The 120,529-nt window shown below is 40.6% G+C and overlaps 3 protein-coding genes across 6 annotated transcripts; 2 read left to right on the top strand and 1 right to left on the bottom strand.

The window, feature by feature from the left end:
- Positions 1 to 14,297: 14,297 nt before the first annotated feature.
- CD37 (CD37 molecule) lies at positions 14,298 to 48,064 on the top strand. The gene is made up of 9 exons (XM_070728793.1): positions 14,298 to 14,480; positions 20,098 to 20,173; positions 21,061 to 21,133; positions 23,485 to 23,609; positions 26,211 to 26,285; positions 29,494 to 29,598; positions 32,214 to 32,399; positions 35,838 to 35,921; positions 46,536 to 48,064. Exons 2-9 carry the CDS (start codon positions 20,108 to 20,110, stop codon positions 46,611 to 46,613), a joined length of 792 nt encoding a protein of 263 aa, XP_070584894.1. The 5' UTR covers positions 14,298 to 14,480; positions 20,098 to 20,107; the 3' UTR covers positions 46,614 to 48,064.
- A 4,800-nt stretch (positions 48,065 to 52,864) lies between these two features.
- Positions 52,865 to 86,647, bottom strand: TEAD2 (TEA domain transcription factor 2). Of its 4 annotated transcripts, none has more exons than XM_070729480.1 (12): positions 86,331 to 86,647; positions 79,378 to 79,579; positions 74,425 to 74,489; positions 73,936 to 73,998; positions 69,901 to 70,029; positions 68,421 to 68,482; positions 68,247 to 68,311; positions 66,958 to 67,094; positions 65,707 to 65,877; positions 59,156 to 59,218; positions 55,201 to 55,356; positions 52,865 to 53,090 (listed from the first exon to the last, which is right to left on the bottom strand). In XM_070729480.1, the coding sequence occupies exons 2-12, from the start codon at positions 79,523 to 79,525 to the stop codon at positions 52,977 to 52,979; spliced, it is 1,173 nt and encodes a 390-aa protein (XP_070585581.1). In that variant the 5' UTR covers positions 79,526 to 79,579; positions 86,331 to 86,647; the 3' UTR covers positions 52,865 to 52,976. The 4 variants fall into 4 exon arrangements, with proteins under 4 accessions (XP_070585581.1, XP_070585580.1, XP_070585582.1 ...); XM_070729479.1 differs by having other exon boundaries at positions 59,063 to 59,218; XM_070729481.1 differs by lacking the exon at positions 69,901 to 70,029 and having other exon boundaries at positions 59,063 to 59,218.
- A 5,719-nt stretch (positions 86,648 to 92,366) lies between these two features.
- Positions 92,367 to 97,425, top strand: DKKL1 (dickkopf like acrosomal protein 1). The gene is made up of 4 exons (XM_070728182.1): positions 92,367 to 92,501; positions 92,882 to 93,013; positions 95,216 to 95,302; positions 97,056 to 97,425. Exons 1-4 carry the CDS (start codon positions 92,367 to 92,369, stop codon positions 97,386 to 97,388), a joined length of 687 nt encoding a protein of 228 aa, XP_070584283.1. The 3' UTR covers positions 97,389 to 97,425.
- The last annotated feature ends 23,104 nt before the right edge of the window (positions 97,426 to 120,529 follow it).

Here is a 120,529-nt window from a genome sequence, read left to right on the forward strand (position 1 = left end):
AGGAGTGAAGGGCTCTTCTGGTGAAGTATCTTTAGACATTTTCAAGGGTGTTGATGTCTGAGATGTGATATGGTTTCCAAACGGATGAGCTGTATTCGAGGATGGGTCTGGCAAAAGTTTTGTAAGCTCTGGTAAGTAGTGTGAGATTGCCAGAGCAGAAGCTACGTAGGATTAGGTTTACAACTCTTGAAGCCTTCTTGGCTATGTTGTTGCAGTGGGCTTTGGCACTTAAATCTTTTGTTGTTAGTATACCGAGGTCTTTAACCGAGTGGGGATTATCTGTGATAATTTGATTCTTCAGTTTGTATTTGGAGTTCAGATTCTTTTTCCCAATGTGTAGGACAGAGCATTTGCTAGTTGAGATTTGGAGTTTTACTTTGCTTTCTCTCCTTGATTAGTTTCCTTCCATTGCTTCGTGTCCTGCCCTCAGATTGCTTTGGACAATAGCTTGACTTCTTTGTGGCAACCTTTGAGACATTGGAACATTAGAATAGAATAGAATAGAATAGAATAGAATAGAATAGAATTCTTTATTGGCCAAGTGTGATTGGACATACAGTAAAAGGAATTTGTCATTGGTGCATATGCTCCCAATGTACATAAAAGAAAAGATACATTTGTCAAGAATCATGAATCACTTAATAATTGTCATAACTTAATGATTGTCAAAAGTGTTCAGAAGAACATTATTATCATGTCACCCCTGGTCCTTCTTTTCGTTAAACTAGACATATCCAATTCCAGCAATTGTTCTTTATGTTTTAGCCTCCAACACCCTAATCATCTTTGTTGCTCTTCTCTATACTCTTTCTAGTCTTAACATCTTTTTTACATCCCGGCGACCAAAACTGGATGCAGCATTTCAAGTGTGGTCTTACCAAGGCACTAGCGGGTTGCACCCGGTATGGCTGGGATTGGGGTTCTGGTATCGGAAACTGAAATGTGCATATCTATGCTCCCAATGTGCATGCGTGCACATGATTTAGCTTCTGTGCATGCACAGCAAGTGAAATTTCATGTGAGGACACTTGTGTGTGAGATTTTGCCAATTTTCGGTAATTTTTTGCTTCTGTGCACGCACAGAAATCAGTGAAATCTCACATGTGAGAGCATCTTCGCGTGAAATTTCGCTTGCTGCGCATGTGCAGATGCCAAATTTTGCGCCAATGAGCACACGTGTGCGCTCCCACGATGGTCCCAGAGAGCGTACAAGTAGTGGCCTTTACGTGCAACCCCTGCTTATACCAAGGTGTTATAAAGTGGCAATGTTGCTTGCTCGCTTACTATTAGTTTAGGGCAGTGATAGCAAACCTTTTGTCCCTCGGGTGCCAAAAGAGGGTGGGTTAACGCTATCACGCATGCACAATTGCTCAGGCGCATAATTCAATGACTAGGGAGGGCAAAAACAGCTTCCCCCACCCTCCAGAGGCCCTCTGGAGGCTGGAAACGGCCCCTTTCCCAACTTTTGGCGGACCTAGTAGGCTCGTGTTTCACCTTCCCCAGGCTCCAAAGGCTTCCCTGGAGCCAGAGGAAGGTAAAAACGCCCTCCCCTATCCCCCCGGAGGCTCTCTGGAAGCCAAAAACGCCCTCCCAGAGCTTTTGTGCAAGCCAAAAGTCAGCTGGCCGCACACACATCCTCATTGGAGTTGAGTTAAAGCAACGGCTCGGGTGCCAACAGATATGGCTCCATGTGCCACTTGTGGCACCCATGCCATAGGTTTGCCATCACTGGTTTAGGGTTTACAGGTGGTTCTCCATCTCCATTTATGACCAAAATTGCGCCCAACATTTCTTTTGGTAAGTGAGACAGTTGAGTTTTTATGACTTTTCTCGCCATACTTGTTATTACCATACCACAGTTTTTCAGGTAATAACACAGTTAAGAGAATCTCGCTTGCCTATTGACTTTGCTGGTCAGAAGGTCACAAAAGGTGATCAGATGACCCCTTGACATTTGAACTGTCATAAATATGATTCAGTTGTCAAGCATCTGAATTTTCATCATAGGGCCACAGGGATGCTGCGACCATTGAAAAGGTCAAAAGTCATTTTCTTCATGCCATTGTAACTCTGAGCAGTCACTAAGTGAATTGTGGTAAGTTGAGGACTACCTGTACCCGGTTCACTAGCCATGGCTTAGCATGACATGCGATTCAGATAAAAAGCATTCTTTATTCGTGTCTCCTTATATTGCTGTTGCTGCCCCAATTTTATGGAATCAACTCCCCCCAACTCCCCCATAGCAGGTATGGTCCCCACCCTGCTAGCTTTTCATAAGAAATGGATATGCCGGCAGGCCTGGGGGCCCTAATTCAACCACATGTGTCTGAATTGGTATGAATGACTAGTACGTATGCTGTTGAATTGTCTTTAGTTTTAATTATAGAATAAATAAATTTAATTATAAATAAATAAATAAATAAATAAATAAATAAATAAGTCAGTCAGTCAGTCAGTCAGTCAGTAAATAAAAAAATAAACAATAAAATAAAAATAAATAAATTAAAATTAAAATTAAAATTAAAATTAAAATTAAAATTAAAATTAAAATTAAAATTAAAATTAAAATTAAAATTAAAATTAAAATTAAAATTAAAATTAAAATTAAAATTAAAATTAAAATTAAAATTAAAATTAAAATTAAAATTAAAATTAAAATTAAAATTAAAATTAAAATTAAAATTAAAATTAAAATTAAAATTAAAATTAAAATTAAAATTAAAATTAAAATTAAAATTAAAATTAAAATTAAAATTAAAATTAAAATTAAAATAATTAAAATAATAAAAAAATAAAAATAATAAAAATAATAAAAATAATAAAAATAATAAATAAAAATAAAAATAAAAAAAAATAAAAATAAATAAAAATAAAAATAAAAATAAAAATAAAAATAAAAATAAAAATAAAAATAAAAATAAAAATAAAAATAAAAATAAAAATAAAAATAAAAATAAAAATAAAAATAAAAATAAAAATAAAAATAAAAATAAAAATAAAAATAAAAATAAAAATAAAAATAAAAATAAAAATAAAAATAAAAATAAAAATAAAAATAAAAAGAGAGAGGGGATGGGACAAGGCAATGACCAGATTTTTAGCGCATCCAAAGACCTTCCTTAAGCGAGCAGCTGTCTGCCCTTTGTGTGTGACTTTGCTGTGCTCTGGCACTCACTTGAGGATAGTATTCCCCCGCGTACCACCGCCAACTTGGGAATTGCAAGTGGGGGAGGATGGTCACCCAAAGAGAAGCCCTCGCTGGGGGTGGCGATTGTTCCTCAGCACACAGAGAGAGAAGGAGAAAGAAAGATGGGAGAAAAAGAGAGATAAGGGAGGGAGAGAGAAATGTGTGGTGGAAGAAGGGGGGGAGAGAGAGATGGGGAAAGGGAAAGAGAGAAAGAAAGATGAGAGTGAGGGAGAGAGAGATACCTGCTTCTCATAGGAAAGAAAACATAGAGCCACAAAACCTGGGTAGCCATAGCTGGGGGAGTGTCATGTGATTTAATGGGAGTGACATCGAGTTGGCCATGCTCACTCAGGTTTTATGGCTCCAGGTGATTTGTTTTCTCTGGGAAACGGGTCCAAATGGTTCTTTGACCTTTTTTTTTTGCCAACCCTTGGATCGGGGATATGAAAGACTACTGGAACTGGGCTGCATACAACTCAACAAACTCTAGAGGGTGGCAGTGAGATAAATATAACGTTTTACTACCATCTAGTGGCAGTATGTATTATTGCAGCCTAAGTCAGCTCAGTTTCAATATCAGCTACCATATAAATAGTGTGAAATTCTGTACATATTTGATTGGTTTCAGTAGGTAAAGTCTCAATATTTTTTCAGGGTTATACAGTGATGCTAGTCATCATTAATTGGTTCCAGGAGGCAAGATGAGTACCAAAAATGGTGCGTAAAAAACAAAATTTTCCCATAAAGAATAATGTTGTGAGTCACAAGGTAGACAATGCCAAGAAGTTCTAACTGCTGCATTGAGTACTAAGTATGAGAACCAGGACAGAATTTTCACATCAAAATGTGTTGACTACCAAATTTGATGCGTTTCAGAGCAGTTGAGTACTAAGGTACTATTGTAATTAATGACCTCTGAAAAATCAGATACTTCATTCAACTACAGGCATCTGTTTTCTTGGAGCTTTTTTAAAAAACATAGATTAAAAAGAGAAAGGGGAAACAAAGGGAAAAAGAGGAAAAGAAATATGTATTTTGAAAATAGTGAAGTGAAAAATCAGCCCTTCCTGGTATGAAACTCTATCAATGGATTTACAACTGTCATTGTATGTATCGTGGTACTGTATTAAGGAAAATTATTTTATTTATATACTTTGTTAGTTTAATTTTAGGAAGCCTAAAAGAAAATATTTTTCTCCCAAATTTCTTCATAAAGAAAATTAAGTTTACAAGGCATTAACTAAGTTAGCTAGGTAGGCACAACCCAGCTGAGCCATAATTAACTATTTATAGGAAGTGACCAGGTTAATCCAGAGGAAGGGGTCAAATGCATCATTAGTTTGAAGATCCTCCAATCCCACAAGATATTTATGTCCAGCCTTCCTTGATTCCATTGACTCTTATCTACTGGCAATTTGTTTTGACAGTTAGTAGCTCAGATTAAACTGATATTCATTTGAACAAACCTGGTTCCTGATTTCTTGAACCTGACATATTAATTAGTTGATTTGTTGTAAAAACCTGATGATTAAAAATTATATAAACCATGTAGAATGTCATAACAAAATATTAAATATAGCCATGATTAAAAAGTAGGTGGCCCTGTTCCTGAGCTGTTGCACATAAGAATCAAAGATTAAAAAATATTTTTTTCTAATTTGTAAGATACTGACGTTAACATCCATTTTCCACTAATAAATCAAATTTTTAAAAAAACATTAAACTTGTATGCCATCTGATTCTTAACAATTCTGGGAAACTCACAACATTCAAACAAAAAAACCCCCAATAAAATCACTGATGATATACTGATTATATTACCTAGTCTGGCGATGAAACATCTGCAACAAACCCACCAAGTGCAGAGTGCATCAATAAATACAATAAAACCTATTAAACATGTTATGTTTGGGTTGTAAATGTTACGGTGCTTTGTAAACCAAACAAATCCCCTATGATTCAGGATTAAGCAACCTTTTGCCGAGGTGGGGAGCTATACTTCCTCTTCCTGTCTTGCTTAAAGGCCAGATGAGGCATGAATTTGTGACCCTGGGATGTTGAAATGTGGAAAACCGCAGTTTTTAAAATCCCTTTTTAGCATGGGGGACAATTTAAGGGGACCATATGCACAACATATGGTCCTATTCTGTACCCAGCCCTGTGAGTACACCACGTTGAGTCCAAAATCACCCCAATGATTGAGGTTGGACTGAAAACATAGGCCTGAATTCTGAATCCCGTGACTACAGCTTACTCATTTTGCCTGTTACTTTATTCTGTGTGCAGCAAATTATGCTTCTGTCAGTCAAGAGAGAAGCATTCAAACATGGTATAGGTAGTCCTCAAGTTACAACAATTCGTTTAATGGCCATTCTACATTATAATGGCATTGAAAAAAGTGACGTATGACTGTTTTTCACACTTGCTGTATTCCAATGGCCGTTACTTGCAGGATTGCCTTCTGCCATATGAGTGACTGGTTAGGTCCCACAGTGTCGGCCTTCTCCAGGTCCCGTCAACCAAACAATGTTGCTTGGTGGGGCCAAGGGGAAGAGCCTTCTTTGTGGGGGGCCCAGCCCTCTGGAATCAGCTCCCCCCAGAGATTCACACTGCCCCCACCCACTCCTTGCCTTTCACAAGAATCTATGCCGCCAGGCTTGGGGCAGTTAGATCTTGGCCCCCTGGCCAATAAATGTTATGTATAGTTGAGGTCTGAACGAGGTCTGAAGGACTACGATTGATTTTAATATACAGTGGTACCTCTACTTAAGAACTTAATTCGTTCTGTGACCAGGTTCTTAAGTAGAAACGTTCTTAACTAGAAGCAATTTTTCCCATAGGAATCAATGTACAAGCAAATAATGCGTGCAAACCCATTAGGAAAGAAATAAAAGCTCAGAATTTGGGTGGGAGGAGGAGGAGGAAGAAGAGGAGGAGGATAGTCGTTGCCAAAGGAAGAAGGTGAGGTGAGCGACCCTTTTGCCTTTCCGCGCCCAGACGCTATGGGAGGCAGCACAAGGGAGTCACCACAGTGCAGTGGTCTATTCTCTCTCCAAGCGCCCAGAGAAAAGAAAACGATCCGTTCTCTCTGGGCTGCCAAAGCCTCCTTAAGCGCCAGCAGCCCAGAAAAGCCAGAGATGGCCGGGATTAAAGGGGGAATGGCAGGAAACTGGCCGGGCCTTCGTGCCGCTCTCAAATTTCCTGGGAAATTTTACGGGCTCGGGTTCTTAAGTAGAAAATGGTTCTTAAGTAGAGGCAAAAAAATCTTGAGCACCCAATTCTTATCTAGAAAAGTTCTTAAGTAGAGGCGTTCTTAAGTAGAGGTACCACTGTATTGGAGATTTTAGGTTACTTAGCTAGTTTTAATTAATTGGATTTAGCCATTTTATTTTATTATTCTTATTATATGCTGTAAGCCGCCCCAAAATCCTTTGAGAGGGGCAGCATATAAATCGAATGAATGAATGAGATTAAACCGGCATGATGATTATTGTGGTGTCTCAGAATCCCTTTGGTGACTTTCTGACAAGCAAAATCAATGGAGAAGCCAGATTCACTTAACAACCATATTACTAACCTAACCATTACGGTGATTCACTTAACTTAATTTACTTAAGATCATAAAATGGGGCACAACTCATTTAATAACTGTCCTGCCTAGCAACAGAAATTTTGGGCTCAATTGTAGCCTTGAATCAAGGATTACCTATAATTACAATTAGACATTTTGTTCTATTCAGTTCAGTGTCTGTGCTCTTAAAAACCTATGCTTTGTTTCATTTCCATTTTTAATCACCCTGCCCTTAGCTCCAAATTAGATGAAAAACAGAACAAGTTCTAGTTTTCATACTCTGCTCTAGTTTCTCTGAGGGTATAATGTTATACTATAAATTATTATATATTGTTATACTATATATTGTAATCTATATCACCATATTTTAATCTATATTACCATATACAGTATTGTAATCTATATGACCATATTTTTCGGAGTATAAGACGCACTGGAGTATAAAATACACCTTAATTTGGGGGAAGCAAAACAAGAAAAAAAACCCCAATTCTGCCTCTGCCTACCAGCATCAGGTTCAGTGGTGCCACCACTTCCACTCGGATTTTGATAAAGAACAGCACAGGTCTTTTTATCTGTTTAAAACAAACCCTATCACCCGATGGGCATTTGACTGGAATGGGTGAAGTGGGGGATGATTTCATGGGGGAAGAAGAGAGTCCTTGACACTGAAGGCTCGACTCCCGAAACGCCCCTATATTCCTACCTATAGCCATAGACGTTAAAAGCCTCGCTTCCTTGCAGCAAGGTCCAATGGAGACGCAGCATTCTGTGAAGCCCGGCAATGTGTTTATGAGATGGCAGCGTCCAGGAGGACCGCCTTCTGCCGCATGAATCCCAGCGACCGGTTCGGTCCCACAGAGTTGTCGTCCGGCGGGACCCAGGGGAAGAGCCTTCTCTGTGGCGGCTCCGACCCTCTGGAACCAGCTCCCCCCTGAGATTAGGATTGCCCCCACCCTCCTTGCCTTTCGCAAACTCCTTAAAACCCACCTCTGTCTTCAGGCATGGGGGAACTGAAACATCTCCCCCTTGCCCATGTTGTTTTGGTGTTAGATTGATTGTCTGCTTGTTTTTTTAATATTCTGGGGTTGTTTTTTTATGAATTTTTTAGCTTAACATTCTAATTGGATTGGTGGGTATTGGATTTGTTATTATGTATTGTTTTTACCTTGTGAGCCGCCCCGAGTTTGTGGAGAGGGGCGGCATATAAATCCAATAAATCCAATCTAATCTAATCTGAAGGCAGTGAAGGGCTACCAAATTTTTTACTACCACACTGTCTGCGTGGCTTATGCAGGACGCCTTGCATTTTCTTTCAACATCTCTTTGTGCAAATTGGGTACTCTGCGGTGGAGCTCCATTTTTGCTACCCCACTGCATTCCGCCCCATCCGGGCAGCAGCCCACCCCTGTCTGAAGGACTGCATCTCTATTGGACTTTGCTGCGAGAAAGCCAGGCTTTCAATGCCTACGGCTATAGGTAGGAAGACGGGGGTATCTTGGAGGCCTTCGGTGCGGAGTTCCTCTTCTGACCCCATGAAAATAATCCTCCACTCCACCCCGCCCATTCCAGTTAAATGCCCATAGGGTGATAGGGTTTGTTTTAAATAGATAAAAAGATCTATGCCATTTGTTATCAAAATCTGAGTGGAAGTGGGGGCGCCACTGATCCTGATGCTAACAAGCAGAGACAGAATTATTATTATTATTTATTATTATTTATTAGATTTGTATGCTGCCCCTCTCCGTAGACTAGAATTGGTTTTTTTCTTGTTTTGCTTCCCGAAATTAATGTGCATTTTATACTCCAGTGCATATTATATTCTGAAAAATATGGAAAAATATAATAAAATATATAAGAGAGAAAATATAATAAATTCCGTGCATGCCCATCATTATTATCATCATCATCATCATCATCATCATCATCATCATCATCATTATCATCATCACCTTTATTTGTAACACACAAAACACAAACAACAAAGCACAAAAAACATTAAAATAAGAGTTGGACAATTTGTGACATGCCTGTAATGCTATTCTAACAGTGCTTATTTTCTATTACATGGATTATATTTACACAATATACATCAAATCTTAGCAATGATCTTATTCAGATATAACTTTTTCTTTTTTCCTTTTATGACCGATCCTCTGACATTTACTCTCCAAATTTTCTAACATTTATTAACTCTCTGTTTTTGCTTTTTTCCATCCAATCATAGGACCTATCTCAACAATTGGTATATTCTCGCTCATCTATATTTTTTATTTCTTTGGTTAGACTATCAATTTTTGCGCACATTGTTATTTTTTTGATTATATCTTCCTCAATAGGCATAGTTTCGCTTTTCCAATATTTTCCAATGTTGTGCAAACACCGGGAACACACTGATAGCGCCCGGGATGGGGAGTCCTTCACTGACTCAATTGGATCATTGCTTGCTTCGTAGAGCCATAAACTACTGACTGTCTTCACAATATGAATTTGCCATAGTTTTCTTCTACAAAATAAAATATGATTTAACTATAGTTGTCAGCCCAGTACTTAAATTATCTTTGATTATCCTAATGCTACTCAAGATCAGATGGAGAATTGTTCTTGCATGTAAAACCAGAAGAAAAAAAAATGATTGTTGTTGTGTAGAAATAGAATGAAAGTGTGTTAGGTATGTTTGCCCGTTTGAGTTACAATGGTATCTCTAATTAAGAACTTAATTCGTTCCGTGACCAGGTTCTTAAGTAGAAAAGTTTGTAAGAAGATGTAATTTTCCCCATAGGAATCAATGTAAAAACAAATAATGCGTGTGATTGGGGAAACCACAGGGAGGGTGGAGGCCCTGTTTCCTCCCTGGAGATTCCTAGAGAGGCCCCATGGAGGCTTCTCCCCACCTTTTCCGGTCCTGTTTCCTCCCAGGAGATTCCTAGAGAGGCCCCACAGAGGCTTCTCCCTGCCTTTTCCGATTACAGTTTCAGAGATTCGAGTTTGTAAGTGGAAAATGGTTCTTGAGAAGAGGCAAAAAAAAAATCTTGAACACCCAGTTCTTATCTAGAAAAGTTTGTAAGCAGAGGCATTCTTAGGTAGAGGTACCACCGTATTTGTAAAAAAAAAAAGTAGTGAGATACAAATAAATAAATAAAACCTGTTTCGGATTAAACAAACTTTAACACATGTCTATCATCTGACAAAAATTAAAAAATAAACACCCGCAAAAATAATTAAATAAAAATAATAAACCAATCAATAAAACAAATGCAAATTTAATCATTAAAAATAAATACATTAAAAAGAAAACAAAACTTAAAGGGTAGTCTCGATGGATTACTGGGTCTTTTCCAGCCTTCAGCTTGCTGTTTTTAAATAAATAAATTAAATTTAATCCCAGGGTTGTAGGCTTGGCTGAAAAGTCATAAAATCAACTTGAAAAGAAGATGGCAAATGACCTTTGGCTTGGCCAACAGAACTACCTACCACTAAACTAGCCAGGAATTGAACATGAAAGAGACTGCACATATTTGCCAATTAATTCAGTTTCTTGGGTTTCTACAGCACAGAACCTTAATTATATCATGGTTGCACAGCACATATATGTAAAATCAACTGTCACAAAACCCCCATCCCAAGAGAACATTGCAGAAACCCAGAGATTAATCATTCTTGCCTCTCTATGTCTTACAGACCATTTCCTTCACACGTGATACGTGGTTTTACTGTTTTCAGAACATCATCCTTCCTGCCTGATGAACTTTTATGATTTGAGATTTGTCCCAGGGAGGTAGAAAAATGGCTGCATTCAGGCAACATAGGGTTTTATTTCACTGGAATTTAATGCCTTGGGGAATTCCATAAGCAAGGAGAAACAAGATTGAAGAAAGTGAATCCTATATAGATTGTCGTGTTTCCTGCCAATACATTAGTTATGCTTCCATGTAAGACGTTACAGGGAGAAGTAAATATGAAAGAAGCAAGTAAGTTTGAAGCGATCTGCAATGAGGGATTGTAGTTTAGAGAAAACAGGCAGCGCTAGATAATATACAGGTAGTCCAAAATTTCTGTTGCTAAACAAGACACTCGTTAATTTTGCCCTATTTTACCACCTTATTGCCGAGGTGGTGCAGTGGGTAGAGTGCTGTACTGGAGGCCACTAAAGCTGACTGCAGGTCAGCGGTTCAAATCTCATCATCAGCTCAAGGTTGACTCAGCCTTCCATCCTTCCGAGGGGGGTAAAATGAGGACCTGGATTGTGGGGGCAATAGCCTAGCTCTGTTAAAAAGTACTATTGCTAACATGTTGTAAGCCGCCCTGAGTCTAAGGAGAAAGGCGGCATAAAAAAATCAAGCAAGCAAGCAAACAAACAAACAAACAAACAAACACTTGCCCAGTTGTTAAGTGAATCATACGGTTGTTAAGTGAACCTGGCTTTCTCATTGACTTTGCCGATCAAAAGGGGATCACATGATTGTGGGTCACTGCTACCATCATATATGAGTCAGTTACTAAGCATCCACATTTTGATTGTGTGACCAATTGTGAGGATGCTGCAACGATCGTAAGTGTGAAAATCTTTTTTCCTTTTTTCCTTCAGTGCCATTATAATTTTGAATGGTCACTAAATGAATTTGTAAGTAATTTGTTGTTTCTCATTTTAAATATAAATTTTAAATCTGTGGACATAATTCCCAGTATTCCCTAGCCAGCATGAGAAACTATGCAATGAACCCCAAGTTATTGTTATACCTAAAGCCCAAACAACCACCACCTCCAACAACTACAACCCCAGGCCTCACATTCTGAAAATAAGAACAGGGAGTCCTCGACTTACGACAGTTCAGTTAGTAACCATTCAAAGTTATGTGAGTAAAAAAAGTGACTTTTGATCATTTTTAACATATATGACCACTATAGGCTCCCCATGGTCATATGATCAAATCACAGTTGAAAACTGATTCATATTTATGACTGTTGCAGACAGTGCCATGTGAGTCCCTTTTGCAACCTTCTGAGAAGCAAAGTCATTGTGGAAACCAGATTCAATTAAGAGCCGTGTTACTCACCTAACAATTACAGGGATTCACTTAACAACTCTGGTAAGAAAGGCCATACAATGGGGCAAGTTCATTTAACAATTGTCTTGGTTTTGCAACATAAATTTGGGGATCAGATGTGATTGTAACTCGAGGGCTACCTGTGGATAGAACCTAGAAATCTGAAGGTTTCTACTGTTGGTACCATGTTGTCTAGTATTGTAAGAGATGGAGGTATGGGCAGGTTGTCCTAAAGTCTACCACTATTTCTATGGTTTTGAGTGTGTTCAGTTCCAAATTATTTGGGTCGCACCACGAGGCTAGCTTTCAAATGAATGAATGAATGAATGAATAAATAAATTTCTGATTCCTGCTAAAACAAAACTTCAGTACAAGTTACAGAGGCAATGCGATAGTTGGCAGTTCTTTTGGATGGCTTTATTTGTGTACAAGTTAGAAACATAGAAGATTGATGGCAGAAAAAGACCTCATGGCCCATCTAGTCTGCCCTTATACTATTTCCTGTATTTTATCTTAGGATGGATATATGTTTATCCTAGGCATGTTTAAATTCAGTTACTGTGGATTTACCAACCACGTCTGCTGGAAGTTTGTTCCAAGCATCTACTACTCTTTCAGTAAAATCATATTTTCTCACGTGGCTTCTGATCTTTTCCCCAACTAACCTCAGATTGTGCCCCCTTGTTCTTGCGTTCACTTTCCTATTAAAAACACTTCCCCCCTGAACCTTATTTAATCCTTTAACATATTTAAATGTTTCAATCATATCCCCCCCTTTCCCTTCTGTCCTCCAGACTATACAGATTGAGTTCATTCAGTCTTTCCTGATAAGTTTTATGCTTAAGACCTTCCACCATTTTTGTAGCCCGTCTTTGGACCCGTTCAATTTTATCAATATCTCTTAGTAGGTGAGGTCTCCAAGCTATATTACAAGTTATAATATAGATTACACTACACCTGACCTGGTCATCTAATCAAATTACTGTGGAAAGCACAAAAGTTTGCAGTGATTTAACCAACATGTTGACAAAACCAGCAGTTTCCATGAGACACTGGCAGAAGAAATATAGTCAAGATTATATTGTTATATTGTTTTTATATTCTGGATTCCGGAAGAATTTAATTAACTAAATAGGTAGGGAATGTTTGCCTATTTACCGATGACTCTAAAGTGTGCAATAGGGTTGATATTCCTGGACGGGTCTGTAATATGGTAAATGATTTAGCTTTACTAGATAAATGGTCAAAGCAATGGAAACTGCAATTTAATGTTTCCAAATGTAAAATAATGCACTTGTGGAAAAGGAATCCTCAATCTGAGTATTGTATTGGCAGTTCTGTGTTAGCAAAAACTTCAGAAGAGAAGGATTTAGGGGTAGTGATTTCTGACAGTCTCAAAATGGGTGAGCAGTGTGGTTGGGCAGTAGGAAAAGCAAGTAGGATGCTTGGCTGCATAGCTAGAGGTATAACAAGCAGGAAGAGGGAGATTGTGACCCCCTTATATAGTGCGCTGGTGAGACCACATTTGGAATACTGTGTTCAGTTCTGGAGACCTCACCTACAAAAAGATATTGACAAAATTGAACGGGTCCAAAGACGGGCTACAAGAATGGTGGAAGGTCTTAAGCATAAAACGTATCAGGAAAGACTTAATGAACTCAATCTGTATAGTCTGGAGGACAGAAGGAAAAGGGGGGACACGATCAAAACATTTAAATATGTTAAAGGGTTAAATAAGGTCCAGGAGGGAAGTGTTTTTAATAGGAAAGTGAACACAAGAACAAGGGGACACAATCTGAAGTTAGTTGGGGGAAAGATCAAAAGCAACGTGAGAAAATGTTATTTTACTGAAAGAGTAGTAGATCCTTGGAACAAACTTCCAGCAGATGTGGTTGGTAAATCCACAGTAACTGAATTTAAACATGCCTGGGATAAACATATATCCATTGTAAGATAAAATACAGGAAATAGTATAAGGGCAGACTAGATGGACCATGAGGTCTTTTTCTGCCGTCAGTCTTCTATGTTTCTATGTTTCTAAATAAAATAAAATAATAAATTTAGTTAAATTAAATTAAGATTAATGTTCTCAATGAGGCACATATTTACATCAGTTTCATTCAGAGAGGAAATTCTACGTAATTATTTGGTATTCCCCATCGAGTGTCTTATTTCTATTGCTTTACAATTACAATTCATTAGCAGCCGGGCCAGGGCGTGTGCAGTATTATATTCTTTTGGAGTTTTTTAAACACAGGTGTGGAAGGCGCAGGATCAACGTCACGAAACCATCCCAGGCCACTGCCTCCCCCCCGTACCCCCGCCCCCCCATTCAACAACTGTTTCCGTAATGAATAGTATTTTTTTTTAACCCTGAAAAAAAAAAAATCCGAGGGCGGAGAAAGCTGTCTGGAAACTACAAAGCTACGAACGGAACTTTGGAGTCTATTAATTATTCATGTTTGAGCCACGCCTACCTGCTTTGACTCTCAGCCAATGAAAAACGAGAGAAGCTAATGAAGGAGGGGGCGCCCTGGGGGGAGGGAGGCAGGGATGGATGAAGTTTGGAACTAGCTCATCAGAAGACAGAAAGGGGGAATAAAAGACGATTTGTATTGTGATAGCAGTGCAAGTAGTAGCAGAAGCGAAAGGAGAAGCCTGTTTGCTTGATAAGGTAAGTTCAAATGAGCGAGAGGGTTGTAGGGAAGGAGAAAGCTGTTACGATCTAGAGAGGCAAGAGGGGAGGATTATTGGAGATCTGGTATAGCAAATGCTGATCTCTCTCTCCCCCCCCCCCCAATATGTTTCTATTGATTACAAAGGAGTGAATCACCTTGTGAGGAATGCATATTCACAGCCTGAGTATGCAATTATATATGTGTGTGTGTATGAATAGTTTAGTAGGCCAGGGCTGAAAGAGGGGCCTTGGGGTGTTGAGATCTTTGAGACCAGGATATAGATTCAAGGTGGTTTAATGCCAGCTAAATAAAATAAACTCCGGTCTCCCCAGCTTGATATCTTTCAGTTGTTTGGCTGTAGTCTATTATGTTTGGAGGAGTTGCTGATGAATGCCGTGCTGAGTGGTTTAAAGGTGGTTGTATGAATTGTTTTTAGAAGGAGTAAGTTGGCCAATAAAGAATTCTAGTCTATTCTAAATAAACTAAACCTGACTTCCCCACCCCCACCCCCCAGACCTTTCAGTTGGTTCGACTATAGTCTATTATGTTTGGGCATCATGGAGGGGAAGTTTTTGTGGAGGATTACCTGACGCTGGAGTTGAGTGGTGAGCAAATGAATGCCCTTGTTGAGTGGTTTAAAGGTGGTTGTGTAAATTGTTTTTAGAGGGAGTAAGATGGGAACAGGAAAGAAAACGCACCACTGGTTGAGAATATGAGATCACACAAAATTGGGAAAACGCATCTCAGCTTATTTTAGTATACTTGTGCGAAAACTAGTGTGTGAAAGTCCAAATGCTGCATGTAGGACAGCAAGATTGCACACACCATCTCTGGCGCTACTTCATGTAATTATGTGGAGTTATGTAAGGCAGTGTTTCCCAACCTTGGCAACTTGAAGATATTTGGACTTCAACTCCCAGAATTCCCCAGCCAGCATTCGCTGGCTGGGGAATTCTGGGAGTTGAAGTCCAGATATCTTCAAGTTGCCAAGGTTGGGAAACACTGATGTAAGGGACTTCAACTGCAGAGACACCACGTGCATAAGGAATGGCATCGTTTGAAATCATTTATGTGAATTAGGTTGTGAACGAGTGGGGCAAAAGACACCTCCAGTCTTCAAAGAGAGACGTTAATGAATCTAAGCATAGGCTGTCTTCAATTTTACATTAGAAAATGAAGGGTTTAAGTACTGTTCAGAAATAATTGTGGTGAGCACATGGGAAGAAATAAGCAGGGATTTGCAACAGAACCGAATACTACTATATATCTATCTATTCCATAACTTTTGGGAGAAAAAGGGAAAATAACAATTTAATAGTGTAATCGGATATCATAAAATGGGGATAGCTTGTGAAATGAGCAACTTGCATGAGAATAAATGTATGAAGTCTCTTCCTTAGCTCATCCGACAGATGTGTATCAGTAAGGCAGCTAAAATGGCACCTCATCAGTTTGTGTGAAGGAGGGGGGGTAGAATCACTTACATCAGTACCCCAGGAAGTGAGTCTTATCTTTCAGAGAATCTGTGACACACTAACTCTGAAACATAGAGCTTCCTCTTCTGCTTCGTTCTGAAATGTCTTATGAAACTTTTTCAGTAGTAGGAAAATATAATCTATGAGGAAATTACGACGAAAGTTCCCTTGGTTTTCTGAAGTACCATATCTTGCCTACATGTGGTTTTTATCTATCTGTTTTGTAAAGTTTAAATTCTGGGCATGAGAGTAATAGCATTCTCCCAATTTTACTGTCATCCAGTTTTTCCTACCTCCCTATCTCTCCCGTGTTATGGACTCTTAATTTATTTATTTATTTATTATTTAGATTTGTATGCCGCCCCTCTCCGCATTGTCATTGGTTTGGTTATTGGTTATTTTTTCCAATTTTTTGAAAAAACTAATTACACTTAGTTTCTTTTTTGGTTTGGTATTTGAATAGATCGTAGAGTTCTGCAAGCTTTTGATATTTTTCCCTCCTTATGCTTATGCACTACGGAGAGGGGCGACATACAAATCTAATAAATGAATGAATGAATGAATGAATGAATGAATGAATGAATGAATGAATGTGCAAACATATTAAGAGTTTGATTTTGTTATTATTGTATGGAGAATCCTGTTGATGAACACGGGAAGATCTGTACTGTATAGTTACGAGGACATTTCTAGGCTAACTTTCATCGTTTGGATACCATACTAATATGTCAGAAGGGAAAAAGTAGAGAAAAAAGTAAAATCTTCAATCTTGGAGGGAAAAAAATGGGTTAAATTTTATTAATAAATTAATACAGGCAGTCCTCGACTTACAACAGTTCCTTTAGAGACCATTGAAAGTTACGACGGCACTGAAAAATGTGACATGAACATTTTTCACACTTATGACTGTTGTAGCATCCCCATGGTCACGTGATCAAAATTCAAATGCTTGGCAGTTGATTCATATTTATGATGGTTGCAGAATTCCAAGGTCCCATTACCCCTTTTTGCAAACCTTTTGACATGCAAAATCAATGGGGAAGCCAGATTCACTCAACAACAACTGCAGTTAACAACTGTGACAAGAAATGTCATAATATGGGGCACTTAAAGTCACTTAACAGATTTCTCACTTAGCGACGTAAAGTTTGGTCTCAATTGTGGTCATAAGTTGAGGGCTCCCTGTAAAATGGAAAATTGTCAGAGTTGAAATTCAACAAGCCTGGTTGAGGAATGCTGTGACGTGCCTCTAAATATAATTTAATAACTGTGAAATTATTTTATTCAGACGTTGAGCAATGCCTCATCTTTCAGTTCGGATGAAATTTCAGGGGCCCCTCAGGATGTGTATGTTTTTGTGTCAAAAAGTAATAGCCTTTCCTCTTTTTTATATTTTATCACGTGCACGATATATATATAATGAAGAGGTGGGTTTTGATAAGTTGCTATTACCCTCTTGACTGGTATTGACAAACTCTGTAGATGCTCCTGACCATCTAGCACTCCTCCTACACCAGTGATGGCAACCCTTTTTTCCCTCAGTGCTGAAAGCGTGTGCGCGCACACTATCGCGCCTGCGCAAGTGCCTACACCCATAATTCAGTGCTTTGTGAGGGCGAAAATTGCTCCCCCCGTCCCACAGAGGCCCTCTGGAGTCCAGAAACAGGTGAAAATGCCCTCCCAGAGCCTCTGTGTGAGCCTAAAATCAGCTGGCCAATGCGCGCATGCATGCTGGAACTGAGCTAGGGTAACGGCTCGCGTGCCGGCAAATATGGCTCTGTGTAGCACCTGTGGCACCAGTGCCAAAGGTTCGTCATCACTGTCCTATACTGAGGTGATCGGAAGAAGGAAAAACAACATATGCTCTTCAATAGCAACTTAATATACGTCTTTTTTTTTTAAAAAAAATAATTTTTATTAAAAAAAATTATTTTTATTAAAAAAAATTATTTTTATTAAAAAAAATTATTTTTATTAAAAAATTATTTTTATTAAAAAAATTATTTTTATTAAAAAAAATTATTTTTATAAAAAAAATTATTTTTATTAAAAAAAATTATTTTTATAAAAAAAATTATTTTTATTAAAAAATTATTTTTATTAAAAAAATTATTTTTATTTAAAAAAATTATTTTTATTAAAAAATATATTTTTATTTAAAAATTTTTTTTTATTAATTTTAACAAGTTTAATATACACACAACATAAAACAGTGCATTGTGAAATGTGCCCACCACCCCGACACACACACATACCCCACCACCAATTGGGGGTGTTTCTTATATAATCCACTTTGACCCAAGAGCAATATATCTATTTACATATTATAGAGTGTTTCCAATTTATTTCTTATAGCTTGGTCTCGGATTCTACTCATCATATATCGTCTTACCTTGTCCCACCGTCCCATCAGTTGTCTCAATTCAGTTTCATTATCCAAATTTATCCTTTTATCCATCATTTCAAATTGAATATGGTCCATCATGTACCTATACCAATTTTGCATTGTCCATTTTGTCGCATCCTTCCAACCCAAAACTATTACCGCCTGAGCGCTTTCTATTGCTGCTTGTTTTATTTCAACTTAATATACGTCAGTATTTCTTAAATCTGGCAATTTTAAGATGTCGCCTGGTTGGGGAATTTTGGGAGTTAAGAGCTTAGTTGCCAAATTTGAAAAAAAGCATTCATGTACAGCCATGTTCTGTCATTGCTGCACCTTAAGCTGTATTCAGAGATATAGCTTAAAAAAACTTCAAAATTTAACTTAAGGGTGTGGCCTGCTAATCGTTTGGAAACAGCTGGCAGCTGGCATTGTTATCGTCAACAAACTCTATCTTCCTTGTCAGTGAATAATGTTTTCATACCTTTTTCAAAAAGTTTCTGGAATCTTGGCACCAAATAATTTCCCGGAATCAAAATGGCCATTGCTGTGACTTGTGTCACCCTGCAAATTTTGACGTAACAATACAGATAGTCCTCTACTTACAACCGTTCAAGGTTACTATGTCACTGAAAAAAGTGACTAATGAATTTGCAGGGTGTGGTCACAGCAATGGCCGATTGTTTCCAGAAAACTAGAAATTATTCAAAGATTCCAGAAAATGATTTGAAAAAGCTAAGAAAACATTGTTCACTGATAAGGAAGACAGATTTGTTGACAGTTTTTCACACTTACGACACTTGCAGCATCCTCAGGGTCACATGGTCACCAATTCAGCTGTTTGGGAACTGACTTCTATTTATGATCATTGCAGTGTCCTGAGGTTATCTGATCACCTTTTGCGACCTACTGACAAGCAAAAACAATGAGAAAGCCAGATTCTCTCAACAAATTGCAGTGATTCACTTAACTCTGACAAGAAAGATTGCAAAATAGAGCAACATTCATTTAACAGTTGTTTCACCTAGCAACATGAGTCCCAGCAACCGTTTAGGTCCCACAGAGTCGGCCTTCTATAGATCCCGTCAACTAGACTAGTGTTTCCCAACCTTGGCAAATGCTGGCTGGGGAATTCTGGGAGTTGAAGTCCAAATATCTTCAAGTTGCCAAGGTTGGGAAACACTGAACTAGACAATGTTGCTTGGCGGGGCCTAGGGGAAGAGCCTTCTCTGTGGGGGCCCATCCCTCTGGAATCAGCTCCCCTTGGAGATTCGCACTGCCCCTACCCTCCTCGTCTTTCGCAAGAATCTTAAGACTCACCTATGCTGCCAGGCTTGGGGCGATTAGATCTCAGCCCCCTGGCTGACGAATATTTGTATTGTTGTTTGAATGGGTATGGCTGATTTTTAACACAGCTGGGTTGTTTGTTTAATTTTAATTTAATTGGATTTAGCTATTGTAATTGTTGTTTTTATATGATGTAAGTCGCCCCGAGTCCTCAGAGAGGGGTGTCATATAAATCCAGTGAAACTAAAACTAAACTAAACTTAGCATAAGTTTTGGGCTCAATTGTGGTCATAAGTCAAGGACTATCTGTTAAGGATAAGGCTCCCATTTTTAGAATCTTTCCTTTTTTAAAAATATAGTCCCTCATGAGATGAGCTGGAATTCACTTATATTGATGTAGATGGGGCCTGGAAGGGGAATGGCAGAATTATAATGAAAAACAATGGTTTTTTTCCCCCTTTCCAACAGGAAGAAGATAATGTCTCACAAAGGATGTCTCAGTGTTACAAAATACTTCCTCTTTCTCTTCAACCTTTTATTTTTTGTGAGTACATGGCTGAGGGCCAGTTGGATGGACAGCTGGAGAGCTGTTATTTGCAGCTAGTTTATTTATTTATTTATTCTTTGTCCAATATACAATACATATGAAGGAGAATAGACATTAAGTAATATATATAATGATAGAAAGTAAGAAAGAAGAGAGGTTGGAGGAAAGGAGAGAAAATGTATGATATATGAGATAAGAAAAGAAGATTGGACAGGGGACGATAGGCACATCAGTGCACTTATGTACGCCCCTTACTGGCCTCTTAGGAACTTGGAGAGGTCAATCGTGGAGAGTCTTAGGGAGAAATGTTTGGGGCTGGGGGCTGACACCACTGAGTCTGGCAATGAGTTCCACGCTTCGACAACTCGATTGTTAAAGTCATATTTTTTACAGTCAAGTTTGGAGCGGTTGATGTTAAGTTTGAATCTGTTGCGTGCTCTTGTGTTGTTGCTGTTGAAGCTGAAGTAGTTCAGAAAAGCTGAGTTTATGCAGGGTGGGAAAAGAAGAAAGGTGGCTACTGTTGATAGGTAAAGATTCCCCTCCCACATGCATAAATAGTCATTCCCGACTCTAGGGGGCGATGCTCATCTCTGTTTCAAAGCTGAAGAGCCATCGCTGTCCCAAATATCTCCGTGGTCAAAGGTGGTCCCTATTTTTCTACTTGCATTTTTAACGTGTTTTCAAACTGCTAGGTTGGCAGAAGCTGGGACAAGTAATAGGGGCTCATCCCATTACGCGGCACTAGAGATTCTTCCCGCTAAACTGCCGATCGTTTGATCAACAAGTTCAGTGTCTTAGCCAATGATCCATTGTGTCCCGGTACATAGATGTACAGTATACTTAAAAAAAAATCAAATCAAAAATCTCTTTTCCCTTTTTTTCAGATTCTTGGAAGTCTGGTTTTCAGCTTTGGCTTATGGATACTTTTTGATCAAAATAATTTTGCTTCTACACTTGGTAAGTTGTAGAGGCTCATTCTGACTTTAATTGAATTTGAACCTTGTGCTAAACCAGTGTTTCTAAACATGTTTTGCTCTTAGAACATCTTTCTATTTTTTTTAAAAAAAGTATACAAACCACAACAGCCTAGTTTTCACATAATGGAAGCTATGTAAGCATGATTTACAAACTAATAGTGGCTACATTCATGCATAAACCAATGTTAAACAAAATAAAACATGGTTTTGCATATTATATCACCCAGCATATTTGTTCTCCTACTCCTATCTATTTGTTCTTCTACTTAGTACCATATTTGTTCTACTTAGTCCACCCGAAGATGAGGAAATTGACAATGTTATTTGAGAAACAAAGGGTGTGACATTTATGGGGGGTATAAATTTTTTATTGTTTTTCACACCTTGCAGAGATTCCAATTTACATACCTCAAATTAAAATATAATACAATACAATATCAAATGCCAATTTCTTAGTCAAATTAATCAATTTTTTCAAATTATTCATCCAATTATTTTCTGGTACGTATCATGCATCCTGTGCTACCTCCTTTCCAAATGCTATCATCCGGATTTTAGATAATGTTCTTCGCTTTCATTTATATTTAAAGTGCTATAGCTATCTAAATTTCTCTTGGCTATTTGCTGTTTTTCTTAACTATGCCATCATGTTTCAGTCCCTTCTTAGAAAACACATTCCTACTTTCATATTTAAAAAACCCCCCAAAACCTCATTTTATCATAACTGCCCTTAACAATAGAAAATATCCAAATTTACGACTCTTTAAAAGGGAATTCTGGGAGTTGAAGTCCAAATATCTTCAAGTTGCCAAGGCTGGGAAACACTGCTCTAGAGGACAAAAAAACAGCACAACAGGTAAACCAAAAGTCCATTTTCCAAACTTCTGATTTTGCCTGTTGGGCAGTTTTTGCACTCTGGGGCTTTAGGAAGCTTCCCTGAAGCCTCCAGAGGATGAAATGGCCTTCACGAAACCTGAAAATCAGCTGGCTAGCGCACACATGTGGGCTGGAGCTGATATAGGGCAACGTCTCGTGTGCCCTCTATTATGGCTCCGTGTGCCATGGGTTTGCCATCATGGATCTAATTGGTAAAACCCAAAATCAAATTTTCATTTTTTCCCCCACCTCAAGCACAAAATCCAGAAGTGGTTTCCAACTAGAAACAAAAGTAATTATGCTTCTTTTTATTTAATGAAAGCCGTCAATTTAGCCATCTGTTAAAATCCCACTGAGTTTTGCAGCCATTCATCCATGGTAGGCATCAAAGTGCCCTTCCATTTCTGTGCCTAAAGCAATCTTGCTGCCGTCAACATATAGAACATTGAAGTTTCAACAGATTTTTCCAAGTCTTTTTTCATTAACTCTCTTGTTCGTTCAGTGAGATGTGTGATGTCCATTTCTGACTGTCCCTGCCAGCTTCCCCATTGAGTTTGCTTGTCATAAGTGGCTGGATGGTGCAACAGTTGTAAATACATGCCGGTTGCCCAGCTCCTGAATTACAATCACATGACTGTGACGACACTGCAGCACTTGTAAGTGCAAGGATCAGTTGTATATCTGTATTTTCAATGCCATTTTCACATTGAACGGTTACTAAATGGATGGTTGTAAGCAGTAACGGGCTGCAGCCAGTACGACTGGGATCAGGGTTCCGGTGGCGCAGGCATCTCCGTGCCCCGATGTGTGCATGTGCGAGATTCGACCTGTGCAAGCGCAGCATGCGAAATCTCACACGGGGATGCTCGGACGTGTGAGATGTCACCCATATTTGGCATTTTTTTGCTTCTGCGTGTGCACAGAAGCAAAGAAGTCACCGAAAATCGGCAAAATCTCGCGCGCGAGAGCATCCCCATGTGAGATTTTGCTTGCGTATGCACAGAAGCCAAATCTTGTGCCGACGGGCACGCATGTGCCTGTCGGAAGCGCACCCGTCCCTGATGATCCCTGGGGGTGTAACAGTAGCGGCCAGTAAATAGAACCTCCGCATGGTTATAAGTCACCTGTAGCACTCTTTCAAAAGACATATACTTCTTTGAATATAGGCCAGTGATTCTTTCAAACATTTCTATCAGTTGAAGAATAAGAAAAGAATAGAGTCGTCGTCTTCTTCTTCTCCTCCTCCTTCTTCTTCTCCTTCTTCTTCCTCTTCTTCTTCTTCTACACCTTCTTCTTCTCCTCCTCCTTCTCCGCCTCCTCCTCCTTCCTCTTCCACTTCTACTTCTTCATCATCATCATCATTGTTATTATTATTATTAATTATTATTATGGCTTTCTTTTCTGTCATTTGTACCTTTTCAGTTCTTGATTGTTCTGATCCTCCTTCCTTCACAGGGTCCTCATATTATGCTCTGAAGATATGGTGCTATATTTTCTCTGGCGTAGGCATCCTAACAATGTTTTTGGGATTTCTTGGATGCCTGGGCTCTCTGAAGGAAGTCAAGTGTATGCTAGGACTTGTAAGTAGCCACATGGAAACAGTGGGCCTTGATTCTGCTACTCTCTGAGAAAGAGAAATAACGTTTATTGGGTTGAATCGGGTGGAAGCATCATGTTGCTCCTGCATCCCAAATGATGCACCCCTTAAATTGAAAGGTTTTTTTTTAAAGCATTTATAAACACTCCACCAAATGGAACAGGTTTTGATTTTGGTGATCTTTTCAGGAAGACACAAACCTTTGTTTTGGGATGAATCACTTAAGTTCTGAGAAGAGTATTTTAACCATGTGATGCAGACCTGTGGGACACAATTTAGGATGGGGAAAGGTTGCCAATTCCTGGGTTAAAGTGCAATTCTGGAAACTCGGATTTCTCTGGAAACGGGATCTACAGGCTAAAACAGTGTAGCAACATGAGAGTGAAGAACTCCATGCAATTGAAAGATTGCGAAGAATCATTACTCTGGAGTCACTGGTGCCCTCTGAGCATGGTTGTCTTCTTACAAACATTTCATTGCCAAACTACCATACTTTTTGAACTATAAGACGCATCAAGATTTGAAAGAGGTAAGTAAGAAAAAAAAGGTTTTGTCCTGCCCGCCCCCAGGACCATTCCTCAAGTCTCCCAAACCCTCTGCACACTATGTTTTTTTGCAAAAATGGGCCCGCTTTTCACCTATTTGGGGGAAAAACAAGGTGCATAGAGGTTTTGGGAGGCATGCAGAGTGTTCCTATGGGCTGGAAGAAGGAAACACACACACACACCACATTTTTGGAAAAAAATGCCAAATTTTTTTTGCAAAAATATGGGTGTTTTTGCCTCCCCACCCCCCACCCCAGCACTCTATAGGCCTCCCAAACCCTCAGGCAAATTTTGACTTCAGGAAATTCAGGAAAATGGGATGCGAGGGCAGGGCTTTGGGAGGCCAAAAATGGTAAATAACTCCATCAATGACTAATACTGATGATGTTAACTACTTTGGTAATGAAAGGTCTGCAGGAAAACCACCAAGGTCAGAGAGCAACAAGGATCCTACGTCCAATCCCAAGCTACAAAAATCCTATTCTGTTGGAATCATCATTGTGTAAAACAACTAAAAAGGCCGATAGACTTTATTTGGAGGATAGGTATAATTGTGATGACATTTATATATGCCATTCAATTACAGGGAGAATTCATGAATACTATATGTGGATTTTTCATCTTTAATATAACACTGATATATTATACTGATAAAATGATGGCACAGCGTTCTAGTTAATTAAAAGGCTCAGGTGATCCCTGAAGACACAGTTAGGAATCCGGTTGTGTACTTTTTAATAACACAACAGAAAAAGAAAGGAGAACCTGTATAGTGGTAATTTCCCAAGAGGCTTTTGTAGTGGGAAATGCAGAAATATAATTATGCTCTGTCCTATTTTCCCTTTCTAGTTATATATTTAGTATTGTGTAATTTAGCTGCAGGTGTTTTTGCAATGTTTATGGCAGTGGTTCCCAGTTTTTAATGATGACCGGTAGATTTTTTTAAAAAAATATTGATTACTTGGATGTCTGGTATAGCATGTGTGTGTATTTTAATAATATTTATCAAGTACAGTGGTACCTCTGCTTAAGAACCTAATTTGTTCCGTGACCAGATTCTTAAGTAGAAGCAATTTTTCCCATAGGAATCAATGTAAAAGCAAATAATGTGTGCAAACCCATTAGGAAAGAAATAAAAGCTCGGAATTTGAGTGGGGGGAGAAGGAGGGAGAAGAGGAGGAGGACAGTCACTGACCAAGGAAGAAGGTGAGTGAGGGGAATCAAAAGTCCAAAACTTTAAGGCTTAAAAAAAGAAGAGGGACTCTGAGGCGGTGAGGAGGAGCACACGCCTCCCATACACCCGGCGCGAGGCTGCCTCCCATACACGGCACCAGAGAGAGAAACTCAGGGGGAATAGCAGGAAACTGGCCAGGCCTCAAATTTCCTGGGAAATTTTTTTGGGGCTTGGGTTCTTAAGTAGAGCAAAAAAATCTTGAACACCCAGTTCTTATCTAGAAAATAATAATAATAATAATAATAATAATAATAATAATAATAATAATAATAATTTATTAGATTTGTATGCCGCCCCTCTCCAAAGACTCGGGGCGGCTCACAACAATAATAAAAACAATGTTACAGTGGAACAAATCTAATATTAAAAGGGAAAAAAACATATAAAACCCCATCATTTAAAACCAAACAACACATACATACCAAACATAAAATATAAAAGCCTGGGGGAGGTGCCCCAGTTCCCCCATGCCTGGCAATACAGCTGGGTCTTGAGTAATTTACGAAAGACGAGGGTGGGGCAGTTCTAATTTCCGGGGGAAGTTGATTCCAGAGGGCCGGGGCCGCCACAGAGAAGGCAGAAAAGTTTTTAAGTAGAGGTACCATTGTACAGGCAAGAATGCAGATTAAAAATAAATTTAGCATTCTCGTCTTTAAGAATCTTGTAGAAACGTTATTGTGAAATGAATGGCAATGAATGGATGGATGGATGGATGGATGGATGGATGGATGAATAGATGAATGAATGAATGAATGATGCTCTAATGTTCACTGATTTTGCTGGCCTTTTCTCTCTCCATCCATAGTACTTCGCCTTCCTACTGCTCCTGTTTCTTGGTCAAATCACCATTGCCATCTTGATACAAACACATAGCAACAAGGTAAGCAGTGTAATGAACCAGTAGATTTCTCTTAAGGTGATCACCGTAATCCTGTTTCAACTATGCCTCTTTCTACCCGGAGAACTCCCTCCCACTTTTCATTCTTTTTTTATTTTATTGCTAGTCTTTGATTTGGTTTACATACTCGGTAACAGCCTTCCCCAAGATCATGCCTCTAGATTTCTGAATGGTTCCTGGCATAAATAATGGTCCACATAGGCAAGGGAATCTAATGTCCTCTAGATCATTGTTTCCCAACCTTGGCAACTTGAAGATATCTGGACTTCAACTCCCAGAATTCCCCAGCCAGCATTCACTGGCTGGGGGATTCTGGTAGTTGAAGTCCAGATATCTTCAAGTTACCAAGGTTGGGAAACACTGCTCTAGATCAATGATTTTCAACCTTTTTTGAGCTGCGGCATATTTTTTGCATTTACATTTACCAACTCCTGCCGGTGCTGGTCTCTCTGCCGCTTTCCGAGGATGAGAGGGGGGATGGTCAGCTTCATTTCCGCCGATGGAACTGCGTTCCACCCCGTCCTGCCTGCTGCCCACCCTTGAGTGCAATAATAATAAAACATATTGCCCAGGTAGACCTTGTCCAGGAGTAAGTATAATATTTGTAAATTATGAATACTTTTTTTTTTTTGGCCACAAATTACAAAATGTTCTGCCACCGTTTTTTCTTCCAGCTTATGCTGTAGTCTAGCCAAAGTTAGCAGTATCCCTCTCCCGTTCTTTGTGCAGGCTTTGGGGTTCTTTAAACCCCTTTCGCAAGCATGCATGCTGCAACGTTGATGCCTTTAATAATGGGTTTGGTGCCCTAACGAGTAATTAAGGTATTGGGGTTAACATTTTGCATGACGCAATGAGTAAGGGAACTAGCTCAATTTCTGGAAGATCCAGGAGATCAGCAACTGTGTACAACCTGTTGAGAAGATGGAAAAGATTTGGCTTTGCAGTCGATGTCATCAGTCTTTCTCACTGCTGGATTCTCTGGGAAAATAAAATAAACATTTATTTGTTTTGTTTTATTTTATTTATTTCTTTGACTTCTATGCTGCCCGATCCCAAAAGACTCAGGGCGGCTTACAATAATAATATAAATACAAATAAATGCAGAACAATAAGAATATAATATCTAAAACTATAAAAACCTGAAATAAAAAAGAGTCCATTAATTATAAAACAGCCATAATCCCATGCATACATTCCATTCATACAGTTTGGCCATGCAGGTAAAGCGAGGTCTTCATGGCCTTACGGAAGGCCAGTAGGGTGAGAACAGCATGGACATCGTGGGGGAGTTGGTTCCATAGAGCCGGGGCAGCCACAGAGAAGGCTCTCCCCCAAGGTCCCACCAACCTGCATTGCTTACTTGATGGGACCTGGAGGAGGCCACCTCTGTGTGCTCTTATTGGTCTCTGGGAGATAATATTGCATCCTGTTCGGTTTATACTTTTGTCCACTGAGAATAGAGTTTGGGTAGAACCTCCCATTCTACTCCAAATACAGGTAATACTCGGGTTACTGCAGTTCATTTAGTGACTGTTCAAAGTTACAATAAGGCAGTGAACAAAGTGACTTATGACTGTTTTTCAGTATTGCAGTATCCCCATGATTATATGATCAAAATTCTTGGCAATTGACTCATAATTCTGACGCTTAAAGGGTCTCAGGGTCCTATGATCCCCTTTTGCCACTTTCTAACAAGCAAAGTCAATGGCGAAACTACACTTACTTAACTAAAGCTTAATATCTGTAGCAATTCACTTAATTGCTGTGGCAAGAAAAGTCATAAAATGGAACAAAACCCATTTAACAAATGTCTCACTTAGCCACAGAAATTTTGGGCTCCGTTGTGATAGTAAATCGAGAGCCACTTGTAAATATAATCCATTTTTTATTCCCAGTTGGGTTTTTCAAAGAAAAGGGACCTTCATTTTTGGTTTATAAAACGCCCCTTAATTTTTGGGGAGGAAAATAAGAAAAAAAAATCTGCCTACCACCAGCATCCATCTGGCTAGCGTCCTTAGCTTGGAACAGGTACAGTAATACCTCATGATACGAACTTAATTGGTGCAAGGAGGAGGTTCGTAAGACGAAAGGTTCGTAAGACGAAACATTGTTTCCCATAGGAAACAATGTAAAGTCAATTAATCCGTGCAACCAAAAAACCCCCCGCAAAAAAACGGCTTTCGGCGACTGCTGGGAAGCCGCGCGGCTGTTTTAAAAGGTGGCCTGGGGGGCTTCCCAGCACCCCCCCGAACCCGGGTTCGGGGGGGTGCTGGCAAGCCCCCCAGGCCGGCTGCGACCTTTTAAAACAGCCGCCCCGCTTCCCAGCTGTCTCCTGAAGCCGAACGCGGAAGTTTGGCTTTGGCGTTCGGCTTCAGGAGACAGCTGGGAAGCGGCGCGGCTGTTTTAAAAGGTCGCAGCCGGCCTGGGGGGCTTCCCAGCAACCTCCCGAACCGAACCCGGGGTTCAGCAAAATTTTGCCTCTTCTTACGAACTTTGTTCGAGTTACGAACCGGCGTTCGGGAGGCTTCTGGGAAGCCCCACTGCCCGGCTGTCACCTTTTACAACAGCCGCGCGGCTTCCCAGCAGTCTCCGAACGCCGGTTCGTAACTCGAAAAAAGTTCGTAAGAAGAGGCAAAATTTTTCTGAACCCAGGGTTCGTATCACGAGTTGTTCGTAAGACGAGGGGTTCGTATCTTGAGGTGCCACTGTATATTAGCCTCGCAAAGTTTTGTTTGAAAGACTGTTTTTTCAACCTGGCAAAGCTCCATTTCAAAAGCTGCTTTTTCAGCTTTGCAAAGCTCCTTTTGAGTGGTTGTTTCAGCCTTGAGAGCCTTGAGCCTTGAGAGGCTGGCCAGGCTGCATTCGGTGTATAAGACGCACTCAGATTTTCATCTTCTTTTAGGAAAGAAAAAGTTGCGTCTCATGGTACCAAGGTTGCTGTATTTGAACCAAGACCTGTCTGTGAATGAAGGCTTGGTCTCCTCTTCTGCACTCTGGGAGGACTCCAGGAAAATCAGGGTGCAGCAGATCTGTCACTGATAGACACATCTTTGTTTTTTTTATATATGCTATAAAGCATTCGCTGGCTGGGGGATTCTGGGAGTTGAAGTCCAAATATCTCCAATTTGCCAAGCTTGGGAAACACTGCTATAAAGAGCCTTCCTAAGATTTCTATTCCTCCCATATGCAGATCAGTTCAACAGTGGCTGGCCACGTAAAAACCATCATTGCAAGCTATGGAACAAACACAACTCTTTCAGATCATGGTGACAGCTGGGATTTCGTGCAGGAGCAGGTAAGCTATCCTCCTGTTAGGACACTCTAGCAGTAATGTTAGTTTTACACCCTTTAGCTCTGTTGATATGATTCTTTGGGGACATATTTGGCCATTCACAGAGAGGCTCATAATGTGCTAAGCTTTAATATGGGTTTGTTGAGATATGGCCTAGTGTATTGGGTTGGGCCCCGTCCTGTGTCTTGAAAGTCATGATATATGAATTCTAAAAATTCTGGTTGATTGAAAATGATTAAAGCCGTGTTGGATGAATACAGTCATATAGTCAACCCAATACTTATGAGGTTGGTAAAATGAGAACCCAGATTGTGGGGGCAATATACTGATTCTGTAAACTGCTCAGAGAGGGCTATCCAGTGGTACCTCTACCTACAAATGCCTCTACTTACATACTTTTCTAGATAAGAACCAGGTGTTCAAGATTTTTTTGCTTCTTCTCAAGAACCATTTTCCACTTACAAACCTGAATCTCCGAAACAGTAACCGGAAAAGGCAGGGAGAAGCCTCCATGGGGCTTCTCTAAGAATCTCCTGGGAGGAAACGGCCAGAAAAGGCAGGGAGAAGCCTCCATGGGGCCTCTCTAAGAATCTCCTGGGAGGAAACGGCCAGAAAAGGCAGGGAGAAGCCTCTGTGGGGCCTCTCTAGGAATCTCCTGGGAGGAAACGGCCAGAAAAGGCAGGGAGAAGCCTCTGTGGGGCCTCTCTAGGAATCTCCTGGGAGAAACAGGGCTGGAAAACGCGGGGAGAAGCCTCCCTGAGGCCTCTCTATGAATCTCCTGGAAGGAAACAGGCCCTCCATCCTCCCTGTGGTTTCCCCAATCGCACACATTATTTGTTTTTACATTGATTCCTATGAGAAAAATTGCTTCTTCTTACAAACTTCTCTACTTAAGAACCTGGTCACGTAACGAATTAAGTTCGTAAGTAGAGGTACCACTGTAAGTGGTAGATAAGTCTAAGTGCTATTGCTAAACAGCCTGCTTTTCCTCTGTATTGGAGCTCAAGTTGGCATAGATAAGAATAGTTGTTCTCAGCCTTAGCAACTTGGAGATTTATGGACTTCAACTCCCAGAATGCCCCAGTGAGCAACTAACCATTTAAGTGTTCTGGGAGTTGAACTCCGCACATCTTCAATTTGTTAAGGTCTCCCATTTAGGCATGGGCCATGTTCGTATCTGCTTAGCTTTGCAAAGTTCTGCCAACCTTGTGCTGGCTCTTGTCCTCTAGTACAGTGTTTTTCAACCAGTGTGCCGTGGCACACTAGTGTGCCGCGAGACATGGTCAGGTGTGCCGCAAAAAGGAAGCTCAGGTTCCAGCAACACGTCTATGTTTCTATGTTTCTATATTGCTGGACGCGATACATGCTGGTGCTGCAGGGCTGGCACCAGCATGTACGGCATCCAGCAGCACGTCCGGCCACCACCGTTGGTGCTTCCGCCCTGGAGCTCCTGCTCGCAGCCGACTGCCCTGCCGCCTCCCCTTGGCTACTGCCTGATGCCGCTGTTGCCAGTGTGGTGTTCAAGAGGGAAAGAGAGATAGCAAGAGAGAGAGAGAGAGAAAGAGAGAGAGAGAGTAAGCAAGAGAGAGAGAGAAAGAGAGAGAGAAAGAGAGAGAAAGAAAGCAAGAGAGAGAGAAAGCAAGAGTGAGAGAGATAGAAAGCAAGAGAGAGAGAGAGAAAGAGAGAGAAAGAAAACAAGAGAGAGAAAAAAGCAAGAGAGAGAGAAAAAAAGCAAGAGAGAAAGAGAAAAGGAGAGGAAGGGAGAGAGAGAGAAAAATGAGAAAAAAGGGGAGAAAAAAGAAATGAGAAAATGATGGAGGCAGAGAATGAGAGGAAAGAGAGAGAAACAAAAGAGAGAGAGACGTGACTCTTGATTTAAAGCATATGATAAAAAGCATCCAAGGAATAAGAGAGAAAACCCTCCCAGCCCTCACCTGTTTTTGGAAATGGTTCAAGAGTGTGTACACACACACACACACACACACACACACACACACACAAGGGGGGGAGGAGACAGGGATGGGAAAAGAGAGGAGAATGTCTTAGAGTGTCATTTTGGTTGGTGGTGTGCCCCAGGATTTTGTAAATGTAAAAAATGTGCCACGGCTCAAAAAAGGTTGAAAATCACTGCTCTAGTACCCTGTTTCCCCCAAAATAAGTCACCCCCCCTGAAAGTAAGACATAGGAGAGGTTTCATAGAATTGCCTAATATAAGGCATCCCCCGAAAGTAAGACGTAGGAGACGTTTCGTTTTGCAGCATTCCCGAACATATCCTATTCCCTCTAATATCCCGTTCCAAATAACCATAGGCAACACCTATGCGGCCGCGCACCCAACAGTTCATTTTTTTTTGTTCAGCAATAAATGGGAATTCTTCTTCATTGAAAAAAAATAAGACATCCCCTGAAAATAAGACATAGCACATCTTTGAGAGCAAAAATTAATATAAGACGCTGTCTTATTTTTGGGGAAACGGTAGTTTTTTTCTATTGTACGATAAAAAGTAATGACTTTTTTTTAAAAAAAATGGACGATTCCAATGCTCAGACAGGAAAGTTTTGTGTCTCCAACCAACTTCTCTTTCTCCCTGTCTTCAATCCCCCTCCTTTATTCTTAGTTCAAATGCTGTGGCTGGGCAGGCTGGGGAGACTGGATGGAAAACAGCAGAGTCAGAAATTCCTCAAAGAAAGAGTACCCCTGCTCCTGTCGTAACACCTCTGCTCTGCACTCAGCCAGCAACAGAACAGCTACCAAGCCGGCCCTCTTTTGCGAAGCAGAGGTACAATTGTCAATCAACAATAAAGTGAGTAGCCCTCATGTTAGTCTTGACTTGGGGTGTGTGTGTGAACAGTGCATTCCAGCTCCTTTGGGTATGCATTATTTATTGAATATTGAATAGTTTTTTTTTATTGTCCTTCCTTCTCTAATACCTTAGTATGATTCTTAATTACTTTTTAAATAGGAAATAATTAAATAGTATGTTTTTACCCATAAACCGCCTTGAGTGTGCTCTGAGTCCGCTTTGGCATATAAATACAATAAATAAAACAAATGCTTTAATTGTTTTAATCATTTCCTAGAACTGAACTTTTATAGCAGTTAAAGAAAATTGAGCTACTTGCCTAGTCTGTTATCATACTGAACCTGGTGGGATCAGTACAAAACCTTAAAATTTTACTGTGCTCCTCAACAAATAATGCTGTCTATCATTTGTCCTTTTTGCAGACCTCAACTAAAAAAACGGGGTTGCATATTGATTGGTGGATTCCAATTTTGAGATTGCTGAACTCCTTGTCAACTGATTTGTTTACAAATAAACATAGAAAACATGACAAGTGAGAAGAATAAAACTAAGCTAAATTAAAAGATGCTTCCAACCATCCTCTCCTAAAGTTCTGGTGAACATCCAAGTTTTTAGTAATTTCTGAAACATCATAACATCTTTCCACCAATTTAGCACTTTCTAGGCAGGTGATTGATTTTGATTGCAGCAGAAAATGGTAATGTTCAGAAAGGGACAAAAAGACAGAAACACACACCGGTCCTATCCACTTTTTTCATGCATTAATTTCCATATCAGAGACAGTACTTTTGAGCTTTGTCTTATTTTTTCCAACCATTAACCTATTTGCAAAAAGCAGTTGTACAGAAGAGGATTACATACTATTTTGGGGGGAGGCACAATTGTTGTGTCCTTTTGATGGAAGTATTTATTTCTGAGTAGCATGCGTTTCTGTTCACAAAACTGGTGTAATAAAATGAAAGGCTGTTGCACCTGGTCATAATATCGTTTTTTGAAAAGAAACAAAAGACTTGAGAAAAAAGCATTTAGACACAGCCCAGAATTGGGGGTTCTATCTTATAATGAAAGCCAAGTCTTTTTTTTAATAATAAATTTTTATTATAACACAAGGATTAAAAAGAGCAGGCATATAGTGTTGTACATATTGTATCATTTCACAGTATAATTATTATTTGTGTAGTTGTACTTAAATTCTAAAATACCTTATACAGAGCTGCCCCTAATTCCCCCTCTCTCACCGTTGAACTGTTAGCCTCACAGTTCTTTTTTTCTTTTGATATCAATATACAGCTTATGGCATCAGCGGTTGTCAAACATTTGTTCTATCATACAATTAATCTAAAGTCAGATTGATTTGATCTTAATTTTGTGTCTCGGATTGATTTTAAAAATGTCTAGTTTATTTACTACCATTTTTTTTTCTTGTCTCGACCCAGTCATAATTTTTTTTCCAAATTTCATAATATTTTGATTCTTCTTTATTTTTAAGTTTTTGGGTTAATCTGTCCATTTCTGCACAGTCGTGTTTTTTTTTTTATCATTTCTCTTTCTGATGGTGCTTCTTCTTTTTCCCAATTTTGTGCTATTGTAATTCTAATTGCAGTAATCATGTGTTGTATTAAATAATAATAGTCTTTTTAAAGTTTTTGATTTATTATGCCTAGAAGAAAGGTCTCTGGATTTAATATCAGTTTAATTGTGGTAATTTCGAAGATCCATCTTTGGAGTTTTTTCCATGTCTTTTTTATTTGGGGACATGTCCACCATAAATGAAAGAAGGTCCCATTTTTATTTTTACAAGTCTTACACCTACCCTAACCCATAACAAGGTAGGACTAATCAGATCTTGGGGTAAGGTTATTTTCAAGGAATAGTTGCAAGAGAGGGCACTCTGCCTCTTGGGCTTTGTAAACAACCTCCTTAAGAGAAAGGGCAATCTCAATCTGCTTGGATGGACACAAGCTACGGGGCAAGTTGGTTTTGTAAATATGTAGGCCCTTAGCCATAGCGGTATTGATTTCAGCCTCTTTCTGCTGAGTCCTTAAAATGAACCGCCAGTTAGTTTGGGATGATGAAAGGAAGTAGGTATTCATACATTGCAAAAGTAATTTGTGGGACTCAACACTTCCTGATATGGAGAAGGATGGTGGCATGGGTGTTTCTGAACCCACATTCGAAAAGGAAAGGACTGGAAAAGGCAAGGTTAGGACCAGAGTGCAGAAAACAACGATGGAGTCTTCTTTTCTGATTTTTTGGGGGTGGGTTTTTTTGGCTGTATCTGATGGGCTGCAAAGTGGGGGCGAGTGAGATGTGCCGAATAGAATAGAAGAGAAGAGCTGTTGCACTTACCTGAACGGTCTTCTCAATGTGCTGCATGGAGAGTCCAAATCCACCCGGCCTGTTGGCTCAGGGTCGCAGTTTTTATTGTGTTTTATGTCAATAAAGTTTTATATATATATATTACACCTGTCTACGCCTTCGTTTAAAAACTGAACCCTCCGGGACAGTTAGAGGGTGTAACCAATTCAAATATTTAAATTTTAAACTCAGTCCCTACCAATAAGACTAGAGTATAACCCATGTTGGACTCTCCTAAGCAGCGCATTGGAGAATAGAACCTAAGAGAACAGAACAGAACATAATTCTTTATTGGTCAAGTGTGATTGGACACACAAGGAATTTGTCTTGGTGCACATGCTCTCAGTGTACATAAAAGAAAAGATAAGTTCATCAAGAATAATAAGATACAACACTTAATGGTAGTCCAGGTACATATAAACAATCCCTTCATTTTAGGAACCAGTCAATATAAATTATAAGGATACAAGCCACAAAGTTACAGTCTCACAGTCATTTGAGGGAGGAGATGGGTGATAGGAATGATGAGAAGATTAATAGTAGTGCAGACTTAGTAAACAGTGTTGAGAGAATAATTTGTTTAGCAGAGTTATGGCGTTTGGGGAAAAACATTCTTGTGTCTAGTTGTCTTGGTGTGCAGTGCTCCATAGTCTCGTTTTGAGGGTAGGAGTTGAAACAATTTATGTCCAGGATGGGAGGGATCAGTAAATATTTTCACCACCCTCTTTTTGACTTGTGCAGTATACAGGTCCTCAATGGAAGGCAGATTGGCAGCAATTGTTTTTTCTGCAGTTCTGATTATCCACTGAAGTCTGTGTCGGTCTTGTTGAGTTGCAGCACCAAACCAGACAGTTATAGAGGTGCAGATGACAGACTCAATGATTCCTCTGTAGAACTGGATCAGCAGCTCCTTGGGCAGTTTGTGCTTCCTGAACTGGCGCAGAAAGAACGTTCTTTGCTGTGCTTTTTTGATGATGTTTGTGAGGTTAAGTGTCCATTTTAGATATGGTAAAAATTATAAGGGTTGTCCTTAAAATTCCATTTCATGCTCCTTTTTAATCTACTTTTGTCCATTTTCAGGGCTGCAGGGAGAGTGTCCAAACCTGGCTGAACAACAACCTCATCAGCATTGTAGGGATCTGCCTTGGGATTGCTCTCCTAGAGGTAAGCGCTCCTGAATGACAGCTGGATACAGCTACATTTCTACCAATGGTGCTGAAATAATGCAGGGAGGGGAAAATATTGATAGGTTTGGAGACATCCCCAAATCATTCAGTTTATACCCCCTTGCATGGTGTTTATTTTCAGGACTCTCCAAAGACATTTTGAAATAATCACAATCGTTTTTCCCATCGACCTCAATTATATCTGGGCCTGTAGCACTGAAATACAATTGGGTCTTCTAGGCAGAAACAATCCCATACAGCCACTTCATCCTCTGGAATATTAAGCTAAATATTCGATGCTATTTGATGGCATTCAGCTTTGACCATTTGAGGCCTTTTTTAAATTTTTTAATTTTTTTTATTGAATTTTCAAAAGGACAAACAAGGACATACAACACTAAACATTTAAGGAGCTACCATTGCTCCTCTTGTCGTAGAAGTCTAACTAATACAAAAATGTAAAAAATCCTATCTATGATCAGATCAAAGCAGAAATGTCATACATGTAAGTTGGAATATTAAGCTAAATATTCAATGCTATTTCATGGCATTCAGCTTTGACCATTTGAGGCCTTTTTTTAAAAGTGTCCAATAGTTGTAGCTCCTTGGATAATTTGCTGTTTGTTTATTTATTTATTCATTCGATTTTTATGCCGCCTTTATCCTTAGACTCAGGGTGGCTTACAACATGTTAGCAATAGCACTTTTTAACAGAGCCATCATATTGCCCCCACAATTTTAACAGAGCCAGGGTGGCGCAGCAGGTCGAGTGCTGTACTGCAGGCCACTGAAGCTGACTGTAGATCTGTAGGTCAGCGGTTCAAATCTCATCACCAGCTCAAGGTTGACTCAGCCTTCCATCCTTCCGAGGTGGGTAAAATGAGGACCCGGATTGTGGGGGCAATATGCCGGCTCTGTTAAAAAGTGCTGTTGCTAACAAGTTGTAAGCCGCCCTGAGTCTAAGGAGAAGGGTGGCATAAAAATTGAATGAATGAATGAATGAATGAATGAATGAATGAATGAATGAATGAATGAACGAACAATCTGGGTCCTCATTTTACCCACCTCGGAAGGATGGAAGGCTGAGTCAACCTTGAGCCGGTGATGAGATTTGAACCGCTGACCTACAGATCTACAGTCAGTTGAGTGGCCTGCAGTACAGCACTCTACCTGCTGTGCCACCCGGCTCTCTATTTTTTTTTTTCTGCAGGGAACAACAAAAGCAGAAGGAATGATTATGTAATGATCCAAACCTGTTTTTCTTCTACCCGGCTAAAATGCCATTATATTTTTGCCGTCAGTGCTATTATTCAAATCCTATATTTTGCCCAGCGTTGTCCCTACCAGTCTCCTCATTTGCAGCAGCAGGCATTGCTGGTAGACGCTAGAAATGTTTATACGTGCTTGATTGTGAGTGATAAAGAACTGAGGTCTTTATTTCTCCATCCTGGATCTTTCTTGTAGTTACTGCAGCTGCTGTGCATGTTGCTGGTCACTGCATTAGAACACAAGGACCTGCATAGTGGTGGCTCCCAGGAGATCCCTAACAGGTGGCTAAAGGGAGTGCATAGATGTTTCCAGCTTTCTGCCGTGCCTTGTTATTTGTTTCTTCTTATTTTGGGGAAGGAAGTGTTATTTCTTCTCTGTGCATGTCCTGTGACCTGTGTGACTCAACGAGTGCGGTGCAAGGGCCACTGGTTTTTCTTCGGTGGTGGAAGCATTTGGCCAGGAAAGCTGCTTTCATCCCCAAATGTCATGGTGCCGTGCTTGTGCATTCGCAAGGAAGATGCTCAGCAAGACCTGGGCTACTGAGAAATCCCATATAAATCCTTGTGGTCTGCAGTTCCAGCCTGGGAATAGCAAAGGACAGGCTCACAGTGCCTCTGGTAGCCAAAATAGGACACTGGGGGGTGGGGGATTTTGCAGGGCCCTACAAGTGCCCTGTTTTGGCTGAGAGATGCTGCAGGAGATGTCGGTCCCGTCTCCCTCATCCCCAGCCGACCTGAGGAGGAGAAACACAATGCTGATCCGACTCTCAAAGAAATCCAGTTTGAATTAGGCAGTTCCTTCCACCATTTCGTTCTTCACATTTTCTCTATTATTCAAAGAGAATGAACCAATTTTAGGACTCGTTGATTCAGTTCTCAACCATTCGTCATGTAATGAGTCCGTGACCATTTGAAAGAGGGGTGTCAATCCAGCGTTGGTGATAAATTTAGCGGCTTGCCACTCTTATCTGTAGAAGGCCTGATGTTTATGGAAACTTGGGAGGGGGGTGATTTCAGATGCAGCCAAAAAGCATTCTTTCGAGAAGTTCAAGGCCATCATATCTCCACCACCTGGGCGGAAGCGGAAGGAGGAGTTGCCACACTGGCACAACCTAAGTGGGAAATGTGGCAAATTTGTGGGTGGTGGGCAAGGCATGTGAACTTTCAACTGTGTGAGAAGCTCATATTCGTGTCCCCCAGCATAGATGCTAGGATGGCTCTGGAAAATAAATTGGAACTTTGAGGAATGCCTTGACTTGGGCTCTGATTTAAATTTGGATGTTACCTGGAACTTTGACAATCTAAGTTGCCTAAGGCCACATTGAGCACTTGTACGACAGGAAGTAAAAGCTGATTGTGAGTAGAATGCTTGTGACTTGGCTGGAGTTTTGTATCACTTTTCCTTAATAAATATATTGTGTTATGAAATCTGTTCATTCTTTTTAAATAACTCTGTAATGTAGAATAGCGTGGTAATTTTAGAAGAATGATTTAGGCCAGAAGGAAGCCCAGGTGGCACAGTGGTTAGAATGTAGTATTGCAGGCTAATTCTGCTAACTGCCAGTCAGCAAAGCAGTGGAAGTGATGTGCCGGTGCCTGGAGGCTGTTGGGGACTGGATGGGTGTCAACAAACTCAACAAACTCAAACTCAATCCAGACAAGACGGAGTGGCTGTGGGTGTTGCCTCCCAAGGACAATTCCATCTGTCCATCCATTACCTTGGGGGGGGGAACTACTGACCCCCTCAGAGAGGGTGCGCAACTTGGGCGTCCTCCTCGACCCACAGCTGACATTGGAACATCATCTTTCAGCTGTGGCGAGGAGGGCGTTTGCCCAGGTTCGCCTGGTGCACCAGTTGCGGCCCTATTTGGACAGGGAGTCATTACTCACAGTCACTCATGCCCTTATCACCTCGAGATTTGATTACTGCAACACTCTCTACCTGGGGCTACCTTTGAAAAGTGTTCGGAAACTTCAGATCGTGCAGAACGCAGCCGCGAGAGCCATCGTGGGGCTTCCCAGATTCGCCCACGTTTCTACAACACTCCGTGGCCTGCATTGGCTGCCGATCAGTTTCCGGTCACAATTCAAAGTGTTGGTCATGACCTTTAAAGCCCTACATGGCATTGGACCAGAATACCTCCAGAACTGCCTACTACCGCACGAATCCCAGCGGCCAATAAGGTCCCACAGAGTCGGCCTTCTCCGGGTCCCGTCGACTAAACAATGTCGTCTGGCGGGCCCCAGGGGAAGAGCCTTCTCTGTGGCGGCCCCGGCCCTCTGGAATCAACTCCCCCCGGAGATTAGAACTGCTCCCACCCTCCTTGTCTTCCGTAAACTACTTAAGACCCATCTATACCGCCAGGCATGGGGGATTTGAGACACCTTTCCCCCAGGCTTATTATAATTTATGTTTGGTATGTATGTGTTGTTTGGTTTTTTAAATTGATAGGGTTTTTAGTTTTTTCTTAATATTAGATTTGTGCCTGTACAATATTGTTTTATCGCTTGTTGTGAGCCGCCCCGAGTCTTCGGAGAGGGGCGGCATACAAATCTAATAAATTATTATTATTATTATTATTATTATTATTATTATTTAATCCTCCCCAGTTCAAGGTTGACTCAGCCTTCTATCCTTCTGAGGTGGGTAAAACGAGGACCTAGATTGTTGGGGGCGATATGCTGACTTTGTAAACCGCTTAGAGATGTCTGTAAAGCACCATGAAGCAGTATATAAGTCTTAAGTGCTATTGCTATTAAGTTTATTCCAATTGGGTAGTTTATTGGACAATGTTGGGCCATTCACTCTTTCAGCCCAGACTTAGAGAATGGTTATTTGTTAACATAAAAGGAGACCAGGTTTGCCCAGGTTCGCCTGGTGCATCGGTTGCGACCCTATTTGGACCGGGAGTCACTGCTCACAATCATTCATGCCCTCATCACCTCGAGGCTTGACTACTGTAACGCTCTCTACATGGGGTTACCTTTGAAAAGTGTTCGGAAACTTCAGATCGTGCAGAATGCAGCTGCGAGAGCAATCATGGGCTTCCCTAAATATGCCCATGTTACACCGACACTCCGCAGTTTGCATTGGTTGCTGATCAGTTTCCGGTCACAATTCAAAGTGTTGGTTATGACCTATAAAGCCCTTCATGGCACCGGACCAGATTACCTCAGGGACCGCCTTCTGCCGCATGAATCCCAGCGACCAGTTAGGTCCCACAGAGTGGGTCTTCTCCGGGTCCCGTCAACTAAACAATGTCGCTTGGCGGGACCCAGGGGAAGAGCCTTCTCTGTGGCGGCCCCGGCCCTCTGGAACCAACTCCCCCCAGAGATTACAATTGCCCCCACCCTCCTTGCCTTTCGTAAACTACTTAAAACCCACCTCTGCTGCCAGGCATGGGGGAATTAAGATTTCTTCTCCCCCTAGGCCATTACAATGGTATGCATGGTATGTTTGTATGTGTGTTTGGCTTTCTATATTAAGGGGTTTTAATTTGCTTTTAATATTGGATTATTATTGTATATTGTCTATGATTGCTCTTAGCCGCCCCGAGTTTTCGGAGAGGGGTGGCATATAAATCCAATAAAACTTGAAACTAAACTTGACCCTTTGTAGAGCTGCCTTGAACTCTCGCACAAGCAATGCAAGAGATAACAATTCCCATCATCCCAAACCAGCACAGCCAATGGTTGCTGAAGTTGATAGCCAATGTAGTCCAACACAACTAGAGTAGTCAACAAATAGCTTTCTCTATGAGCATGTGTGGGAGTAACCTTTCTGGGAATCTGTTGTTCTCCTTGCTAACTTTCTGAATTGGCTGGAAGACAATAGATTATGTGTCTGTGGGTTGAGAGTAGTTTGCTTTTGAAGATTACAAATGATTGTGTTACTCCCTTTTTTAAAAAAAGAAAAACAAACACAGCTGTTTGTGCTGTTCCGTGAAGGTTTTAACAAATTGGCATATATCCTAAGGGCCTGGATTTTAAAGGAAGAGGAACAAAATGTTTTTTCTGGCATTCCCCAATGGGAATCGCATAGATTTGGAAAACCCATGAAATTAATCTAACTTTATGAGGCAGGTCTAAATTTAGAAATCAGAGATTCTTATTAGCTCTTTTTCAAAGTTCCCGTGATGAATTCTGCCTCTTTCGTTATTCCTTCTTTCTGCACATTGAGTGCCATTCAAGAAGAGCTTTTAACCTTTGGGCCTTTTGGGGATAAGCCCTGCCTGTGGCTGCAGCTCAAAACCCTAGCTGTTCCAGTGTGCTTTTGATAGGCTGACTGCTGGGTATAGGCACATAGTGACTGCTACGTTTCTGTGTTTCTCAACACCTACACACCCTATTCTTGGCATAAGTCTGGGCATGTCTGCAAAGGGTGAAGTGTTGGTTTGCTTCCCAAAGTGATGCATGAGCCCCTGAGTTATGTTTGTGCTATTCCTTAATTCTCCCTCATTCCTGAAACCTCTTTCAATTTAGGGTGAAGGCTCGTTCCCTAAGCTCGTGGGTTGGTTTCTGATCATTTCGTTTCCAGATCAGGATAACATCTTCTGCAGAGTTTAGGACAGTGATGGCAAACCTATGGCACACGAAGCCATAACTGCTGACACATGAACTGTTGCACTAACTCAGCTCCAATGTGCATGTATGTGCTGGCTAGCTGATTTTTGGCTCCCACAGAGGCTCTGGGAGGGCATTTTTGGCTTCCAGAGAGCCTCCAGGGGGATGGGGGAGGGTGGTTTTATCCTCCCCTGACTCCAGGGAAGCCTTTGGAGCCTGGGGAGGGTGAAACACGACCCTACTGGGCCCACCAGAAGTTGGGAAACAGGCCATTTCTAGCATCCAAAGGGCCTCTGGGGGGAGGCGGAAGCTGTTTTCGCCCTCCCCAGGCATTGAATTATGGATGTGGGCACTCACACATGAAGGATAGCATGCGCACATGCTCTTTCGGCACCCGAGGGAAAAAAGATTCCCATCACTGGTTTGGAGATGTCATTGTCAGTGTTTTCCTGCTTATAAGGACTTTCTGTGGTCCGTAAGTCTTGTAATGGATCAGGTTTGGGTGTGTTGAGGATCTTGTGTGGGTCCGTTTTGAATCATCAATGAGAGACTTCTGACAGATCTTGTGATGGGGAGGTTACATCAGGCCAGGGTCATTGGGAGGTGAACTGGTGGTTGGGAGGGGGGGCTTGTATGTATTGGTTGAGGATCAGTGCTGTCTCTGGTTGGCTGTATGGTTGATTTGGATCCTGAAGGGTTCATAGGCTGGTTGTAGGTCTATATGTCTTTTGACTGTAGCAGTTGGTAGCATGGAGAGGGGCAGCATATAAATCTAATAAATAATAATAATAATAATAATAATAATAATAATAATAATAATAATAGCCAATTTTTGTGTTGCTCCAATTGAACTGGTTCTGTTTGGTGTTGGTGTGGGTAAACATGATGAATGTGTTCTCCCACAAGCTGGGAGAACGAACCTTCACCCTCGTCCTACCCCTGAACTACAGATATTCACCACGGTTTGCAAACTTCTTTCCATTTTTATAATCCCTTCCATTATTTCACACACCTGCTGCACAGGGACATCTACCTGGAGTTTTGGCAAGGTAATTCATTCCAGGGCATCGTCAGCCTGAATGTTCCTTTATGACAAATGTGTCACAGGTCCACAATGTTTTGTTTTTCCTTACCTTATTCCTCCTTTGAGGTTAATGTCTTGCTTGCATCTTGTGCTGTTGCAAAAAGACTTTTGCTGGTTCCCCCAGGGCCAAAATGAACCATATCATGCCAGGCCCCCCCAAGAACTGCAGGGGCTACATGAGCACCAATAAGGAGACTTGGAGAGAGGGCAAATATAGCAGAGAACAAAAATCTCCAACCATGTAAAATGCTATAGGTCCGTGATGGCGAACCTATGGCACGGGTGCCAGAGGTGGCACGCAGAGCTATATGTGCTGGCAAACAATCCATTTCCCTAGCTCAAATCCAACATGCATGTGTGTGTGGGCCATCTGATTTTTGGCTCGCACAGAGGCTCCGGGAGGGCATTTTTTGGCTTCCAGAGAGCCTCCGTGAGGATGGGGAGGGAATTTTCACCAAAAGTTGGCCCAGTAGGCTCATGTTTCACCCTCCCCAGGATCCAAAGAATTCCCTGGAGCTGGGGGAAGGTAAAAATGCCCTCCCCCATCCCCTGGGAGGCTCTCTGGAAGTTGGGAAACAGGCCATTTCTGTCCTCCAGAGGGCCTCAGGAGGCAGGAGAAGCTGTTTTCACCCTCCCCTGTCATTGAATTATACATGTGGGCATTCATGCATGCACAAAAGTGCTCACATGCGCTATTTCGGCACCTGGAAAAAAAAGGTTCGCCATCACTGCTGTGGGGCAAAGACTTACCCCTTTTTAAGCATTGAAAGTTATCTCCAGGTGCGGGTTCCACTTACCAGCGGCTACTGGTATGCCCTCCGGGATCATCGTGGGTGGGTGCGCCTCTGGTGGGTGCATGAATCCCCATTGGTGCAAGATTGGGCTTCTGCACATGCGTATCAAGCGAAATCTTGTGTGAGGACAATCTCGTGCACCGGTTTCTTTGCTTCCGCGCATTTGCAGAAGCAACAATCGTCAAAATCTCATGCGCGAGAGCGTCCTCACACGGGATTTTGCTTGGTGCCCATGCGCAGAAGCCAAATCTCATGCATGCACGCATCGGAAGCGCGGAGGTGCATATGCAAGTAAGGGCGTGCATAAGCGCATTAGTGTGCCTTCCGTCCCCTGCCCTATTGTCTCTCCTATATCTCCTATATTTTCTCTTCTATCCCTATATCTTTTCTTCTATTCTCTCATTGATATATTTTATTCCTATATTTTCTCTTCTCTTCTTTCTTTGATATATTTTACTTCGAGTGTATCCTCTATAACCTTCATTGTGTATTATTGTGTATTGGACTGACTAACTAACTAACTAACTAACTAACTAACTAACTAACTAACTAACTACATATATACATACATACATACATACATACATACATACATACATACATACATAAATACATACATAAATACATACATAAATACATAAATAAATACATACATACCGGTACATACATACATATATACATACATACATACATACATACATACATACATACATACATACATACATACTGTTCTGTCTGGGTGCCCCCAGACTTCAACACCAACTGGAAAAAGCAGCCAGACACGCTGGTAAAAGCAAAATCACTTTATAGTTTGAAAAATAAACACAGAGAAAAACCTGTTCTTCCCAACAGGCAGGCTATGAGACTTCACAGCAGAGTCCTGACGGCCAGACAATACAGCAGACTTCTTGCTGGCACACCCACCACTGTAGAGAATAAGACCCCATGCCTTTCCCCCCCAAGGTTTCAGTATTCAAAGTCACAAACCAGAATTCCAAGACGCCAAAGATCACAGCCAGGTCCCAGGACTCCCAAAGATAATACTCCACAAGCCAGGAAGGGTGGGTCTGCCTTCCAGAGAGCACCACACCCAAACCCAGCTGTTGCCTCTTTAGTGCTGAAAGTACCTGGCTAATTGTCCCCTTCATTGTGTTGCTCTTCTCTGCCGGAGATCGATGATTGCTTGTGCATTTTCATCTAAGGAATCCAGGCTGCTTGCTGGGGAGAGCTCCCCCTCGGGGGACTCTGGCTGTCCTCCCTCTCCCTCAGCCTGAGATTCCTCCTCCCCGTCTGCCTGAACCTCCTGTTCCTCATCCTCCCCCTCTGAGCAGGAAGCCGGCAGAGGATCAGCCGTTCCCTGAGGGGCCTCAGACGGAATCACAACACATACATACATACATGCTTACATACATACATACGTACAGTCTCCAGAAAGGGGCGGCATACACGTCTAATAAATTATTATTATTATTATATATACATACATACATAAATTTCCACCACCAGGACCCCGATCCCAGCTGTACCAGCTGCAATCCATTACTGGTCATCTCCTTCCTTCCAGGAAGATGTATTCTATGAGCCATTCTGACCTCCATAGATTCTTTCCCTCTTGTGTATTTAATTTTTCCTATGGACGGTGATTATATTTCAAGAATTCCACGGTCAGCCTGACCATTGCTGATCCATGTGTCTGGAGAGCACCTAGATAAGGGAAAGGGCTTCAAGGATGATGGTGATTGTAGTTCAGCGCGCGCACACACAAGACACCTGTTTGGGCTCGACAAGGATTCAGAGATAGCTTCTGTACTCATGAGTTGTAATTTCAGGGCTTAGGTCCAGACGTGGGGTGGGCAACTGTGGCTTCTTTACAACTTGTGGGCTTCAGCTTCTGGCTGGCTGAAGAATTCTGGGAATTGAAGACCACACGTTGTGAAGGAGCCATCCCAGGATTCAACCTTTCCAGTGCCTTGGATCTCCAATGGCCAGAAATCTCGAGCAGAAATACTGGAAGTTGAAGTCCAACACATTTGAAGACAACAGAATCATATTACATTGCCCCCACCCTCCTTGCCTTTTGTAAACTTCTTAAAACCCACCTCTGCCGTCAGGCATGGGGGAACTGAGACATCTTCCCCAGGCCTGTATAGAAACATAGAAACATAGAAGACTGACGGCAGAAAAAGACCTCATGGTCCATCTAGTCTGCCCTTATACTATTTCCTGTATTTTATCTTACAATGGATCTATGTTTATCCCAGGCATGTTTAAATTCAGTTACTGTGGATTTACCAACCATGTCTGCTGGAAGTTTGTTCCAAGGATCTACTACTCTTTCAGTCAAATAATATTTTCTCATGTTGCTTTTGATCTTTCCCCCAACTAACTTCAGATTGTGTCCCCTTGTTCTTGTGTTCACTTTCCTATTAAAAACACTTCCCTCCTGAACCTTATTTAACCCTTTAACATATTTAAATGGTTCGATCATGTCCCCCCTTTTCCTTCTGTCCTCCAGACTATACAGATTGAGTTCATTAAGTCTTTCCTGATACCCATGTATGTTATGTTGTGTGTATGTCTTTTTAAATTATGGGTTTTTAGATTTTTAAATATTAGATTTGTATTGCACATTGTTTTTTTACTATTGCTGTGAGCAGCCCCGAGTCTACGAAGAGGGGCAACATACAAATTTAATAAATAATAATAATAATAATAATAATAATAATAATAATAATGATAATAATGATAATAATGATAATAATGATAATAATGATGATGATGATCTTATTTAATCTTATTTTTAAGCTGCTTTACAAACTATCCCACACGTGGAGTTTAGCTTTTCTTATGACAGATGTGTGATTGCTGTTTCTTTTACTAAAATATTTCTTTTCCCCCCACAGCTCTTCCTCATGATGGTTTCGATGTTTCTGTGTAGAACCATTGGCCCCAACTATGACAAGCTGTCTCGTTATTCTTAGGCAAATAAACTTTTGGGGGGAAACGGCATTGAAAAACTTGTGTCTTATTCTGACACTCAACCAGGGTTTTAAAACAATATATTTTAGGGCTCCAGTTGTGTTCAACAAGTTTACTATCTAACTTGAACTATCCTAATTGATCCAGTCTTGGAAACTGAGATGAAACTTTCAAGAATCAGAGCAATCAATAAGAAAACAGTACCATGAAACAGGTTTTATCTTCACTTAGCTCTTAAATGTCCTCCAAAAATTATAGCCGCATCGGCTTTTCCCTTTACAGTGAATCCCTACATTAAGATAGAGTTCTATGTTTTTATATTGCATTGTCCTGGAATGGACAGATTTTAGTGGCCAAGCCCTGATCTACCTTTGCATGAGAAGAACTATTTTACCATAAATCACTTATTGCTAGGATCCATCAAATACAATCTGGGAAAAATAATTTGTTAAAAGCGTATACTTTTTACCTAAAGCTAAAAAATGTACTTTTTTTTTTTAAAAAAAGTGAAATTCTCGGCATTTGGTCAACGGTCCAGATTGTGAATTAACAGTGGTGTTGAGCCACTTGATTGGACCATGAATTTTTTGTATCATTCCTGCTACCACTGAGGTATGATCTATTCAGCCAGACTTCAAACATTCTCAGCTATATGTAGGATATAAGCAAACCTCAACGTTGTATGTTCTATGCTACTCTTGACATGTACTTTAGTTATTTAGCCTTTTATACCACAATCTTGTCTTGATTTTGGTTGAATTAACCTATGTTGAAAACAGCTCAGTTAAGAAAGCTGTGCTTCTCCCTTACGTTTGGACTAAACTGTTCCATCACCAGCCTTTTCCCCCTTGTTGCATAAAAGGCATAAGGAACCTGAGATCCATCTGATATTGTTCACCAATGGCTCCTAATTGTCCCAGCCTTCATAGACAGTAGTAAGGAATGCTGAATGACAAGTTCCACAGCACTGAATTTGTAAACTTTTTGGAGCTCATGACTCACTAGCTAGTTTAGAGGAAGGATGTGCCTGGTTTGGAATGAAGCAATGGGTCTGTTGGCACCGGGGATGCATTGGCATAGCCATTAAGACTTCTATGGATTTTTGGATATCACCTCTTTACTGTCCCAGCAGGTGTAAATGAAGAGGACACCTTATCTTTGAACCCCAACAATTGGACATGGTTTTTGGGTTGCGCCTTGCACACTTACAACTCTTTTGCAGGGCAGATGAGAAAACTCTCTTCTTTTGCTCTTTGTTCTGTGGTATATTTATATATTCAGCTTGGATGTTTAAAACAGAAGTATAAAGGGGGAAATACTTTGAGGAAGAGGACGCAGGTGGAGTGAGGCACATATATAATTTCACCTCCTTTCTCACAGCTTACTGTGGTTTGTTCTTGGCAGAATTACTTTTTTAAAAATTTATGTTTTGTAAATAAAAATTATCCATAAACGGTTGTGTTTGATTATTTGAACGTGGATGTAAAATAGCTTTTAGCTACAGGTAGCCCTCGACTTCTTACAAAGGTTCATTTAGTGACTGTTCAAAGTTACAACGGCACTGAAAAAAGTGAAGTATGATCTTTTTTCACACTTAACTGTTGCGTTGATCACATGATTTACATTTGGATGCTTGACAAATTCATGATGGTTGTAGGTCATGGCATCGGGCGAGAATATCTCCGGGACCGCCTTCTGCCGCACGAATCCCAGCGACCGGTTAGGTCCCATAAAGTTGGCCTTCTCTGGGTCCCGTCAACTAAACAATGTCGTCTGGCGGGACCCAGGGGAAGAGCCTTCCCTATGGTGGCCCCGACCCTCTGGAACCAGCTCCCCCTGGAGATTAGAATTGCCCTCACCCTCCTTGTCTTTCATAAACTCCTTAAAACCCACCTCTGTCGTCAGGCATGGGGGGACTGAGACATCTCCCCCAGGCCTATACAGTTTATGCATGGTATGTTTGTGTGTATGTTTTCTTTTTTAATAAGAGGTTTTTAGTGACTTTTAATTATTGGATTTGTTATAGATTGTTTTATTGTTGTTGTGAGCCGCCCCGAGTCTACGGAGAGGGGCGGCATACAAATCTAATAAATAATAATAATGTGATTCACGTTACTAATTTAACAATGCACTTAACAAGTGTGGGGAGAAAAGTCATAAACTGGGGCAAAACTCAATAAATCTTTCCCTTAGCAGCATGGATGTTGGGGTCAATAGTGGTCGTAAGTTGAGGACTACCTGTGTTTTCAATAGTGACAAATATCTATAGCAAGATATACACATCTGACATTATCAAAGTTGATCTAGACTCACAACACCAAGGATGGAAGGCGAAGGTGGAAGTTTGTCCTCTGAGCTTTTGGGGTTGGTTTTCATTGCCAGGCTAGGTAACACTTTCAGTGGAATTAAGGGAAGTTATTTAGCTATTTCTCAAAAATAATAGATGTACTATTTATTAATGTATGAGCAGAGTAATCCTTGTTTACCAAGGTTGTGCACACACAGAAACGTTTAGATTAGTTGTGAGTAACTACTTGGCTACACACACATATTCTAACTTGAGTTAAAGTTTACTTGGAGAAATAATGTATTCAGATAAACAGTCTAAAGCAGTGGTTCCCAACCTTTTTTTTGGCCATGCCCCACCTAAGCATCTCTAAGATCCTGATGCCCCCCACCCCACTGTGACATATAATTCTTACTATTCAAAAAGTGAACTCCTACTCACATGGAGGAAGCCTAAAATGCCATTAATTTGGGTTTAAACAAGGTTCCAACTTCCCACTTGAAAAATCAAATTACCCCCCTGTGGGGCGTGCGCCTCAGTTGGGAACCAGGAGTCTAAAGTCTACGGAGAGGGACATAATAATAATAATAATAATAATAATAATAATAATAATAATAATAATAATAATAATGAAAGAAAGTATGGATCATCGACATCGCAATCCCAGGAGACAGAATTGAAAAGCAGCTAGAGAAATTAGTGAAATACGAAGATCTAAAAATCGAGCTGCAACGACTCTGGCATAAGCCAGTGAAAGTGGTCCCAGTGGTACTTGGCACGCTGGGCGCAGTACCAAGGGATCTCAGCGGACATTTGAAAACCATTGGAATTGACAAAATCTCCATCTGTCAATTGCAAAAGGCCGCTTTACTGGGATCGGCAAACATAATTCACCGCTACATCACACAGTCTTAGGTGCTTGGGAAGCGCCCGACTGGTGATGAAATACGAAATCCAGCATAGTGATCTCGTTTGCTGTGTTGTACTGACATAATAATAATAATAATAATAATAATAATAATAATAATAAAGTCATATACATAATAAGTCCAAATATTGCCAAATACATAGTCTTTCTTAGCAGTTGACTTTGTCTTAATCAGCAAACAAAGATATCAAGCACACGTTTAAGCTATAATATGTAACTACAACACAGAGAGATTGCTTAGCAAACCTAACAGTGAGTAGTCATTAACAGTGAGTAATCAGACAAAGAGGTTGACTCAGAGAAATAAGCTATAAATTCTAGTTCCCCCTTGTGGCAGTCTGTAATATCTGCAGCCAATATAATGCCAACCCAGCAGTTATGGACAGAGTCCTAACACTACTGATAGGATCCCTTGTATAATAGCCAAGAATGAGCAAGCAGAATAAAAGGCATGTCTCCTAGTCAACTCTAAGCCACATCCTTTATTCCAGTTGATTAATCAATGTCAACTGGCTGGTTTTGAATCATAAAGGAGCCTCCTGAGATACAACAGACCTATGTTAAATGAATTGTAAGTTGACATCTACCTGTCTATTGTCCCCCTTTCCTACCAAAGAGGAAGAGATGGAAGCACCTATACCAAAGATGATAATCATGAACATACAGTGGTACCTCTACTTAAGAACGCCTCTACTTAAGAACTTTTCTAGATAAGAACCGGGTGTTCAAGACTTTTTTGCCTCTTCTAAAAAACCATTTTTTACTTAAGAACCCAAGCCTGGAAAAATTTCTCAGGAAATTTGAGACCGGTACGAAAGCCCGGCCAGTTTCCTGCCATTCCCCCTTTAATCCTGGTTATCTCGGACTTTTCTGGACTGCCAAAGAAGCCTTTCGGTGGTGCTTAAGGAGGCTTTGGCAGTCCAGAGCGAATAAAGCATTTTGTTGCCTCCTGGAGTGTCTGGACACGGAAAGGCAAAAGGGGGCGCTTCGCCCCTGCCGAATCAACTCAGCTTCAGCCAAACCAAGCAATCACCACAGTGAAGGAAAGGTGCCGGCTACAAAGCGGGCGAGCAAGGGAAGAGGAAGCAGGTAGCAGCAGCAGCTGCCTTTTGGTCAAAGGAGTGGGAGGTTCCCCCCTCTTGCCCACCTGGGCTTCTCTCTCTGGCGCAGTGTATGAGAGGCAGCCTCACACTGGGTGTATTGGAGGCACATGCTCCTCCTTGCCACCTCAGAATCCCTCTTTTTTTTTAAAGCCTTAAAGTTTTAGATTTTTCTTGATTCCCCTCACCTCACCTTCCTTCAGCAGCGACTGTCCTCCTCCTCTTCTCCCTCCTCCTCCTCCCACCCAAATTCCAAGCTTTTATTTCTTTCCTAATGGTTTTGCACGCATTATTTGCTTTTACATTGATTCCTATGGGAAAAGTTGCTTCTACTTACAAACTTTTCTATTTAGGAACCTGGTCACGGAACGAATTAAGTTCTTAAGTAGAGGTACCACTGTACATTTAGCCAGATAAGGCTTATTCAGATCGAACATATAATGAAGCTCAATTTACTTTTATATTTTTCTTTCATTTAAGAGTGGGGTTATGTGTGGTCATTCTGATTCCAGAGCTAAAAACATAATTTCATTCATTCTCCAAACTTTGGACAGCTATTTTTAAAAAGAAATGCTTCCTTAGATATAAAACTAAGGCAGCCGAAGGCAAGAGAAACAGGGCTTAGAAGACCACCTTTTTTTGTTTCCAATTGTTAATGCTCCTCCTGATCTTTAATTACTCATATGGGTAATATTAAAATATTTCAAAGATACATAGCGGACTATGTGATCTCATGCTCACTGTGTTTTTTGAGTTTTGTAAGATAATACATTCGTACAGTTTGAATTGTTGTCTACTTTTGAAATGGTACCAACGTGAGCCTAGCCAGCAAAGAAGAAATTAGACAACTGAGTCAAGAATTTTGCTAAGCAAAATGGTTAAGTGAATCACGTCCAATTTTACAATATTTTTTTGTGCTGTGGATGTTAAGTGAACCGTTGTAAAGCAAATCTGTCTTTTCTCATTGATTTGCCTGTTGGATACCAGCTGGGCAATCACATGATTCCCAAATGCTAAAACCTTTATAAATATATGCTGGTTGCCAAGCACCCAAATTTTGATCACACGGCCATGTGTGTGCTATGATATTGTAAGTACAAGGAATTGTTATAAGTCACTTTTTAGTGCTATTGTTAACTTCAAAAGGTCACTAAATGAATAATATTAAGTAGTGGACTGTACTCCACAAAGGAGATTAATTCAATACAGGACGAGAATTCAAATTTTATTTAAAACTTTTATTAAACAATATTACAGCCAAGTCTTCAACTTGAGTCACATTAAACCCTATTGTTTGTGATGGACTCTTAAAAAGGATGTTGGGGGGGGACGGACATGAATTTGCGGCATCAGGATATGCATTCCTGATATAAATCTTTCCCTAGAGGAATCTGACATGATAGTATAGGAATGGGTTCACTCTTCAGCAGTTTGCAAGAATTAAGTTATAATATACATCAAAACCTGACTGTCGTACAAAACAGAAGTGCTAAGAAATGCGTTTTCTTCTTACAATGGAGTGTTAAATCCCAAGAAGCAATGACATGGGACAATATTCTCCCAGGAGATTTAGAAGGATACGCATGGAGTTGAGTCCTCAACATGCCTGAGATGATTTGACCAAAAAAAGAGGATTATTCCAGAAGTACACTTGTTCAAAGGACCGTCCCACCTGTAAGATGGCCCACTGAACAGTGGATTCAAGCTTTTTAAACGTTTAGGTCTAAAGCTTGGTTTTGTGGTCATCAAAAAAGAGAAAAGTATCTGTTAGTAAACTTAAAGATTGACATGAATGGGATCGGCGGTTTTTCAGCCATCGGTTCAGCCATCTAGAACAGTGTTTCCCAACCTTGACCACTTGAAGATATTTGGACTTCAACTCCCAGAATTCCCCAGCCAGCATTCGCTGGCGGGGGAATTCTGGCAGTTGAAGTCCAAATATCTTCAAGTGGCCAAGGTTGGGAAACACTGATCTAGAATGATGGGATGAGATAAGAGGAAGGTGGCCTGCCTGCCTGGGGTTGATTTGCTGAGCCTGGGGAACTATTTCTCAATCCTGGCCCAGCCGATAGATGTGATGCTGTGCTCCCCGTTCACTTGCAGACACCTCAAACACAAAGGCCACACACAGCAGCAATTCCTGAGTTTCTTGATCCCGCAAAACCTGTTTGGAAACGAGAACAACAGTTTTTAATGGCAGCCTTGGCTCATGAAACCAACCAACCCATAACACAGAGCAGATGCGTGTAACCTCCTAAACCCCCTTTCCAGGGAAATTTATTATTTATTTATTTATTTATTTATTTATTGGACTTGTATGCCGCCCCTCTCTGTGGACTCGGGGCGGCTCACAACACATCAATAAAAAACAATATATAATAAACACATTTAAATCCAATTAAAATAAATAACTAATTTAAAGCCATTCTAAAAAGGCTAAAACATTAAAAATCATTCTTTCAAGTTCAAACCACAAACATACCGCACACTCCTCGGCCAGAAGTTAGGGTCTAGTGACCCCAGACCTGGTGACATAAATAAGTTTTCAGATTCTTGCAGAAGGCAAGGAGGGTGGGGGCAGTGTGAATCTCCAGGAGGAGCTGATTCCAGAGGGCTGGGCCCCCCACAGAGAAGGCTCTTCCCCTAGGCCCCGCCAGATGATGTTGTCTAGTTGACGGGACCTGGAGAAGGCTGATTCTATGGGACATAAGCGGTCGCTGGGATTCATGCAGCAGGTGGCGATCCCGTAAATAATCTGCTGCGATGCTAAGTAGGGCTTTATAGGTCATAACCAACACTTTGAATTACATCCAGAAACCAATTGGCAGCCAATGCAGTCCACAAATTAACACAATATTAAAAGTACAAGTAGTCCTTGATTTACAACCATTTGTTTAGTGACTGTTTGAAGTTACAATGGCACACTTAAGACCATTTTAGCTATCTGCATGGTCAGCTGATAAAAATTTGGGTGCTTTTCAACTGTCACGTTTATAAAATAATTATTATTAATAAAAATTAGTAATTCTCCACACGACACTGGGAGCACCATGTTGCTGAATCTTGGCTTATGTGACAGTTGTCTCAGAAACACTTTCAATGAGGATGGAGAAAGTCATATAAAAAAGGCTGGATATTTTCAATGATGCATGTGTGAATCACAACAGGAAGCACAACCTTTAAAAAGGCACACTACTTTCTTAACCCAGGATGCCTCTCTGTCAATAAATGGAATTGATAATTAGCGGTTGTTATGTAAGTATATAAAATATCTTTTTGTCTGCTCAATTAAGTTGAGGACATATTTAAAACAACAAAACATTTAATGACTATTTTCACTATTTAATTGATTAAATGTTCCAGACATAGCTTTAATTGCACATTACTCATTTTGGGATGCTGAGAAACAAGAGATCAGATCATCTCCATAAAGACTAACAAGAGAAGAGTTTCTGGAACAGGTTTAACTTGACTGGCATTCTCAGAGAAGCGACTAACATAACTAACTTTTGTTTTATGAAAAATAAAATCTATCTAGCTTAAATATGCTCTCAAAAAGGCCACAGCAATTTTGTTTTTAAAAGAAATTACACTAAGTTGGTGTTTGTCAACCCTGGCAACTTTTAAGATACTTGGATTTCAACTCCCAGAATTCTCCAGCCGTCATATGCTACCTAGGGAATTGTGCGAATCGAAGTCCAAATATCATAAACTTACCAAGTTTGAGAAATACAGTGTTCCCTCAATTTTGGCGGGTTCGAACTTCGCGAAAAGTCTATACCACGGATTTTCAAAAATATTAATTAAAAAATACTTCACGGGTTTTTTCCCTATACATACCACAGTTTTTCCCACCCGATGACATCATATGTCATCGCCAAACTTTCGTCTGCCTTTAATAAATATTTTTTTAATAAACTTTAATAAATAAACATGGTGAGTAATAATCTGAATGGTTGCTAAGGGAATAGAAAATTGCAATTTAGGAGTTTAAAGTGTTAAGGGAAGGCTTGTGATACTGTTCATAGCCAAAAATAGTGTATTTACTTCCGCATCTCTACTTCGCGGAAATTTGACTTTCGCAGGCGGTCTCGGAACGCATCCCCCGCGAAAAGCGAGGGAACACTGTATTGAACTAAGCTCACTGAGAACTAGAAATTAAAGTAAAACTGAGGTTTGGTCAAAATTTTCTGCTTCCTGATTGCTTTTCTGTGGAAGCATAGTTTTGACTTTAAATTCTTTCTCACCCTCCCCATAATTCCTTTTCCGAATACCTGCAGGATGGTGAAATTTTCAAGCACGCTGTCCATCATTAGTTTTTCTGGTAGTGTTTGGAGTTTGCGAATAAAATTAATGAGGTACTCGCAAAGTGGTGAACGTTTCATACGGAAAACAAAGCGGTCATTTTCCCAGTGAGGCGGCTCGGCTGTCTGGGGAAGCAAGAGGATGAAGTGGGACAGATAAAATAGAAAATGAAATAGATCATAGAGAAGCCCCAAACCTACAACTATACATGCCTACTTTCAGCAATCAATTTTTAAAAGGTTTTTTTTAAATTCCACCATTATTACTTGAATTACTTATAAAAGTAATTCAAGCCAGCGGATATCTATAATACTTTTTCACCCTCCTATTTTCTCCACAACAACAACCCTGTGAAGCAGGTTGGGCTGAGAAAGAGTGACTGGTGCAAAGTCACCTAGCTGGTTTTTATGCCTAAAGCGGGACTAGAACTTACAATCTCCTGCCGATCGGTCCAAAATTATCTAGATGGCTTTTATGCCTAATGCCAGACTAGAACACAAAAATCTCCTGGTTTCTAGGTGAATATCTTAACTACTACTTCCAAAACGGGGATACCTTACAAAAGTAACGTGAGATTCATTATTCTAAATGAAAAACAAATAAAGGCAAATTTCATTGACAAAAGAGACACCTTAAAAAAAGTTCAATTCCTCCCCACCTCAATTCTTTTGTCTGTCTCCTTTCAGGTCTTGCTAGCATCCATCACTGTCTTAAATCACTGCAGCTTTATTTCCCCAAGTCTAATTTTTTGAATCCCAAACCTTTCGCTTCTGTAGACAAAACAAAACTAAACATCCGATTTCCTGTTATGGGGCAACTACCAGATGTGTGGATTTCAACTCCCGGATTTCCACAGCCAGCAAGACTAACAACTAGAGCAGGGGTCTCCAACCGTGGCAGCTTTAAGACTTGTGGACTTCAACTCCCAGAATTCCTTCAACTTCCTCTGGACTTATTGAAGTCCACAAGTTTTAAAAGTTGCCAAGGTTGGAGAACCTTGGACTAGAACAGGGTTAGGCCAAGTTGGCTCTTCTACGACATGTGGACGTCAACTTCCAGAATTCCTGATCCAATCATGCTAGCTCAGGAATTATGGGAGTTGAAGTCCACACGTCATAGAAGAGCCAACTTTGCCTACCCCAGGACTAGAGCAATCCACAAATTGAAACCCAACCATCAGAAAGTTATATTTGAGAAACACTGTAGATAAAATAGTACGTCAAAGGGAGAGATTGTAGCCCAGTTCTTGCTATGGTGGTTTTCTGCCAAAAATAAAAAAATCTGTACCATAAGGCCAATCCCAACCTTTTCTGCATTATACCCCTGGAGTTCAATATACAGTGATACCTCGTCTTACGAACTTAATTGGTTCCAGGACGAGGTTTGTAAGGTGAAAAGTTTGTGAGATGAAACAATGTTTCCCATAGGAATCAATTGAAAAGCGATTAATGCGTGCAAGCCCAAAACTCACCCCTTTTGCCAGCCGAAGCACCCATTTTTGTGTGGCTGGGATTTCCCTGCTGGGATTCCCCTGCAGCATCGCAAAAACACGGAAGTCCGGAGGTGGTGTTTCCCATGGAAGGGAGCCTCAGGGGAATCCCAGCAGCGCAAAAATGGGCACTTCACTGGCAACAGAAGTCCAGAGGTGGGGCAGCCCAGTGGCGGCGGCTTGGGTTTGTAAGGTGAAAGTAGTTTGGAAGAAGAGGCAAAAAAATCTTAAACCCCGGGTTTGTATCTTGATAAGTTTGTATGACGAGGGGTTTGGAAGACGAGGTATCACTGTATCTATAAAAATATATGGTCGAAAACTCTTAATGCCCTGTTTCCCCCAACATAAGACATCCCCTGATAATAAGCCCAATTGGGCTTTTGAGTGCATGTCAATACGGCCAAGCGCTTTGTTTCAGGGTTCAAAAAAATATGATGGTCTTATTTTCGGGGAAACATGGTAATTAATGGTTTTTGAGTTCAGGTTTTTGTTTTAAAAAACCCCGAATGCAGTGCAGAGGGGTCGTGTGCGCATGTGCAGGGGACGGGGGCATGCGTCGGAAGTGCAGAGGGGTTGTGTGTGCATCCCCCATAAGTTAGGGGGAGCATGGAGTGTGGAGGAGATCACACTTGCATTTGGGGGGGAGCATGGGAGCGGCAAAAAGATTAGGCATCACTGCACTATAACATTTCAGACAAATGGTTGTCCAATCTGTTCCTAAAAACTTCCAGTGTTGGAGGATTCACAACTTCTGGAGGCAAGCTGTTCCACCGGTTAATTGTTCTGTCAGGAATTTTCTCACTAGTTCTAAGTTGCTTCTCTCCTTGATTCATTTCCATCCATTGTTTCTTTTCCTATCCTCAGGTGGTCTGGGGAATAGTTTGACTCCCTTTTGTTTGTATTATTATTATTATTATTATTATTATTATTATTATTATTATTATTATTATTATTATTATGTCAATACAACTCAGAAAACGAGATCACTATGTTGGATTTCGTATTTCATCACCAGTCGGGCACTTCCCAAGCACCTAGGACTGCGTGATGTAGCGGCGAATTATGTTTGCTGATCCCAATAAAGCGGCCTTTTGCAATTGACAGATGGAGATTTTGTCAATTCCGATGGCTTTCAAATGCCCACTGAGATCCTTTGACACTGCGCCCAGCGTGCCAAGTACCACTGGGACCACTTTCACTGGCTTATGCCAGAGTCGTTGCAGCTCGATTTTTAGATCTTCGTATTTCACTAATTTCTCTAGCTGCTTCTCCTCAACTCTGCTGTCCCCTGGGATTGCGATGTCGATGATCCATACTTTCTTTTTCTCCACAATCAGGATGTCTGGTGTGTTATGCTTCAGAATTCGGTCAGTCTGAAGTCGGAAGTCCCACCGTAGTTTTGCTTGCTCATTTTCGACCCCTTATTTGGGCTTATGATCCCACCAGTTCTTTGCCACTGGTAAATGGTAGTTCCGGCACAAGTTCCAGTGGATCATCTGTGCCACAGCATCGTGTCTATGCTTGTAGTCACTCTGTGCGATCTTTTTGCAGCAGCTGAGTATGTGATCGATTGTTTCATCTGTTTCTTTACAGAGTTATTATTATTATTATGATTACCATTATTATTATTGTTATTATTACTACTACTACTAATATTACTATTATTACTATTACTATTATTTATTAGATTTGCATGCCACCCCTCTCCAAAGACTCGGGGCGGCTCACAACAACATAAACAGTGTACAAATCCAATTATTAAAAAATACAGTTGAAAAACCTTATAATAAAATAATCACACTGAGCAACCCCTGGGAGATTGGGACACTGCTGTCATGTCTCCCCTGATCCTTCTTTTCATTAAACTTGACATACCCAGTTCCTGCAACCGTTCTTCCTATGTTTTAGCCTCCAGTCCCTTAATCATCTTTGTTGCTCTTCTCTGCATTCTTTCTCGAGTCCCAACATCCTTTTTTACAATGACCTCCCCAGAAGTGGATTATAATTAAAATAGTGAAAGTTCATAGCTGGGACAACTTAATCAGATAAAACCTTCCAGGCTTTGATCCCACTGCCTGCCTCCTTCACTCTTCCTGCTGGAGAATGTCATGCTGTCCCAGCAAGCCAAGGCTAAATAATGCTGTGCATAGGCCAAATACAGTAAAAAAAGACTTGGAACGAGGCAGCTTTTTAGCATAGTTGCATGCAACGACCTTGGCATTCTTTGGCTGGGCTTCTCAGCTATAAATTTAAACGCTCCCCCCATCCCACCCTGGCTGGACCCAGCCTGGCCACCCTCATCTCTACCCTCCGTCTCAGAGCTCCACCCTCACCTCACCCACCTCCAGTTTTTCCACCACCTGTTTGCCAAACGAGCAGACTTTGGAGGTGCAACTGAGTGTCAGGGCCCGTGAGCCCTCGTATCGACTGCTCACCCCATAGAAGGCCCCTCCTCTGCCTCCAGATACTTCTCCAAGGAGGGAAAAGCTTAGGTCAGCCTAGAGCAAGAGATGGGAAAAGAGAATCAGAACTGTTTTTAACAAGGGTGGGATCAAAGATTATTCAGCGTTCATCTCTAAAGCAGAGGTCCCCAACCTTTGCAGCTCAACTGGGGGAAGGAGAAAGGAACTTACGTATTTATTTATTTTATTAATTACCATATTTTTCAGAGTATAAGATGCACCTTTTTCCTCCCTAAGAGAGTGAAAATTCAGGTGTGTCTTATACTCTAAATACAGCTTTTTTTGAAGCTCCCCCCCCCAGCCCTAACTGGGTGCTAACGATCTTCCCATCTGTTACCTTGCAAGCTCTTTCATTGTTTTTCTCTGCAAAAAATGTATTTCAAGCTCTAAGTCTTTGCAGGGTTTTTTTCATTACTCTAACTTGTTCCAAGTAAGTTACTTTCCAGCCCTAACCAGGTGCTAATGATGTTCCCAGCTCTTATCGCTTGCAAACTCTTTCATTGTTACTGTCTGCGAATAATGTTTTCCAAGCCTTAAGTCTTTGCAGGTTTTTTTTCATTACTCTAACTTGCTCCAAGTAAGTTGCTTTCCAGCCCTAACCAGGTGCTAAACATGTTCCCAGCTCTTATCACTTGCAAGCTCTTTCATTGTTACTCTCTGCTAAGAATGTTTTCCAAATCCTGTCTTTGCAGGGGGTTTTTCATTGCTTACTTGCTCACAATTTTTCTTTCCAGCCCTAATCAGGTTCTAACAATGTTCCCAGCTCTTACTAGCTTGCAAACACTTTCATTGTTACTCTCTCCAAATAAGGTATTTTTTAAGTCCTAACCAGGGAATAAAATAATGTGCTGAAACTGACCAGACTAAGGATCTGGTAAGCAGATTCTTTTCCTTATTTTCCTCCTCAAAAACTATATACTATATACATTTTATATAGTAACTATATACTACAGTGGTCCCTCGATCATCGCGAGGGTTCCGTTCCAGGACCCCAAGCGATGATCAATTTTTCGCGAAGTAGCGGTGCGGAAGTAAAAACACCATCTGCGCGTGCGCAGATGGTGTTTTTACTTCCACTGCTGCCCGCCCTTCGCCCGCCCACCCCGTTGCTCGCGCCTGGGGTGCGCGCGCGCTTGGGGACACCCTAGCTCCGCTTCCCAGCTGGGAAGCGGAGTTGGGGTGTCCCCAAGCTCGCGCGCGCCGCCCGCCCGCCCACGCTGTTGCCGGCTCCGCTTCCCAGCTGGGAAGCAGAGGTAGGGTGTCCCCAAGCGCGCGCGCTTTCCCCAGCAACGCGCGCGCGTGGGGACACAGTTGGGGTGTCCCCAAGCTCGCGCGCGCCGCCCGCCCGCCCACGCTGTTGCCGGCTCCGCTTCCCAGCTGGGAAGCAGAGGTAGGGTGTCCCCAAGCGCGCGCGCTTTCCCCAGCAACGCGCGCGCGTGGGGAAACCCTAGCTCCGCTTCCCAGCTGGGAAGCGGAGTTGGGGTGTCCCCAAGCTCGCGCCCGCCGCCCACGCTGTTGCCGGCTCCGCTTCCCAGCTGGGAAGCGGAGCTGGGGTTTCCAGGCGTGTGCCGCCCGCCAGCCCACGCCGTTGCTCGCGCCGCCGCTGGTGTCTTACCGGGGCAAGAGGGGGAAGACCCAGGGAAGCCTCTGCCCGGCGGGGAAACTCCACCATCTACGCATGCGTGGAAGGGCACGCATGCGCAGATGGTGGAGTTTACTTCCGGGTTGAAAACTAGCGATATAGCCCCTTCGCGATGCTCGAGGACGCGAAACTCGAGGGTTCACTGTATATACATTTTATACTCTGAAAAATATGGTAGATTTCTATGCCACTCTTCTCCTTAGATTCAGGGCGGCTCACAACAAAGATTAATACAAAGCAAGTGAGGAATCTAAATTAAAATACACTCTTAAAAACCCCAATACCTAAAATTAATCAATCACATTGATCCCATCATGCACCATACATTCAGTAATTGCTAGGGCTAGCCCCAAGCCTGTCAGGAGAGATGATTTTTTAAGACCTTGTGGAAGGCGGAGAGAGTAGGGGCAGTGCGAATCTCTGGAGGGAGTTCATTCCAAAGAGCCGGGGCCGCTACAGAGAAGGCTCTTCCCCTAGGCCCCGCCAGACGGCATTGTCTGGCTGATGGGACCTGAAGAAGGCCGACTCTGTGGGATTTGGTCCAGTGCGCCGGTACAGAGAGGGGCGGCATACAAATCCAATAAATAAATAAATAAATAAACAAACAAACAAACAAACAAACAAACAAACATCAGGGAAAAAGACATTGCTCATCATAACGGCCCTGCTTTTCATTTTTTAAAGAAAATACAGGTAGTCCTCAACTTATAACCACAACAGGGGCCAGAATTTCTACCATTAAGAAAAGAGATTGTTCGGTGAAACGTGCCCAAATTTGCAATCGTTTTATATATATATATATATATATATATTATATATTTATATTTTATTAGATTTGTATGCTGCCACTCTCTGAAGACTTGGGGTGGCTCACAACAACAATAATAACAGTATTACAATATAACAAATCTAATATTTAAAAAGCATCTAAAATACCCATCATTTAAAAACCATACAACACAAGCATACCATACATAAAACTAGATAAGCCTGGGGGAGATGTCTCAATTCCCCCATGCCTGGCGATACAGGTGGGTCTTAAGCAATTTACGTAAGGCAAGGAGGGTGGGGGCGGTTCTGATCTCTTGGGGGAGTTGATTCCAGAGGGCCGGGGCCGCCACAGAGAAGGCTCTTCTCCTGGGGCCTGCCAGATGACATTATTTAGTCGAGAAGGCCAACTCTGTGGGACCTTATCAGTCGCTGGGGTTTGTGCGGCAGAAGATGGTTCCGGAGGTATTCTGGTCCGATGCCATGTAGGGCTTTATAGGTTATTACCAACACTTTGAATTGCAACCGGAAACTGATCGGCAGCCAATGCAAGCCATTTTTGTGAAGTGAATCACTGCAATTAAGTGACTCAAAGGGTAGTTAACCAAATCCAGCTTCCTCCATTGATTCGCTTAGGATCCCAGAACACTGGTGGACGTCACAAACGCCAGCTGCCAAAGTGACTCATTTTTTGAGATCACATGACCACAGGACGCTGCAACTGTTGTAAGGGTGGAAACAGGTCATGAATAACTTTTTAGAGTGCTGTTGTAACTATAAACAGCCACTACACACATTGTGAAAGGCTGCCTATATAGAATTCTGATTTAGCCTGGAGTCCAAGAAAAGTATAAATAAAAGCAGGAGCAAAAATTAATCTCTGATTTGTACTTCGCACAAGTGATAAATATCTTATATTACATCCACCTGTTGTTGATTTTAAAAATAATGATGTTATTTGAACACGAAGATGTGACTTGGAGCACTGTGTAGTGGAAAAGGGAATGTGTGGCTGGGCAAACAATATAAAGTTTATTGCATCCAACAGTTCTAACATTGGTTCTTGACATAAAACTGTCTAAGGTGACTTTTAATTATACCCAGGGTCAGAATCCAAATATCTCAGCAACAGTGTTTATTGACAAAGTCTCCGTGTTTCTAATTTACTAGCTGTGAGGAAGTAAAACTTGAAGATTGCCACTCTTCGTAATTGAAAATGGATTTGTACTGAGGTCAAACACTAACCAACAAGATGTTGTTTAATTCATTAGCTTAGTTTTAAAATCAGTCTTGAGAATGACATGATTGCTGCTGTTAACCAACAAGCACATGTATGTTGCAACAAGCCATTTTGAGAGGTTCGGGGTGTGTTTTCAGATATAGGCAGTCCTTGACTTACAACAGTTCATTTAGCCACCATCAAAACTTAAAAGGGCACTGAAAAAAAAGGATTTAGGACTGTTTTTCACACTTACAAACATCCCCATCCTCATGTGATCACAATTCAGACACTTGGCATTTGATTCATATTTATGGGACCAACTTCTGCTTTATGTATCCCAGCGATCGGTTAGGTCCCACAGGGTCAGACTTCTCCAGGTCCCGTTAGCCAGGCAATGTCGTCTGGCGGGGCCTAGAGGAAGAGCCTTCTCTGTGGTAGCTCCGGCCCTTTGGAACCAACTCCCTCTGGAGATTCGTACAACCCCTGCCTTTCACAAGGCCCAGAATGGATGAACGTAGATGACTGTGTTTTTTAGGAAAAATGGGGTTTCAGAATTTTTTAGGTTTTTAATATTACATTTCTTCATGTTTTGTATTTGTATTTTTTCTGTTGTTGGTAGAGAAGGGTGGCATAGAAATCTAAACAAACAAACAAACAAACCATTTTATGACAATTGCAGGGCCATCTTTTGTGACCTTCTACTAAACAGTCAATGAGGAAGCCAGATTCGTTACTAACTTAGCTACTGCACGGATTCACTTAACAACAATTGCGGCAAGAAAGATGTTAAAACAGGGCAACATCCACTTAACAGTGGTCATGCTTAGCAACAGGAAATTTGGGGCCAAATGTGGTCATAAGTCAAAGTCTCCATGAATAACCTAACTACCAGCTCAGAACATCCATAAAACATGGATAAGCAACTTACAAATGTTTGAACTACATCTCCTGAAAGTCTTTGCCACTTGGCATTACTAATCATAGAAGATTGACAGCAGAAAAAGACCTCATGGTCCATCTAGTCTGCCCTTATACTATTTCCTGTATTTTATCTAGGATGGATCTATGTTTATCCCAGGCATGTTTAAATTCAGTTACTGTGGATTTATCTACCACGTCTGCTGGAAGTTTGTTCCAAGCATCTCCTGCTCTTTCGGTAAAGTAATATATTTCTTACGTTGCTTCTGATCTTTCCTCCAACTAGCCTTAGATTGTGCCCCTTTGTTATTGTGTTCACTTTCCTATTAAAAACACTTACCCTCCCGAACCTTATTTAAGCCTTTAACATATTTAAATGTTTCCCTTTAACATATTTAAATTAGAGCAGATAGAGTTCAAAACAGTGGTGGGATTCAATTTTTTAAACTATCGGTTCTGTGGGTGTAGCCTCTTGGGCATGGTGTGGCTTGGGAGGCGTGGCCGGAGAAGGTTACTGCAAAATCCCCATTTCCGACCAATCAGCTGGGACTCAGGAGGCAGAGAATAGATGGGGGTGAGACCAGCTCCGAACTACTCAAAATTTCCACTACCGGTTCCCCAGAAATGGTCAGAATGTGCTGAATCCCACCTGTGGTTCAAAATCCCAAGCAATTGGAATACATCAGATTGGTTGCCAGCCTCTGCTCCAAATATATGCACTTATCCCTGAAATCGGGATATTGATACCAACAAGACACTCTGTTTCATGGGAGCACTGATCATAAGTCCCATGGCAGTGAAAGGCTCCCCGTCACTGGCGCTCCCAGTGCGCTCCCGGTGACCGGTGCGGGCGTGCATGTGTCTACTATGCGGGCATGTGCATGGCCACATGAGATTCGGCTTCTGCGCATGCCTAGGAAGCAAAATCTCACATGAGGATGTTCACGCATGTGAGATTTTGCTGATTTTTGGTGATATCTTTGCCCGGCAAAATCTCGTACACATAAGCATCCTCGCATGAGATTTCACTTTCTGCGCATGTGCAGAAGCCAAATCTCGCATGGATGTGCACATGCGCATGGAGATGTGTGCACATCAGGCGGTAGGGAAAGCAAGTAGGATGCTTGGCTGCATAGCTAGAGGTGTAACAAGCAGGAAGAGGGAGATTGTGATCCCACATTTGGAGTACTGGTGAGACCACATTTGGAGTACTGTGTTCAGTTCTGGAGACCTCACCTACAAAAAGATATTGACAAAATTGAACGGGTCCAAAGACGGGCTACAAGAATGGTGGAAGGTCTTAAGCATAAAACGTATCAGGAAAGACTTAATGAACTCAATCTGTATAGTCTGGAGGACAGAAGGAAAAGGGGGGACATGATCGAAACATTTAAATATATTAAAGGGTTAAATAAAGTCCAGGAGGGAAGTGTTTTTAATAGGAAAGTGAACACAAGAACAAGGGGACACAATCTGAAGTTAGTTGGGGGAAAGATCAAAAGCAACGTGAGAAAATATTATTTTACTGAAAGAGTAGTAGATCCTTGGAACAAACTTCCAGCAGACGTGGTTGGTAAATCCACAGTAACTGGATTTAAACATGCCTGGGATAAACATATATCCATTGTAAGATAAAATACAGAAAATAGTATAAGGGTAGACTAGATGGACCATGAGGTCTTTTTCTGCCGTCAGTCTTCTATGTTTCTATGTCCATTTTTCCTACGAGGACGGCGTTCCAGACCATCCATACAGCAGCCCATTATTGTCCCACGGCACGGGAAGGCAAAGTTGGCTCTTCTATGACTTGTGGACTTCAACTCCCAGAATTCCTGAGCCTATCATGCTAGCTCTGGAATTCTGGGAGTTGAAGTCCATGTGTCATAGAAGAGCCAACTTTGCCTACGCCTGTCCCGGGGGAACCTTTCCGTATTCCTGATGATTTGGGATTTCAATGAGCAAAAGAGTTCTTACCCAGAATTTGACCAAGAAGAAAGCCTGAGGAGGGCCTTGATCATACAGCTCTCGCAGTCCACCTCCTTCCTCCGGAAATTTGTCATAGATTTGGCGTATGTCCACCATCTCCAGGGATGGCTCACATGTGGGTGTCGGGTCGATGTGAACAAAACGATGCTGCCTCTTAAACTACGTAAACGGAGAAAAGGACGTTCAGAGCTGTCAGATGAATACAGCCTGCCTTTCATCTTCATCTCATCTGATGAAATACATAAATACTAATGTTTAGCAAGATAAATTCATTGATGAAAGTAACTAACCAAGCTTGAAATTGTTGCATATTGATTCAGAAATGGGTTATGATCTGTATGTGTATATGTTTTTTCTTTTTATTGTATTGGAAAATCTAAATATTTTTTTTTAAAAAAAAAGAATACATAGAAACATAGAAGTCTGACGGCAGAAAAAGACCTCATGGTCCATCTAGTCTACCCTTATACTATTTCCTGTGTTTTATCTTAGGATGGATTTATGTTTATCCCAGGCATGTTTAAATTCAGTTACTGTGGATTTACCAATCACGTCTGCTGAAGTTTGTTCCAAGGATCTACTACTCTTTCAGTAAAATAATATTTTCTCATGTTGCTTTTGATCTTTCCCCCAACTAACTTCAGATTGTGTCCCCTTGTTCTTGTGTTCACTTTCCAATTAAAAACACTTCCCTCCTGGACCTTATTTAACCCTTTAACATAGTTAAATGTTTCGATCATGTCCCCCCTTTTCCTTCTGTCCTCCAGACTATACAGATTGAGTTCATTAAGTCTTTCCTGATACGTTTTATGCTTAAGACCTTCCACTATTCTTGTAGCCCGTCTTTGGACCCGTTCAATTTTGTCAATATCTTTTTGTAGGTGAGGTCTCCAGAACTGAACACAGAATTCCAAATGTGGTCTCACCAGCGATCTATGTAAGGGGATCACAATCTCCCTCTTCCTGCACTTATCCCTGAAATCTGGATATTGATACCAACAAGACACCCTGTTTCATGGGAACTTTTTTTTTCTTATTACTCTCTTAATAACTCTGGAGCATTAAGTAGAAAGAACATTACTATCCCAAATAGCTTACTGAGTTTCACATACCAAACAAGACTAAGCATCATTTCTCTAGCTTTAATCTTATAGTCAGTTTTACCATTCCTCAAACTTTTCAAGACAAGTTTATCCTAGCAGATGGGAACAGCCAGGGAGCAAGGGGCACATATTTTACCATATGTTGATCGTTCTGCCACTCCATAAAAGCAGTAAACTCCACCAGTCGAAGTGTTTCTGTACCAATGTGGCTCCTTGGGCAAGAGGTAGTTAAGCTGGGGAGACACAAGCTCATCCCTGGGCTGATGGGATTACCTGACAAGTCAAGAGAAAAAGAGCTCTGGAACACATCCCCTTGTTTGGTTGTATAGGCAGTCCTCACTTAATGATAATAATAATAATAATAATAATAATAATAATAATAATAATAATAATAATAAAAAATTAGATTTGTATGCTGCCCCACTCTGCAGACTCGGGGCGGCTCACAACAATAATAAACAGTATACAATAAACAAATCTAATATTTAAAAGAAGAAGAAATATCTAAAAGCCCATTATATAAAACCATACAACACAAGCATACCATACATAAAACTATATAAGCCTGGGGGCAATGTCTCAATTCCCCCATGCCTGGCAGTATAGGTGGGTCTTAAGCAATTTACAAAAGATAAGGAGGGTGGGGGCAGTTCTGATCTCTGGGGGGAGTTGATTCCAGAGGGTCGGGGTCGCCACAGAGAAGGCTCTTCCCCTGGGGCCCGCCAGATGCATTGTTTAGTTGACGGGACATGGAGAAGGCCAACTCTGTGGGACCTAATCGGCCTCTGGGATTCGTGCGGCAGAAGACGGTCTCGGAGGTATTCTGGTCCGATACCATGTAGGGCTTTATAGGTCATTACCAACACTTTGAATTGTGACCGGAAACTGATCAGCAGCCAATGCAAGCCACGGAGTGTTGGAGAAACGTGGGCGAACCTAGGTAAGCCCAAAATAGCTCTCGCGGCCGCATTCTGCACGATCTGAAGTTTAATGGTCATTAATGATGGTAACTGAGACCAGCAACTCTATTGCCAAACAATAACAGTTATAAACAGTGACATTGTATGACCACGTTGACTTATGATGGCAGTTGTGGCGGTCCCAGTGGCTATTGTTAGGCCAACCCTGCATGTGTTTACAAGACTGCCATTTGCAATCTCCTGCTGGCTTCCTCATTGACTTTGCTTATTGGAAGCCAGCAGAGACGGTCACACGACCACAGGAAGCTGCAGCATCATAACTGCGAGTTGGTTGCCAGGCATCTGAATTATAATCATGTGTCTATGATCACAACGATGAGGACCTGTTGTGAATCCCACTTGTTCAGTGCCATTGTCCCTTGGAACAGTCACTGAACGGAGAGTTCTTCTATGGGGACTCCCTGTAAGGTAACAAATGGATGATGGAAATAGGAGTAACGCTTACCTGGGGCAGCAGGTGTTGCTGCATTTGGTGTGATGAAATATGGGGCCTGGAGGATGGGCTTGATACTGAAGAAAGGGAGGACACGTAAAAGTAGCAATTCAGCAGAAAATGCTCCAGAGATAGACTTAAACATGCTGGTTGCAAAAAAAAAAAAAAAAAAAATCCAAAACTTACTCTGGAATAATTTGGTCTTGGTTTACATTCCCAGCCCATAATTGGAAAAAGTCTGCGGGTCGCTGAAACCAGAAAGAACATTTAAAATATTCCTATGGTACCACTTCTGTGTTATATAATATAATCCAAGCATCTTTTGCAAATATGGAAATGTTCTTTAATTGACCCAAATAGTACCCACGATTAAATGTAATGACAATTTGATTTTAAAGGCGTGTACATTTTATAGATTGCAAACACCCAAGTTAGAAAAAGCATTCTCTTACATTAATAAAACTCAACAACTGCTATGATAGATGCATAAATCACCACAAAGGATGTGCTACATTCTGATAAATTGATGCCAATTTATCAATTACGGGTAGTCCTCAATTTACGACTATAATTGAGTCTGGAATTACGGTGATAACTCATGCCAGTCATTAAATAGTCATCATGCGACTAACCCAATTTAACAGGGTTTTTTTTGTGGCGATCATTAAGCAAGTAGCCATGATTGTTAAGCAAACCCATTGTTTTCGCTGGGCATTTTGTGCTGGAAACAAGAAGCAAATGCCAAATTCTGACCAAAATCATGGTGATGTGACCAGCTGCAAACAGCTGCAAATATGGGCTCCCCAAAATACAATCACATAACTGCAGTGGGAGACTCGGCCTCGGAACTTTGACTCTAGGTCATAAATATCTATTTTGGACTCTGTTGTAAGTTGAGGGCTACATGCAGAGGCAAATAACTAAACTCAAGGACTAGCTATAGAGCAGGGGTCTCCAACCACGGCAACTGGCTGAGGAATTCTGGAAGTTGAAGTCCACAAGTCTTAAAGTTGCCAAGGTTGGAGACCCCTGCTATAGGCAGTCATATAACTAATCAACAGAGAATTATTTCACCAGACAAATGTGTTACTTAAGCAGGTCACTTATTATTTATTATTTATTTATTATTTGAATGTATAGGCCGTCCTTCTGCAATGGACTCAGGGTGGCCTACAAAAATAAATAAATAAATAAAACAAGAATGCAATATAAAACCCCAAAATATTAAAAGGCATTCATCCATCACTCATCCATTCCACTAACATAATATTGGTTGGAGCAGGGTATTATCACTCAACTGCCCCGGGCCTGCTGACAAAGCTGCGTTTTTAAAGTCTTTCAAAAAGCCAGGAGGGTGAGAGTAGTTAGAATCTCCAGGGGGAGTTGATTTCAGAGGGCCGGGGCTGCCACAGAGAAGGCCCTTCCCCATGGCCACGTCAACCAGCCCTGCTGACAGGACCCGGAAAAGGCCAACCCTGTGGGATCTGACCAGACGCTGGGGCACATGAAGTAGAAGATGGTCTTTCTTTATAGGCAATAATCAATACTTAAAATTGTGTTCGGAGACCAATCGGAAGCCAGTGCAGCTCCCAGAATGAGAGTTCCCCCCAAAAGAGCTCCAGAGAAATCCCAGCTCACAGCCGTTCCTCCCACAAAAAATGCTTACAGTGATGGTGCTGGATATATATTGGGGTTCCAACAGGGCTAGTTTCTCCTGGAAGACAGTGGTTGAAATAAGCTGAGCAGAAGACATGACTGCCATACTCTGCAGTGCTTTGTCCTTTGCCACTTGATCCTGGGAGGCAGAGTGAGGCAGGAAAAAGAGACACAATCTGTGTTTTAGGAGATCATTTCTCTTGTTTTATCAACTCATGTTGTCTTTTCCACAGAGGTTACTCTACCAAGGAAATCTTGCATGCATTGAAATTGCAGTGGGCTTCCTATGAGGAGAGTCATTCTTGGATAGCTATAACCTTTCCTTCCTTCCTTCCTTCCTTCCTTCCTTCCTTCCTTCCTTCCTTCCTTCCTTCCTTCCTTCCCTTCCCCTCCCTTCCCCTTCCTTCCTTCCTTCCCTTTCCTTCCTTCCCTTTCCTTCCTTCCCTCCCTTCCCTTCCCTCCCTTCCCTTCCCTTCCCCTTCCTTCCCTTTCTTCCCTCCCTCCCTTCCCTTTCCTTCCTTCCTTCCTTTTCTTTCCTTCCTTCCCTTCCTCTCTCCGTGTTCCTAGCATTCCTCTATTTATCACCAGCACCTCTACCTGTCAATTTGCCACTCGTATGGCCCAGTTCCCCCCTCTCCCCACCAGCCGGACCACCAAGCAGCCAGGGTTGAAGACCATTGGTATTGGGTTTCTTGCCTGAGCAGAGGGTTGGACTAGAAGACTTCCAAGGTCCCTTCCAACACTGTTATAAAATATGTCTCCACTCAGCTTTCTGCAGTCGACAGAAGTACGGTTAGCCACTGGACACAGAGGGTGAGGCCATTATAACAAGGAGTGGTGCCAACAGGGCATACATACCCTGTGTCTCATTGGGGGAAGGCCAAAAACAGGACGGAGATTGTGCGGCCTTCTGCCGCACGAATCCCAGCAACCGGTTAGGTCCCACAGAGTTGGCCTTCTCCGGGTCCCGTTGACTAAAGAATGTCGTCTGGCGGGACCCAGGGGAAGAGCCTTTTCTGTGGTGGCCCCGACCTTCTGGAACCAGCTCCCCCCGGAGATTAGAACTGCCCCCACCCTCCTTGTCTTTCGCAAACTCCTTAAAACCTACCTCTGCCGTCAGGCATGGGGGAATAGAGACATTTCCCCCAGGCCTATATAGTTTTATGCATGGTATGCTTGTGTTGTATGTTCTTTTAAATAATGGGTGTTTAGATTTTTAAATATTAGATTTGTTTGCTGTATATTGTTTTATTATTGTTGTGAGCCGCCCCGAGTCTGCGGGGAGGGGCGGCATACAAATCTAATAAATAATAAAATAATAACAACAACAACAACAACAACAATAATAATAATAATAATAATAATAATAATAATAATAATAATAATGTGGAAAAATAGGGAGTGTAGAAGAAACAGCATTCTTTCCTGTCTGTGAGTTTCATTGTGTCCAATAAATAATCATTGAAGAAAAAAACGTGGTGCATTACTTTCTGGGCGACCCTCATATGTCCTGACCAGGCAGGGGTTGCTGCTCCCACCGCTACTGGTGCGCTGCATGTTCAGCTCTGTGTCTCCAGTGTGCGCGCATGCATCCAAGCAAGATTTTGTTTCTGGGCATGCGCAGGAAGCAAAATCTCGCGAGGGGACCTGCACATGTACAAGATTTTGGCAATTGTTTTTGCATGCACAGAAGCAAAAAGTCACCAAAATCTCTCTCGCGTCCCATCATGAGATTTTGCTGCCTGCGCATGCGCAGAAGCAAAATCTCACTTGTGTGTGTGTGCACGCATGCGGGAGCCGCAGAGCTGTGCGCACAGCTCAGTTTTCGCTACTGTTATGATGGCGTCAACTGTACCGGTAGGAACCAGCCACTGGTCCTGACCAAACTGAGACCCACTTAGCTTCAGGTATTCTCAGATCATGCCATGTTGGGAAGGTTTAAGATCACTAGCCTCAACCCCCTTTATTGAAGCAAACAGTCAAGAACTGTATCTACTCGTAGCATCTCTCTAGTGCTAGCGAACCCTTTTTTCCTCGGGTGCTGAAAAAAGCGTGGGTGTGTGCTATAGCACATGAGCGACTGCCCACACCCCTAATTCAATTCCATGAGAAGTTGGGAAACAGGCCATTTCCAGCCTCTGGGGGGTGAAAACAGCTTTCCCCACCCCTCGGAGGCCCTCTGGAGTCCGGAAACGGCCTGTTTCCCAACTTCTGGTGGGCCCAGTAGGCTCATGTTTTGCCCTCCTCTGGCTCCAAAGGCTTTTCTGGAGCCGGGGGAGGGTAAAAATGCCCTCCCCCACCCCCCTGGAGGATCTCTGGAAGCCAAAAGCATCCTCCCAGAGCCTCTGTACGAGTCAAAAATCAGCTGATCGGCAGCACACACTTCCACGTTGGAGCTGAACTAGGGCAATGGCTCGCGTGGCAGCAGATATGGCTCTGTGTGCCACCTCTGGCACCTGTGCCATAGGTTCGCCATCACTGGTCTAGATATTTTTAAAAAACAAAACACCAAAGTCTACAACAGAAAAATTTAAACAAAGTTAAAAGATCCCATCATCTCAAGATATCAAGGATTTCAGATTTGCAATAATTTTTTTCTTCCAATTATTATTATTATTAGATTTGCTACACCTATTCTGGAACCCGCACTGCACATCGGACATTAATACAATTGAACTAGTCAAGAGATGTATCTCACAAAAGGAGTCCTCCACTCCTCTACTCGAAACAGAATATTTTATGCCACCAGACTTGAAAGTTTGAGCTTAGACAATTTAGAACAACAGCACCTTTGATCTGACCTAAGTGTAGTACATAAAATTATCTGCTACAATGTCCTACCTTTCAATGAATACTTCAGCTTTAACCTCAACAATACACGAGCATACAATAGATATAAACATAATGTAAACTGCTCAGAATTTGATTACAGAAAATATGACTTCAGCAACAGAGTGATCAATGCCTGGAATGCACCACCTAACTCTGGGGTTTCATCCCCAAACTCCCATATTATTATTATTTATTTATTAGACTTGTATGCCACCTCTCTCCGAAGACTCAGAGCGGCTTTAACCTTGGACTGTTGACCTCACCCCATTCCTAAGAGGTCTGTAAAGGGTGTGCATAAGCACACCAATGTGCCTACTGTCCCTTCCTACTGCCCCCCATTTATTCGTATATATATATATATATATATTATGAGTTTGACTGTAGTATTCAGGTATATGAGTTTGACTGCATTCCAATAATATATATATATATTATATTATATATATAAAGCTGAAGGGATTGGATACTGTAGCCTAGAGGTTAATTCTCTGCCTTACAAGGCAAAGATTACAGGTTCAAGTCCCAGTGAGGGTATGGCTAGCTGATGAGGCCAAAATAAGGCCGAAATAGATCTATCCTAGTCTCTCTTAATTTTCAAATTCAGCAAAAAAACAAACAAAACAATACATATAGATAGAATTGTCGGCTATCAATAAAATTAACTGCCGTGGAAATGGCCCTGGGTTGGGCCAAGAGGCAAAAAAGGAGCTGTGATGTTCCTTCAATACACCAGGGTGATTCGACACAAAAATATGTAACCCTTCCCTGGTGCAGAGCTGAAGGGATTGGATACTGTAGCCTAGAAGTTAATTCTCTGCCTTACAAGGCAAAGGTTGCAGGTTCAAGTCCCAGTGAGGGTATGGCTAGCTGATGAGGCCAAAATAAGGCCGATATAGATCTCTCCTAGTCTCCCTTAAGGGCGGAATAAAAATAAAATAAATAAATAAATACATATTATTGGAATGCAGTCAAACTCATATACCTGATACTATCTCTTTCCTTATCTGCTGTGACCCTTTCAACCTGCCCTGGAATGGATGGGCACAGAAAATTAGCAAAAGATGACATTATGCATAAATACTAACTTTAGATACTTTATCAGATACAGAACCAATAAAATATTAATACACTGTGTGCACCCAGTTCATTCTTTCAGGAGGACAGGCATATCAGTTTAGCATGAATTAGTCAGAAGTGATAGGAAATCTCTCACTTTGAGCTTGGTTTGAATTTCTCGGGATTTTCGCCGGGCCAACACCTGGATGTGACTGGAGACCTGAGAAAGAGAGAGAGAGAAAAAAACATAAAACAGTCTGAATGAGAAAGTGGCAGATTTCTTTCTTTTTTTAATAAACTTTATTAATGTTCAAATATTTTCTTTAAAAACAATATAAATATACTCTTAGTAATTCTGCATGGTTACCTAATAACATTTCAAATCTACTTATCATCACTCTTATTCAAATTTCATTATTTTAACAGAATTAAACATTTCTATTTACATATTGTATTTTTTATTGGTTTTGAGGGTTGTCCATGATCAGAAATTCTTATTTGTTTCCCTAAATTCAATCCCTTTGTGCTACTGTTCCCATGTCTCATAATATTCTGATTCTTTTTGGCCCGAAAGTGGCAGATTTCATTCCAAAATTAATTCTTTCATTCCAAAATTAATTCTCCCTACCCAAACTTTCTTGTTTACCTGTTTCCTTGTCCGTATTTTCCCAGTCTTCAACTTGATGTAACGGGCAATGAGCTCATTACGACCTGCAAGACAAGACAAGAAATGGGAAAAAAGAAAATAATAAGAACACTTTGGAAATAAAAAATTATTACCTGCCATTATGAGACTCCTTTTAGAAACAACACTTTTTTGGGTCATTCGGTCTGATTGTGCCATTATTGGTAAACCAAATGGCTACATTAGCAGAGGAAAGGTTGGATATCAGATGTCTCAAATTCTGGATCAATTGGATAAGTAGGCACCTAGGTTTTATGTTTTACAGCTGGCTGGCTGGCTGATGGATGGGTAAATGCAGAATGCAGCTGCGAGAGCAATCATGGGCTTCCCTAGGTATGCGCATGTCACACCAACACTCCACAGTCTGCATTGGTTGCCGATCAGTTTCCGGTCACAATTCAAAATGTTGGTTATGACCTATAAAGCCCTTCATGGCACCGGGCCAGAATATCTCCGAGACCGCCTTCTGCCGCACGAATCCCAGCAGCTAGTTAGGTCCCACAAAGTTGGCCTTCTCCGGGTCACGTTGTCTAAACAATGTCGGCTGGCGGGACCCAGGGGAAGAGCCTTCTCTGTGGTGGCCCCGACCCTCTGGAACCAACTCCCCCCAGAGATTAGTACTGCCCCCACCCTCCTTGCCTTTCATAAACCTCTTAAAACCCACCTCCGCCGTCAGGCATGAGGGAGCTGAGACATCTCCCCTTGCCTATGTAGTTTTATGTATGGTATGTTTGTCTGTATGCTTTTTTATATAATGTTTTTTTTTAGCTTTTTAATGTAAATTGTTATTTTAGACTTCAATACTGTATTAGATTTGTTATGGTATATTGTTTTACCACTGCTGTGAGCCGCCCTGCGTCTACGGAGAGGGGCAGCATACAGATCTAATAAATAAAAGGTGAGAGGTGAGAATCAGCAGATTCTGTCCAGTTCTGGAGAACCAGTAGTGGAAATTTTGAGTAGTTCGGAGAACTGGCAAATACCAACTCTGACTGGCCCTGCTCCCATCTATTCTCTCTCTCCTGAATCCCAGCTGATCAGGAGGAAATTTTGCAGTAACCTTCCCCTAGAGTGGGAAGGGAAGGGAAATTTTAGAGTATCCTTCCCCTGCCATGCCCACCAAGCCACGCTAACAAAACTGGTAGCAATTTTTTTTTTTTGAAACCCACCACTGGGTGATGGATGAATGGTTGACGGGTGAATGGATAGATGGATATATATATATATATATATATATATATATATATATATATATATATATATATATATTTGTTTTCGTAATATATATATATATATATATATATATATAAAATATATATATATATATATATATAGATAGATAGATAGATAGATAGATAGACAGACAGACAGACAGACAGACAGACAGACAGACAGACAGACAGAGATAGATAGATAGATAGATAGATATGCAATATACAGTATTTCTATTTATATACAGTATACCGTATTTTTCGCTCTATAAGACGCACCTGCTGATAAGACGCACCTAGATTTTAGAGGAGGAAAATAGAACAAAAATATTTTGAGCCAAAAAGTAGCTATCACACATGAGCAAGTTCTTGCATCCATAATTCTATCCTTTCTATGTCTTCCTCCCTCTTTCCTCCCTCCCACTTTCCTTTCTATCTCTCCCTCCCTCTTTTCTTTCTATCTCTCCCTCCCTCTTTCCTTTCTATCTCTCCCTCCCTCTTTCCTTTCTATCTTTCTTTCCCCCTGCCTTTCTCCAAGCCCTTCCTTTTCCCTCTCCCTAACTACCCCCTTCTCCCTCCTTTCTATCTCTCCCTCCCCCTTTCTCTCTCCCCTCCTTCATCTTTAAATTCCCTCTCTCTCCATCCCTCTTCCTTTCTCTCTTCCTTCCTCCCTCTTTTTTGTTCTTTCTCTCTCCCTCCTTCCCTCCCTCTATGTCTTTCCCTCCCCCTTCTTCCCCCCTCTCTTTCTCTTTCTCATTTTCTTTCCCTGTCTTTCTCTCTTGCTTACTTTCTCGCTTTCTTTCTCATTCTCTCTCCCCTCCTTTCTCTCTCTCTCTCTTTCTTTCTCGTTCACCACGCCGGCAACAGAGAGAAAAAGAGAGAGAGAGAGAGGGAGAGAGAATGGAGGGCGCTGTTGTCGTCGCCTCTGCCCGGCAGCTCTGCAGCGAAGAGGAAACAGTCGCGCACCGCCTCCCGGGAGCCCGGCCGACTTTTGGAGCCGTTTTGTTTTCGGCCGGGCGGAGGCGGCGCGCGGAGGCGAAGACACGGTGCCCGGCCACGCTCCGCCTCCCGGGAGCCCAGCTGAAAACAAAACGGCTCCAAAAATGGGCTGGGCTCCCGGGAGGCGGAGCGTGGCCGGGCACCGTGTCTTCGCCTCCGTGTGGCTCTGCAGCGAAGAGGAAACAGTCGCGCACCGCCTCCCGGGAGCCCGGCCGACTTTTGGAGCCGTTTTGTTTTCAGCCGGGCGGAGGCGGCGCGCGGAGGCGAAGACACGGTGAACGGTGCTTTGAGACCTCCCCGCCTCCTGAAGCGATTCCCGTAGCCTTCCCAAAGGCTCGGAACCGCCAACGCTCCTCCGGTGCCGCTCTGCCTCCTAAACCTGCGCGGTGGAGGCGTCCCCCGGCCCAGCACTTCCGGAGGCCAAAAGGCGCGGCTCTCTTCGGGGTTGGGAAGAGGAGAGGCGGCGACAGAGGCAGCGGTCTCCAGATGAGTATATCGCCGCCCCCCCCTCTGCTCCAGCGCCTCTCCCCCCCTCCCTGCCTGCATCTTCGCTCCATAAGACGTGGCTGATTTTTCATCCTACTTTGGGAGGAAAAAACTGCGTCTTATGGAGCGAAAAATACGGTATATATATTACAGTATTTGGTTTTTTTAAAACAAAAAAGACAAAACAACAAAAAAAGCAATATGCAACAAAAACATCAGACTTAAAGCCATATTTAAAGTTACATTTCGGTTTCTTCATTTTTAAAAAATTGACAATTATCCTATTCCTTTCTTTCCATCAATCCAATTATAAAATTTACCTCACACAGTATAGTATTCTTTTCCCTGTTTATTCTGCAACTCTAATGTAAGTTTACTCCATTTTGTGCATTGTAATATTTTCCTAATTACCTCAGATGGTACATTTTCTTTTCTACACATTTCTACACACCCAGATTCAAATGTACTGGGGTCTTAACTTCTCTCATCACTCTGGCTGGTGGATTCTGGGAGTTGAAGTCCAGATGTCTTAAGGCTGAGAAACATGGTTTCTAAAATGCTGGCGGTTTCTTCTGCTTTGTTTTTATGAGAGCCTCGAGAAGATTCATTGTGCACAACTTCACTGCATTCAGGAAGATCCCATTCAAACATGATCAACAGCTGACTTTGCATTTGTCTTTGTCTTTGGAAAGGTTAGAACCATGTTTGTCGTTTTTGAATTACAGTGGTCCCTCGCTATACCGCGCTTCACCTACTGCGGCTTCACTTCATCGCGGGTTTCTGAGGAAGTCGATCGGCAGATTTAAACAGCCGGACGAACTCGATCGGCAGGTTTTTTTTTAAAAAAAATTAATCTAAAATTGTAAATACTGTATTTAAATACTGTATCTAAAATAAATACTGTGTGGGAAGGGTTTATAAACACTTAAAACAATGAAAACTTACCAAACAATTGCAATATAAATACTTAAATAAGTACTATCAGTCGATAAATTCCCCATCGCGGATTTCACCTATCGCAGCCAGGTCTGGAACGTAACACCAGCGATAGGTGAGGCACTACTGTAAACCTAATCCTATAGGTTTTTTAAAAAAATGTATTTTGTAGTATCCACAATCATTACCATAAAGGTTGGATGGGATCTTAGCGGTCTTCTAGGTCAGGGGTCTGCAACTTTGGCATTATGGCATCGGGCCTGATTACTTGCGGGACCGCCTTCTTCTGTATGAGTCCCTGCAACCGTTTAGGTCCCACAGAGTTGGCCTTCTCCAGGTCCCATCAATTAGACAATGTCGCTTGGCAGGGCCTAAGGGAAGAGCCTTCTCTGTGTGGGCCCCGGCCCTCTGGAATCAGCTCTCCCTGGAGATTCACACTGCCCCCACCCTCCTTGCCTTCCGTAAGAGTCTTAAGACTCACCTGTGTCACCAGGCTTGGGGCAATTAGGTCTCAGCCCCCTGGCCAACAAAATGATATATATGTTGTATGATTGAACTGGTATGATTGTTTTTAAATATTGGATTTTTAGATTGTAATTTTAAATTTAATTAGATTTGCCGTTGTACTGTATTGTTACATTATATGCTGTTAGCCGCCCCGAGTCCTCAGAGAAGGGCGGCATAAAAATCTTATAAATCTTATCACCAGGGTGATCCGACATAAAAAAAAACAAACAAAACATATATACATACACATACCTATATGTTTTTGTTTTTTTTTATGTCGGATCACCCTGGTATATTGAAGGAACGTTACAGCTCCTTTTTGCCTCTAGGCCCAACCCAGGACCACTTCAAGGCAGTTAATTTATTCATAGCCAACAACTATATTCTGTATGTATATATATATATATATATCTCACATGTTTTTGCTGAAATTTTAAAATTAAGGGAGACTAGGATGGCACCATTTCAGCCTTCATTCATATATATATGAATGAATAAATGAATGAATGAATGAATAAATAAATAAACAAACTTTGAGACTTGTGGACTTCAACTCCCAGAGTTCCTCAGCCAGCAAACCTGGAAACCCCTGTTCTAGTTGGAAACCCCTGTTCTCGTTCACCCTTACTTAGTGCAGGAATGGAAATTCAAGATAATAGAATAGAATAGAATTCTTTATTAGCCAAGTGTGATTGGACACACAAGGAATTTGTCTTGGTGCATATGATCTCAGTGTACATAAAAGAGGAAAGCAGAGGCTCACATGTCTACCTACCATACATCTTTCCTTCGTCTGAAAGGATGATTTTGCGCCTCCCGCAGGGTGGGTAAATTGCCAGCGCCTGCTGGAAACTCTGCTCGATGTCCATGCTCCACACTCCTTCTGCATCACTATCCAGGCTCTTTGCCCCAGCATCCCCCATCTCTCTGGAGGGGCTGGCCTCCTAGGCCCAGCTCTGTAATGCCAGGAGAGATACCTAGGAGCAGAGAAGCAGAAGGAATGTTAGATCTGAGATAAGGCTTTGCAAAGCCAATTCAACATCAGCAAAAGGGAAAGTGGTCCAATCTAATATTTTCTAGATACGGGTAATCCTAGGCTTACAACCATTCGTTTAAGGACCATGTCCCCAGCATGTTTTTGCTTCTGGACATGGGCTGAAATCTTGCACATGAAATCTTGCACATTTTCCATGCATGCATGGAAGCAAAAAATTGCCCAAATCTCACACACATGCACATCCCCCTGCAAGATTTTGCTTTGCACAAAGCAAAAAGTACAAAAAAAGAGATGGCGGCACCAATAGGACTGCCACCAGAGCAGTTGCGCGCAAATCGCGCAATCTGGCGGCCATTACCGATGCACAGACTGCTATCACACCGGTAGCAACTCGCAACTGGACAGGTCTCTCCAGGAATACTTATGACTTGGTTCTGAAATTCTAACTGCTGTCCCTTGACTACTTCCCCACATTTATGGCTGTCTGCAGTGTCCTTTGGTCACATGACCACCTTTAATGACATTTTTGCCAAAACCTGGCGATTACAAACTGGCTCATAACAAACAATTGGTTTGCTTAACAACTGCAGCAGGACTGCCACAAAAAAAAGTCACAAACGTGGATCAGTCACATGAGTGACTTGCTTTACGGCAATCGTGACTTACGACTTTATTGGGCAGGCTCTAAGACGAGAACTGCCTCTAATTCAAATGGGAAGTGACCAAGTCATGAATTGACTTCTCCTTCACTATTGCTGCATCCTAAGGGAGGGGGCGTATAGCCAAAAAAGTCAGGACAGCAACCACCGTAACACAAAGGGCCCCTTTTCTTTACATGCATTGTTGCACATAAAACAGGCAGAAATCTTATTACATTGCAATGGCTGCCATCTTGATTTTTTTGAACTTACTCTCTGTAGATCAGGGGTGGGCAATTAATTTTGCCATAGGGCCGCATGAGAAATTGGGATGGTTTTAGAGGGCTGGACTAATATAATTAACCCAGTTCTACCCAATACTGTATATTATTGGGTAGAACAAAGTTAATTATATTAAAATAATAAAAAATAAAATAAAATAAAATAAAATAAAATAAAAAATAAAATAAAATATATTATATATATTATATTATATATTATACAGTATATTATATATATAATTATCTATTTTATTTAAATCTTGAACACCCAGTTCTTATCTAGAAAACTTGGACCGACCTCCACAGGCGGGTCACAGACAGCGGGCAGGCCCTTGGGCCACATTTTGCCCAGGTCTGCTGTAGATACTCCTGGACAGTGAAGGGCTACCAAATGTTTTACTACCACATTGTAGGCATGGCTTATGCGAGGCGCCCTGCATTTTCTTTCAACACCTTTCAGTGTAAATTGGGTGCTCTGGGATGGAGCTCCATTTTTGCTACCTCACTGCGTTTCCCCCCATCCGGGCAGCAGCCCACCCCTGCTCCTGAAGAAAAGGGGTATTCCTTACACACAGTCAGTGGGTAGCCATAACTATAAGTTATACCGCAGAAAGTATTTGAAGAGCATAATAATAATAATAATAATAATAATAATAATAATAATAACAACAACAACAACAACAACAACAACACAAAACAATACTAACAACAACAATAATAAATAAATAAATAAATAATAATAATAATAATAATAATAATAATAATAATAATTCTTTAGGGAAGGGGTGTCAGAAGGAAGCAGGAAGAATTATGCTTACCAGTTAAATACAGAAGTGCTAAAAAGGCAAGTTTCCAAAAACTTTTTTAAGTGGTTTAGAACAAAAGAATAGAACAGAATAACAGAGTTGGAAGAGACATTAGAGGTCTTCTAGATCAATCCCCTGCTAAAGCAGGAAACTCTACCATTTCAGACAAATGGTTGTCCAATTTCTTCTTAAAAACCTCCAATAATGGAGCATCCACGTAAAGGCCTCCAATTTACAGATATTGCTTGGGGTGATCCATTGTGCCAATGAATAAGTTTTGCCTACCTAGGAATTAAGCACTGGTTTGTGTTTATGAACCATGTCTGCTGGCTTAACATCATACAAACCGAACCAATTGTGGTTTATTCAATAAACAATGGTCAAATCTATATTTTCTTTTATGTACACTCAGAGCATATGCACCAAAACAAATTCCTCGTGTGTGTAATCACACTTGGCCAATAAAGAATTATATTCTATTCTATTCTGTTCTACTCTCTCAGATTACTACAAGGAAACAAAGCTGTAAGGAGCTTTCAGTGCCTCTTTGATAATCCCAGAGGCTGGCACTCAGAAAGTATCATGTTGGGAAATGACACAGATCTGAAATGCAATTTTCTAAAGGGCAGATCAAATTCCCCCTCCCACTCCCCAAGTGGAAGTCCAACATATACTAATTACGGTAAGCTTCCTCCAGAGAAACTATATCCCTCAAAGAAAGAAAGAGCAACAAATCTCTTCTCTGGCCCCTTCCCAACCTTTGTCAAGTTGAAACCCAGTTCCCTGCTTAGTTACTTCAGTTAAGATGACCACTGGAGCACAGTTCATCATAAATACAAAGAAGCCCTCCACTTTGGGTTACACCAGCAAATGCTCTGTCCTACACATCGGCAAAAAGAATCAGAACTTCAAATACAAACTGAATAAACAAATTATCACAGATAAATCCCACTCGGTCAAGGACCTTGGAATACTAATAACTAAAGATCTAAGTGCCAAAGCCCACTGCAACAACATCGCCAAGAAGGCCTCAAGAGTTGTTAATCTAATCCTACGTAGCTTCTGCTCTGGAAATCTCACACTACTTACCAGAGCTTACAAAACGTTCGCCAGACCCATCCTAGAATACAGCTCATCTGTTTGGAACCCATACCACATTTCTGACATTAAGACCCTCGAAAATGACCAAAGATACTTCACCAGAAGAGCCCTTCACTCCTCTACCCGAAACAGAATTCCCTACGAAACTAGATTTACAAAGCTTAGAACTACAACGCCTTAAACATGATCTATGTATTGCCCACAAGATCATATGCTGCAATGTCCTGCCTATCAAAGACTACTTCAGCTTCAACCACAACAACACAAGAGCACGCAACGGATTCAAGCTTAATATTAACCGCTCCAAACTTGACTGTAAAAAATATGACTTTAGTAATCGGGTTGTTGAAGCGTGGAACTTATTACCGGACTCCGTAGTATCATCCCCTGACCCCCAACATTTTACCCTTAAACTATCCACGGTTGACCTCTCCAGATTCCTAAGAGGTCAGTAAGGGGCGTACATAAGCGCACTAGAGTGCCTTCTGTCCCCTATCCTATAGTCTCTCCTATATCTCGTATTTCTTCTCTACTATATCCTCTCTAACATTCATTGTGTATTATTGTGTATTGGACAAAATAAATAAATAAATAATAAATCTTGCATTAAAGACAGGAAGCGGGTTAGCTCTTTCATCCCCAATCAGATTTTCTCTCTCTTCTTTTTCCACACAGTATTTGGGCCTCTATTTCCTTTGCTTCGTCAGCCTCAAGGCTCCAACAGCTACAGACAAATAACATTTTTTTTTACAGTATTATGATTAATTTACAAAGTACTAAGTCATTTCCTGGGTGTAAGATTAATCAAGGCCCTCAGTTTTCTGAAAGTTGGGCCAAGGACATCGGTTTGTGGAATTTAAAACAACTGGCTTGTTTTGACTTCAGTCTGAATTTTTACCCCTTGTTTTGAGAATCAATTTATAAGTTCAGCTAAGGAGAAAAGCTGTTATTTCCACGGAGAACATCTCTTCGTGCACTATACATTCTTGGGAATGTTTCCCACTCAATTGGATTTCCTTATTCTACCTTTGCCACCTTGAAACTACTAATATATAATTGATTTCGAGAAAGAGGCCTAGTTCTGAAACTGTGAGCCATAGAAAGATCTAGATCAGTGTTTCCCAACCTTGGCCACTTGAAGATATCTGGACTTCAACTCCCAGAATTCCCCAGCCAGCATTTGCTGGCTGGGGAATTCTGGGAGTTGAAGTCCAGATGTCTTCAAGTGGCCAAGGTTGGAAAACACTGATCTAGATCAAAGTGTGTCCCTCCCAGAAAAAAAAAGTGAGTAAAAAAAATGGGGGTGTCTGACAAACACTTAACTTACCAAAGGAAAAGGAATTTTAAAAAACCCTGAAAGATGCAATGATTTGATTCTTTATGGATAAATATTTTCAAAGCAACAGTGTCAAAGCAAACATGGGAAGAAAATGGATGCTGAATTGGGCTTTGTAAGTGCTATCACAACATGCCCCGAGTCTTCGGAGAGGGGCGGCCTACAAATCTAATAAACTATAACTATAATATACCTAAAGTAGTAATTGCCAAAGAAGATGAGTGTACAGTACAGTTGTGAAAGTTGTGAAGAGTACCGAGCTGGAAAAGAGTCAACCATTCTAAGATGACACCAATTACCACCCTAATTCTGTATTCTTGCTATAGCAAGTCCACACATAAAGATTTAAAACCCCCCAGAAAAATGTATGTGAAGGGGTGAGATCGCTCCAGGTACTTGTAATGCAGAATTGCACCACTAGGAGCGTTTTGATTTACTTTATGGAGGGTTTTAAAAAATAAATTAAGAAATGGTTTGCAGTTGTACAGGAAGTTAAGAAAAGCAGGCTGCCTGTGACCTCCACGCAGCAGTAATGGGCCCCAGCCTTATCCAGTAATTTGAGTAACATAAGCACCCATGTGAAAGGTCATGTTTGTTTTTGGAACAAGTCACATCAAGGTCTTGGGCAAAATGGAAAATGCTGTAGCCAAATCTCTGTCTTTCACACACACACACACGGGGGTGGGGGAGAAGGAGAGAGGCCCGCTCTTCTTGAAATCAATCATTACAAATGCAGAAAACACTACACACTCACATTGGTAATCATCATATCAAACATCCCATATGAAACGTGACAACCTAATCACAATTCTACATTCATATCTGCATGAAAGAGAAAAAACTTTGGAGTACCATAGTGACATTGCTGATGCTACCCAAGTATTGAAAGAAATTGACTTTGGGAAACATATTTTTCCCTTTTAAATCCCTGCTATCAATTCAAGGTGCAACATAAGAAAAAAAAAACCAGTCCTCCTAGGACCTAGAGTCTGTTCTAAAATCTTTTCCTAACTTTGATGAAGGCATCTGTCAGAACAGCATGGGGGAAATTGAACCAACAAAGATACAAAACTGGAAGACCTGGATCCACCAGTAGATTTATTGTATATTGTCAATGTTTTCCGACCCCTGAGGTTGAACATGACAGCAATAGGAAAGCTGTTGACCAATATCTGCACATTTATTGGAGCCTCAGTATTCCTGGCTATAAAATGGAGTTTTGTCTATGCTAGCAGGCAATTTTGTTTCTCAGAATTGCAGGTAAAAATGAGTAGACAAAAAATAGGTGTACGATCAGATCTTCTGAACCATGCTCAAAAATCACTAGGAATGTAACTTAAAGTTTATTTATTGATAAGTCCCTGAGTTCTACTAAAAAGCAAAGCCCCCCACTCCGCCTTTTCGCCAGTTGTTTTCTTCTGGCATAGAATACAATCCCTGGAAATTACACACAACAGAATGTCAAACTTGGGACTTCCTACTGCCACAGAATGCAAGAAATTACTTTTACTTTAGCCTGCACAAATCCAGATTACAGGTTATTCGCTGTTCACTGAACTAATTATTTTTTTTAATGTGGTTCTGAATTCTGACATGCCCACTCTTTTAAAGTTTTCCTCCGCTATCCTGCCCAAGTTTATCATTATGTGTACTCACAAATAAGAAATATGATTCTTGCTGCTCTTATTATTTTTTATTGGGTACCAGCTATGATTGTGGCTATGCATCCCTTCTTGAATTACATCCCAGTTTTCCAAAAGTAATAAAATGTCATCAGCAGTGGAACTTACAGACCCTCAATTGAAAGTATCAAAAAAGATCCCATTTGATCAACTATCCACCACCACCACACAATGTTGCACACTCAAATTTGGCTTAAAAACAAAACATTATCAGTTCCCTCCCCTTTCTCCAAACAAAGAGAAACGTCCAGGTATCACAATCCATGTATACAAACGATTGGTTCTTTTCTCCAGCTTTTCTGCAAACTTTCTCATGTATACTATTTTTTTTCCTCATGTAAACAGAACTCTCCATTTGCTTCTTAAGAACACAAAATGAAACAAGACTTACTGTATGTGATCAATCTCTTGGAAATGGGCACTCATATTTAGGTTAACAAAATTAGGTGACAAAGGGGCGTGCATAAGTGCACCTTTGTGCCTACGGTTCCTGTCCTAATGTCTTTTTTATCTTTTCTATCTCTACTTTATACTTATATTATGTTAAACATATTACAATACAATAGTATATTTATATGACAAAACAAATAAATAAAAATAAATAAATAAGTAAATAAATGCTGGTTTTCAGAAATATCCAATCAATTGAGAATTTTTTAAAAAAAATAACAGTTCTTCCTTAAAATCCCAGACCATCCCCCCCATTAAGGGTTAACATATTCCCCCCACCCCATAAATACAGAAAATTAATTGCAGTATTACTTTCCCTCTCTGCAATAGAATCCAATTTCTAATCAATATCTTTTCTAATAGGACTTGTTCCCAACGAGAATCTGATTTTTCTTTTTAAAAAAGGATGAATTGGAAGGGAAAAGAGTCTTACTTACTTTCAGAAGACACTCAAGAGCTTGGTTTTGTGTGTGCTAGTGGAGGAGAACAGGGGAAAAGGAAAGGAAAAACTTTATCTGAACTTTGCTTTATTTTTTTAAAAAAAAGTTGTGAAGGGCAAGGGAGAAAAAAAAAGTGAGAGATAATAAAGAAGCGCTCCACTGGCAGGGTTAATTTTGGCTCCTCCAAGAAGTTACTGCCCACTCATTAGGATTGAGGGGAGAAAAAAAGAAGAGCTAAGATGTGGTAGTGTACGCAAAGAAGCAACAGGCCTGCGTGGTATTTTGGAAAGGTGACAGTTTTCCTCTGGAATGCTTGGAATGAAGCAGAGGAATTAAATTAGCAGCAGTGAGTCAGTTTCACAGGGGGAGGAAGGGGCGGAGTTGGAGGCAGAAGGGGGCGGGGCCTGGAAGACTGATATCTCACACACACACAAATATACACACACCCGCATCCCCACGGAAGGAAAATGTTGGACGGGGAAGGGAATTGGGAGAAAGAATGAATCGTAGCTTTATCAGGGTTGACTCTTAAAAATGCTGGGGAAAAGTAATTTTCAGAAAAATTTTACACTTTAGATGGCATTTAAAAGAAATCTGGCAAGCTAATATTCATGGATGAGTGCCAGCTAAAATTCAAGCAGTATTACAAGTAAATACTATTTTGCCAATAGCTAAAAACAAGAATGTGCTGTTGACACATTCTTCCTGAGGCATTTAGTTGTGACGGAGTGAACCAGTTATTGAAATAAAAGTCTTATACTGGCCTAGATTTGATTTATTTCCTGCCTTTATTTTTATAAATAACTCAAAGAAATGAACGTGTCTCTTATTTCCTCGTATTTTTTTCACAACAACAGCCCTGTGAGGTAGGTTGGGAGAGAGAGATTGGCCTGAGATCACCCAGCTGACTTTCAGTCTTCTTCCTTTCAGCCTGGTGTCTTAACTACTAAACTAAATTGATCATCCCAGCCACTGTGGGTTGTAAACCTGAATTATAAAATATACAGTAAGACCTCACCTATCGCTGGTGTTACGTTCCAGACCCGGCCGCGATAGGTGAAATCCGCGATGGGGAATTTATCGACTGATAGTACTTATTTAAGTATTTATATTGTAATTGTTTGGTAAGTTTTCATTGTTTTAAGTGTTTATAAACCCTTCCCACACAGTATTTATTTTAGATACAGTATTTAAATACAGTATTTACAATTTTAGATATATATTTTTTGAAAAACCTGCCGATCGAGTTCCGCGGGCTGTTTGAATCTGCCGATCGACTTCCTCAGAAACCCGGGAACCAGCGAAGATCCGCGAATGATTTTCCTCATTAATATTTCTTGAAAACCCGCAATGAAGTGAAGCCGCAGTAGGTGAAGCGCGGTATAGCGAGGGACTACTGTAGCTTAGAAGGCCAGCCATCAGTTTCCTTATTCAATGCCATTGTAACTTCAAACAGTTGCTAAATGAATAGTTGCTAAGCCATTTAATTTAATTTAATGTATTACATTTATAAGCCGCCCAACTCCATGCAGACTCTGGGCGGCAAACAAGCAATGTAAACAATATAAAACAAGCAATATAAATAGCGTAAAACAGCATGTACAACATACTGTTATAAAATCCCTCAACATTCATTCAATAAACACATTAACACATTCAAAGTTCGTGTAAATTATTTATTCGGTAAAACATGCCATGCAAATCAGGAAACAGAATCGAGACAATTGGTGAAAACTGTTCACACATGCTTTAAGTCATGGTTTGTTTTAATATTGATTTAAAAAAAAAATATCACAATTTTTACATTGGACTAAGCCAGTGATGGTGAACCTTGTCATGCGGAAACATTGTGCGCGCACTCATCGGGGCTCCGCTCCAGAGAAACCAAACCTCTGGGTCCTAGCGCGCATGAACGGTGGACGATCAGCTGGATGGCGCATATATGGAGGGTAGCACGTGCAAAGGGATTGTGCTTCGGTAAAGTCGAACTTCCGGTTTCTGGCATGCATGCGCATCCGACAATCAGCTGTCTATCGGCACTGCTCTGTGTACAGATGATCGCTGATCATCGTGCGTACATGCACGCCAAAAACCTGGAAGATGAACAGGCAAGGCTTCATGTGCTGGGCTACATGGCTTCGCGTGCCACTTTGGACACATGTGACATAGGTTTGCCATCATGGGACTAAGCCATAAACACAGCTTGCTGATCACAATAGCTAGATTTTATGTTCTAAGCCAAAACCAAACAAATCTCTTTATTGTTGTAGCTTGGTGAGTGAACTCTGACTAGCCACTGCTTTCCAAGAATTTAAGATAAGTTCAAGGAATACTTAAGTAAAATTTCAGATGCAAGTGATCTTTCAGTTCTAAAGGATGCCCCATAGCTATAGCGTTTCTATCCCCCACTCACGGACAAGATGATCTAATCAAACAAGACTTATCCTTTACTGTTCCCGGGACTCTTTAGCCTGTGTGTAAAACAAAAAGATAAGGGAGAAAGGATAAAACGCTTCATAATGGGGGATGAGTGATAAGACTTGGGGGGCAGAGTACAAAACGTTCATTCAAAGTATTTGAATTTAGCCACATGTATTCATATATAAATTCCTGAACCAACAATCCCTACTCACAGTCATTCGTGCCCTAGTCACTTCCTGTCTGGACTATTGCAACACGCTCTACATGGGGCTGCCCTTGGAGAGCATCTGGAAGCTCCAGTTGGTGCAAAATGCCCATATGGTTTTATGCAGACACTGCTGTGTACCTGTATCATCTCTCCTGTGGGAGTTGTATTGACAGCCAAATTGCTTCCTGGTGCAATTCAAGATGCTGGTTGTCATCTTTAAAGCCCTTCATGGCTTGGGACCAGGTGATCTGAGGGACTGTCTCTTGCCAGTCACATCTAGCTGATCCCTCAAAGCAGGGAGGCAGGGAACGCTGCGGGTCCCATCCCTGAGGGAGATACTCTTAGTGGGACCCAGAAGAAGGGCCTTCTCCATGGTGACTCTCTCTCTCTCTCGGTCTTTTGGAAGGTGCTGAAAACCTGGTTCTGCCAGCAGGCGTGAGGAACCCAGAGCAGGATGGAGCTCATTAAATGGTTTGTGTGATCTGTTGTCTCTGGGGTGGGAAGTGGGTGAGTATAGTATAGGACAGTGATGGCAAACCTTTCCCCCCCTCAGGTGCCAAAAGAGTGTGTGCACGCACAAGTGCCCACACCCATAATTCAATGCCTGGGGAGGATGAAAACAGGCCCTCTGGATGCTGGGAGCGGCCTGTTTCTCAACTTCTAGTGGGCCCAGTAGGCTTATGTTTCACACTCCCCAGGGTCAAAAGGCTTCCCTGGAGCTGGGGGAGGGTAAAAACAGCCTCCCCCATCCCCCAGAGGCCCTCCGGAAGCTGAAATTGCCCTCCCAGAGCTTCTGTGCAAGCCAAAAATCAGCGGTCCAGCACAACATGCATGTTGGAAGTGAGCTAGGGCAACGACACTCATGCCAGCAGTTATGGCTCCGCATGCTACCTGTGGCACCTATGCCATAGATTCGCCATCACTGGTATAGGAAAAAGACTTTTCATTTGTTTATTATTATTAATTGGATTTCTATGCCGCCCCTCTCCGAGCACTTCACAATTAAAAGATGCCAACAAAAAATGTATATATTTACCAAACCTTTTATGGTTGTATATTAGTACAATATTATTTTAAAATTATGCTTTGATTACATTGTTGTTTATCATTCTTGTTGAGGGTCTTCTCTTGGCAAAAAATCCCATAAATAAACACAATAAAAAGTGTTGCAATATACATGTTGTAAGTGATTATTCAATATTGTTTGACCAGTAATAAAGGAAAGGAAATTATGCATTTGTTCAGTGGCACAAACCTCAAAGTTGTAGAATGTATTAAACGACTGCCTTAATAAGGAGATTAGAATATTATGTCCCAGATCAGTGTAAGTATTTTCACTCTCAGGTTTGTAATTTACTGTATGAACTCAGGAAAGGAGTTCAGAATGATGTAATCTCTTTTTCCCAGTTATGAATATACTCCCACTCAATCAATTTTCCCTGGGGGTATGTGGGTGCGTGGAAAACATTTCCTGACATTTTGAACATTCGGTAGTAAAAGATTCTAGGGCCAAGACCTACCAGTTTCATCAAAACTCTAGGCTGCCATCTAATGGTAACAGAAGAAAACTGGAATTTTATCAGAACTGAAGAAACTTCTTAGATGAGAAGTGGAACATTTTCAAATAAAATAATAATTTAAAAAACCTCAAGAAAATCCAGTTGCCTTTTGGAAAAGCACGACCATGAGAATTGAGAATCTCCACAGAGTTTTATCAAAGTTCTTTATACAGTATTGTGGAACTATATAAGTGCACTGGAGTGCCTTTCGTCCCCTGTCCAATGGTCTTTCCTTTTTTTCACCTATCTTATATATTCTCTTCCTTTCATATATCCTCTCCTCTAAGTCCACTTTCTTCCTCTTTTATATTATCACATGTCTATTTTTTTCCTATGTATTTGTGTATTGGACAAATGAATGAATGAATGAATAAATAAATAAATAAATCATTAATAGAAGTAAATACAGGATAATGTTGCAGGATACAAACTGTGTTAGACACCGGGACTAGGTTTAGTTTTCTGAATTTTTGGACTGGTGCTGGAATCCATCCTCAGGGAATTTCTCATTCACCAGATGTAGATCTATGATCCTAGCTATGAGTTTATTGTTATATGAAATGGCGGATTTAATTCTTGGTTTTCAAAATTTCTGTCTACAAGGTACCTTTCTTACGGATTTTTAAAAATTAAATCCTGAAAATGTCTGTTTCATTGATGGTCTTTGCACAACAGACCCAAGCACAAAATAGTCAACTTCAGGTGATGGTTAGTGTATGATGCAATGTACTAAGTGATCAGAGAATATTGGGATAACCAAATAAACTATTTCTTTTAAGCATGGTGTTGCTTTTCGATATTGTTGGTGTTGAATCAAAGGCTTGAAGGAGTCATCTGATACTGTCCTAACTGGAAATGTTTGAATATTTAAACAGAGTTTTTTTAAATGCTATATCTCATTTTCTTGTTTTATCTGTGCCTACACTATAAATTGAAATTTGTTTGTGCAATAGGCCTTAAATACTTAGCCTGCTCCAGATGTGTTTGATCAATGTTTCTCAACCTCGACAACTTTACAATGTGTGAACTTCAACTACCAGAATTCCCAGCCAGCTGAGAATTGAAATCTACAAGTATTTAAAGTTACTGAGGTTGAGAGACATAAACCTCGGAGCATGGCTCCTTTTATCTCCAACTATTACAAGCTGCTTGGGAATTATATCAAATGCCTCTGGAATAGACCCAGAATAGGGAAGGGTGAATTTAAAAATGACAATCTCCTTCTAATCCAGACCAACAATACTGCAGGGGTAGACAACTATGGCCCCCTTTATGACCTGTGCCATTCAACTCCCAGAATACTTAAGCCAGCCATTCTGACTAAGGAAATCTGGAACTTGAAGTCTTCAGATCATAAAGATGTCATAGTTGCCTACTCCTGATCTTTACAGAAACAATAGCCATTCAGTGATGTCAGCAAGTTCTGGAATTTGTTTTTAAATATTAACTGTTGGCTGAAAGGAACGGATTAGAACTTGGTGGAGACAGTGGAGAGCTAACAGGCTAATCCAGCAAGCTGAATCCAGATGCAAGGAGAATAGCTTGAGCTATTGAGAATTGACTGTGGATGGTAGAACTCTTTGTGAGTAGGATTTGGGGAGGAGATTGGGGGGGGGTCTATTTAGGCTCAGATTCACCAAAGAGATACATGAATTATGGTCAGGAAAGAGAAGATGATGGAGGAATATTTGGAGGGGATATATAAATAATTAGGGAATAGGGGCTAGGGAATAGCTAGAAGGACCAGTGTTTGTAAGACATTTCTTCTCTGATTTTTTTCCTCCAGATTCTGCCTTTTATGTAGGTCTAGTTCAGGTAGTCTGCAGAAAGGCGGACTAGGCAAAGATGCTGCTACTGGTAGCTTTGTGTGGGCTATGGGGACTGACATCTCTGAAGCAGGGGTGTACAGCTTCTGCTATCTTCCTCCCCTCCATGAATACACTGTTCCAGAGGTTTAGCAGCCTCTTCGAGCAAAGTCAGGTAAGGAGCAAAGGGTGAACGGTCCAATTCCTTCCTTGAAGGGAAGAAAGGGAGGGAAGGGAAGTTCGACTGCTGCGCAATTGTCAGATACTTTATAAGAAAATTTGATGTTCTAAAGTACTACTCTATAGTATCCTTTTAGGAGACTCCTCGCAATAACTGGACAATATACTTGGCAGCTCTGTAGAATCTAATTTATATTCAAGCTGATGTAATAATTGCCTACCTATGTTCTGAAGTTTACACATTTTAGCCAAATTTCAGTAAGTCCATTCTTGGAAATATTTTTGAGGCATAGGAATGTCTGTCCACTTTTTAATTTTCATTGACTCCTTACTTTTTCTACACTGAACATAAGGACCATTCTTTGCCACTTGTAGGATATATTGGGGAAAGACCAATTTGATACTCCAGTTGACTTCAATAAGCTGCCCTCCAACTACCATCACGAGGAGAATAAGCAGCAGACAGTGGGAAATTCCACTTTTTTCAGACACTATGAAATCAGTAAAGTGAGTAGCCTATAGAAAATGGGAAAGAAACATATATTAAGAATCTTGGAAGCTGATGTATTGATAGATGTATGCTATGTAGAACTCCAACTTATGTTCTTTTTTTCAATGTCTTAAAGTTAATTCTGCTGCATTTTGGTATGGAGTCAACTAATGTTTTTATGCATTTAAGTTATTTATAACCTGCTGTCTTATAGGAAGCATATTTAAGTGGTGGCGCAAACTGCACTGAATGATAAAGTGGGGTACACTTTTGCTCTCAGTTTGAAAGAAAACTTGTCTGTCGATATGAAACACCGACAAAAGGAGGATAATGCTAATTTGGTTCTCTGCCTGGTAGGAATATTCAGCAAAGTTCAGTAAAGCAAATCCCAAATTCTGCTAACTCAAATGACACAATTGATTCTATCTTACAGTATGCTATTACGTTTTTCCCTTAGACTATCCACGATTGACCTCTCCTGGTTCCTTAGAGCAGTGTTTTTCAACCAGTGTGCCGTGGAACATGGTCAGGTGTGCCGCAAGAGGGGAGAGAGAAAGAGAGAGAGAAAGAGAAAGAAAGCGAGAGAAAGAGAGAGAGAGAGAGAAAGAAAGAGAGAGAGAGAGAGAGAGAGAGAAAGAGAGAGAGAAAAAAGTGTGTGAGAGAGAAAGCAAGAGAGAGCAGGGGGAGAGAAAGAGAGACAGAAAGCAAGAGAGAAAGAGAGAGAGAAAGAGAGAGAAAGAAAGAGAGATAGAGAGAAAGCGAGAGAGAGCGTGTGTGTGAGAGAGAAAGAAAGCAAGAGAGAAAGAGAGAAAGAAAGCAAGAGAGAGAGAAAAAGAGAGAGAAAGAGAGAGAAATAAAGAGAGAGAGGGAAGGAGAGGGAGAGAGAGAAATGAGAGAGAAAAGGGGAGAAAAAAAGAGAGATGAGAAAATGATTGAGGCAGAGAATGAGAGGAAAGAGAGAGAAACAAAAGAGAGAGAGAAGTGACTCTTGATTTAAAGCATATGATAAAAAGCACCCAGAGAATAAGAGAGAAAACCCTCCAGCCCTCACCTGTTTTTGGAAATGGTTTTAAAGTGTGTATACAAACACACAAGGGGGGGTATAATATGTATAATATGTACTGTCTTAGAGTGTCATTTTGTTTGGTGGTGTGCCCCAGGATTTTGTAAATGTAAAAAATGTGCCGCAACTCAAAAAAGGTTGAAAATCACTGCCTTAGAGGTCAGTAAGGGGCGTGCATAAGTGCACCAGTGTGCCTTCCGTCCCCTGTCCAATTGTCTCTCCTTATCTCATTTATCTTTTCTTCCTTTCAAATTTGTTCACCTATACTTTTATATCTTTTCTTCTATTCATTTCTTTAGTCATATTACTACATATCTATTCTCTTCAATGTGCATTATGTATTGGACTAAATACATAAATAAAATAAAATATAAAGAAAGTCCAATATCAGTCAGCATTCTTTGGTTATAGCTATAGTTTCAATGGCTTGCCAGCGGCCCTTACAGATTTGAGATTGCCATCATTCTTTAGCGATTAGCGCTGCAATTCACCATTTTCATTTCAGCAATGATCCAGGGAAAATTGGTATTAAGAACATTAGGGGGAAATCATAAACATGGCTCTTTACTGCCCACAGTGAGTGCCTAGTAGTCCCCTATCCAGCAGTGCTCTAGCAGAGAGTTAAGACAAACTGCCACAGATCTTGCCCAAGGTCAGTGGTTCAAATCTCATCACCGGCTCAAGGTTGACTCAGCCTTCCATCCTTCCGAGGTGGGTAAAATGAGGACCCAAATTGTGGGGGCAATATGCTGGCTTTGTTAAAAAGTGCTATTGCTAACATGTAAGCCGCCCTGAGTCCAAGGAGAAGAGCGGCATTAAAAAATTGAATAAATAAATAAATAAATAAATAAAGCTTGAGGCCAGCCATGGCAGAGACCTGATTTAAATGCTCCAAAAAATTGCACTACTTTTTTGCGGCTCTCTATATAATCTGGAATATATTAGAATGTACTATTTCCTCTCCCACCTGTCTAGTTCAAAACCAACAGATTCTAAGGAAATTGATGGAATGGGTATTTCTAATGTGCATCAGATGGGATGCATGGAAATTATGATCAAAGTATTCCATAGCCATGCAATGGCTTAGCGTTTTTAAAATCATTTGCCAATCCCATTCAACTAATTCTCTTTGCCAATCCCATATTGTTTTTTGTAGATGACTGATAACAATACAGGTGATATGATGTTTTCTGAGAAATCTTTGACCTCCATTGATCAAAAAGAGATTTATCCAGTGGAAGAGGTCAGTATGCAAAATATGAGCATATTTGCTTATCCTTTCCTGCCAGATTTAGACTGGGTACTGTATATGTTCGTCTATGTAAGAGAGGAAAAGAATGTGTTGAGGGGACAAGTGGTATTATATTAGAGGTAACAAATATGTGGCTCCTGAATATTATATATACAGTGATCCCTCGATTATCGCGAGGGTTCCGTTTCAAGACCCCTTGCGATAATCGATTTTTTGCGATGTAGGGTTGCGGAAGTAAAAACACCATCTGCGCATGCGTGCCCTTTTTTCATGGCCGCGCATGCGCAGATGGTGGAGTTTGCTGATCTGCTCGGCAGCGCAGCAGCAGCGAGCAGACGAAGATCGGGGTTTCCCCGCCGCCCACGCAAAGGGGAAACCCCGATTCGGCTCCTTGCTGCCGCCACGCTGCCGAGCAGATCAGCTGCTGGGCGGCCGAAGGAACCTTCCCTGGGTCTTCCTCGCTGATGCCCCCGCTCGCCCGCCCGCCCGCCGCCCGCCAGCAAGAGGGGGAGAGATAGAGAAAGAGAGAGAAGGAAAGAAAGAGATGAGAGAGGGAGGAAGAGAGTGTGAGAGAGGAAGAAGCAAGATAGAGAAAGAGAGAGAGAAAGAAAGATGAGAAAGGAAGGAAGAGAGTGACGTCATCGGGTGGGAAAAATCGCGATATAGCGTTTCGCGAAGAACGAGATCGCGAAAATCGAGGGATTACTGTATATATATTGAGGCAAGCCAGTGTGGGGGGGAATTGCTAGAACATTGAAGTTGGCATTGTGATGTCATAATCAAGTTTCACCATTCGATACTTGTGTTCTTTGCATGCAAGAATGTCATGGCGATAACTTACATGTTTATCACTTGTCCACCTTGTCTATTATGGGAATCAAAGAAACTAGTACAGTGTTGTCATTTTTAATATCTCAACTACCTTTTAAATTAAATACAAAAATTTCATTAAAATTGAAGCAGAATCCAAATTGGTTTGATACGAGATAAAAAAGGTATTGGAAACTTGGCTGATTATTCCTGACTTGTATTAAGATTTTGTTAGTCTTCCCTCACTAAGGAACCTTACAGAAAATACATTTCCCAAAGTGAGAAAATCCACAAGTTAACATACATGGTATTTCTTGCTTCGGTAGAGCTAAAAAAAACCCAAACACATGGTATTTCTGGATTTTTATTAACCTGTCTGACGGCAGGCAATTCAATACCGGTTACAAACTTTTAAGCAAGGACCAAAGACAACAATTTATTTGTTCTCTGACCCTTTCCCAGAATTTGATACTAAAACATAGTATTACTTAAGATGATTTATTCAATGATTAAATGTAATAGCATTTGTTAAATTTATAACCCCATCTGTCCAACCCATTTTCATGATCAGAACTCATGAATCCCTTCCTTTTACTAAACTTTTATTAGATTCATATTTCCCTATCTAGAGTTATGAGCACCAAAGTATTTGGATTCCAAAATTACTCCCACTCCTAACATGCGTTCTCTGATCATGTAGGTTTAACAAATTCACACAAGTTTTCAGAGCTACCCTTTTCTAGGATCTTCCAGAGGAATTAGACTATATCTTCTGCCATTTTTAGACAACATAACTATTTTGAATCTTTATAGAGGAACCATTTTTGGGGAGTGAAATATAGGGTGAGGATGATTAGAAATGTAGCAAGCTCAGAAGACAACAATAATACTCCTATCCCCCCATTTTCACTGCTTTTTATCTCCATCTTTCTAGGACAATAAATCAACGTCTAATGAAGAAGACAACAGTCCTGAGCCAGAGAAAACAACTGCTGGGATTAAGATCTTAAAGCTAGGCTTCCCTCAGCTACAGCCAAAGCTAACTTTTTATATTTTTCGCTTGCCCCAGCATCTTAAGAGTCAGCAGATGCCTGAAGCGAAAGTGGTAAAAGAAGAGCCAATCAGTGATAAGAGGCATAGATTGCTGGCCATTCGGAATGGGCTTTTAGCAGCCCCTCATCCAACTAAGGAGACCCTGCCCGTGGTTCCAAATCACAAGGCCATTCCACGAAAGCGAAGCTTCGTTTTCTTCTGGAGGAAGATATAAGGCATTAGAAACATAAGAGGCATTGGGAAAACATAACACCTGGGCTAGTGGAAAATGTTCTAGTTTCCCAAATATTTCTATTGCCACATCAAAAGTTAAAAGTGAGGTTGATCCTACAAAAGGAGGAAATGTTTCCTTCAAAAATTCAAAATAAAACAAACTTTTGAAAAAGCTCTCAAAGTTTAAAGAATGCATTTTTTCCTGGAATAATATTTGTTTGTTTATTATTTTATTTCTGTGCTGCCCTTCTGCGACTCAGGGCGGCTTACAAGAAAGGTAATATAAACATGTTAGAAATCTAAATAAAATTACAATCTAAAAATCCTCATGGTTAAAAATGAAAGAAACAGATTCATACATCATACATTCATTCATTGGGAGGGGGGCAAGATATTAAAATTTCAATGGCCCCAAGCCTGCCAGGAGAAGTGGGTTTTTAAAAGTTTATGGAAGGCGGGGAGAGTGGGGGCAGTATAGATCTCTGGGGAGACCTCGTTCCATAGGGCTGGGGCCACCACGGAGAAGGTATAGGATTAAGATTTAGAACTGGATATAATCAGCTTACTGATGATACTGCATCTCAAAACAATGGGTGACCTCACCTGGAAACTTCTTACACATGTAGATGTTAAATAAAATGGGAAAAAAGCATTGTATTCTGCAGTATTGCCGAAGTGGCAGGCTACAGGTTCTGTCTTTGCCCACCAACACTGATCAGAACTGACAACAGAGAAAGGAGAACCACTGTAAAACTGTATCCCAATCTCAACCCTCAAGGCCAATCTAATAGGATAATATGATAAATGGTACTGAAAGTCACAGAGAACACAAGGAGCACGATGAAATGCAATCGCCATAGATTATCCGCTAGCATGACCATTGACCAATGCAGATAATTTTATTTTCCTTCAAGTCTTGGTAGTTGAAATAGTTAAGTAGTACTACTACTACTTTAGGATATGTATTAAACATCATCTTGAGATAATACTCTATAATTATTTGTATGCTATTAAAATCATCAAGACATCATCAGTGATTTTTTTCTTCACATTATTTTCATAGTAATTAGTTTCTGTTAGGTTTTGTTTGCTTTTGAAAACTTTAATAAAATTATTTTAAAATACCACAAGTAAGATCTCTTGATAAAAATAATTTATTCTGAACCATAGTACAGAATCTGTAAGAGGTCAGTAAGGGGTGTGCATAAGTGTACCAAGGTGCCGTCCGTCCTCTGTCCTAATGTTTTTCTCTTAATAGTATGTATATAATTTGTTTTGTCACGTACGTATTGGTGTTATACAAAGATATAACAATATTTATATACATGATACTAGTAAGAGAGAAACATTAGGACAGGGAACAGAAGGCACCTTGGTGCACTTATGCACACTCCTTACTAACCTCTGAGGAATCGGGAGAGGTCAATAGTGAATAGTTTAAGGGTAAAGTATTTTGGGTTACATGATGATACTACAAAGTCAGGAAGTGAGTTCCATGCATCAATTACTTGGTTACTTCAGTTGTATTTCCTGCAGTCAAGTTTAGAGCGGTTTACTTTAAGTTTGTATGTTGTCTGCCAGTATGATGTTGTGATTGAAGCTGAAGTAGTCGTTGACAGGAAAGACGTAGTAGTAAATGATTTTATGGTCTATGCTTAGAATGTGTTTAAGATGTAGTTCTAAGCTTTCTAAAACTAGGACTGTAAGTCTAGTTGCGTAGGGTATTCTGTTGCAAGTGGAGGAGTGGAGGGCTCTTCTAGTAAAGTATCTCTGGATGCAGAGTGGGTTCCAGACAGATGCGCTGTATCTGGCAAAAGTTTTGTATGCTCTGGCTAGCCGCCTTGGGTCTCCAGATAGGGGCGGCATACAAGTCTAATAAATAATAATGTGAGATTATCGGAGCAGAAGCTATTTAGGATTAGGTTAACAACTCTGGAAGCCTTTTGGGCTATGTTGTTGCAGTGGGCCTTGGGCTTTATATAAACATTCTTGTTTATATAAACATATATGAACTTATACAAGTATAAATTTATATAAATTTTAAATACAATTTATATAAATTTTAAATACAATTTATATAAATTTTAAATACAATTTATATAAATTTTAAATACAATTTATATAAATTTTAAATACAATTTATATAAATTTTATATAAATTTTATATACATTTTATATACATTTATATAAGCATATGCTGCAGTGGCCATTATATAAACATTGTTATATCTTTGTATGCTACCAATACATAATTGACAAAAATAAATAATTTGCTCCTGGTTTATGCTACTTATTGTTTCCCCGGAGTGAATTAGAGACTCGCATTTTCCAGGTGCTGAGAGAGCAGTACCCGCCATTAATTTCCCTTTTGAGGTTTTCCCGCCTTTCTCCCCTACTTCCCCCACACAAACGCCTGGGAAAAGGCGCGCACGCCTCAACCGCCAATCCTCTCTTCCATCTTGGCTCGCGGCTTGCGGAGGAACGGTCTTTCTCAGAAAGTGCATCCCAGGCTGAGGTGGTCGCCGTTTCTGTAGTAATCGTCCCATGCTGTGAGCGAAAATGGCTTCTAACCGTGTAGCATTTCAAAGACTATGATGCTTGGTGACTCCAAGGTCGCCTTCTTCAGTCAGTTTAGCGCGTGCGGATTTGTAATACAGTGGTCCCTCAATTTTCGTGGGTTCGAACTTCGCGAAACGGCTATACCACGGTTTTTCAAAAATATTAATTAAAAAATACTTTTAAATTTCCCCCCCCTATACCACAGTTTTTCCCGCCCGATGACATCATACGTCATCAAACTTTCGTCTGCCTTTAATAAATAGTTTTTTTAATAAACTTTAATAAATAAACATGGTGAGTAATAATCTAAATGGTTGCTAAGGGAATGGGAAATTGTAATTTAGGGGTTTAAAGTGTGAAGGGAAGGCTTGTGATACTGTTCGTAGCCAAAAATAGTGTATTTACTTCCGCATCTCTACTTCGCGGAAATTCGACTTTCGCGGGCAGTCTCGGAACGCATCCCCCGTGAAAATCGAGGGAACACTGTAATGCTGCAAATTGGTTGTCAGACAGGCCGATCCGCTTTCTTAACTGTTCCAAACCGATCTTTAATAGCATTGCCTAACCTGCTAGTTAATACAACATGGGGTTCATAACTATTAGCCCTTGCAGTGCCTCGTGAGCTATATAATCTCTGTTACAATACAATCCTGCTTTAAAATTCCTTCCGTCTTCCTAAATGAACATTCCAAAAAGTGATAGCTGGTGGTTAATATACTACCATTTCCTTTTAAAAAAGGTGGTGGTTCTCAAATGTCCTGGAATCTAATTGATCGATTAATTATGTCACCCATATTGTCAAATTTTACCAATCAGGTATGGGTTGGGAATTCCAAATAATTTGGCCAAATGAAATAATTTGGCCAGATGCCTTCATATGGAGAGATTAAATTCTAACTTCATATTATTTGTTTCAGTAAATCTGAAGTTGTGCCTAATTTTATTTATTTATTTATTAAACATGTTTGTACAGGATAGTAGTTTGTATAAACGTAAAAAGTAATGATAAAAAGGGACAGTAGGATAGGGATGGTAGGCACAGTGGTGCGCTTATGCACACCCTATTAGAAATTGTGAGAGGTCGATTGTAGACAATCTAAGGTTAAAGTTTTTGGGGTTTGGGGAAGAAACCACAGAGTCAGGTAGTGCATTCCAGGCATTGGTCACTCTTGCTGAAGTTGTATTTTTTGCCGTATTCTATTGTATCTCGGGAATAGTTTACATTTGTTTTCCAATCCTTCTGTGTGTGATGAGAAACAATATTCACACTGGCAAGTCTGTTCCAATTGCATGAAAATATCACAGATTGTCCTCAAAGTATTGTTCCTGATTCAGGGGATTTATTACTATATAGTCTAAAAATCTTTCCAATTCTATCAGTATAAGGCCTAAAAGGCTTTTGTTGCACAAATAGAATGTGTATACCAACCAAGACATGAATGTTGCAACCACTACCAAAACCATAAAAGTAAATTTGAAAATATTAACTGATTTTGTAATATTAACATTTTACATGTTTATCAAGTTTTTGCACAATGAGTAGATGGGAAGCTTTTATGCCCAATTTATAAATGACTTATTTGTGGACATTCCATTGGATATTTTATTACAACCATAAACCCTGTTATGTAATTAACTAAAGAGACTCCTTTTAAAATACTTTGTAGAACTGTAATGATTTGTTGCAAGATGATAAAAATGTCATTTTTTTCCTATGAAAGAATTCTACTGTAGATCAAAGCCTCTAGTAAGGAAGTACTCATTAGTGATGATGGATCATTCTTATCGCAACACTCTTGAGAATACAACAGTTGTGCAATTAACTGCAGTTTTGTCAGCAGATAGTAAGTATTAGCTATTCCTGAAATTGTTAATATTATAGCAGTTTATATTTGGTGTAGTGAGTATCTGCTTTATGAATCATTATCCCTTCCTATTTAACTGTATTAAAATTAATGCATACTTTAGTTTGTATTGCCATCCTAAGTATGACAAAGTTCCAGATACAACTGACTGCCAATTTCATTTAAATGAGAAACATTCAATAAAATGTCATTGTAGCAATTAGATGAGATACGCATAGACTGTGTTTGGGTTATGGATGTGCAATTTTTTGGAGGACAATGGCATAAGGGGAGTTTGGACTTTGTTCTCTTGTGATTACATAGAAACTGATGCCCTGCTTTACATTCTCCCATGGTTCTGCCAGTCTCTGTTCTAAAGCACCTAGATAATTAAAGATTTTTTAATCTAATATTTTATTTTGAATCAAAAGAATGTTTATTCTTAAAGTTACTGATTCTTTAAATATAGAAGTACAGTGGTACCTCTACTTAAGAACTTAATTCGTTCCGTGACCAGGTAGAGACGTTCTTAAGTACAAGCGATTTCCCCCCTAGGAATCAATGCACATGCGCGAAAGCAAAAAAACCATGCCAGCACACCTGCGTCTCCACGCGTGATTTTGCTACCTGCACAGGTGCAGTAGCATAATTGTGCTGGACTCCACTAGCACTCAGAGCCACAGAGATGAGCACACATTACCCTTCCACCTTAGCAGCCCACCTCTGGATATATTGCTATTGGAGGTTGTCAATACCTGGCTCAGCCCAGGGTACAATGTAGTACTGAGTCAAATCAGCTTTCTGATAATATCGGTCTTTGAACTGATGGGTGAATAAACAAGAGGTAAAAGAAGATCCTCTGTGGGACCATCAAGTGAGTGCCCAAGGGAATCACCCATTTATTTATTTATTTATTTATTTATTTTGTCCAATGCACAATACATATTGAAGAGGATAGACATGAGTTATTATATATAAAGAAAGGATATAAAAGTCCAATACACAATGAGGGTTTTAGTGGGTATATATCAATATACACATAGTAAAATACATGATGAAGGTAATAGAGGAGATACTCATAGTAAAATATATCTAAGAAATAATAGAAAAGAAGATATAGGAATAGAATATATCAATGAAAGAATAGAAGAAGAGATATAGGAATAGAGGAAAGGTATATAGGAGATATAGGAGAGCAATAGGACAGGGGACGGAAGGCACTCTAGTGCACTTGTACTCGCCCCTTACTGACCTCTTAGGAATCTGGATAGGTCAACCGTAGATAATCTAAGGGTAAAGTGTTGGGGGTTTGGGGATGACACTATGGAGTCCGGCAATGAGTTCCACGCTTCGACAACTCGGTTACTGAAGTCATATTTTTTACTGTCAAGTTTGGAGCGGTTAATATTAACTACAATAAAAAGTTCCTCCAGTTTTTGATGCTGAATATGATCCATGTGGATCATAATTTGACTGTTGACCATATTATGATACATATGATCACAATACAGTCAATGGTATTATTGCAGCCTGAAGATCACAAAGGACTAGGAGCAGGGTATTCCCTCCAAGTGTTGACATAGGGAATTGATTCAAGCAATTCAAGCCATTCCTGCCCCATATCCATTTCTGAACTCTAAACTGAAAATAGTTCAGATAGTTCATTGCCTCTAAAAGACTTTACAGATGGTGTCAAAGCATTTTAACACTTTCCCTAAAAAGGAGATGTTGGAAACAGTAGTGATGTAGTAATTAGCAATGTTTCATATACTTTTCTTTCTTTCATTAGCATAGATACAGGGATTTGATATATAGAGGCTATAGATATGTAACCATATACTGTATATGTATAGCTCAGACAAGTATCATTAATCCAGTTTGATTTATTCCCAGAGGCAAATGTAACATTTCAAGATTTCCTGTGTATGTTCCAAAAGAAAAAGTTAGCAGTCATTTTATACAACTAAAAGATATAGATTTCAGAATCAGTTATACCCATGAAAAAGTTCAGAATCACTGACCATAGAGAATCAGTTAAGATTTTTCTTACTTGATTTTTTTTAAAAGAAAAGAAAAGTCAAGAATGGGCTGAGCAAATCTTAAGAAAAACATCCAAATTGTTATGAAATGTAAAATGAAATGTTATGAAATGTTGACAATAGCAATAAGAATATCATTTTGAATGCAGGCCAGTACCCGGAAGAACATGTTCTAAAATGCATATTCAAAGCATATGACCCAGAAGAAACAGGTAAAAACATTTTAATATCATTTGAAACACTTAGTATTTAATCAAAGAATTGCTCTTTATTTTGCTAAGAATTTTTGAGATAATATTATTTTACCAATATACTTCAACGGAAAATCTCGATTAATGGAGTTTGATTTAATGGTAATTCTTGCTTAACAAGTGGCCTATTTACCAACTGTGTGAAGTTACCATGACACTGAAAAAATAACTTTATAACTGGTGCTCATACTTAGCATCCCCATGGATACATGATAGCCATTTATGTGTTTCACAGCCAGCTTCTGACAGGCAGAGTTAATGGAGAAGCTGGCAGTGACATCTCAAGTCATAGTCATGTGACATCTCACTTAATGATCATGTTGCTTAGTGACAGATTTACCAGTCTCAATTATTAAGGGACAGAAAGTCCCAGTAAGTAATATCTGTATATTTTTAGCCTTGCATCTTGCTAGCCATTATCCAAGTATATCTTCATTCTATGAGGGATATAAGTTTGAAAAACAAATAAAACCTAAAATGATGAAGAAACTAAATTACTTATTTATTGGATTTATTTGCCGCCTCTCTCCGAGGACTCAGGGTGGCTTACAACCATAGTTCCCTCTAAGCTGAGCAGTGAGCAATCGCTCACTTAAAAATCATCATCAACTCAGAGTTTTCCAAACCTGCCCAGAAGCCGAGAGGGAAAGAGTGAGAGGGAAGGAGAGAGAGAGGAAGAGAGAGAAACAGATAGAAAAAAGAGAGGAAGGAAAAGAGAAAGAAAAAGAATGGGAGTAAGGAAGCGAGAAAGAAAATCAAAATCTAGTTTGAAACTAGCTCAACTATTTAAGTGGCATTTTGATATTGATAGAGTTGCCCTATTATGAGCTCACTGTTATAGACACACAGTACAGTATTTTATTTTGAAATTCTCTGAGGCAAAATAGGGTGGGTTTTTTATTTGTTTGTTTGTTTATTTATTTATTTATTTATTTATTATTTCTGTGCCGCCTAGTCCCGAAGGGACTGCCGCTCAGACACTATACTTTTCCGCCCACCCCAAAAAAAAATTAGAGGGAACACTGCTTACAACATACAAAAAGAGACAATAAAATACTGTAAGCTAAATACAGTAAGCTAAATCAAATTAATTAAAACTAAGCAAACTAGTCTAAAAATCTTAATTATATTAAAAACCAATCATACCCATTCAAACAACCGTACATAACATTCGTCGGCCAGGGGGCTAAGTCTAATTGCCCCAAGCCTATGTACTTTATATACTTTTTAAAAATATATTTTTTTATGCTTGTGTAATATAGACGCATATACAACAGAATCCAGGCTGGCAATGATTTTTGGTTATATGCAAGTTCTCATCCCAATTAGTGAATTCTGTAAATATTTTTGTAAGAGGGTAGGTAAAGGGCATTCAAGGAGTTAAATCATTTTGTAACTAAACTAACAGCATTTCTATATCATCACTTAGCAATTTTTGAAGTGATTTAGGATCTTTTTGATAACTCAATAAAAATGCTATCCACAAAAAAGTATGCTAACACAAATACTTCATTGCAGTTCTTATTCTGCTACAGTAAGAAGGTTTGTGAATGGGTACTCTTTATTTATTGTAAATGAAGTTTAAAAAAAACCAGTGGATTTTCTGGTTTCATTTTCCTTCCCATCAAATTTTTATTTGCTAGCAAAAGAAATATTTACCAGTCACTTTTCTTATGAGGGATGAGGAAAGTTTAAATGGGTACTTAGAATCCTCTCACTGATCCATTTGCAATTCTCTTCTGTACCTGTGACCTGTCACATTATTTCTTAACAAATTCTAGTGCTATTTTGAAAGAATGCTAAGCCTGAGTTTAAAGATAGCCCAGTTGATAGGTAAAAATACAAAAGAGGAATACAGAGTGAAATGGGAGGGAGTGATGGTAACAAGGAAACCAAATCTTCAACTAGTGATATAAAGCAGTGTTTTTCAACCAGTGTGCCACGGCACACTAGTGTGCAGCGAGACATGGTCAGGTGTGCTGCGAAGCTCAGAGAGAGACAGAAAGAGAGAAAGAAAGCAAGAGAGAGAGGAAGAAAGCAAGCAAGAGAGAGAAAGCGAGCGAGAGAGAAAGAGAACAAGAGAGAGAGAAAGCAAGAGAGAGAGAAAGAGAACAAGAAAAAGAAAGCAAGAGAGAAAGAGAGAGAGCAGGAGAGAGAAAGAAAGCAAGAGAGAGAAAGACATAGAGGGAGGTATGGAGGGAGAGAGAAAGAGCAAAAAAGAGGAAGGAAGAGAAAGAAAGAGGGATGGAGAGAGAGAGAGAAAGAAAGATGAAGGGAGAGAAAGAGGGAGGGAGAGAGAAATTGAGCGAAAGGGAGGAAGAGAGAGAGAGAATTTTTTGTCCAAACTTTTTTTAGCAGCCCCCCCCCCCCCGCTCAATGTGCCCCAGGGTTTCATAAATGTAAAAAATGTGCCGCGGCTCAAGAAAGGTTGAAAATCACTGCTATAAAGGAATAGTCTGGCCTATAAAAAGGGATTAAGTTTAGGAGTCAATTCTGAATTTATCTCTTGTCAGTTGCATTCACCCAATAGCCGGATTAACCTGCATGTAGCAATTACAATTTCAAAGTGGATCCTGGGCATTGCAATGCAACGTAGAAATGGAAAATGGAGCAGCCAGCCACAAGGGAAGGAGAAAAAGCAGGGAGAAGAGAGGACCGCTGCATTGCATGTTTCACCATTGCAGGGCCATGCTGCAGAGCTTGCCCCACCCACCACCTCCCAGGCCCTTGCTTTTCCCAAGTGTTTCTTTGCCTCTACCTGATTTCCAGCTCCGTAGTGTTTCTCGCCATCGTGTGCGGAAAAACAAACGTTTGTGGGACTAAACAAAATTTCATTCAATAAATTCCAACTTCTTGTGAAAGAAAAAGATCTCATGAAGTTGGAATTTATTGAACATTTTTCTAGTCCCTTTTTTTCTGTAGGAAATGGCTGTCTCCCTCCCTCTCTCCCATTTCTATACTCTCTTTTTCCTTTTTCCTTTTCTTTCTCCCTTATCTCATTTATTTCCCTTTCTTTATCCTCTCTCTCATTCTCTCCCTCCAGCTCCCTCATTTCTCTCCTCTCTCTCTTCACCTTCTCTCTCATTTGTTTCTTCCTCTTTTTCCTTTCTCCTCATTTTGTCCCTCCATCATTTTCTATTTTTTCTCTTTCCCTCTCATTTCTGTTTTTCTCTTTTCCTTCTTTTTCTTTCTTTCTTTCCTCCCTTCCTCCCTTCAGTCTCTTCTGTTTCCCTCTCTTTTCGCTCTCTCTCATTCTCTCCCTCAGCTCTCATGTCTCTCTCTCTGTCCCTCCCCTCTCTCCTATCCTCCGCAAGCCAGCAACCAAGCTCAGCCAAGGCACAGCGAAGGTACATGGAGTGGGGAAAGGAGGCTGTCCCCACCGAACCTTGCACATCTACCCCGAGGATTAGGCTTGGAGAAAGCTGGAGCATCCTCACCAAAGATTCTCACCTGTCCGCTGGTCAAACTGCCCACTTTTTGCATCTTTGTTTGGCTGAGCCCGGCTATTCGCTTGAGTGTATCTCCACAACAATTGGCCAGGGGGTTGCGTGAGGAAGAGGAGGGTTGCCTTCAGGGAAGCCACCACTGCAGCTCATGCTTGCTTCTCAGCTGCAGACCTCTCCCCCTTTCCATTGTACCCTTGTCCTGCATCCCATTCTTACCCCTGCCAGTCCTTGTGCTAGCGAGGTTGGCATCGGCCATGAGTGGATTGAGCTAGTATCTTGGGACAGAGAACAGGTCGTGTGAACAGGTTGGCAGGATTTGCAGGAAAGAGCTGCATGCATCTCCAGAGTAGTGGGTTGCTGATACCCGATCTAAGCTATAGAAAGAGAAAGATTATGGAGGACATGATAACTCTTCCAGTACTTGAGGGGCTGCCACGGAGAAGAGTGGATTGATTTATTCTCCAAAGCACCAGATGGCAGGACTTAGGACCAGATTATTTACAGGACCCTCTTCTGCCTCACACTTCCCAGCGACTGATCAGATCCCACAGAGTTGGCCTCCTCGGTCCTGTCGACCAGTGTCATCTGGTGGGACCGCAAGGGAGGGCCTTCTATGGGGCTCTATATTGTGTTATACAAGTTGCATACTCATTACTTTACAATGTAGCCAAGTGTCATTGCTTCAGTTTTATCACATGAAAAGATATACTTAAATATTTCTAAAATCTGAAGGGATGTACTCCTGTGACATACTGTTTACACACACATGCGCACACAATATATTTATAGATTTAAAATTTCAGATTGGGAGATAAGAAAATGCTTAAACAGTTGAAAAACATATTTTCATTAATAAGCATTAATCAACATTAACATGTTATTCATCATTTCCCCTTAAGATGGTGCATTTTAACTTTCAAGAAATCATGGTTTTCAGCTCAGCAGAATTGTAAGTGCACATGTTGAGTCCATTATGCAAAACCAGGTGTTGGTCTACTATTAATAGCAGAATTTGTGCTTTTATAACAAATATATATTTTGAAGAAGCAATTATACTTGCACATGATGTATTCATGCTGCTCCTTGTTTAAGTTCACCTAGGAACTCTTTAGCAGCTGAGCCAGTGGAAAAAAAATTAGTGGAAAAAGACATTTTTTTAGCTGTTAACTATGAAGAGTTGTGGGTTATTTATCCATTACAGGAGAACATTTGCTTCATTCCTTTCTTAGCTTCTGAGCTTAAGCTGTCCTGGCAAGTCCTATAAAAGGAACATTAACAACTTACTGTATTTTCAGCACATTATTTTATTCCCTGGTTGGGGCTGAAATTTTTTTTCTTTAGAGCGAGTAGCAATGAAAACAAGCCTGCAAAGACTTAGGGCTAGAAAAACTTATTTAGAGTAGGAATGAAAAAGTCCTGCAATCCGGGAAGTCGTTAGCACTTAGTTAGTTGGGGGTGGGGAAGGTTGGAAAAAGTTACATTTGGAGTATAAGATGCACCCAAATTTTCAGCCTCTTTTGGGGAAGAAAAAAGTGTGTTTTATACTCTGAAAAATTAGGTAGTGTCTGTACCTCAAATACTTCACAAAGTACCGTAGGGTTGAAGGGACTGCAGAGATTATACAGTCTCACCTCTTGCATACCGATAGGGATCACTAAACCATCTCAATATATAGATGGTGATTTGATAAGTTTTTGTTTTTCTGTTTGCTTTTACAGGAGATAGTTACATAGTTCTTGCCTTCATTTTGTGGGAATGATGGGATTTTTTTATTGCTGCACATTTTAGGGCAGGGCAATTAATAATAATAATAATAAATATTTACGGTCAAAGACCATCAATATAATATTAATAATAATTAAAAGGAAAAAGAACAGGAAACAAGACTTTTGACTGAGCAACCACGATTGACCCATTGTAACTATACAAGAGATGTACATATCTCACTATGAAGGCACATATTTTAGGGCAGGGCAATTATTTTTACTCTTTATTCTCCATTCCTGAATCAGCAGGAGTTAGGATAATCACGGGTTATATACTTTTACACTGTTTCAGCTTGATATATACTTACAGTTGCTTTTTTCATTTTAAAGTAGAAAAAAATATATCAGAATCTGGATGGGATAGATTATTCTGGAAGTTTCCAATGGTTTTGTCTTACTTAAATCATAGCAGACACAACAAATCCTAGGAGGCAGTGACATAGATGTATATTGTCTCAAATGAAATATGCTAGCACATAAGTTCTATAATATTTGGGGATTTTGTTCCAGAAACTCTGAAGAAACCTTGCAGACACACCCTTTCATCCCAAAGGAGGGTGAGCTAATCCCAAATATTTGGGGAAAAAACCAATGGCCACTCACTTGAAATTCTACTTCAAAGGTAAGTCACATACTTTTGTCAATAATATTTATTATTCTTTCATTTAGCATTATTACAAGTAGTCCTTGATTTAGTGACTGTTCAAAGTTACAACAGCACTGAAAAAAGTGATATAATGTACCTTATGTAGTGTAAGATGCACCTTTTTACATCCCTCACAAAAGAGGGTGAAAACTTGAGTGTGTCATACACCGAATGTAGCCTCAACCACCCCCACCCTTTGGCCTCTGCCTCCCAGCAATTTGCCTCCTTGCAGTAAACAGCACACAGCCTGTTAAGCCAAGCAACTGATTAGCAGTTTCCCGACTCTCAGCTGACTGAGGCTGCAGGCAAGCCATGGGCTAAACTCCCCCCAGATATCAGAGTTGCCCCCACCCTCCTTGCCTTTCGTAAGCTCCTTAAAACCCACCTCTGTCGTCAGGCATGGGGGAATTGAGATATTCCCTTCCCCCTAGGCTTATAAAATGTATGCATGGTATGTCTGTATGTATGATTGGTTTCTTAAATTGGGGTTTTTTATATTACTTTTAATATTAGATTTGTTCATATTGTCTTTTTACTGTTGTTAGCCGTCCCGAGTCTACGGAAAGGGGTGGCATACAAATCTAATAAATAAATAAATAAATAAATAAATAAATAAATAAATAAATAAATAAATACATACATACATACATACATACATACATACATACATACATACATAAAATGAAAGTGAAACTAAAGTGCAGCTTTAGTTGCAAGGAGGCAAATTACAAGGAGAGACAGAGGCAGAAATTTATTTTTTTGTGCTAATCAGATTGCTGAAACGATGCAAAGAGGTAAGTCAATAACTATAAATGTCTGTAGAATTTTCAAATTATTAGATTTATTTTTTAAAGTCTGCTTTATTATTCTAGACAACTTAACAAAATGAAGAAGCTTTTTAAAATAAATGCTTGATCTGAAGAGGCCCAGTGATTTTGTGTCTTCTTTTAAATAGTAGAGAATAATGTATACTTCTGGAAAGCCACAGCAATTTAAAGATCTGGAAAAGTATGATCTGAAATGTAACAATGTCCTGTTTTAGTATTAAGATAAGGCAGCTGAGTTAAACCCTGACTTAGTCATGTTTGGAGTAGATCTATTTGAATAATTGGGGAGGAGTTAATATGATTACATTTAAGGGAACGTTCTGGGATTAATATACTGCCCTAATATACATTTCTTCAATTCTTTGCTATTTCTATGGGTCAGGCACACATGCACAGAAATACACAGCAAACAGTTTATATCACCTCTACTGTTTGTTGCTTGCTGAGAGGCAAATTGCTGGGACGCAGAGGCAGAATTTTTTTCCTTGTTTTTCTCCCCCCAAAACTAAGGTGTATCTTATATTCCACTACGTCTTATACTCTGAAAAATATGGTATAACATTTTTTCACATTTACGCATTTATGACTGTAGCAGCATCCCCATAATCATGTGATAAAATTCAGAGACCTAACAATGTACTCATTTATGGCAGTTGCAGTATCCCAAGATCATGTGATCATCTTTTGTGACCTGACAAGCAAAGTCAATGAGGGAGGCAGATTAATTTAACGACCCAGTTATTAAATTAAAAACTGAAGGGATTCATCTAACAAATGTGGCAAGAATGGTGGTAAAATGGAGAAAAATTCAGAATAAATGTCTCATTTAGAAATATAAATTTTGGCTCAATTGTGGTCATTAGTTGAGGACTTCCTGTATTTTTTGTATTCGATTATGATTGTTACATACCTTTTGTGCCTTCAAATCAGTCCTTACTCATTGTTCCTGTCTTGAAATCATGCAGTTTTTCTGGCAAGATTTTGGAAGTGGTTTCCATTGCCTGCTTTCTGGGGCTAAGTGGAATTGACTAGTCCAAAGTCACCTTGTTGGTGTTATGCCTCAGGTAGAACTAGAACTCACACTTTCCTGGTTTTTAGTCTGATGCCTTAACCACCACAGGAAATTGTGCCTTTTTAAATGAATTATTCTATTTTTTGGAGTATAAGACCCACCACAGTATAAGATACACCTTAGTTTTAGGGGAGGAAAACAAGGAGAAAAGAAATTCTGCCTCTGCCTACCAGCATCAGGATTAGAGGCGTCCTCACTTCCACTTGGTTTTTGATAATGAACAGTACAAATATTTTTATCTGTTTAAAATAAACCCTATCACCCTATATGCATTTAACTGGCGTGTGTGGGGTTGGAGATGATTTTCATGGGAGCAAAAGAGGGATTTGGCACTGACGACTCCACTTCTGCGACAGCCCCATCTTCCTACCTATAGCCATAGACGTTGAAAGCCTGGCTTTCTTGAGCAAGTCCCAATAGAGATGCAGCACTTCAATCCACCTGGATGCTGCCATCTTGTAAACATGATGCCGGGCTTCCCAACAAGCCCCTGTGCCTTTGCACTGTCAGAGCCTGATTCTGCAAGTGGCCCAGGGAAGCGCGGAGGTTGGGATGTGGTGGTTGTGGGCGCTGCGCAGGAGGTGTAAGGCTGCCTGCCCCTTCTGCAGATGGCCCAGGTGGAGGGTGGTCGGCTTCTACTACTGGCCTAGGAGGAAAGGGAAGATGAGTCTGTGGAGAAGGCTCTGATATGTGCATCAGAGAACCAGGGAGGAAAGCATTTTCAGGTGGCGGTGGGAATTAGGGAATCAGGCCAATGGGTGAATGGCTGGAAAAGAGGAATGTTTTGCTTTCAGGGTTTCTGCTTGGCTTGGCTCCCGGTCGCTGAGACAGCTTAGGCGGTGGTGGCTGCGGCTTCTCACATTGCTGGGGAATGAAGTCATCATGGCTATTGTCTCCCGTGAGCTGCCTTCTGGGTGGCCAGAGGGGAGGACCAGATTCCCCCCTCCCAGGATATCCCAGAGAGGTTCGTTCCTCAAGTTGTGCCCTGACCCACCTCCCAGACTATGCGAGAGTTAGGGTTAGCAAGGGGAACCCAGGCGTTTTCTTCCCCAATCAATTTGTGAACCATCACACCGTCATGAAAACGCAGGGGTAGCGGTTTTCGGCCAGTTACAAGCGTTACTACACCGATCTCCCAGCGTGCAGAGACTGAAAAAGTGATGCTTGCTTTTGGCAATCTTGAAACTGCTGCCTGCACATTTTTTAAATCGGGGAGGGGATTGTGGCTCTGCCACCTGAAAACACTAATGATGTATGTGCAAATGACATAGGATCTTGAAATGTTTGAAAGTAGAACACAATAGAAAAAAATAATTAAAGAATTAAGAACGTAGCCTTCAAACATATTGACATCCATGTAAAATGGGCTGATTTATCAATATGTTGTTTTAGGCTTGATTAAGGAAGAGCTTTATCAGGATGCAGGATTGCAGTTTGTTTCTTAATGTTTAAATACTGTTTAAGCACTGAAGTAAAAAATGGACCCAATTAATAGACGCCACATTCATTTCCTATGAAAAGTGTTACAATCCAGCTGTTTAGATTATTTATAAACAGTGTTTTAAAAGAAGAAAGCCACAATATCATTTGTGTTGCTTTCTGATGATTTTTAAATACAGTGATCCCCCGATTATCGCGAGGGTTCCGTTCCAAGACCCCTCGCGATAATCGATTTTTCGGGATGTAGTGGTGCGGAAGTAAAAACACCATCTGCGCATGCGCGCCCCTTTTTCCATGGCCGCACATGCGCAGATGGTGGAGTTTGCGTGTGGGCGGCGGGGAAGACCCAGGGAAGGTTCCTTCGGCCGCCCAACAGCTGATCTGCTCCGCAGCGCGGCAGCAGCGAGGAGCCGAAGATGGGGTTTCCCCGTTGCCCAGGCAACGGGGAAACCCCATCTTCGGCTCCTCGCTGCTGCCGCGCTGCGGAGCAGATCAGCTGTTGGGCGGCCGAAGGAACCTTCCCTGGGTCTTCCCGCCGCCCAGGCAAAGGGGAAACCCCAAGATCGCTTGCCGCTTGCCCGTTCACCCGCCCGCCCAGCTGCTCGCTTGCCCGTTCACCCGCCCGCCCGGCCGCTCCGCTTGCCTGTTCACCCGCCCGCCCGGCTGCTCGCTTGCCCGTTCACCTGCCCGCCCGGCCGCTCCGCTTGCCCGTTCACCCGCCCGCCCGGCTGCTCGCTTGCCGCTCGAGAGCAAGAGGGGGAGAGATAGAGAAAGAGAGAGAAGGAAAGAAAGAGATGAGAGAGGGAGGAAGAGAGTGTGAGAGAGGAAGAAGCAAGATAGAGAAAGAGAGAGAGAAAGAAAGATGAGAAAGGAAGGGAGTGACGTCATCGGGTGGAAAAATCGCGATATAGCGTTTCGCAAAGATCGAGATCGCGAAACTCGGGGGATCACTGTACTTTATATCTACCCAATTGTAAACAGAGATGATGAATTTCATACTGTTAATTCTAATTTAAAAGGATCCTCCTAATCCTCATTCAGTAAAAATTCATTACAGCTCCCGTGTTTTCAAATTCTGTATCTAACTTAAATTTGCAAGTGTCTTTTTTTCTCTTAGTATTTGTTTCCTTTCTCTTTTCCTCCCTCTTCTTTCCGTGCAGATTTTTTGATGTCCCATTAATCCTGCACATCCTCCAAGAACTGTTACTCCTTGGGCTGCTGCTTGTTGTGTGTGTTTACTTGCTAACAGTTTTCTGTATAATTATATTCTACAACCAATTTTCAATGGGGATTGAACCAAGGGGAAATTTTTGGCATTTCTTGTCATTGCAGTATCGACATGTACCACCTATCTGACCAATATCTCATCCCCAAATCCATACAAAGAAAAGGAGATGTCTTGGAAGATCCAACATGTAAATAAATGTTCTACAAAAATAAATTAAATAGAGCATTTTTTCAATCATTAGTTGGGTGTAAGATGGGATGTGCTACATTTCCCTACTTTCATTAATGGGAAAGAAAAATTACCGTGCCTAGTTTTTCAAGGGAAGAGAACAATTCCACTGAATTACTATAACAGGATTCAGCTAAAAAACATGATTCCAATTTCTCTTTAAATATTTCCTAACAAACGATGGTTGAAGATGAAATTAGTTTTTGAAATATTACCTACCGTATTTTTGGTGTATAAGACGCACCCCTTGCCTCCCTAAAAGAGGCTGATAATTAGGGTGCGTCTTATACACTGAATGTAGCTCCTCCCCTCCACCCTAACTAGCTGCTAGCTGCTAATGATCTTCCCAGCTCTTACCCTGCAGGCTCTTTCATTGTTTCTCTCTGTGAAGAATGTTTTCCAAGCCCTAAGTATTTGCAGGGCTTTTTTTATTGCTCTAACTTGCTCTGAGTAAGTTTCTTTCCAGCCCTAACCAGGTGCTAACAATGTTCCCAGCTCTTACCAGCTTGCAATCTCTTTCACTGTTACTTTCCACCAAGAATGTTTTCCAAAAACCCTTTCTTTGTAGGGTTTTTTTTCATTGCTTTACTTACTCCAGATGTTTCTTTCCAGCCCTAACCAGGTGCTATTAATGTTCCCAAGCTCTTTCATTGTTACTCTTTGCGAATAATATTTTCCAAGCTCTAAGTCTCTGCAGGTCTTTTTCCCATTGGTCTAACTTGCTTCAAATTTTTCTTTCCATCCCTAACCAGGTGGTAATAATGTTTCCAGCGTTTACCTGCTTGCAAGCTCTTTCATTGTTACTCTGCAAGGAATGTTTTCCAAACCCTGTCTTTGTAGGGGTTTTTTTCATAGCTTTACGTGCTCCGAATGTTCCTTTCCAGCCCTAACCAGGTGCTAACAATGTTCCCAGCTCTTACCGGCTTGCAAGCTCTTTCATTGTTACTCTCTCAGAATAATTTTTAAGCCCTTAAGCAAGGGATAAAATAATGTGTTGAAGCTGACCAGACTAAGGACGCTAGCCAGATGAAATACCTGGTAAACAGATTCTTTTCCCTATTTTCCTCCCAAAAAACTAAGGTGTGTCTTATACAGTAGTACCCCTAGATATGAGCATAATTGTTCCATAAGGGAGCTTGTATCTCGAGGCAACTCATATCTGGAACAAGTTGTTTTTCCCCTCCGAGATAACCAAAAGCAAGGATTCTTGCGCCACCTAGTGGACGCTCGGCTCGTATCCCGAATTTCAGCTCGGGAATAGAACAGAAATGTCTCTCCCCTTGTGGCTCGTATCTTGAAATACTCGCATGTAGAGCAGCTCGTATCTAGAGGTACTACTGTATCCCGTTGCATCTTATACTCCAAAAAATACTGTATAATATTGTTTTTATCATTGTTGTGAGCCGCCCCGAGTCTTCGGAGAGGGGCGGCATACAAATCTAATAAATAATAATAATAATAATAATAATAATAATAATTATTATTATTATTATAGATCTGTTTCCAGACTAATTTGTATGTGAGACAAGGGCCATTGTCAGCCATCAAGTGGGTGTATGTATGAGTGAGGAATGTTATTGAATATTCTGAAAGTTGTGTGGTAACTTATGGAAAAAAGATGCATGTATCATGGCTGAGAAATATCAATTTAGGAAGATTTCACTTTTGATCATTAGTTCCTTCCTTATCCAGTCTGATATTCTCTGCCTTGAAATTGTTCCATTTTTAATAACCATATTAAACCTATTTCATGTTTACCATTCTTAGTAAAGGTGATGAAAAGTGATGGCAACATGCTTCTAGATGAAACTGACTTTCTGATCTGTTTCAATCCAGTTTCAGGCTTGGGTGCAGCACAGAAACAGACTAACTACCACTGATGGATGAAGAATATATATTGGGAGTAGTTATCAGGATATGTGGGCTACATGTTATTTATATAATACTCACATATGTTTATTTCTATTATCAGAAGTGTCATGGCCCTACTATTTGAGCTAGATGATATATGGATCAGATGGAACAGGTGAAAGTTAAGCCCAAACAAATGAGAGGGCCTAGTGATTTGTGTAGATAAAAATGTTAGAGCCCTTACTTAGGTTAAACAGGGTATTTTCCCTGTGAAGAAATACTTATGTAGCTTAATTTACTTGTCTTTTTGTAGCTTTCTAAGTCAAATTCATGTTTATGTTAATATATAAATCCCCTAATAGTTTGTGTCCACCCAGAAGTAATGGATTTTCCTCTATGGTGTGAAGCTGGAAGTTCTGTAAGAGTTTATTGCTAGAATCAACAAGGAGTAACCTTTTTTGGTGCAAGCATCTAGCATTTAATCATTGTATTGGTCTTATTTACGTTTTAAAAAATTAAATTAATTTTGAGTTAATAATGAACTAAATTAATTCAAGGTCCTTTGCTTATGAAAGCCCAAAATTTTTGTTGCCAAGAAAAATATTTGTTAAGTAAATTTGCTCCATTTTCAGCCTTTCTCATGCATAGTTCTTCAGTGAACCATTTGTTAAGTTAGTCACATAATTGATAATTGATAAATGAATCTGGGCAATTGAGTTTTCAAAGATCCATAGTTTTAAGTAAGCTGTCTGGTTCTTGACATTTTTAAAATGTACCTGTAGGAGGTGGCACTAAATGCCATGTGCTTTTGTAAATATACTTGCAGAGATATCTTAATTAGGTCTAAGCACAACAGGGAACTTACAAAGAGGTGAATATCTATATGAGGCAAAAGAACCTGCTAAAACATTCCAAAGTTGTGAAAACAAAAGTTGTAAGTGTACATGTGAAGTGGGATGCGAAGATGTATAAAAGGTCACCATACTCTTTGTCTGGCACGCACTCCTTTTTTGAAGTATGCCTATTCTACAGTAATAAAACTGATCCTGACTCCAAACTCATTCCTCAGAGAAATCCAGATTAAAATTTCCTTCCTGCAAAGCTACATGACATCTGTTAGCTTCTTCTTCTCCTTCAGTGTCTTATCTAGCCATGATTTCACTTATAAAATAATGGCTACTGTGGTATCTGTACAGTTTTATTCTGTTTTCTTTGAGGTTTGATAATGGAGCCAGTGCCATTTGGACCTATAAGTATTAACTATAGTTACATTAACTCCATGCAGCAAGTTAAACATAACAGTAACAAGAAGTTGAAATCAAAACATAACTACAGTAGTCCACAGCTTACAATCAAAATTGAGGCTAAAATTTATGTTGTGAGGAAATTGTTAAATGAGTTTTACTCCATTTTACTACTTTTCGCATCACATTTGTTAAGTGAATCACTCTAGTTCTTAAATTAGTAACATGATTGTTAAGTGAATTCAGTTTCCCTATTGATTTTGCTTGACAGAAGGTTGCAAAAGAGAATCACATGACTAGGGTCACATGACTCTAGAACACTCATAAATGTGAGTCAGTTGTCAGGAATCCAGATGAAAATCAAGTAGCCCTGGTGATGTTGCTATGGTCATAAATGTGAAAACTGGTCATCACTACATGAATTGTAAGTCGAGGACTACCTGTATTGATTTCCATATTAAATTTTTGAAGAAGCAAAATGGAAAAGTGCTTCTTTCTGAGCGTTCTTACACTGGGCAAAAACTAAAGGGAGCAAATGAGTTTTAACTCTCGCCAGGTCTACCTGATCAGCTATATTTTCTCTTATTGCTGATTCTTGATAGATAAACCTTTTCTTTATGTCTTAATTGAAAAGAAATCTGGCAGGTCTCTCCCCATTAATTGTCTGCTCACTCTCGAAGTCAGTCGATGTAGTATTGATTATGAAACACTGGGCTGGCTGACTAGAGAAACTCTGGAATTGTTCTAGCCATTGATTCTTCTAGTTACTTTAACCCTGCCATATCACTCCTAAGTATAATTTTTCTAGATTGCATTTAGCTACAGGTAGTTGAATGATCAATTTCCTTGGCAAACAATTCAGCTATAATTCTGCAATATCATTTACTTCTTCCTCATATTGTATACAAACTAGCAAGAAAGATGTGTGATTCAGGTTTTTTTGACTAACCATTGATTGTAGTATTGGTGCTTACAATACTTATCAATAATAAGTATTGTAAGCATCAATACTACAATCAATGGTTAGGTCAAAAAAAGTTGTATGTCAATCCAGCATGGATAATATTCTGGTTGATGCTCAGCAGACCCAGGTGGCAAATCAGGGACTGCAAGTTCATAATGTTTCATTAGATGTTTGCCCTCAGTAGGCTTATTTGATTCTTGGAAAAATGCCATATCTTAGTTTTCCAATATAATCTGTCCTCTGGGTTGTGACTTGCCCTCTCTAAGGAGATATATTTTTTTCCATTGAATAGATCAGAGGTTTAGCTCGTCAACTGTTTCATGAATGTGATTGTTCATTGAACTTGAATGTTTATTACATGAAAATAATTGAATAAATACTTTATACCGTAGAATTTTAATAGTTCTATGAACAACACTCTAGACAACTCAAGGCCACAGTCTCAGGTGGCTGGTGAATCCAACCTTGGGTAATGTTTCATGTGGCTAACCACTTTATCTTCAGGACTAGGCACTGGCATGGAGACTCCATGGAGACTCTATAGAGACTCCAAAAAATTGACCCCAGCTTTCCATTTATCCATCACTTATTGAAACTCAGCCATTTAACTAATTTTCTTGCAAGGCCCTCAGAGGCCCGACCTGAAACTGTTGAGGTCGATAGTAGTTTTCTCGTCCTTATTTAAAGATGTGTTTCAAGTAGCATGAAAGCTTTCCTCCTACGTTGTGCAAGAAAGCAGATGATTTACCAGTTATTTGCTGAAAACTGCATTTCTTGAATCCAGATAGCTTGAGGTATCCCATATACAGTATTTTGCTACTGGCTTTTCAGTTCTTTTTGTCTCTAGTCTCACAGAAGTGTGACAAGGTTTATAAAAGCATGCATTTTATACTACTTTAGTTCAGATACCCCCTTCTGTTATCCCATCTGATTAATGTATAAACCTTTGAAATTTTAACCAGTATGTTCAGTTCTTAAGTTCAGTTCTTTTCTAAAGCTGCATTTCTGATAGCCATTACTTCTAGAGGCCATTATTTTTGTACATTGAGCAATCTTTTCTTAGTTTCAATTTTGTATGGATAAAATACCCTTTCAAACAATTTCATTTGAATAACCTTTGGTTTGCCATTGTTCTTTCTGAATCCATTCTTGGATGTAAATACACTTTACTTTTTCCATGGATTATACTGAAACTTTGTACAAATCTGAAAGGCTGTTTCTGTATTACTGGTATATTTGTTCACAGAATGCCTTACAAATTTCTTTTTAACTTTTGTTAGATGACTTGACAGATAATATGACTTTATCTTACAGTGTCTGCAACTTCCAAGAGGAGCTGCTTGGTTTCTTCCACATCACTATTTTGCAATGTTTCTGTATCAGTTCTTTGCATGACAGCCATTCAGTCTCATTGATCTAGCATTAAGCATATACTAACCTTTTTTTCATGATTGGTACTTGCCCCAACTCCTACAGATAGGTTTCCCAGGTAAATTATCAGAAATGTCAAGAAGCAGACAAATAGCTTACTCATAACTATGGATCTTTGAGAAGTCAAATGCACAACCCACCCACCTTTGAAAACTGTACTGAGTGTGTTTATCAATGGTAGTTCATGAAACTAGTGAAATGTATTAAATTATGGTTTGACATAAGTCTCAACTCTGGACTCAACATTTTTGTTAATAACTTAGATGAAGAAATAGAAGGATTCCTTTTCAAACTGCAGATAATTCA

Source organism: Erythrolamprus reginae, chromosome Z (genome assembly GCF_031021105.1).
Source record: "Erythrolamprus reginae isolate rEryReg1 chromosome Z, rEryReg1.hap1, whole genome shotgun sequence".
Classification (NCBI taxonomy): Eukaryota; Metazoa; Chordata; class Lepidosauria; order Squamata; family Dipsadidae; genus Erythrolamprus; species Erythrolamprus reginae.

What these genes read in the sequence shown, in the direction of transcription:
- CD37 (XM_070728793.1), top strand. Translation starts at nt 20,108, where the DNA reads ATGTCTCACAAAGGATGTCTCAGTGTTACAAAATACTTCCTCTTTCTC. An exon ending in TAATTTTGCTTCTACACTTG is followed by an intron (nt 21,134 to 23,484) that starts GTAAGTTGTAGA and finishes CTTCCTTCACAG; the next exon opens with GGTCCTCATATTATGCTCTG. An exon ending in TTGGGATTGCTCTCCTAGAG is followed by an intron (nt 35,922 to 46,535) that starts GTAAGCGCTCCT and finishes TTCCCCCCACAG; the next exon opens with CTCTTCCTCATGATGGTTTC.
- TEAD2 (XM_070729479.1), bottom strand. Translation starts at nt 79,525, where the DNA reads ATGGGGGATGCTGGGGCAAAGAGCCTGGATAGTGATGCAGAAGGAGTG. An exon ending in CAAGACCAAATTATTCCAGA is followed by an intron (nt 68,312 to 68,420) that starts GTAAGTTTTGGA and finishes CCCTTTCTTCAG; the next exon opens with TATCAAGCCCATCCTCCAGG. An exon ending in GGCAGAACGATCAACATATG is followed by an intron (nt 65,878 to 66,957) that starts GTAAAATATGTG and finishes CCGTTTACGTAG; the next exon opens with TTTAAGAGGCAGCATCGTTT.
- DKKL1 (XM_070728182.1), top strand. Translation starts at nt 92,367, where the DNA reads ATGCTGCTACTGGTAGCTTTGTGTGGGCTATGGGGACTGACATCTCTG. An exon ending in GCCTCTTCGAGCAAAGTCAG is followed by an intron (nt 92,502 to 92,881) that starts GTAAGGAGCAAA and finishes TGCCACTTGTAG; the next exon opens with GATATATTGGGGAAAGACCA. An exon ending in GACACTATGAAATCAGTAAA is followed by an intron (nt 93,014 to 95,215) that starts GTGAGTAGCCTA and finishes TGTTTTTTGTAG; the next exon opens with ATGACTGATAACAATACAGG.